Genomic DNA, 144,179 nt, shown 5'->3' on the forward strand with positions numbered 1-144,179 from the left:
CAAATTCATAGATTTTGTCAACCAGACCACGTCCAAAAGTACAAGCATGTGATTGTACATACTTCCAATATTCTTGGGCTGATACGTGTTAGAATTTAGGAAAAAAATACAAAATGTGACCAACTTTAAATGGCCTTTATGTTTGTCTAATGCTTGGGCTTATCATGCAGTCACAAAAATCTGAGACCCAGACAGAATCTTTGTAAAAGAGCAGATCAGAGTAGCAGGGCAGTACCAGGCAGTGGTGCCCAGTTTCCCGAGTTCTGACCCTGGCCCTGCAACTTAAGAGTCATAGAATATCAGGCAGGTTATTTAACCTCCAGGAAACTTAGTTTCCCTCGTCTGTCAAACAGCTATCCTCACAATAACAATCCCTGCTTTATGGTTTGTGGAGATTAAATGAGATAATGTATGCATCTTGCACAAAGAAGAGACTCAGTAATTGCTACCTAGGAGTATTTGATTCAGTAATTGTGTTTCATACCTTTTTTTGCTGTGGACCCCACATGCATGTGAATACCTACAAAGCAGGTAAATACATGTTTTTACATGTATACAGCCCATGTTTTAATAATTACAGTATTATGAAATTGGTTGGAGTATGGTAGATATGTATCCTAAAAGACCATCGATTAGTAGGAGTTAAGCATTTTTCTGTATAGTTTATAATCTAGAAGGCTCAATGAGCTTGCTTTACTTCTGAAAGCCTTCTACGTGTTTTCTTTCAGTTTGTCTCCCTCTGGTGGATTTAAAAAAAATACTTGCTTTTATTTTCAGAATAACTATGGATTCTTTGGGATAGGTTTTGCACAAGGGTTCATCTGTTGTCAGCCTGGTTTATGTTGGAGAACTCCGAAAACTGTTGTCTGGACTTGAGTCCTAGCAGAGGCTCTGACCCGGGGAGGGTGGAGGTAGGCCAAGAGCATGTGCTCCCCGATAGCTATGTGAGCACTAAGAAGCACATGCAAGACACAAAGGTGTCTTCCGAGAACTACATGTGATTAGACATGGCTGAGAATCAAGACGAGATTGGGGTGAAGGCTGTAGTAAGAGATCAGGTGGAAGGAATGGTGAGCAGGGACCAATCACAGGGCCTTTTAAGTTATGCTTGAATCTTATTTTGTAGGTAATGGAAGTTGTATTAATTAGGATTAGGCTGCAAAAACAGAAAACTCAAATAAATGGCTTTTAAAAAACAGAAGTTTATATTTGTCTATGTGAAAGAAGCCAGGAAGTAGGTAGTCCAGGGTTTGATATGGAATTCCCTGTCATCAGCGATCCAGGCTCCTTCCCATTCCTACCTCTCCATACCTCATGGTCCAGAGTGGCTGCCAGAGGTCCAACCATTGTAGGCATTTATCCAATCGAACATCTGCATTGGTTCTTCACGCTCAGTTTTCCCAGAAAAGAAGCTGATTTCTAGTCCCCAAACAGTTCTTCCCTTTTGTTCTTTAGCTGCCTAGTTCACTGAATAAAGAGCAATGAAATGAGACTGAGAAGGGGGTGTAGGAGACTCGGGGGCTGAGCAGAGAGAGTTCAGACAACACAGAAGAGTGATTTAAAATGAAGTCCTGACAATACTAAGCACTTCCGAGGGCTCAAATCCCACAAGGTCTGAAGAGCGGCATTTATTAGAGCCGGCGGTAAGGTGACTGGTGACCTTGGTGAGGGGCATCTGTAGTTTTTTGAAAAAGCAGAGCCCTGTTTAATTCTGAGGCTCAGGAGCCAGAACTGCACCTTTCTTGCCTCTTACTGTGATGATAATGGGGGATATTGGGTACAAGGTAGCTGGCAGTGAACTGAGACGTGAAGGAGGGGCGAGGAAGTAGAGAAAGTGAGCCTCTGAGAAGCTCACAGGAGCAGAAGGGCATCCTGTGCCATGCCTGCCATGGCTGCCCTGCCCGCACATCTGTGGTTAGCCTCAGCCAGGGGCAGCTGTGGGCGTCTCAGCAGGTTCGTGGACAGGCCCCAGGCTCTCTTACGCTATTCACTCCTTGGTTCTTCTCCTTCAGTTCCACTGCTGTGTTCACCGAGAACCTGATTGATTATTTGGGGGCCTTAATGGCCCCTGCTTCCCCCTTGGCTTTAATGACAGTCTTCACTTCTCAGTATTTTGTTCAGGACGCAGTCTTGCGTTCTCCTGGCCTCTACCACTTGCAGCTGCCAGGCTGACAGCCCGGCCTGACGCGGCCTCTGCCACGTGGATCCCATGAGCCTCGCACCCGTCTGCACCTGTGATGCCCTCTCCGAGGGAGCCTGAAAAGAGGGGTGGAGAACTAGAAAAGGAGCCAGAGAGCGAGGAGCGGGTGGGGGTGGGGCACCTTATATATTTTTTCACATGAGAGAGATGCTGCGGAGGGAGGGAGGGTGGGGGGCCGGGGTATGTGACGCAGGGTGGCCCCCGGGGAGATGGAGATGGCTGCAGCCTACAGCTGTGGGGCCTGGCCCTACACATCGAGAGGGACTCCTATTTCTCGGAGGCCATGTTAAACAAGGGCCTACAGGAGGGAAGGTTTGCAGCAGGTGGCAAATAAGATCTGCATCTAAGAAAAAAACATTGTCGACAGCATTCGTTTTGATGACTAAAGATGCAGCTGATTCTGATTTAGTTCACCTTTGTGGAGACCTTGTGTTCCATGCAATGTGCTTGCAATTTCATTTACTTTATCTACTTCAATTCTCACAAATATTTGACAAGTAACTGTATATACTTAAACCGTATATTCATTTAAATTCACACGCAGTAGTGTGTCACATTTTTCAGTTTCCCATGTACCGTCTAACTGGATTTCCCTAGCAATCATTGCCTCTAGCAGTCTAGACATCGCCTCGCTTCCCAGGTGGAGAAGCCAAAGCTCAGAGAGGGAATTCGAGGGACACGCAGATTTTATGACTTTAGTGTCCCAAAGTAACTTACATGAGGCAAATTGGAAAACCACTTTGAAAATACAGGGCATTTTCATTTGTGGAGTATAACAACGAAGCAAAACTGAAGGAACAAAACAGCAGCAGACTCACAGACTCCAAGGGACTAGCGGTTACCAAAGGGGAGGGGTGTGGGAGGGCAGGTGGGGAGGGAGGGAGAAGGGGACTGAGGGGTATTATGATTAGTGCGCGTGGTGTGTGTGGGGAAGAGGGTCACGGGGAAGACAGTGTGGCACAGAGAAGACAAGTAGTGACTCTGTGGCATCTTACTACACTGATGGACAGTGACTGCAATGGGGTATGTCGGGGGACTCGATGATATGGGTGAATGTAGAAACCAAATTGTTTTCCTTGTGAAACCTTAAAAAAAAAAAGCCTGATTCAGGATAAAAAAAAATACAGGATATTTTAAACAGCTGCTGTTTAGGCAGTAAAAAAGCACTCTCTCCTTCTGAACTAGAGAGAGAAGGTCAGCCGCTTCTGGGGGTTGGAGAGGGGGCCGTGTCCCCCATCAGGCGGGATGCTAGCTGCCGACTCAGAGGAATTGAGGCTCGAAATGAAATGGGGTCCCTTCCTGTTGCTCACCCTATGAACTCTGTGCTGGCTGAGTCTGTATCTTCTAGATTCCTTTTGCTGGTTTTCTCTTAAAAAGTAATCAAGTTGAAGCAAAATGGAGATTGGTAGTGCTCCCGTCTTAGAGACAGGTTTGCATTGCTCTCTTCTGTTTTGAATACAGTACATGGAGTCCATTACCGAAGGATTCTGAATTTCATCTTGTGCTTATTTCTAGGGATCAAATCATAATCCTCATCCTTCATAAACTATGTCATTAGTATGACAACAGAGAACCCCTAACACTGCATAATCCCACTTCTTCATCACTAGCTTTGAATAGGGCTTTCCAGGGTTTTGGAGAGTTTTTTTAGGTTATGCAACCTAGCAGCTTACATTTATTGAGCATTAATCCTGTGTCAGGCTCTATGCTCAGCACTTTGCATATATTATCTAATTTAATCCTCATTCTAACTCTTCAGGGAAGGTAGCGTTATCACCTGCAGTTTCCAGATGAGGTACCCAGAGGATACATGACTCTCTTCTGCGCAACCATGGACAGGATGTGAAGAGAGAAATGCCACCTCAGTGTCATACATAAAGAGTGAAATCCCTCTTGTGTAAATTGGAGTGACTCACAGGTGGCTCTTGACTCTGTGGGGTACTAACCTGTGGTTTGAATTAAATTGGAAGCTTCTAACTTCCATGAGAGAATGAACGAGAAGAGGGAGCTATGGCTAGTGGTACATAAAGGTCCTCTGATGGTTCTGTGCCGGGCACTGGGGAGGCAAGAGTGAGACAGGGAGGCTGCTGCCCCATCCGGGCTCACAGCCTCAGCGCAGATGACGGTTTGGTCTGTAGGCCACACGCTGTCTGGTCCTAGATAATTCATAATTATAATCTTAATGGACACTGAGTCATTGTGATAGAATTTATTATTTTTTCCCTCAATTGTAACCATTTAACTCACTCTCTCATGTTAGGGCATTGCAATTTTTTATATTTTGGAGCCAATATGGATAGACAATTTTCCTGCATACTTTTTGGTTTCTACTGAAATATTTTCTTAGAATAAATTTTTCTAGTGCAGTTACTAGGTTAGAGAGTATGAGTATCTTTATAGTTATTCCAATACATTATAATTTTACTTTCAAGAAGGGTTTATTTACTCAAGAAATATTTAGTAAGCATCTGCTGTATATGAGACCTATAGTAGGCACTAAGGATACACTATGAACAGATATGGTTCCTGCCCTCAAAATAGCATATCAATTTATGTCGCTAGAAATGTATACTTTAAATTTTAATGTAAACTCACCAGCACCAAGATTAAAAATTTTTTTTTAAATTTGTGCCTACATTTTTTCCTACACTTGGCATTTAATGGTGGGGTATTTACATTCTATTTTTATATGAATTATTTTTGTGTGTTTGTGAACTTTTTGTATGAAATACCATTGCCCATTTTTATATTTATTTTCTATTCTGTATATAAACCTATTTTCCTTATAAAATTGAAAGAGTTCTTTACATCTGTCATAGTCAATGTATTTTTCTAGTTATCTTACATCTTATTATTTTGAATTATACATAAGTTTAAAATTTTTATGTATTTGAGATGTCAGTCTTTTCCTTTGCTGTGTCTTCATTTGTTTCTAAACTGAATGGTCCTTTTTGCATTGATCTGGTAAATACTATATTCTTTTTTTTCTGGTGGTTTCTCTATAACTTTAAATTTTAGAATGATTTTTAGAATGATTAGAGTGAATTTTAGAGTATCATCTATTCAGTTTTCCTATATAATTGGAGCAACCTCCAGCTTCTCTGTCTCACTGAATACATTTCTATTTGTACTTCTTGCCATTTAAAAAAACATTGTTGCTTTACCTGTTTGACTAGAATCCCTCTCATTGATCTGGTTATTTGTCAGGATGTATTTTTGTTACTTTTTCATGTTTCAAAATCTTTTTGGAATATTTACTGAAACCGGGTCAAACCTTAATGCCATGGGCATTGCAATTCCAGTCGCACCACTTGCTAGTTGTCTCATCTTTCCCAAGTTTAACTCTAAGCCTCGGTTATCTGTAAACTGAGGATACTATTACCATTCACTTCATCAGATCTTCAGGACTAAAGGAAAATAAGATACTCAGTGCAATTGCCACGTCCACGTTTTGCGTAGGAAATACAAGAAAAGTGATAACAATTGTAATTAGCTTGGGCGCAAGCAACTATTTTTACAACTCGAAGTCTTCGACGTGAGGCGGACGGACTCTCCTTTTTCCCACCGAGTCACGGTCACTCTCCTGACCCGTTTTCGCGGCTACCGGCTGCGGCCAGACCCGCCCTCCTGGGGTCGGACTGTAGGGGCCGGAGCTTCTCGAGGTCCCCAGCCCGGGAGGGGCGGGGCCTGTTGCCTGGGAGACGGGGGCGGGGTGGGTTTCACGTTCCGACTCCCAGCGACCCCACGAACCGCGTTTCCGGGGGGCGGGAGGAAGCGAGTGCGCGGCGCCCGACGCGACGCCCAGCAGCCAATCAGGAGGCAGGGCGCCCATTCAAAACGCGGCGGCCGCACGAGCCGGCGGTGGGGCAGGTGAGTGGCGTGGGGACAGGCCCTAGGGGCTCCGAGGCCGGGGAGCCCCGCGGGGCGACGCGTGGGTGCTGGGCGGCGCGTGCGGGCGGCCGTCCCTGCCGTCGGGAGGTGCGGGCGGGCGGCCTGAACCCCGCGGCCCCGCTGGCCCAGGGGTCCGGGTCGGCGAACGGGTTCCCGGAAGGAGGGCGCGGGGCCGGGATGCCGGACACCACGGTCTCGGCCCCAGCCGCAGCCGCCGAGGTCCCGCCCCGTCGGTTGGCCGTGGCGGGCACAGTCGCCGACGGCCCGCGGGGCTTCGCGGAGGACGCACCCCCGCGCCTGCGGGGTCGGCGGCGACCTATTCCTTGGCCGTCCCGGGCCCCACGGCCAAACGGCCTGACCAGCAGCCGCCTCGGTGTGTCCCTCTAAGCAGGTAGCTTTGAGCTGCAGTTTCCAGAACCCTTTCTTGCCTTTAAAGTATTTCCGTAGGAAGACGCTATACTTGGAGTTAAACGGTTGGCGGGGATGTTAGATCCTGATGAATGCTTGGTAATAATTGTTATTTATTTAAACGTTAAGAGACTTAAAAATTAAGTACTGTTTGCCCCTTGATAGCTGTGATCCTTAGAAGAGTCGGCGAGTGTCATTTTACAGGGTGGAAGCAGGCATGCAAATTAAAAGACTTGTTTACATGACTACAACCGGTGTGATGCCGAGAGGACTGGAAGCCCGGCCTCGTGGCGGTCGCAGGTTCTTTTCCTTTTAAGCATCAAAGCTGATAGATGTTGTTGACGTATTTACATACACACCTGTCTACCTTGTCTGACTGCTAAAGGGTAGACTGTCTGCCTATCTAGTCTTGCATAGTTTTTCTCTACACAGGTAACTCATTTACAGTACTTACCATATTCATTGTCTCTGGTAGTTACTGGAGAATAAATTGCCTTGTGACACCTCTCAAACTAATTTCCTTGAGGCATTCCCGTATTTAACATATATTCAACATTATAATAAACACGCTTTACTCCAGTCTTCCATTTAGATGCTAGGATTTCTGTTGGTCCCTCTCCCTACTCCCCCTGCTGGGGTACTTAAAAAAGAAAACCTGTGCACTTATAAAATAAAATGTGTGTTAAAATCCACATAGCATTTACCATCTTGACCATCTTTAAGTGTACATTTTTGTAAGCATGCATCCTTAAGTACACTCGCATGACTGTGCAGCCATCACCACCGACCATCCCATAATTCTTGTCATCTTTAAATCTGAAACCCAATACCTGTTAAATAATAAGTCATTTTGCCTTCCCCTCCAGCCCCTGGTAACCACCATTATACTTTCTGTCTTTATGATTTTAACTATTCTAAGTACCTTGTGTAGGTGGAGTCATAGTATTTGGCTTTTTGTGACTGGATTATATTACTTAGCCTAATGTTCTCAATGCTCAGCCCTGTTGTCGCATATTGAAGAATTTCTTTCCTTTTTAAGGCTGAATAATATTTCATTGTAGGAATATTGGTAAGCTGTTCATCAGTAGATGGGCACTTGGGTTGCTTCCATGTTTTAGCTGTTGTGAGTAATGCTGAATGAATATGGTTGCACAAATAGTCCCTTCCTGACCCTCCTTTCAGTTCTTTTGGTTAAATACCCAAAAGTGGAGTTGCTGGGTCATACGGTAATGCTAATTTTAATTTTAAAGGAGCTTCCAGACTGTTTACCGCAGCAGCTGAGCCGTTTGGCATTCCCAGTAGTGCACAGGGCTCCACTTTCTCCACATCCTCACTGACACTTCTGGTTTTTTATTGGTAGCCATCCTAATGGCTGTGTTGTGTATCTCGTAGTTTTAATTTGCTTTTCCTTAATGATTAGTGATGTGCAGCATCTTTTTGTGCTATTGGCCATTCATACATCTTCTCCGATGTGCACTTTTTACATCTTTTAAGTCATTTGGCACATTTGGCCTGATAAGAGTTATCTGTATGTTCCTTCTAGACTTAGGAAATGGGAACAGCAAGCGGTCTTGTCTTTGAGATCAATATAATCAATCAGAGGGGTTGCACATGCTGGGGACTCAGTAAATATTTACTGCGTGAAGACTAAGCTCTCTGGGGTGGAGATTTGTTTAAAGCTGCTTGCGAACAGTATCTGAGCTGGAGCTTTGTGATTTGTTCTGACATAGTCCTCTGAGAAGGTGCTTTCAGTGAAGTAACTCACAATGAAGGTTTTCATATTTTTAAAGTCTGTAGTTTGTGCAATCTAATTTTTTTTTGTTTTTGTAATTTTAGGTAATTAGGAAATAACATACAAAATGGCTGGAAGTCAAATAAATATCCAAAGAAGAGTTTAGGTTCTTCAACAAATTCTGTTTAAAAATAACTGCTGCCACAATGTCAGTATATCCTGCACATAACAGGAATAACAACGATAGCCTTGGAGTTCCCTCTTCCCAGCAGAGTACCCACAGCAGCAGGCTTAAGCTGCATTTGAAATCAGACATGTCAGAATGTGAAAATGATGATCCATTACTGCGATCTGCAAGTAAAATCAGAGACATAAATAGTACTTATGTCATTTCTGCCTGTGAAAAAACAGGAGATATGCCCCTTACCCCAAACCCCGTAGGTAGATTGACACTTCAGAGAAGAGTTACAAGGAACAAAGAATCGTCTTTGCTTGGTAGTGAGTTGGGAGACACAACTGAAAAAACAGAAACACATCTTATGTTACAGCGTCGTGCTAACGATTCTCTGGACAAGTGGAAAACAACACAGAATGTGGGAGGTGGAATAGAAGATGATTGTGCTGCACGGGAAACTAGTACCAATGTAAAGACTGTAAATGATAAGTCTTTTGTTGCATCTTCTGTACCTTTAGCTGAAAACCCAAAGGACATTGAAATGGTGGCTAATGAAAAATATAATGAAACATTTCCTGCCCTCAGTGGGACAAATGAGACTGTCACAGTGAAGTACAGCAGAGCACCCACTGGTTCCCAGAGTCGGGGTGCAGTGGTCAGGTCAGGACCCTTGGCAACAAAACCCATTCAGAGCAAGTTGGACATCAAAGTGTCAGGAACAGGAAACTTAAACCATAGGAGTTTGGGGAAAGATGTGAAAATTTTTAAAAAGTTTGAAGGCTTAGACAAAAGAACACCTACAAAATGCCTCACAGAACCCAAACTCACACTGAAGTGCAGCCTGTCTCAGCTTAGGAGCCCAGCTGCACCAACACTGAGAGGGAGGGCGCCTCGCCCTCAGGTCACTCGGAAGCCAAGAAGCTCTGTTCTTGCAAGTGAAAGGGGAGGGTCCCTGGAAAATGCATGCCCTCCTGATGAAGGAACTGCAGTTCAGAGCCCCTGTCCAGGAGCAGACCCCCTAAAAGGAGAGAACAGTCAAGTGAGAGTGGCAGTTCGCGTAAGGCCTTTCAGCAAGAGGTAGGTCACACCTCTTTAAATTCTAATGCCAAGTTCGTGCCTGTCTAATTTCTGCCTGCTTTGGAAAGCCGGTGTATTCATGCATCTGGAAACCTGTTGGTAATGTTCTTAGGTAGTGAGAACTTCCAGGTTTAGCTGTAGTATGTTGATTATTTTTGATGACTGTCTATAAAATTTAAAAATTGAAATCATATTTTGCAGATGTAAATTTCTCTGGATAAGCTGCTTTTGAAAAGTCTAAATGACTTAAGTCTCTAATGCAGTCTTTCAAATCTGCAGTGTACGATGGGGTCTTCTACTTTTCCCCTTGAAAAGAACCCTAACAGGTCACTCGTGCCGAGGTTCTTCCAAAACCCTTTCCGGAGTGGTGGTCATCCTCACCCTCATCTCTGATACACGGTGGTTATAAATGCAGTAATTGATTAGATTGGGGGTTGATGGCAAAATAATCTCTCTCCAAAATGATTGTGGGTGAGACAGTCACAGATTATGGGTAGGGTTGAAAAAGCTGGACATGACAAAATGGGAATGTGATAGCTAATTATTTGAAAGTATTTCATAGGATGACTAAAAAACCTGAGTCAATAGTTTTTAACTTCATTGTGTATCTAGGCAAGTTAGAAGGGCATATGGTGACACCGCAGTGCGGGCAGGAACCAGTAGTTTGAATCTGAAGGCTTGGTTTAACAAGGTTTCCTTGAACTAGGCGAATTCTACAGTGCTATAAAGCCTTTTAGTGAAAATGTGGGGTTAGTGATGAAGGGAGAATTCGGGGTGAGTTGGTCGGGAGAGTGGGGAGACCTAACAGGAAAGGCTCAAGAACCGTGGTGGGAGGCGGGGTGACAGAACAGCTGCTGGGGCCGGACCCGTGGTGAGCGGCAACCCTGATGAGAATGCAGTGGGGGACCCGGTGCCCCAGACCCGCCTCCACGCCTGGTGAGCTGGACCAGGGTGCGGGCCTCTGGTCGGCCTGAGGAGGCCGGTGGTTTCCAGGATGGATTCTGGTCTGAAGGGGGCAGAGAGAGATCTGGCGCCAGACAAGGACTGAGTGTTTTTCTGCAGATCTGCAGTAAGTGAAAGATTTCTACCAGAGTCTGAGATGGGAGATGGATGGACGTGTAGCTCCGTGATTTTCAGAGAGAGCATCTAAAGCAAGGAGGGTCTTGTGGATTAACAGTAACAATAGCTAGTAACCAAGAGACTTATGGCTCAAAAGTATGTTTAACTGAGTTTGTTGAAATTGTATTTGCATTTTATGCCATTTTTATGTAGATGTGTACCTCCAAAATTTCTTTACATGAACAATAAGTTTCCAGATTTGAGCTAAAAAGTGTATATATAGGTGGATTATAATAGGTGGGATGGGAAACGGTAGAGCTCAAGAGAAAAAGGAAAATAGAAAATCCTGTAAAAATAGGGTAGGTTTTCTGGACAAGCAGCCTGGAGCTCCATTTTTCCTTTGCGTGGTGGCACTGGAGTACAGGAAATATATTTTGGAAACCCACTGTAATTATGTTTGCTGATTGACATTTTCCGCTGAAGGATTATCTTGCTCTGGACGGATGTTACATTGAACTAGTTGGGAGGTCCTTATTATATTCTATGGTAATAATGCTCAAAATAATTAAGGCAACTTGTTATTTTTCTTTGTGTTTCTTTTTAAAGAGAGAAGATTGCGAAAGCCCTCCAGGTGGTCTTCCTGGCTGGGGAAGAAGTTGCTGTGGAGCGTCCTGACATGAAACAAGTTTATGGCTTCACCTACGATGTTTCATTCTGGTCTTTCGATGAGCGTCACCCTCACTATGCTGGCCAGACAACCGTTTATGAGACTCTAGCAGCACCGCTCCTAGAACGAGCCTTTGAAGGCTACAATACCTGTCTCTTTGCCTATGGTCAGACTGGCTCTGGAAAATCGTATACGTAAGTTTTATGACAAATAATAATTACTCAGCAAGGCTTAAATCTTTTGTGAAAAGCAGCGTGGTTTGATAGAAAGAATGTAATTTTGAAGGCTCACATATCTGGTCTCAAATCTCATCCGTTTTACATGCTAGTTCTGCAAACTTGGGCAAGTTACTTAACCTCTGGGCTTCAGTTTATGCATAAGGTCCTGTTTACCTTTTAAGTATCATTAGTTCATTTTACTGTAAATTATATTTCTGTGTAAATGAAGCCCAGAGAGGTTTTGTAAGTATTACTGTGAGAATGAAAAGTGGGTCATCTAATAAATGGTATGGTAATAGTCCTTGTCCTAGAGGGAAACACCCAGAGGTTTCATAGCAGCTGACATTCACGGAGTTCTTACTAGAGCTCAGGCACTGTGCTAAGGCTCAGCTTGTACTTTTGCACAACCACCCTCTGAATTCTGTAGTTCTTATTTATTCCTGTTTTACAGAAGAGGAAATTGAGGTTTCCTGGGGTAAGTATCTTGCCCTAGGTCACAGAGGAAATAAGTAGCAAAATCAAGATTTGAACTCAGGGCAGATTGACTCCAGACCCCAGGTTCTTAGATATTCATGATGACATTTAATTAGCTTATTCCCCATTTCCTCCCTACCCCAATTCCCCAAAAAGAATTACAAAAAACTGGTTTTACTTTCCCCATTCATAATGTATTTTCCAGGATGATGGGATTTAATGAAGAACCAGGAATAATTCCCAGATTTTGTGAAGATCTTTGTGCTAAGGTAGCCAGAAAGCAAACCCAAGAGGTATGTTCTCATCGTATCTGCAAGCCTTTACATTAGACTAGAAACCAGTCCAATCAAATTAAAATCAGAGTCATGGCCACTCAAGAAGTACTCAGTGGAAGATGTGGTTCTAATTTCTAGACCACTTCCCTGCAGAACAGTGGGGTATGGAGAGAGGGTGGGGATTCTAAATTCATGCTTGTTTAGAATGGTGGGATCATCTCTTCTATCTTCCCCAGCTTTCTCTGCCTTATTTGATGTCTGAGCATGGCTCCCGCTGGTTAAGCACCATTCCACGCGTCTGCATGGTCAGGCAGGCACACAGGCTTACCTAAAGGCAGTAGGTGTAAACTTCAGGACAACATGAAGCAGAGAGAGAGTGGTGAAGCAGGAGTTTGAACCAGATTTGACTTCAGAAGCTACTCTTTTCCCACTGCCGTCCACTTGAAATGTCTCTGCTGGCTTCCCTTCTCACTTAATCAGACATTCAGCAAGTATTTGGTGAGCGTCTGCTGTCTGCCAGGCAGTCTGTTAGACCACTTCTCCCCAAATTTGCTTGATCATAAGAATCAACACTAATGTGTCAGAGGCTCTGTGTGTGTGTGTACATACATGTACTTGCTAAAAATCTCTTCTGGAGGTTGTGATTCAGTTGGTCTAGGGTAGAGCCTGGGAATATATAATTTTCTTACTTTCCCTTAGGAATTCTTATGATAAGGGAAGTTGGGAAAATATTGTGCTAGATTTGGGAGTATGGAGTCAAAAGCCTCAGTCCCTGTAGTTAAGAGATTGTAATGGAGAAATGGGGCAGTAAATAGCCAAGTGCAATCAATTACATGTTAAATAAATTAAATACAGTGATAGAATAAGAACAGCATGCTGTGAGATATGTAAGCTTGGTAGGAGACAGATTTTTCTTAGAGAAGGGAACAACTCAGTTTATTTATTTTTTTCAACTTGTCTTATTTTTGAAGGAAACAACAGTTACTAGCTTGGAGAAGGGGGGAAGGACATTCTAGGCAGGGGGAGCAGCATGTACTAAGATTCAAAAGCAAGAAAGTCGGGAGCCTTTGGGAATCTATGAATTGTTTGCTTTGCTTTATGCTTGGAATTTGAGGGTGGAGGGTGATAAGAGATGAAACTGGGAGGCAGGCAGAACTCGGCATGAAGGGCTTCATGAGCCATGCTTCCAGGAATCCAGCAGGCTTGGGAAGGATTTTAAGCAGGGACGTTAAATGATCATACTTGCTCTTAGAAAGAAAAAAGGTGCTCTGGTTGCAGTGTGGAGAGTGGATTGAGGGGAAGGAGAGCTGGATGCAGGGAGACCAGTGTGGGATTTGTAGGCCACTTGGGGAAGGCGCGGCCAGGACCGGGACTAAGGTAATGGCAGTAGGGCTGAACAAGGGGCGCACGATGGAGTGTGGATGTTGGAGAAAGACAGTTTGAATCCAAACTCCATCATTTTAGTAGAAGCGTGACCTTGAACACTTTACTTCTCTCCAGGCCTCAGCACGGAAAATAAGGAAGATGGCGATGATACCTTTCTCAGAGGCTCGTTGTGAGGATTAAATGGTTGAAGTTTATGTAAAAGGTTCTGAATAGTGCTTGGTACCTAGTGGGCCCAACTCAGTCATTGTGATTGTGTCAACTTTGGAATTATTCAGGGTGGTAGAGGGTAATAGTGTGGACGCGGGTGATAGAAGGTGGTGTAGCCAGCAGATGGCAGGAGCCTCAGAGCAGAAGAGAAAGTATGGTCCTTTACCGTGTGTACCTAAACAGCTTTCCCAGCTCATCTCCCCTTACATTTTCATCTCTAAGACTCCCTGGAGCCCCCAGAGCACAGTCCAGTCTGTTTATCTGGAAGTGCTTTGTTTTTCTCCCATGCTGCTGACCATGTTCTCTGTCTTGTGTCCCTCATGTACTGGACTGCATCTCTGATTAGACTGTGCGTTCTTTGAGGATGAAGACTATATCCGGCTCATCTCAGATTCTCCCGCAACACCTAGAGGGTGCTTTGTGCCTGGTGTGGTCCAATAAATTATTTGTGAATTGAACCTAAATCTCTTTGAGGCTCTTTTCAAGCTTCCAGTTCTGTTATTATTGGAAGAAATTAATTCCTCTAATAAGGAAACCATGCCCTCTCATGCCCTCTCGAAAAAGCTTTCTGGAAGCAAATGTTCCTCTTTCTGGCCTTTGTTCTCTGTCTTTCAGAGTCACAAGGAGGAGACGCTCAGCTCTGCTTTGTCTGATGACTGCTTTCTGCCCCAGTCAAGGATTACTAATTTAAGATCCCAATTTAAGATGAAATGTCAACACACGGGATACAGTCCACTCCGTCTCTCATGCCTCACATCCTTTTTCTCCTTGTGCTTTTGATTTGCATTTCCCTACTGACCAGTGATATGGAGCACCTTTTCCTGAGCTTGTTGGCTATTTGTATGTCTTAGTTCTCCCTTTTTGATTGTTATTTTATTTATAGTCATGATTTTTCATTTTGTTTCTTAATTTTCAATTGCTCTGTCTTATTTATTAGAGGGTACATTATATTCTCTGAAATGGAACCTCATGGTCAAGAACCTTGTCTTACACTTTGTGTCCTTCAGACCATAGCCTACAGCCATACACGTAGTAGGCAGGTACTCATTGGATTGAACTAAACCCTACCTAGAAATTAGTAAGAAATGCAAGAACTTTGGTTGTTCAAATTTAAAATATTTTTTGAGATAAAATCAACCAACTTAAAGTGTAAAATTTAGTGTAATTTAGCACATTCATAATGTGCTAACACCACTTCTATCTGGTTCCAAAACATTTTCATGCTCCTCAAAGGAGACCTTTTAGTCATTAAACATTTACAACCCATTCACCTTCCCACTACCCCTGGTAACCACGAATCTGCTTTCTGTCTGTAGAGTTTTGCCTCTTGTGGACATTTCATATAAATGAAGTATCATGTGGTATGTGACCTTTATATCAGGCTGCTTTTACTCACATAGTCTGTTGGAGGTTCATCAATGTTAATAGCATGCATCAATACTTCATTCTTTTTCATGGCCAAAAAATACTCCACTGGATGGCTACATCAGTTTTGTCTGTTCATTCATCAGTTGATGGACATTAAGTTGTTTCTGTCTTGGCAACTGTGAATAATGTAGCTGTGAACATTAGGTGGAATTTTACTATCTGAATAACTGCTTGTTGAATTTATATTCAGTTCTTTTGGGTAGATAGAAGTGAAATTGCTGGGTCATTTGGTAATTCTGTTTAAACTTTTGAGGAACTGCCAACTTTTTCCACCATGGCTGCATCATTTTACATCCCTACCAGCAATGAAGGAGGGTTCCAGTTTCTCCACATTTTCAACATTTGTTGTTTCCATTTCTTTGATTACAGTTATCCCAGTGGGTGTGAAGTGGTTTCTCATTGTGCTTTCGATGTGCATTTCCCTACTGACTAGTGATGTGGTACACCTTTACCTGTGCTTGTTGGCTATTTGTGTGTCTTCTTTGGAGAAGTGTCCACCCAGGTCCTTTGCCCATTTTTAATTGGGTTGCTTGTCTTTGGGTTGTTGAGTTGTAAGAGTTGTTTGCATATTCTGGATATTAGACCCTTATCAGATACATGGTTTGCAAAAAATGCAAGGACTTTTAAAAATAAATGACATGCTTTTATTATAATAAATAATAAATTCTGTTATAATAAATCTATGACTTCTATTCCTCCTACTAGGTCAGCTATCACCTTGAAATGAGCTTCTTCGAAGTATATAATGAAAAAATTCATGATCTTCTGGTTTGTAAAGGTGAAAATGGGCAGAGAAGACAACCAGTAAGATTAAACCTATTTATTATTTATTTTTAATTTATTTTTATAAATGCATGTAATTGTGTTCTCAAGATGATATGGCTTAAATTTTTGCTAAAATGCTATTATATGATAATTATTTGGTAGATACTTGGGATCTATAGTCTAACCACTCTGTTATCTAGTAAATAAGCTGAACATTATTGTTAGCAGAAATTAGATTAGTTATTAAATTTGGCTTCTTATTGTTTCAAGCAATATTATGTAAAAGTTAAAGATAAAATATGTGTTCCAAAATTTACTTGGACCTCTCAAGTCAAATACCACATCCCTAAAAGTCTTTAAAGACATAAAGCAATAAAAAATTTAAAAATTGTATTGTTATTATAGATATATATTTCACTGGGTTACTTAACAAATTGACATCTTAAAGATAATATTTTCCATGAAGTAGTAAGTTTCACAAATACATAAGCTTTTTAAAAACTACTATTAAAATGTAAAATTTTGGAAAGGGCCTTGGCGAGCACAAAACTAAAATCTAAAGAGGTCACTCAACTTGCCCAAGGTCGTGCAGTTTAATATTGGTAATAAGAAACTTAAACAAAACTTGACATTTTCTTCTATGACTTCAGTGTGTTTTAAAATTTCTGGTCACAAAGTTTGTGTAAAACTGAAAAGAATTTAACTGAAATTCATTGAACATATTTTAGAGAGAGATCTAAAAGCATATAAATAATAGCTACTGCAGGACTTAAGAACTAGTAAGATACTTGATGCTGTGGTAGACTGTTGGATATTGTACAAATATAGATGGTTGGTCATATAGAAACAAGCAGTTTTATGCCTTCCAAATTTGCTTTTGTGAGAATCTTTATATTTATTTCTGGGTAAAGACAAATTTCTTTAAAGTTGAAATGTAGAAAAAATCATTTAAATTACTTTATATGAAATATTTGCCATGCTCTTAATGATGTTCATGTTTGCTGCTTCTAGCTGAGAGTCAGGGAGCATCCGATCACTGGACCGTACGTGGAAGCCCTGTCCACGTAAGTGTTTGGCTCTGCGGGAAGAGCAGGGAGGAGAAAACCAGTGACTGGAATGAGTGTTGTTCTCGTTTGCCTCCCCAGCTTTGGAACCCTGGGTAACTGTTCAGGCTTCTACCCCTAGTATTATCCAATTAAATTTTCTTTGTCTTTCCAAATAGAGTATTAGCTGCTTGATTTTATATTTGTTTATATCTTTACAGCACCTGTACAGTATTAGTAATACTGAGTATGAAATACTTGATATTCCTCCCTTTCACCTCCTGCTTTCCCCATTGAGTGAAGCCTTCCCTTTTATATCTATTACTTTAAGCTGTAGAGGGGAGAACGTGCTAAGATGAATTCAGTGTTAATTTGAAACAGACTAAGAGTCATTTACTTTGTGTTTCAACACTCCAAATGCTTTTCTTAAAGGCAAGGAAAACTGATTGGCTGTGGATTCAGCTCTGTTTGATAACTCTTGGATTGTGCTGAGACCCATATACACCAACATACCCACACCCTCGTGTACACACAGGTGTACCTATGCACGTACATATGTGTTAAAGTATATCTTTTGGTCTTCTGATTTAGACTTGAATGTTATAATGTTAAGGTGCTTCATTATGTTATGAAAAATGTTACTTTTTGGTAAAATTAGAGCATTATTTCCTACCTTTAAGAATTGAGAAAATAAAACATTCTGTGAAAATTAGTATAATAGTATCTATGAATTATTCCACTATGGCATTCAGAAAGTAATTATGTAATTAAAAGGTTATTATTTTATAAGAACAAGAGTATAATCATCAGTAAAATCGATTTTGTGTTTTTACTTTTTGAAAATAGGAATGTTGTCAGTTCTTACTCTGATATCCAGGTAAGATTGATTATAGTTTGTCTTCTTTCCACTAGATAGAAAATACATAATCATAAATATAAGAATATTTCTCCTTAATTGCTGTTTGCATAAATAAAAGGTTAATCTTATTATCTTGTCACTTTATCTTGAACTCATTTTTTTGTTAAACTTTAATCAAAAGAATTACTCTTCTGAATTAAAAATAAAAATTGGCTATCATGTCAGTTTAGAGTTGTAGAAGTGGCCTTTTAAAGGTATGATTTCCTGATTCAGATTTCTGTGACAGAAAAAAATAGAAAATGGAATGTATTATTATTAAATAAACATTAATAATTTCATGTTGTAAACTAATCATGATGTGTATAATACCATATGCGCGTACCCAACTCTGTTGTTCTTTCACCTGCTCCAGTGAACTACAGTCCGCAGGCCTGACCCCCCTCTGTTCCTCCTAGAGCTGGCTGGAGCTGGGCAACAAGCAAAGAGCCACCGCCGCGACCGGCATGAACGATAAGAGCTCCCGGTCTCACTCGGTGCTCACCCTGGTGATGACCCAGACCAAGGTACGCTTTTTGCCCATTGTTTTCTTAGGTAAGATAGTAAAACTTATATTCAAGTTTAATGTTTTTCTTATTTTCTTCTTTAAATCAAAGGTGAAAGTACAGTCATATAAATACATAACATAATTGGATTTTGGGAAACATACACAATAACTCTGACTTTTGGTGTATATGGCAGAATGTTTTTTCTCACTTTTTAAAATCAATACTGATTTATCAAATATAATATGTTATTAATAATATATGGTAATTATACAGCATTTGGAAAAACATGAGAAAGTAAAAAATTTTTAAAAATTCAGCCATAGTTTCCACTACTCAAATAAAACTACTCTAAATATTTTGGTGTATAATCTTTTAGTTGTTTTACAATCATACTTCAACTCTGCAGTAATTTTATGCTATTAAAATTCTTTGCAAAATATCATTTTTCATAACTACATGATACTCTGTTGACTATTATAATTCCTCAAGTTTTTCTCTACTGTTTTAGACATTTACATTGCATTTAAATACTTTGCTACTTTACTGCTGGGATAAACATCTTTTTCTCTACTTACGATTGTTTCCTTAATATAAGTGGGTAGTTGTGGGTTTGTAAACCCTTTAAAGTCATTTCTTTTATTTTGGCAAGCACTGCTCAATGTTTTCTTGAATATTTATGCATTATAGATTATCACTGATTCAAGAGGGGTAGTTTCAAAAATAAATGAGGGGTTTGTAATCTTGTGTAACTTTCCCTTTTGAAGACATATTGATAGCAAGTCAGCAAATAACTTATGATATATTATTTCAATATCATTTTGCTACAGACAGAATTTGTGGAAGGGGAAGAACATGATCACAGAATCACAAGCCGCATAAACCTGATTGACCTGGCCGGCAGCGAACGCTGCTGCACAGCTCAAAGTAGTGGAGACCGACTGAAGGTGAATGTGGTGCTTTTCCTATTTTGATGAAACTTGTTCCTCCAGGCATTATTTTTGGAGACTACAAATTAAATATGTTTAACCAAAAAAACCCAAATTATCTTTATCTAGTTTATAGACTGCATTACTGAGGTTTAAAGAGAGAGCCGTATTTTCTGGTGATGGTGACTTTTTCAAAGGAAATTAGTAAATTTTGAGTCATAAGGAAGTTGGTAGTTTATGGGGAAAGTATTTACTTATGAGGGAAGAAATATATTTTGTGAAATACACTTATTGCTGAGCCAGTTAAATTTTTTTTCCTTTTGTATACAGGAAGGTGTGAGTATTAACAAGTCCTTGCTGACTTTGGGAAAAGTTATATCTGCACTCTCTGAGCAAGCAAACCGAAAGAGAGTTTTTATTCCTTATCGTGAATCTGTTCTCACATGGCAAGTATCTTGAAGTGTAAAGCATTGCATGAGATGTGATGGATACTGTGGGAAAAGAGCCATAGACTGACTTCCTAGAACTTTTGCACAGAGGAGAAGGGGTCTGAATTCTAGAGCTAAGATTTGAGTCTCAGCCTGGTATCCTATGAGCTATGTGACTTTGGCCAAATAAGTCGCTTAGTACTGTAGCTGTTTCTTCATCTGTAAAATGGGGATAATATCAATATCTATCTGTTAGGGTCATAGTGAGGACTAATGATTAATGTACAACTCTTAATACCCAGGGTGTGCTGTGTCAGTGTAAGTTGTCAGCTGTTAGTTACCAGTGCCTAGTGTTTGAGCATATGTGGTATCACCACACATATTCCTGCATGTGAAGTGAAATCGAATAGTTTTGTTTGCTTAGTGTGTACTGGCATACAAGTGTTCAGTAAGTGTTTTCATTAATGAATATGTATTTAATTTCAGACACACTACATTCACATCACATCTGTATAGATATAATATGCAATTCTGATAAGCATTGATACTAAGTTCTGATAAGGACTACATCTCTGCTTGACAGCAATGTCTTTGTAATTGGTTATTATAATTGCCACCTCAGCACCTATAAGGGAAGATGTGTTTTTTTTTTTAAATGCCTTTTGAAAATTAAGAGTCGTAAAATTCATTCTGCATTAATATTGACTCTTTAGTCTTATACTTTCTTTCCCCTTAAATAAGGCTTTTTTGCATATAGTAGAAAACAAAATTTTTACTTATATGTCCACCACCACTTTCAACATTTATTGAACACCTGCCTCAAAAAGTTGCAGTGACTGGAAATACAAAGATGGCCGAGACACAGAGCCCCTTTCCTGAGGTAGCTCACAGTCTAGTCCAGGGAGGGCTATCCTACTAATTAGTGAGGGTTAACCATATGTTGAAATCTCTGCACAGATTATTGCTTCATGAAACAACATAAAAAGTATAAGAGAAAATAAAGCATTCATGAGATAAAAAAATAGTTACAAATACCGAAAAAGTTCTAAATGGCATTTGAAGAGTGTAACACTATATTATATATACCCTATCGGTTTGTTTTTTGCTTTCTGGGTAATTACTAGTATTAGCTTGCTGTAGCAATGAAGTGTGATTAGCACTTATTTTCCTTGAAGGCTGTTAAAAGAAAGTCTGGGTGGAAATTCAAAAACTGCCATGATTGCCACGATCAGTCCCGCGGCCAGTGACATTGAAGAAACGTTGAGCACACTTAGATACGCCAGCCAAGCCCGCATGATAGTCAATATCGCCAAGGTCAATGAAGATATGAATGCTAAGTTAATTAGAGGTGAATATTTTTCTAAACATTTTTTAAGAATTATTTTGCAGCAGTTTTGTTCAAATATTAATTTCAGTCAAGAAAATATGCAATTTAAGAAAATGAAAGACTTTTCTTCCATGCCTATTTATAATAGATTCGGGTCATCATTCTACAGTGATGGAAGAGGGTAGAATGAAGGACAGTGGGAAAGAGACTAAGTAGTAAGGGGAAAATAATCAGAAAGACAGCATAGAAAATAGTGTGGCTAAAAGGGAAATGGCAGCACAGAAAAATAATTTTATAGACCGAGGCATAGGTGTGTGCAGCAGAAGGACAAGACGGTTATTTTCTTCCTCTGCTGACCTTTTCTCCACTGTCATCTGTTCATCGGCTCTACTCTTAGTTCATTGATCCAGAGGCTTTTGATCTTGAGTTTTTAGCTTATGCCTGACTTCATTTATGCTAACTGCTTTTTTCTATGTATCTTTTGGTAATCACCTGCTTAGGATAGACTTGAATACCTATAAGGAACCTTGATTTGTACAGTTTTCTCTTTGCTTATGTGGGACTCCCGTCTTGGTGCACTCTGTCCTCTGGCCTCTTCAGCATCAGAGGGTGAATAGACACTTCTGGGCGTGGGCCAGAGAAGAGTGAATTTGCTGTGTCTTGGTTCATGTCTCCCTTTTGGGTCCCCGCTCTTTTATAAAAGGGACTGTTTCATTAAAAATAAATACTCTGAATTCCAGCCTGAAAACTCTTTGCTCTTTATCCTACATGTCTGTAAGTAAGGCCTGCCTGGGACAACCTAGTTATGGCTGCCGTGATTGTAGGCCGGCGTAGTTAATAGTGCCCCCTTTCCTTTCTGAAAAGCGTTCTGCTTTGGGCAGTGTGTTACTTGGCCATCCTGCTGAGGAGGGGAGGGAAAATTCATTAAACGTGAGAGCTCTTTCTCAGATTAAGGCTAGGTAGAGATTTATAGGTAAAGTAAGTAGAGTAAAATTGATTTCTGCAAATGCTGTATTTATTTAGTAATATTTGAAACTTAAAATAGAAGGTTAGAGGATCATGTCTACTTTGGAAATTATTATACATCAAATCTCATGCATCTTTTTGCATATATTTAGAATTGAAAGCAGAAATTGAAAAACTAAAAGCTGCTCAAAGAAACAGTCGCAATATTGATCCTGAACGATACAGGCTCTGCCGGCAGGAGATAACATCCTTAAGAATGAAGCTTCATCAGCAGGAGAGAGACATGGCGGAAATGCAGAGGTGGAGTATAGCCGATACTTCAGATGTTCAGTGTGTGGCTGGCCTCGCTGGACTGGCAGGGGGCGCGGGGAGGGAGAGGACGGGCTTGAGCGGCACCTGGGTCTGCCTCCCACCTTCAGCGGGCGGAGCAGCCCATTCCCAGACTGTCACATTTTAAACATTCCTAAGTGGTGTCCTACTATCTGTTGACTGTCTCTTGATTCTCAGTCTTACATATTTGGATATTTTAAACACTGTTATTTTGTTTGTTTTTGAAAAGAGTGTGGAAAGAAAAATTTGAACAAGCTGAAAAAAGAAAACTTCAAGAAACAAAGGAACTACAGGTACCACTTCAACTCTCTGAACCGAGGTGGGAATTAAAGTCATATGCCTGGGGATATGCAAATACTGCATCCTGACCGAGTTGGACAAAGCGATGCCGCGAAGAGTACTAGTAAGAGAGAGCGTACATCACGGTGCTGATCACTTAGAGGCCATAGCTAGTCGGCAAGTTATAAGAAAGACAAACAGCTAGTCGGCAAGTTATAAGAAAGACAAACTGTCTAGTTCTGTTCACAAATATTAAATGTTCATGATGTGCCAGGCGACATGAACTGGGTGAATAAAATGTAGTTTTGGCTCCCAGCTTGGGATCCAGAGGGAAGTTCACAAAATGAAAATAGATGGCTGAAATGCTCAGTGGAGCCATGTGACAACTGCCATTTTTTAGGTAAAAAAGGGTTGAATCCTGGCAGTGTCATAACAGTTCAACCCTAATGAAGCAAACAGTGAATCAAAGGTAAAAGGGAGGAGACAGGAGAGGGGAATTAACTTTGATGAGGTGGTTATTAGGAAGCACTTCAGAGAGAAAGGGACGACTGAGCAATGTTATGTCAAATGAACAGGAACTTGTCAGGCCACCAAAGTCAGAACTCCTAGGCAGAGGAATGCCATGTTCAGAAGCATGGGAGGGAGAACACAGCTTGGGTGTCCAGAGAATTAAGGTGGTGGAAAGGAATGCTGGTGACAGATGAGACTGAGAGAGATGCAAGATGCAGGTCGTGACCTGGGGAGAAACTTGAACTTAGGTGACTGGAGCCTCTGAAGGGTCTTACCTGGAGGGCAGTGGCATGAGCAGGCATGTATATCAGGAAATACGTTTTCTTGTAATAGTGTGAGAGATGCATTTGAGGGAGGAAGCTGATGAAAGTCTGGGAAAGTCACTCACGTTTAGGAGGCCGTTGCTTGGTTGAGGCAAGAGGGGATGAGGGCCTGCGGGAAGACAGTGGCAGCAGGAATGGCGGGTGGAAAAGTTGGATGCGAGGTGGAAAGGGGGCGAAACCGGTAGGATCGGCAGGTGTTACCTGTTATGTGTGTTCAGAGAAACGGAAAAGTGGAGAATGATGTCTAAGTTTCTGAAATGTGCATTGCATTGTGAAATTGTGAGGGCATGTAGTGGTCAAAGAAGCTAGGTGACATCAACAAAGAAGGACAAATCAATGATCATATCAATAGATGCTGAAAAAGCATTTGACAAAATTCAGCATCCATTCATGATAAAAACTCTCAACAAAATGGGCATAGAGGGCAAGTACCTCAACATAATAAAGGCCATATATGACAAACCCACAGCCAACATCATACTTAACAGCAAAAAGCTAAAAGCTTTTCTGCTAAGATCGGGAACAAGACAAGGATGCCCACTCTCCCCACTTCTATTCAACATAGTACTGGAGGTCCTAGCCACAGCAATCACACAACACAAAGAAATAAAAGCCATCCAGATTGGTAAGAAAGCAGTTAAACTGTCACTCTTTGCAGACAATGTGATATACATAGAAAACCCTAAAGACTCCACTGAAGAACTGTTAGAACTAATAACTGAATTCAGCAAAGTTTCAGGGTACAAAGTTTGTTGCATTCCTGTATACTAACAGTGAACTAGCAGAAAGAGAAATCAGGAAAACAATTCCATTTACAATTGCATCAAAAAGAATAAAATACCTAGCAATAAACCTAACCAAGGAGGTCAAAGACCTATACTCTGAAAAGTACAAGACACCCATGAGAGAAATTAAAGAAGACACCAATAAATGGAAATATATCCTGTGCTTATAGATAGGACGAATTAATATTGTCAAAATGGCCATCCTGCCTAAAGCAATCTACAGATTCAGTGCAATCCCTATCAGAGTGCCAATAGCATTCTTCAATGAACTAGAACAAATAGATCTAAAATTCACATGGAACCACAAAAGCCCAAATATCTAAAGCAATCCTGAGAAGGAAGAACAAAGCTGGGGGATTATGCTCCCTGATTTCAAGCTCTACTGCAAAGCCACAGTAATCAAGACAATTTGGTACTGGCATAAATCAATGGAACAGCATGGAGCACCCAGATATAAACCTGCACATATATGGCCAATTAATATGTGATAAAGGAGCCTGGATATACAATAGGGAAATGACAGCCTCCTCAACAACTGGTGTTGGCAAAACTGGACAGCTACATACAAGAGAATGAAACTGGGTTATTGTCTAACCCCATTCACAAAAGTAAACTAGAAATGGATCAAAGACCTGAATGTAAGTCATGAAACCATAAAACTCTTAGAAGAAAACAGGCAAAAATATCTAGAATATAAACATGAGCAACATTTTCCTGAACACATCTTGTGCAAGGGAAACAAAATAAAAAATAAACACATGGGACTACATCAAACTAAAAAGCTTCTGTACAGCAAAGGACACCATCAGCAGAACAAAAAGGCATCCTACAATACGGGAGAATATATTTGTAAATGATTTATCTGATAAGGGATTAACATACAAAAGATATAAAGAACTCACATGCCTCAACACCCTAAAAACAAATAACCTGATTAAAAAATGGGCAGATAATCTGAACAGACACTTCTCCAAAGAAATACGGGTGGTCAGCAGGCACATGAAAAGATGCTCTTTATCGCTAATCATCAGGGAAATGCAAATTGAAACCACAATGAGACATCACCTCACACCAGTTAGGATGGCCAACATCCAAAAGACAAGAAACAGCAAATGTTGGTGAGGATGTGGAGAAAGGGGAACCCTCCTTGCACTGCTGGTGGCGTGTAAATTAGTTCAACCATTGTGGGAAGCAGTATGGAGGTTCCTCAAAAAACAAAATAGTAATACCATTTGACCCAGGAATTCCACTCCTAGGAATTTACCCAAAGAAAAAATCCCTGATTCAAAAAGCCATATGCACCCCTATGTTTATCACAGCACTATTTACAATAGCCAAGATATGGAAGCAATCTAAGTGTCTGTCAGTAGATGAATGGATAAAGAAGATATGGTACATATACACAGTGGAATATTATTCAACCATAAGAAGAAAAATTCTACAATTTGCAACAACAACATAGATGGAGCTGGAGGGTCTTATGCTCAGTGAAATAAGCCAGGGGGAGAAAGACAAGTACCAAATGATTTCCCTCATTTGTGGAGTATAACAACGAAGCAAAACTGAAGGAACAGAACAGCAGCAGAATCACAGACTCCAAGAAGGAACTAGGGTTCCCAAAGGGGAGGGGCTGAGAGGGTGAGTGGAGAGGGAGGGAGAAGGGGATTAAGGGGCACTATAATTAGCAATCACAGTATAGGTAGGTCACAGGGGAGGCGATGCAGCATGAACAAGACAAATAATGACTCTAGTATCTCACTACGCCGAGGGACAGTGACTGCAGTGGGGGGGGTGAGGACTTGATAATATGGGTGAATGCTGAAATCACAGTGTTGCTCATGTGAACCCTTCATAAGATTGTATATAAATGGTACTTAAAAAAAAGTTGGGTGACAGTGGGTTGAGGAATGAATAAGAGATAAGGAAACAGTGATACATATAAACTTTGAAAACCTTAGGTGAGGAGTGCAGGGGTCAGAGGGGCTGTGAGATTGGGGGGAAGTTTGTTTCTTTGTTTTGTTTTTCTTTAAAGGCTAGAAGAGGTGTGACATTTTTATAGGAATCAAAGCTCCTTAAAGGAGTGACAATCTAAAGGAAACGAGAAGGTGTTGGCAGTGATTACCTCTGGCAGTGTATACAAATGATTGGAGGGGGCCTGTGAGAATCCAGAGGAAGGGGGCCAATTCCTTGGGAGTGGCCAGGCCCTCCTCACAGGGGAGGTGAGATTTGGATAAGCAGAGAAAAGGCAGAGTACAATCTAGAAGGGGAAATTGTATGAGAGTACAGGTGGAAAAGATAGGGATGCTCCGAATTGGGTGTGTGGATCAGTTTTATTAGAGCAAGCAGTTTGTGTAAGGTCATACCGGGGTAAAATTGGACAGATATGTTATGGTCAGTTTATGATGGGCTTGATTTCCAAGCCAAAGAATTTTAGTTTTACACTGTGGGAAGTGGGAAGTCACTGAGAGTGTTTCACTGGGGAATTGGCATTTTGAGAATACCCTTTCAGGACAGTCCGTTTGGTATAGGAGGCAAGATGGACTGAGAATACTAGAAACTGTTGGCGGGCAATCAGGAGGCTGCTGCGGGAGTTCAGGTTCGGGTCGGTAACAGTCGGAGGTAAGGTGGCGGCAATGAAGAGTGCGGAGGAGCCGCTGACCCGCTGTAAAGGCCGGCGGACTAGGCTCGCTGGGGGGTGGTGAATCAGTGCACAGATGGGCTGAGGACCGGAGGACGCGGAGGGTCAGCGTGACCCCAAGTCTAAGAAGTAGGGTGGTGACGGTTAGGTGGAACTTATGAAGGAGAGATTCTAATAAGCCTTTATTGAATCACACATGGAGTGATTTTAGTATTTAAAACTCACTATTCATTTTAGGTGAATTTAACACTTTCATGCTTATGGTTGAGGTTAATTTTTCTTCCAACTCCTAGAAAGCAGGAATTACATTTCAAATGGACAACCGTTTGCCAAACCTTGTCAATCTCAATGAGGACCCTCAGCTGTCAGAGATGCTGCTGTACATGATAAAAGAAGGAACAACTACAGTCGGCAAGCGTAAGCCGGACTCAAGCCATGACATCCGGTTGTCGGGGGTGCTGATCGCTGACGACCACTGGTATGTTCATCTTGCAGAAACAAAAAGGCACCTGTTCGCCCCTCAGCTTCCTTACCTTGATGCCACGGGGTTTCCCTCACATGAGGCATTCCTTTACACTCGTTCTTTCCTGTAATTCTGCAGATGGACCTGTGAGCCAGAAAAAAAGACACTTTTGAGTGTTTTGTAAGGACCATAGGTAATTACTCTCCATATGAGATATAATGTAAAATATGCTATATTTTTGGTGTAAGTGATATGATATGTTGGCTGAGGGATTTCTTTTCTTGGAATTATAATCATAGCATGACACTAAATTTCTGTCCATCTTACATGGCAGGATTTTTGGTTGGACTGACAAATTTAAAAAATGTTATTTCATGTAAATTTTTTTCCTGTGAATTGAGTGATGCTGCATATATTGTGATGATCATAAATATAAACTGTTTGGCCCCACTTTGTGATGTCAGGATTCATCCATGTTGATGCTCTTTCATTTACACCTCTGTATTCTATTGTGTGAATCTTTTCTATTACACTATTTTGTTGATAGATACTTTAGTTGTTTCTAAGTTTCGCTACCCCAATATTGCTGTAGGTATTCTTATACTTGTCTCCTGGAACAAATGTAAAGTCTCCTTGCATGAATTTCCCTGATGATAAACTGAGATATGGGCCCTTAGGGCAGCTGGTAGGAACTTGGGAGGTCAGACCTTTCCATTTACCCCAAGCGCAGTAAAAATACAATTTTCTAGTTATCTTATAATAATAATTTTGGGAAGCACTCTTAGATTGTGTGTCTCTAAGAGCAGAGAAATTAGGTTGTAGAAAACATGCATATGCAACTTTACTAGATAACTTCAAGTTTTTTTCCAAAATGATTATCACTTTCTGCTCCCATTGGCATCAAGGGCACCTGTTACTCCACATGCTTGCCAGCTAGGTGGCATTTCTCTGACTGATGATTTCCTCATATGTTGATTGGCCTCTTCTGTTTGCTCTTCTCCCTGACTTGCCTGTTCATGCCTTTTATCCATTTTTCACTTGGACTGTTTTTCTTCCTCATGATTTGTAGGAATTCTTTATAAATTCTGGTTGCCAAGCCTCTGTGAGTTTTCTGTTGTGAAAATCTGTTTTCCAGTGTGTGGCTCATCTTTTCACTCTGACGGTGCCTTTTGATGGACCCTAGTTCTTAGCTGTAACGCAGCACATAAACCAGTCTTTTCTTGTATGATTGTCAGGTTTTGTGCCTTGTTTAAGAATGCTTCCCACACTGAGGTCCTAGAGATGTACTCCTAAACGGTCTGTAGGTCTTGAAGTTTTTTTCACATAAAGTCCTTATGTGAAACCCCTCGCCCTCCCCCGTTGTGTTCACCCCTGTCCACGGGAGAGATGTTAGCAGTCCATTCTATTATTAAAATTCATGTATAAAAACAAAGTCAGAGAAGTAAAAAATGAAAGCATTTAAAACTATTCCATTCATAGGTACATGATTGTCAGTATTTTAATGCTTTTTCCTTGAGTTTTTTCTGTATATTTTTTGGGGCGAGAGGTTGGTTTTATTTATTTTTTAATAAAAAGTAATTATAATCAACATACATACAATGACAATTCTTCCCGCGACGGATGGATAGACTTGCTCGAGAGGACAGGCTTTTTCACTCAAACTTCAGTCTGGTTGGAGAAAATAAGAGAGTTTTAAGTTATTGTTGTCACGAATTGCTGTGCGCCCTAACATCAAAGGAGTGGCCCAAGCAGGGTTTTCTGGAATCGCCTTTTCCTCACTTTTCAGTCTGTCCTGTGACCATAACATGTGCTTCCTATCTTAACAGCACTATCAGACATTTTGATGGGACAGTGAGTGTCATCCCAGTTGGGGAAGCAAAGACGTATGTAAATGGAAAACATATCTCGGAACCCACAGTATTACATCATGTAAGTTGGCTCGTGCTAAAATGGAAGATTGTTTGACTTTGGACAAGCTGTTTAATTTGTAAGTCCCAGTTTTCTCCTCTGTAAGGTAAGGCAGTGAACCAGATTACAGACTTTCCAGCCCTAAAATTCTCTTTGCTTTTATACCCATTGATTGCCTTCCTCTGCGCAAAGAGAGGTCGCCTGTCCATGAGCCAGAGCCCAAAGACCCGACCTCTGACCCCACCGCTCTGCGTCCCGTGGAGGGCTGGGCTTCCGAGTTGCGCAGGACAGGATTGACGCCCGGGCCCTGCCTCTGAAACGTTATTTTATTAGGGTGATTTTATATCGCCCATGTCAGGACAGTTAAGAGCATTTCTCAAAATTGCCTTAGGAAAACAGGAATAAACCAGTCTGTTGCAGGCAAACCAAGACATACACTCACTTCATATATATATCCTACCTTTCATCAGTAGGGGAGGATTCAGTGAAATAATGCGTGTGCAGTTTTTAACACATGTCTGCATAAGTAAGCTCAGTGAATGCTTATTGTGGTTATTAAGCTATGTGCTCTTTAGTTTCCTCATTCCTAAAATCAGGATGATAACAGTATCCCACTGAGTTGTTCTGAGACAGAAATGAGAAAACGTATAGGTCAAGTTTTTGCCATTCTTGGTATACAGAGAGTATTAATAAATGTTAGCCATGATTTTTGTTTCTCATTAGTAATACTAAATTATATTGAATTGTTGAGCATAATAATTTGTCCCATGTCATATTTTGGTTCAGACTTACCTCAAGTAGTACCTTTTTGTGTGCTTTAGGGTGATCGGTTGATTCTTGGTGGAGATCATTATTTTAGATTTAATCATCCAGTAGAACTCCAGAAAGGGAAAAGACCGTCCGGTAGAGATACTCTTATCGGCGAGGGTCCAAAAGACTTTGAGTTTGCCAAAAATGAGTTGCTCGTGGCACAGAGGTCACAGTAAGTATTGTGGTTGATGTGAAACAGTAAGTATGCGGCGGGGTCTGCAGAGACGGTCATCACAGTGTCAATCCTGGGTGCTGGTTTCTAGGGATGTAACGTTTTCTCTTTGTTCATTTCATTCATTCAGCAAACACTTACTGAGCAGATGTTTTGTATCTGTCACTGTACTAGGTACTGGGAATAGAAGGAAAAACGGAAACTTAGCTCCTCCGCTGGAGAATTCATCATCTCCTGGGGCTGACAGGCAGACAGACAGTTGTGACAGAGTCCCCCATCCGAGTTCGGCACTGTGTGAAGCTTATGGGCTGACCCCTGGCCCCAACCAGGGGTCAGCGGAGGTGTCCCACGGGCGTGGTGTCCCCAGAGGCTGGGAGAAGTCGCCCGGAGCAGCGCGCCTTTGCTTTGCTCTTCTGCCTCTGTCCCTCCTCTAGCTCGTGCCACACTGTAGGATTTCTGATTTAATCAGGATCCTTGTAAACTAAATGGTAAATTATGCATGAATAAAATGTTAAGGATTTGGACTTTATCTTAAAGGATATGGAATCATTAAAGAAGTTTAAGCTGACATGAGACAGTCATGATCAGAATCACACTTTTAGAGAGAGCACCATGACCCAAGGCTGGAGAATGGATTAGGGGCAGAGCAAGACTGCAGGCTGCAGATGCAGTTGAGAGCCCAGTGCAGTGAGACAAGGACGGTGTGGTTGGTAGGAGAGGCAGCGAGGCCGAATCCACAAGGCGTGGTGACCGGGGGTGAAGGAGGGAGGCGGCAGAAGGACTGGTCCGGGCTGGCCTGATCCTGCTTTGTTACCTGCGAAAAGTCTGAACTGGCTTTTGCCCTCTTGATTTTTAAAGCTCTGGTACAATATATGTAGCATAAGCCATCATTTTAGTCACTTTTGAGTGTGCCGCTCCATGGTGCTAAGTACATCCACACGCTGCGCACCCATCACGCCGTCCATCTCCAGGGCTCCTCTTCCCCCGACCTGCACCTCCCCGCCCGGTACACACGGAGACACGGGGCTCCCCCGCCCGGTAACCACTAGCCCTCTTTGCTTCGATAATTCTTATTCTGTTTTCAGTAAAATTGGGAATGGAAGTTTCTATATAGTGCACTTGCTAAAATGTTGATTTTGTCAAGAAGAAGGAAGCTTTTAGTTTTCTATCATCACGAATGCTTTACCCCCTGTATATTGAAAGGGGACAGCTCACTTAATGTTTTGACTTAGCAAAGTGTCAGATTATTATAAATTGTTGAAAATAGATGGCACAATCTCTGCTTTATTAGCTCTTGTATCATATGCTTTGAGTCATTCCAGTATTTTCCTAATCTATGACCTAACCATTAATCAAAAGATACTGATGTATGAACTGTAATTTTTGCTCTAACCATTATTAGTTTACCAGTGTTAACCTTCATTGGTTTAGCAATGGGTAAAATGCCCTTATTTAGCATTTACTAAATAAATGTTAACTATATTTGCTGTAGTGCCCTCTATAGCATCATATTTTTATGTAACTTCTTTCCCTTTAAGCTTTAGACAATATATTTACTTAAATAACAGGTATCTAAAGTAGTCACTAAGTTAGAATAAGAAAATTTTCATTCTTTTATGTTTTCCCTGTGTAAACAATTCTAAAAATGATAAAAATTTAAGAACACTGTTGACAGAATGTCAGAAATTAAGTTTGGAGATTTAAATGTGTGTTTAATGGAAAACATTTTCATATGATTTAGAACTCTCACAGGACATAAAGAGTCGTTGACAGTGTGCCCTGTGACTGCTTTGCTTCCTTGTAGACTCGAAGCAGAAATAAAAGAGGCGCGGCTGCGGGCCCGGGAGGAGGCGATGCAGGGCATCCAGGTTGCAGAGGAGCTGGCGCGGCACCAGCTCTCCTCCCAGAGGGCCGCGTTCGAAGGCAGAATACAGGCCCTGGAGGCCGAGCTGGTAGGGGCGGCCGGGCCCAGTGGGAGGCCGGGGGCCGGTCAGCGAGCGGGGAGCCGGGGCCACAGCCAGCCTTGGCCTTCAGTTTCACTTCACAGAGCGAGTTGGTGGTAGGCAAATGGGGAAGAAAACCAGAGAAGCTTCTGTCCTCCAGCCCCCGTCGTGGCTCCCCGGCAGCCCTGCCTCCCGGAACCCCCGAGGAGGGCGCCCCGAAGGCCTCGCCGGGGATGCCCAGTTTCCGTTAGATCGGTCAGCCTGATGGGCGGAGACGCTACGGGGCGGCTTTTCTGTCAGTGAATCCATTTCTTGTGCATTAAAAACCGGGACTTCTGTACTTTTTTTGTATCATTTTTGAGAAAAGGCTTTGTATTTTTGTCCTAGTTATTTTTTACTGTTCTTTAAAGGAGGAGGAGTCTCAAAGGAAGAAAATGCAGGAAATAAATAACCAAAAGGCTAATCACAAAATCGAGGAATTAGAAAAGGCAAAACAACGTCTTGAGCAGGAAATACATGTCAACAGAAAACGATTAGAAATGGAGACTTTGGCCACAAAACAGGTAACCTCATTTCCTAGCCGCTCGGCCCTGTCCTAGGGAGAAGCCGGCTTGGTTCTTTCAAAGAACGCAACGGTGCCTCGACAGGGCTGGGCGAGTCCAGGTCGCCAAACGAGAAGGGCGCCTCTTTCCTGAAGCCCTGCGGCCCGGCACCTGCGCCCACGAATACCTGAAGGGCCAGCGCCCTATTTCCAGCTAGTCCATCCCAGTTTCCCCTCCTCGTGCATCCACGATAGTCCTGCGCTCAGCGAGCCGCGTGATGTCAGCGAGTCGCGTGATGTCAGCGAGTCGCGTGATGTCAGCGAGTCGCGTGATGTCAGCGAGTCGCGTGATGTCAGTGAGCCGCGTGATGTCAGCGAGCCGCGTGATGTCAGCGAGCGGAACGGAGCAAGAGCGCAGCCCGTGGAAGAGGAGGGGCTTAGCGCCCACAGCGGGTCGCCCCCTCTGCCCCCTGCCCGTGGAGGGAGGCGCCGGCAGGCCACCTGCCCGAGGGGCCCCTGGGAGGACCCAGCGCAGGGCGCTCGTCTCCCCAGGCCTCGGGGCCCAGGCCCTGGCTTCGTCCTCCCACTGGGGGCGGAGGCAGATTTCGAGGCCGACTCACGGCACCCAAGGTCACGGGGCTGGGCTGTGAGGCCGGCCTGCTGATACCGGCAGCCTTCTATCCACCCTTCGGGCTGTTCTTCCCCTTTGCATCAGCGGTTCTCAAAGTATGACCCCTAGACCAGCACCGTCAGCACCGCCTGCTAGAAACGCCCGCTCTCGGGTGCCGGCCCAGAGCCACGTCAGAGCCTCGGGGTGGCCCTGCGTCTGTTTCAGCAGCCCTGCCGGGGGTGCTGATGAAGTTTGAGAGCCACAGTTTTAACCTCTGCTTTGATTCCTTGTGTCTTAATCTCAATATCACCCTCGAATGGGATTTTATTTCTCTTCCAAGTTCATGGTGGGGATGGGGGGGTGGAAGAAAGTAGCTCTGGACACCCCAGTGCCCCAATACTGTCACGTGGTGCACTACGTTACCAGTCAGCCCTAGGATTCCGAGTGGCCGGGGGACCCCTCCGGAGGGGTGTGGCTGTAAATCCTGACAACGGTGGTCATTTGCAGGCTGTTGTAAGGCTTCCTTGGGTCACAGGAGGTTTTTGGGCGTCTTTTTAACTTTTTATTTAGTCAACAAATGTTCTTGAATGTGTGTTTTTTGGAGTATCTTTTTCTCTTTTTCTCCTTAAAGACTTTTCTTTTATACTTCCCATCAATGGGAAAAAAAAGGTGAATCTGTCATAAAAAATTCCTAACAATTTTGTTGTAGGGGAAAAATCATTTGTAAAAGCTTTTTATGCTTAATGAAACATATGCTTAATAAAACGTGTACTGTAAAATGAGGTTTAATTAGTGTCTTGCCATTATCAATCTGTTTATAATTTCCCTCTTTGTATATTCTCATGTGTGGGTCTATGAGCACAAATATTCGTTTCAATTAGGCTTTAGAAGACCACAGCATCCGCCATGCAAGAATTCTGGAAGCTTTAGAAACTGAGAAGCAAAAAATTGCTAAAGAAGTGCAAATACTACAGCAACAGCGGAGTAATAAGGATAAAACTCTTACAAGTGAGTATATGCTGATTTTAGGCAGTGATTTCTGATGTGAATGTTAGTTCATATAATTACGAAAAGGTTAGAATTAGTTGCTTTTTATATTAAAAATGTTTTATTTGAGACATCGCTGAATTTTCTGGTCTAAATAAGTATGAATTATTGTTTTTAGCATATTTAGGTTTTAGACTATAAGCAAATATATATATAGTAAACAAAACCAAGTTTTATGTCTAACATGTTTTTAAAAATATGGTATCTTGTTTTAATCCTTAATTCTTATATGTAATTATGTTTAATCATTGGGTACTTCGTTTTTTTCTTTTTTTCTCTTGGATGTTATTTTTAAATTTCTGCATTACTATGTAAACAAGCAAGTTTTTAATGTAAACTTGTTTAATTATAGAAAAATCAAACTTAAAGTTGACAAATTTCTACAGTAAACCCTATGTACTTATCATCCAATTTCATCAATTATCAACACATGTTGAGTCTTGTTTCGATTATACTTGGTCTTCCTGCCTCCGTGGACTATGTATCTCTAGATTAGATAAGGACTCTCTTCTCTCTTCTTTCTATCTCTCTTTTAAATATAACCATGATATTGTTATCAAAAGTAAAAATAATAACTTTCTTACACTCATTCAGTATATTCAGATTTCCTGGATTATTTCATACATTTTTTTAGTATTTGGTTTGTCCGAATCAGGAGACAAACATGATCCACACATCGAGTTTGGTAGGTATGCCTTTTAAGTCTCTCTTCATCTGTAATTCGCTCTTCTTGTCCCTCTCCCTTTCCCCTTGTAATTCATTTGCTGAAGAGACCAGGATATTTATTTGCCCTGTAGAGTTTTCCAGATTCTGGACTTTGCTGAATGAATCTCCATGGAGCTGCTTAACAGGTTCCTCTTTCCCTGTGTTCCCTGTAACGTGTTAGGTATTTCTACAGGCCTGTCAGATGCAGGGTCAGTATTTTAACAAGTATGCCTGGTAGTTGTGTTACATATTTTCTATAACTTCTTTTTTAAATAACTTTGAAGCTATTGTTTTTTATATCTGTTGCAAGAGATAAATAAATACATTGTATTAATACATCTTTTTATTCCTTCTAGGGCCTAAAACAATGCCTTGCAATGAATACTTGTTTTTTTTTTTTATTCATGTGAATAATGAATTTTCCTTCCAGAAAAGTGTTTTAGTGGAATATTGGTTATAAGTTTGAACAATATAGAAAATAGTTATGATAAAATCTTAACTATAAATGAGGAAAATGGAAATGTGGACTAAATTGTTTTCCTTTTTTTGTTTATATGTCCTGAAATATGTGTGTGTTTAATTTTCAGGCAAAAAAAAAGGTGTGGTTTATATAAGCAAGGCTGTAGTATACTTTACCTAATACTTTAAATAAAGTAAAAATCAGGGAGAAAAGGAGCTCTTTAATGATAATAGAAGGAAAGGCATTGTCTTTGACATTTCCTGTTACAAAATCATTACCCTTTCTGTATCAACTTCAGTTTTCTTGAAACTGAAATGAAAGACCCCATTTTATATGAAGACTCTTTTGTTTCAGGGTTGAAGACGAGTTAATAAAATATTGCCCTTACCTTCTGCAAAACATAGTTAAAACCGTTCATTTAAAATCAACCATTGTTTTAGGAACCGCTGCCTAGCGATATGTGTTGGGCCCAGGTAGGCATTTTGAATCCTCCCTGTGCTTCCCTGTTAGTTCAGACGAACTGGAGCTCCATGAAGCTCTCCATGATGATTCAGGAAGCCAATGCCGTCAGCAACAAGTTCAAAAAATGCTATGTTTTTGGCAGGTGAGTATTGTTCTAACTATACAGTAATTCTTTGTTTACAACTGGGTGACCCCAAATGATTTCTCTAAAGATGTAGTGTTCTCTGGGGCCCATCTAGGAAAGAGCGGTGGCCGCATCCCTGGTGACCCTTCCAGAGTCACCCTGGAGTGACAGACTCTGTGACTGACCCAGTACATTTTATGAACAGAATAATGGGAGATGTTCAGGAATTTACTGATTTCCTTTTGAGTTGAAAATGTATTAGTATTCCACATAAAAGGAATATATCTTATTAGCATTTCTTTGATTTTGAGAATTTTTATGTGAGAAATTTTTAATACTGTATACTAGATGTGATTTTTTACTATGATAAAAATGCTTAACTATGGAAAGATTTAATCAACGGGCTGAATTTTGCAGGAGTTTTACTAGTTGATTAAACTTAGTATGAACAGGAATGCGTGTGTTAGGATAAGTGTCTTTCTTTGGCTTTTCTTTCAGACATGATGTCTCAGATAAAGGCAGCAGTTCTGACATCTGTGTTCGGGTTCGTAACCTGCAACTAGGCATCTCAACTTTCTGGAGTCTAGAAAAGTTTGAATCTAAGCTTGCAGCGATGAAAGAACTTTATGAGGTTTGGAATATTATTAAAATCTCTATAAACTTGAAATAAGAAATATAAAAGTGACATGTTCTCAGTTAAGAAAATTTGGCAAAGGGCAAAATCCACATTGCTTTAACCAACCAATTTTATTATTAATATTATTGTAAATTATATATACTTTACTTTTGCCTGTAGATGGGGTTTATTGGTTTATTTTAATCTTGTTATAACTGTAATAGAGAAATTTAGTGCTGGCTATTCATATATGACTGCGTTTTTAAAATTTTACATTTATGCTTATGGAAGAAGAAATTTGATAAGACACAAAGTGGTTTGCATCATTTGTGATTGTCTTCAATGCCTAATAATGTGCATTTTACATGATTACACGACATTTTCTCATTGCTGTGCTATTGGGTGTTTCCACCTGTTTCTGTTTAATAGTCAAAACTAAAAACATCTCTGCATGTATTAGTTTTTAATCTTACTTGGCTCATCTTTTGTTTTCTAAAATGGTACCAATAATATGATTTTTAAAAATTGTACTTGATGCTCACTGACAATTTGCTTGCCAGAAATTCTGCCATTCACCAATGTTACCAGTTTGTTTTAATTTATATTTAATAACTAGGGAATCTGAGGATTTGACTCTTGTTTCCTTCGAGGTAAAGGATGTGTTCATGTCCTTTGAGTGTGTTGGCAAATGAAGGGTGGGTGATAAAGGAATGTATCTATAAAAGTTCTTGCTTTGATAATAAAGCTTTATTTTATTTTTATAATATACATTTTCCCCCAAGTATATTGACTTTTTCTTGCTTTCATTTTATTATACAGGCATTTTTAATTTGGTTTATTTGAGTCTATTAATCTGGATATCTTAATGAAACATTGTCCACTTCTCTGCATTTTCTTTGAACTTCTGTGAACATTTACATCTTTGAGCCACAGGATTTACTATGATATATTGTGAGAGATATGAATGAATATAAGGTTAATTTTCTCCATCTTATTTTCTGTAAACATTTAATAAGTAGTTGCAACATGTATTAAATTATTTACTATATGTCAAATATCTCGCATTTAAATAATGTGAGTTTATATTTTATGCTTAATCACAATAATGAAGATATAATATGTAAAAACTTAGAGGATGCTGCCAAATTATAGCCTTAATGCTTGAAGTATTTAATGGAAAAATGAAAATAAATAGTTAACTAAATCTAGACAATAATAAAACAAAGGAAAGCAAAGGAAGAAATGATTAAAAATAAAAGCAATAATTGATAAATTAGAAATTATAAACTCAAGCTCTGGTTCTTTAAAAAGAACATGATTTTAGGAATAAGCAATGACATTTAAATAAAGATAACAAAGGCAGTTTTAAATTATTTTATGTCTACTAGTATTGAATTAGGTAATTTTCTAGAAAAGGCTTTCTAGAAAAAGGTAAATCATGGAAGTTGACTTAATAAATAAATTAGCATACAATAAATCGAGAAGTTTGTCAACAAACTAGCCCCAACAAAACAAAACAAAACAACTGGGGGAAAAAAGAGGTGCTGGTCCCAGTCAGATTTATGGGCAAGCTCTTTTCACCCTCCGAAGAACAGATAAATCTCACTCTGTTTAAACTGTTCTAGAACATAGCAAATGTAGCAAGTGTCACAGTTATGATATTCGAATAATTGATTAAAATCAAAACAAGTACAAACCACTAAAACTGAAAAGGTGATCGAGGTGAGAACTGGGGTCCAATCTTACTGTGAGCACAGCTAGGGAAATCCTGGACGAAATGTTAGCAAATCAGACCCAAAGATGTATTCAAAAAAGGTGTGTACGCGGCCAGGGGCAGTCAGTCCCGGGGGTGCAGGGCGCGGTGATCCTGGAAAATCCGAGGGCTGAGAGCGCTGCCAGTGTTTCTAAGCGATGGGCTTACGAGTGGTTAGCTTCGTGTGTGTTTATAGGTATTGATCATTTCCAAATTTCCTACAGTGAATGTGAATTGCTTTAGTAATTGGAACAACAAAAACCTGTATTGGGGTCATGTGATCGATCATCCTTGCTGTGACATATACATTAGAATCTGGGACGTGACCTACCCTCATTGTTACCTTACTTTCCACTTTTACCTGTTCACTGCAATATTCATTACTTATTTTTCCATATAATTATACTATTTCTGAATCACCTCTATATAGTATTTTGCTAGAACTTTAGTAGTGCTTTAAATATTTAAATTAAAATATAGATGATTATCATGATCAATACATTCAGTCAGGAAGTGATTAAATCTTAACTTTGTAAGATTATTCTTTTCTTTCTCTATTGAGGATTTTGCTTTATCTTCTATATCCCAAATTTGTTATTTCTGAATTATTTAATGATTTCTGTTGCTTTATTAATGGATCTCTTTTAATATAATTCCTAGCATATGTGATTGATTATTTTATCAGGAATATGATTTTTTTGAAGACTTTTATCAGATAATCTTGTTTTTGTTAATTTTATATTTTTAATGTAAGAAAGTATTTAGACTTTTTTCTTAATACTAAATATTTTTAACCCATAGTTAATAGAAGCCATATATTCTATTTTTCTTAGAGTAATAGTAGTAACAAGAGTGAAGATGTGTTTTGCGATCCTGAAGATGAGTGGGAACCCGACATTACAAATGTGCCAGTTTCTTCATTTTCCAGAAGGAGGTAAAGACATTTTTGTTATTGGTTTTCTTGTTTGGGTATATATAAATCATTTCCTCATTTTAAAAGAACTATCTGTTGTCATAATGGATATGACTGTGAAGGGAACCTCATAATATAAAAGAAACAGTATGTTACTGATCCCAGTACAGCACTTGGGGCATTAAATTGTTTATCAGTCAGAATAGGAACAAAATTGTTCAGTATTTCATCATATTAGTCTAGGAGCAACTTAGAATAGCATAAATTAATTTCCTATCAAAATGAACAGTGTTTATTACTTTAAATTATCCTTTCTCAAGAACTTGGCATATTCTATGATATTTTATTGTAAGTTAAAGAATTTTAAATGCAGTCAAGTTCATACGAGCACTGCAGAAGAGTAAATCATGGTGATAGAGAAGTTCTGTATGTGACAAATGATGCTTATTAACTAGAACATACAAGACTTCCACAGTGAATTGATGCTTTTCAAGGAAAAACTAGTTCTGCTTAGACCTCAGATGCTTAGCTTACAGAGAGGCAAAATGGTTCAACAGAAAAGCCTTGGTCTTGGAACTAGGTTAGCTGCTTTGTTTGGTTTTTCAATAAACATTTCTTTTTAAATAAATACTTCTTAGTTTAGCTGTTAAACTGTCTGCCATGTCCTGAGGATACAAAGATGAATAAAAAATACTCCTTGTTCTCAGGGACCAGGAACTGGGGAAACTAGGGGAACAGTTGATAGTCTTGGCCAAGGTCAGGCAGAAGGACTGGAGAGGAGACTCGGCTTTTGTATGGTCAGGGGGAAGAATCGGTAAGGGCTTCTTGGGTGTGGGGTTCAGGGGTGAAGGGCTCAGGGATGAATCCTGGTTGTCACTCGGATAATGGACTCTATGCAGACAGGGTTCCCAGAGATGGAGGGTGAGATGAGTTTGTTTGTGAACATGGTGCGCTTCAAGTTCTCAGGGTGCAACCATGTCTATATTCAGTCTGGAACTTGAAGGAGGAATTTGGAGATTTTCAGGATGTAAAGGCCAGTGGCATTCATCCCACAGAGGCGTCATCACTGAGGGACTTTGCCCTGAACGCTTGCTAAGCATTACCTCCTGTGCTTACCGCCAGCCTAGGGAGGTTGGTGCTGTCATGACCCTCCTTTTACAGATGAACAGACTGAGGGTGTGAAGAGGGTGGGTAACCTGTGCAAACTCACAGAGCCGGTAAGGGAAGAGCAGGTCCTCAAATCCAGGTCTGAGTGACTCCAGAGACCCTGGGTTTCTTTCTGTGGTGCCTTCCTGCCTTTCTGTTGCATGTGAAGGAACAGTGCCTTTTGGGTTTAATTCATTTTGTTTTTTTTTAACTTCATCACCTTCAGCTGCAGCTCAGAATCCATTTGGATTTCCTAAACTCTTTAGGTCTTTCTTGTTTTGACTATGCTTATTTTTAACTCATTTATAAAATCTCAGAGAGGGAACTACTTTATAGCAACCTTTGCCCTGTTACGTCTGCTTTGTTACATGCCAGGGCCAAGCTGTGGAGATACATAACAGTAAAGGATAACAGTCTGTACGTGTGTATTACCTTATATACACAACAGCTCTATATTTCAAGCTGAAAGAAATACACAACATGTGCTTTAGACAGATTCGGAGTTCCTTGGGCACAGGGAGTGTATCTGCATCCTCTGCAGTGTAGTGCAGTTAGAAAGTCTCAGGCTCCTGTCATTGGCCTGCGTCTCAGTCTGTGCAGGTGTAGTCACGGGAAGGTGACATTCCATCTGTAGGCTTCAGCTTTCTTACCTATAAAATGGAGGCAGTGATACGTATCTGCAGAGCTTATCACCAAGATTAAGTGAGGTCAGATAGAAAGCGGCAGCTTCTCCTGCTACTTGTGTGTGGTTCTGAGGATCAGAGGTAATGTATGTAAAACTGCTGTTACAGCAGATGGCTAGTCAATGCATGGCAGCTCTTACTGGGTGCTTAATATATAATTAAGATTAAATCTTGGAATATAGAGAGGACATGATTTCTAATCGAATGCCGATAAACAGATAAACGCATCTTCAGATAATTAATTTGTTGTGAGGACTTCAGTGCGGCAGACACTCCAGTGAGCTTGCGATGGCCCTTGGGTGAACTGGGTGGACAGGGCGTGGGGTGCTTAGGCCAGCCAAGAGTTTTAGCAACATCCCCAAAACTCAAACCATAATTACAGAGTTATCAGAGGGTGTCTTGTAAGTTAGATTTTAGAATTTCTGCTTTTTTAGTGTATTTTGATTAGAAATAAGTATATACTTTGTGTACTTAGAATTGTAGATCACAACATGAGCATTAATAATTAATGAACATTAAAATTTTAGCCTATTGAAAGTTGATGATTTATATCTTATTTCCTGCTGATTTCTAGGTTAATAATTAGGGGATCAACAGAAGTTTAAATTGTTACTGAAAAAATTTCTCAATATTTTCTAAGATTTTGAAATTAGGTGTTTTCATTTGGCAAAAAATGTTTTTGAGAACTTCAGTAATTAAAAAATATATTTAAAAAAAAAAGAATTGCTCTTGGTCAGAGACCTTGCATATGAAATCCTTTCAGCCTTGTAAGAATGTTTATGACAGAATCGCAAACTCCGAGAATACCTGCAGGTAATGAAAACACTGACAGAGATTCTTAATTATGGAACTGCTCCCAGGCAATGATATGCCACGGTTATCCTGCAATAAAATAAACGGGTTTGGCTGCCTATAAATTTTGATATGTACTGTTGATAGTTAAAAGTAAAACTTCCCCTGAGGTTAAGTAACAATTCTTTGAAAGGAATGTGACAAGCATTTTCTTTATTTCTGTTTAAACATTGTTTAGCTGTGATAGTATTGAAAGAAGATTTTCCTAGTTTAGACTTACTGTAATAAAGTACCTTTTCTTTCACTTCTAAGTACAAAAAAGTGTAATTGCTGAGAATTTTTATTTCCTCTCCCTATCATCAGTCATATTTCTGTATCTTTCTTGTAGGAATTCACTGGAAAAATTTACATTTGAAACGTTTAGACTATTACAGATAGAATGCTTTTGTTTACCGATCTTTTCAAAAGGTAGTATTTTTCTTTGCGAGGCCAGTGGTACTATAGAGTTCTGTTAGGAAAAAGACTTAAAAGGGCCCCTAGATTTAGATCTAGATCATAGCTTGAGTAGTTTCACTAACATAATGGAGGCTGAAGTTGGAGTTTAGAAAATTGATAAATGAATGGCAATATGGAAGCAGGCTGCTTTTTCCAGAAGCGGTTAGAAGGAGTCACAGCTAAGCAGCCAGTCACAGTCCTTGGAGATTGGCTGTTTTTATAGGCTGAGGAAGGGGCAGCACAAAGAGCCACTGAAGACACAGTCATCTCCGTCTGTTACGGCTGCTGGTCACCGGCATGCTTTTCACGCGGTGTAGCAAAATTACTTGAGTGTTCATCTACCTAGATCATTTCCCTGTTTCAAATCCTTCCCAGGACACTTTGCTCAGACTGACACCCTGGCATCCTTGATTGGCACCGCAGGTCAGCCTGAAGCCGGCCCCTGCGCACCCCCTGGCCTCAGCCCCTGCCTCCCTGGTGTCCTGCACCGCAGGCCCCCTGGACCCCATCCGGTTCTTTGCATGTGCAGTTCCTTCTTCGATCACAGGCCTTCTCACTGCCTGGGTCTGTGTCTGAAACGCTTTCCCTACTTCCCGAGCCTGCTCCCTGTTTAGATAACGCTCACCCTTGGGGCAGGACTCTGGGAGGCCCCCCGACTCCTTGCTCCAGGTCAGGTCCTTCTCTCCAGTCCACCCCAATGCTCTGTGCACTCATGACTCTCACTCTATTGTGATTATTTGCCTAATTTCTCTCTTTTCCTGTCGACCTTAAGTTCAGTGGGCCCCGAAACCATGTTTGCTGTGTTTCACCATAGTATCCAGAGCTTATGAATAGTGGTACTCCGTAAATATTTATTCTATTTAATTAACTAATTGTATGCTTAGAATAGTACCTGTAAATAGTAAAATTCTTGCTCAGTGAACCAAAGGAATTTGATTAACCCTTGATAAAAGTGTTTCCATGGAACACACACAAGCATGTCCATTTTCTTTAGAATAAATGTTCCTATTACTATTCCATATAGTAAATCTTACGGTTTATCTTTTTTCAGGAGTAGGAGTTTGATGAAGAATAGAAGAATTTCTGGTTGTTTACATGACATACAAGCCCACCCAAGTCAGAATTTTCATTCTTCACATACATCAGGTAATTTTTTCACCAAATTTTCTTGTATACTGAGGAAGAACATCAAGTCCTGGCTTGACCACCACCTCATTCCATGTTCTTGTGCAAATTGTTTCATCTCCTAGAAGTTTCCATTTATTTTGTAAAATAAGTGGACTTACGTCTTCCAAGTCTAAAATTCTATGCTTTGTGATTTATCTCCAAGCCTTTCAGTACAGTGGCTAATTCAAATGTAGAAGACATTTATGTTCAGAAATGTAAGAACATTATTGTTTTCTTATAAGTGAAAAAAGCCAAGTGCTGAAGATTATGTATTATATACTATCATTTGTGTGAGGAGAAAAAAAGAAGATAAATACATATATGTTTATCAATGAAGAAGATATCTCTGGAAAATTATATCATAGCTTGAAAATGCTGGTTGTCCGTGGGAGCACGGGAGGTGGGGAACAGGGCAGAAAGGAAAGTTTCCTTTTCGCTGCATCCCTTTAGTTCCTTCTGAACTTTGTACATGTATCGTCTATTCCAAAATTACTTTAAAAATTGTTTAAAAGGAAAAGTTATAGAAATTTTTCCACTGAATAATTATTTTATATGAACATTGATTATAATGTTAGTTTTCCTACAAAAGGAGGAGATACACTGCAAATTTGTATGTGTAACTACCTGTAATAATTAAAATTACTACCTGGTAACAATGGACCACTGCACAACAATTAAAAAGGACAAATAGCTGATTCACACAGCAATCTGGATGAATCCCAAAAACGTTATGTTCACTGAATAAACAGTTCAGATAATAAACAGTACATACTGTATGAGTATTTTATATAAAGTTCAAAAAGATTAGGCAAAACTAATCTGTGGTAACTGAAGCTAGACAAGTTCAGAATAGAATGGCGCAAGAGGGAATCTTCTGGAACGGGGTCATGGAAATGGTGTACATCTTGAGCTAAGTGGGGGTTACACTGATGCACACATACGTAAAAAAAACAATCTGTACACTTCAGGTATGCATACTTTGCAGAATATAAATTATACCTTAGTAAACAAAAATTTTAAATTACTACGTAATACAGTAATCTGTTTGATAAAGGTACTAATAGATTATAAGTAGCTGTAGAAGAAATACCTCATCTTGACTTTAAAATAAAAAAGTTAGGATTTCCTTTTTAAATCATAAAATCATCTTTTGTGATAATTATCCTACTACTAGTTTAATTTCAGGTAGAACAAAATAGGCTCTTTGCTTGTCGGTGAAACAGAAGGCTGTATATCTGTGGTGGTGACTTATTTAGTCAGTGTCACTGGAGAGCAGGATGTGTTACAAAAGTAATTTTTCCAGATAATTAAAGCTGTCTTTTCAAGGGTTATTTTTTAAAGAACTATTTAAAAAATTAAGATATTAAGGGAAAGTCAGAAATACAGGAGGGTTTTGCTTGTTTCAGCTTTCAAAGAGCGATGCGGAGACCCACGTGTGTGTTCAGTATGAACCTGCTGTGTAAGGAAGACCCGGCCCTGCAGGCTGAGCATGGGAAGCGGGGAGGTTGCACTTCCCAGCTTTGGGGGTTCAGGCAGGCATCTTAATTTCTTACCTTAAGGGCTGTATTTCTAATAGGATTTTTGCAAGTCATTCCAAAACGTTGATGCTGGGTTTTAGAGTGCGTTCATACAGTTACCTTCCTAAACAGAGAGCATGCAGTTAGCTATCTGCGGCGACCAGAATATAGTTACCGTCATCGTGACGGTGGCTGTTACCCTGTAGTGACTGAGCTTTGGGTGTTAGTCTTTCTTTTTGTCTTCCCAAATCAAGCCCTTATCTTTGTTCTAGACTCTTGTTGGTCCCTACTGTGTGCCTTTATGCTCTCTTCCTTCTAGTTTGCTGTTTCTACTTGCCTATGAATTGGATGGGAAAAATAATCCTGTTTATTAAATAAGAATCATTATTCTCATGTGTTAACGTTCCAGAATCAAGTTATTTCCAGAGGCTAAGCTTCCCATTTCCTGCGGGTTTGGACAGTGCTTAGCAAGTTGTGCTGAAAGTCTGCCTCCCGGAGGTGGGGTGTGTCAGCTCCAGACTCCACTGGCATTGGCCTTTGGGTGGCAGCCTTCCGGAGAAGGAACCGTCACAGAGGAGGGCTACCGAGACAGTCCTCTCAATGTCATTTGCTCTGTGATTGCCTGCTTTTCCAGCTTAGGCATTTAATTTTCTCTGATTATGGTATTCATGTTGTGTTCATATTATTCTATGTAACTGCCGTTGTTTTCGCCAGCTCAGCTTCTTAGTTGCCCAGGTAACTTGCATTCTCCCCCACATTGCTGTGGGGGAGCTACTACCCTGTGGGTCGATACCGCCGAGAGGGCACCTGATCCATTCCTGGGACTGTGTTTTCACTGTGCATTAAAGTATGTATTGAAATAAGAATAGCCTACTTTGAGTTTATTGACAAATTATTCCGTAATATGCTTGTGTTAATTCATTTATTTGGAAGTGCTGTGCCTGAGAAGTAGGCTTACTCTGGCTGTTTTCTGTCCATATAGGCTTAATGGAGAAATCAAGCACTATTTGCTCAAATTCAACAGAATCATTTCTGCCTGGAATTTGCAAAGAATTGATTGGTTCATCATTGGATTTTCTTGGACAGAGTTATGATGAAGAAACGTCTATAGCAGACAGCCTGATTAGTAATTTTCTTAAAATCCATCACGGGCTATTTGCCATTTCCAAAGCTCATGAAGAACAAGATGAAGAAAGTCAGGATAACTGTAAGCAGGCTCACTGTCTTCACTGACTCACGCGGGCGGTTGTTCCCTGTGCATTCACTCGCAGGGGTGCGACGGGTGGCACGTCTTTTCTGACTGTTAGGTGCCCTCGTGGCCGTGGTGGACTCCTGTTTGGAGGCCGGGCCTGCCACATGCTTCCCTCTGTTCCAGTGCTCTCTGCGGACCGGGCGACCCAGGCACTCGCCATCCAGGCCACGTGTGCATTCGAGCAGCTTGTGGTGCTTCTCCGACACTGGCTGAGCGACGCTTTGCCATGGGCCAGCCCAGCAAACCTGGGAGATGAATTGAGACAAGAAGTCAGAAAACTGGGAGGCTACTTACAGCTGTTTTTGCAGGTAAATTGCTGTGCTGATTATCATTTGAAGAGTTCATTCATTCAGTGAGTATTTATTGACCTACTATCTGCATCTCCCCTACAATTAGCTCTTATAGGATTTTCAGAAGTGACTTCTGTTCTGAAATCCTGAGACTGTGGATGTCTGTAATTGAGGTATTGAACAGCAGCTTTCTGTGTGCCAGGTACTAGGAGTACTAAGGGCTTTATAAATATTAACTCAGTCAATCCTCCTAACCACCCCAGAAGCAGGTACTGTTACTATCACCATTTTATAGATGGGGAAGCGGAGACACAGGCAGGGCAAGTCGCCTATCGTGCTGTATAGCCAGCAAGTGACAGAGCTTGGATTTGCGCCCGAGCCGGACTGGGCCCAGAGTCCAGGCTCTTCCCCATCATACTCTCTGGGGCCTCAATAAGGGCTTCTGGGAAAAAGCGCCAAGTCCTGCTCTGGCCATGGATTGTTTTTCGGTTTGTTTGCTGACACAGACCAAGGAAGTCATTTTTTTTTCCTGTTTACCTTGTATATGGTAAGATTAGGCTTGGCTGTGAGGAAAAAGTAAGATAAAAGCCTAGTTTCGGTCCAATAAAATCTGGGGGTGGGCATGGTGGCTGTGCCCCCAAAGTCCTCCAGGTCCGGGTCCCACTGCCATCCTGCCAGAGCTAAAGCACGGCGCCTCGTGTCATGGTCCAGCCTGCGGGGGAGCTCAGAGGTCAGCGCAACAGGATGGGAGACATGACGAAGAAGGAAGGGGCCAGGCTTTTAAGGCAACTTCCTGGGAATTTCCAAAGAACATTTCTATTGATATGTTTTTGGCCAGAACTTCATCACATGACCATATCTAGCTACAAGTATTATTGGGAAATGTATTTTTGATTCCGGACAGCTGTGTGCCAAGCGAAAAACCAGGAGGTGTATTCCTGTGGGGGAAGTGGGGAATCGGTACCGGAGAATACCTCGTCGTCAGCCATGGCAGGGGGCAACTTCCTAAGGAGTCCTTACACACACGAGGGGAGGAGAAAAGAAAATACCAAAAGGAATAGGTTTCACTTTTAAAATGGGTTAATTTGGCTTTACAACAAAATGTTCTAGCCTATTTGGACAAATCTTATGTTCTGGAGCCCCAAGAAACTTTCCACATCCTATTATTATCATACAAATTCAGTTGAATCTAATACTTTCTGGGGGGCTATTTACTTGCGAGGATTTGGAAATCTTTATTTGATTGACTAATCTGACTAGTCAAATTAAAATCAAAGGTTCACTTTTAATTGCTCATTATTCTCACCCAGGTGGTCTTTCTGGGTCTCCCCAAGAATTGGTCAGGGTGTTTTCTTAGTTTTTCTGATAACCCTGTCCTTCACCCATAGGGCCTTTTAATATGCCGTATTATTTACATCTCAATGGACAGTAAGTTCTGGGCAGGTAGAGGGACCGTGGGTGTCTTTTTTTTTTCACAAGGACTTATGTGATAGGTGTTCAGTTGGATACGTGTTACTGAATTATTAAATCATAAGGTCACACTGAATAAAGGGTCACTTGGGATACAGTTAGTGAGGGGAAATGGCTAAGAAGGGCAGACTGCAAACAGGTGTGGGTGAAGTAACAGATGCAGGGGACGCACTGACAGCAGAGAGCCGTGGACATAGCGGGGGGTTGGCAGAGAGCAAAGCAGGACAGTGAGAACCTGAGGCTCTGACTGCGGTCTGAGCCTGGGGGAGGTTGGAGGGTGGCCTGTGGTGGAAACGAGAGTGTGAGACACACGTGGTTGGCTGTCAGATTTAGAGGCAGTACAGGAACAGTGAAAAAACAAAACCAAAGACCTGCTTCTGGCATCGGCAAGCCCGGGGCGTGAGCCGAGCTCCATTAGTTGTACGTCCTTGGGCAAACTGCTCAGCTTTTTGGGTCTCCCGTTTTCTCACCTAGAAGCGAACAGAGTGGTGCTTGTCGGGCAGGGGTGCCGGGGGAATCGGATGGACAGAGTGACGGCACAGGACCCGTTAGAGCGGCTCTGGGCCTTTTCTTCTTGGCCACCTCTAGGAAGAACACTTTGAATCTGACGTAGAGGCTGTGGCCTTAGTCCTTTGAGCCCCTCTCACGTACGGGATCAAGGGCCAGAGCACAGTGATTTGGGGTGGGGCAGGCCGAGCTCAGCAGGGACTTGGGTCAAGCTGGCGAAACCGGCTTTAGTGGCATTTGCCAGGTGTGGTCTGAGAACCCCGACCGCGTAGCGATATGATGAGCAGGTCCCCGGCCAGAGCGGGCCGCGGAAGTATTCTGCAGTCGCTGCAGTCGGCGCGTAACAGAAAGAACGCCTCCCACTCCTCGTGTATGTTCCTCTGGTGCGGAAGGAGCCGTTCGTTTGAAGGGTCGTTTTTTCCCCACTTCCCTTCCCTCTCCTGTCTCTCCTTTTCCTTCTCTCTTGATAAAATATTTATTAACCATCTGTTAGATGGCTATCAGGGCAGAAAAGTTCGAAGTCACCATTTTGTCCCTTTCTTTTGGCATTCGCTTATCAATTCCGTGTTCTCCCCGGCGAATAGTGCGCTTGCCCACGTCTCTGTCCGAGTGTAAGGTCTTGGGAGGCAGAGACTGCACCCTAGTCGCTCTGTCTCCGTTAGCCGCAGGGTCTGACCGAGACTTTCAGGGAGCAGAGTCACTGTATCGGTGCAGAATTCATTTTCTCCAGAATGTTTTTCTTGTCTGTCCTTTACCTCCCCTTGTAGCCCCATGTATCTGACATACTGGTCCGTTTTTATCTAACAGGGTTGCTGCTCGGATATTTCATCAATGGTAAAAGAGGCTCAAAAGAAAGAAATCCAGATTGTACAGCAAGCTGTAAAGTATGTGGGACAGTTAGCAGTTCTCAAAGGGAGCAAGCTTCATTTTCTGGAAATCGCTAACAATAAGGCTGCCAGTGTCCAGGTAATTTAGCAACAGTAGTTTTCGAAAGACTTGAGGTGAGGGAACAGTAGCAATTTCTGATAATAATATCACTAAAAATGATAAATTGTTTTTATTTTAAAATAGCTCGTGCTTCGAATAACTTAGCAATAAGATTTAAAACTTTTAATCTAAGTTGGTTAAATGTACTGGATAATTTTGGAATCCTCACAGACCTTTTGGACCATTGGTTTCGTGATAGCCATCTGCTGTGGAAGGTTTGCTCAGTCGGTCACTCGTGAGGAGCCTGCAATTCCAGGGAGTTTGTATTTATTTGTCTGCTTTAGTTATTCATGCTGTTGAAAACATAGTATGACTAGAATGTTACTGTGTTCTGGCCTCCCTTCCTCTTAGACTGTTCTTATTCCAGTTTTAGTTGAATTTAATAATCTTGGAATGCATTACAATCCTAACATAAGCAGAAGATATAACTCAAGTATTTGATAATTTTATCAAATATTTAAATCTGAATTTGCCAGCTAATGCTTAAAACCTTTTCTAGGAGGATTTCCTGGGTGCTGTCCGTGACGGCGTGGGCTTGGGAATGAACATGCTATTAGATTCTGGACTAGAAAAAGCCGAGGAACTCCGGCGTGAACTCTTCCAGCAGCGCGCTCCGAGCCAGGTACGGGGAGAAAGGGTGTTCTGTGTAGCGCCGGGTAGCATGTATGGTCGGTTTTTAAAAGTAGTTCAGCTCAGTGAATTAGATTTTTATGAATTTATGTATTTTCATGTATCGAATTACTTTTTATTCAAAAGGCTGATGCTGTCGTCCTGTCACGGTAGCATTTTCCCCAGCTCCTCCGGGGTCTCCGCAGCCTCTGTTATGACTACTGTTTTGCTAGAGCTGCCATGGCTGCTGCCGGCGAGAATGCAGGCGCCGTGGAGCTCTGGGCCGAGTGTGCGTGGCGGGGACATGGCCGTTCACTTCCGCTTGCGTCCTCCCGTCTCTCTAGGCTCTACTTCTCCACTTAATGGAAACTACCATTTGTTGATCCAATATCTTGAACTAGGTATTTTGCCAGGACATTCACGTCAATTACTTCCTATCAAGATATAGAACCAGTGAACATTGAGTGACTTCCTAGAATATGCCTCCTCCCCGCTCCTCCGGCTACCTGACGTTAAAGCATAAAACCTGGGCTGTTTTCGGGGAGGCACGTGGGGAAAGGCCGGGTTTTGACGTTGGAAGACCTGTGTTTACAGCCTGGCCCTGTCACTTCCAGCCGTCGTTGATCAAGTCACCCAGTGCTCTGGACCCTCTTTCTTCACCGGCAGTCTTTTGACTTTCTAGACTTGAACTCTTTTCCCGATCTGATCCCATAGAGTTCTAGGACTTTTATGCCTCTAATTATTTGTATAATAAAATACTTGTACATTCTGCACAGGCTTCCACACAGATGAGGACCCTCGCCGTGGGACTGATCGGGGCTCTCGAAAACATCTTTGCTGAATGTAAGACAGGAAAAGAAACTGTAAGTTGTTTTTATGTTTAAGTTGGTTTGGTGTATTTTTATCATTTCACTTTGTTTAAGTACAGATACAATATGTTTATTTCAGGTTTTAATCCTTAGCTAGATAATTCCTTTGTGCATCTTTATTTGAAGCATGTGTATTAATAGCTCTTGAGCTACTTGCTCTTGGATATCATAACTTAGCAGTTTCAGTAATGGACGAGATACTGCGTAGGAATTGATTAATATTAATGTATTTTATCTGTTTTTACTGCTACTGGTTTAGTAACTCAGCTTTTGCTGGGATAGTCATTATAGGCTAAAAAATTGTGTCTAATAATCAATATACTCAATATTTTAAAATACAGGTGAATTAGACAAATTATTTTATTCTCATATCACAGGTAAATGGAAAAAAGAAACTAAGTATATAGTCAGTGTTTTTCCTTTAAAAAGGAAAGAACATTTATAGTTTAAAATTATTTAAATAAGATTAATAGAAGATATAAAGTTGAACTCTTAAATATTAAATAAATTTATGATATTGGGTAACAAATGGTACTGATGTTTTATTTTATTCCCATGTAATAGGATAATTGGACTTTGATTTTAAATTATTTCTTTTGTAAACAGTAATTGGTAATAATATTTGGTCTTTCTTATAGAAATAAAGTTAAGCACAGATGAAGAAATTAAGCTCATTTTCTTTCTTGAAGATAATATTCTGACAATTAGAATTGTATTGATTAAGTCTTACTTCCATGTAGCCTATTATGTATTTTTTAAAATATTTATTTATACAGGGAAGTTTCAGAATTCAAGTACAAGAAGAAGATTCTGGATACCAAGATTTGAAGAAGATGGTTAACCTTGCACCAGAATTCTTGAAGTTAAAACATTGCCTGGAGCAAACCATTCATATTATCATTTCTGCACTGAAAGGTATATATGCCAAATGAAATTTCTAGTTAATGAGGATTTTATAGATTGACTCTCAGACATCTTTTCATTTCTAGTCTAAGTCATCAACTAAAGCCTAATTAATGCTCCTTCACTGACATTAATTACCAGTATAGAAATTGTTGTGATTGAATTCCCACTTAATATCTATAAGTATTTCTACCAAAATAATCAGATTTTAAATTATTAGAAAACCAGGTGCTTATTTAGCAGATAAGCTGAATAATCTTAAGTAGTTTGGAACTATCTTGATAGGGTCACTTTGACTGAAAAGACATCTAGAGTCAGTAATAAATACCTGATGAAAAAATGGGAAGGTTAACCTTTTCTTCTCCTTGCCAGGATGCCACAGTGACTTAAATCTTCTCAAGAATTGTGCTGACAGTCTTTGCAGCATGGCCAGGGACTTGCACAGCGACCTGAGTGCGCACTGTGTCGGCGGCTGTGAACAGAGAACGCCTCAGGGCGGCCACAGGGACCTCGACTCTCTGGTCCAGGCGCTCCTCCTGTGTTTTGACTCTGAAGAGAGACCTGATTTGTTGGAACCCTGGGAAGCTTGTAATCAGAGCACAAGAGAAGGGGGACAGCAATCTAAGTCAAGCAGGACCGACGCCAGTAGGAGTGACAAGGGAGCAAAGCACATCCACGGACCCCATGGCTCAGCCCCAGCCGTGAGCCCTGAGGGGTGTGTGCCCAGTAGGATCCAGTGGGTGTGAACTGTGACGTGCAGGCACTGTATGACCACGCACAGCAGCGACAACATGGGGTAGGCGACATCCTTATGCAGGAGACCATGAAGAGCAAGAAATCAGTGTGAAGATTTCAAGGGTGCCCTGGCCCTGGCCCTGGCCCTGGCCGTGGCCTTGCCCTGGGTGTGGACGATACGAGCACCATGGGATCCTACTTCAGGACGCCTGCGTGTGCACTCGGCAGTTTCTCAGCGGACGATCTTAGACAGGTATTTGCTGTATTGGCGCATTGTGGCAGCAGAATGAAATTAGGAGTTAAATACAAGTAAATGGTCATTTCTCTAGTTTCTCATTGCCTTGAATTTTAAATGTGTGTGTTTACACTGATATGCTATATCTACTTGGCTCTTAGCCTGTTTGAAAATGGTTATTATGATTTTGATAAGTTGTTTTCTCATGAGTGGAAACCGGAACGATCAGTTACCTTTGTGTGTGAACCTCCTTTCCTCTGTAAGTAGCCTTGACGAGGTTTATGGTGAAGTCACCAATGAAGGTTTAACTAAGGTAGCTGAACTTGCACTGTTAAATCCCAAACTTTCGTTGGGTTAACTGGTTGCCATTTTGAATAGTGTGCTCAAGGGCACAGTTTCCTGTTTCTTTCCAAATTCTAAGTGGCTACTGAAATATAGTATGATTACATATTAATATGGTTTTCTTTTACAAATGATTTGCTTTATTATCTCTGCTCCATCGTGGGGCTGTATAATTTAAAAACCAAGTAAATATTGCCAGAATCACACAGATTGGGTGGGGTTGGGAAATCGGGCTGGACATTTTCTTGATAATGCTTGTTTTGTTAAAGCTGTAATGCAGGAGTTTGTACAAGATTTGATAAAGATTAAAGAGCCTTATATCTCACAATTTAAAAGCCTTTATCCACAATCAAATAATAAAGTAATATTCTACTCATGAGATCTTCCGTGAAGGAACTAGTTTGACCTTTGACCTCACACACGTGTAATTTGAAACGGTACCTGGCGGTTCCACATGGATGCCGTGCAGTGTAGCAGATTTGTTTTCTTTTTTTTTTCTTTTCTCTTCTTTTTGGCACTTGAGCTTGTATTCTTCCTGAAGTTCTACATGTAGTTTTCATAGTCAATGCTCTGCCAAGTGGCACTTTTGCTACCAAGGTTTATGAAGCGTAGATGGACATCTGAGAACTTCTCCTGAAGGTTGTACTTCTTTGAAGAACTTATAAAGTACCATGTGGTAGTGTTTTCACCTTAATGTTTGGTATTTAATCTTTACTTTCTGCTTCCTAAGCTCATACGTCATTAGTCAGAAATCTTTTAGTGTCTTTGTAAAATTCTGTATATATATATATATTTATTTATAGTACTTTGTTATACAGTATTTGAATGAATGGTGAAAAATATATTTGCTATTAGAATCATGTGTACTAATAAAAAATATAAAAAGAAATGCCTTTAATAAATCCTGTCCGCAGCTTCAGAATTGTCTCTTGGTCTAAGGTTTTTTTATTTTATTGATTTTGTTCATATACTTATTCCTCCCTCAAAATTACTGTAATAGCTTTGCCTTGGTGATAGCTATACAAGTGTTACAAATCAAACATGATTAGGAAACATTAAACAAATATTAATATTATTATGATGACTTCTTAGGTATTTTGTAAACATGGCCTCTTTTCAGTCATGTCTGGAGTAGCTTTATCCCCATGTGCTGGAGTAGAAAGAGCGAGAGCTTTGGAGTTTGACCCACTTTCACACATCTGGAGAGAATCCCCACCAGGCTCCTCTGCCTCTGTGGACGTGGACTGGATGCTTATTTCCTCATCTGCAGACGGAGAAGCAGTACCCACCTCGTGGGCTGTCTGAACATGAGCAGGAAAAGCACGGGAATAACTCCTGGCAAGTAGATGGTTGGTAAATGTTAGCGTCTCTTCCTCCCCATTATGAGCTGCAAAACCCTTGTCCTTGCACGCACATGATCGTGCTTGGTGCAAAGCTCTGTCATTCAGAACATTCCCAAGGTGCCAAATCTACTGCAGTCCTCTCAATGTGGCATCTGTGAGAATAACATGGCATTGGTTTCCATGGAAACCAAGAGAACCGCACCTCCTGCCCTTGAGGAAGGCATAGTGTGGTGACGGTGTGTCCTTCACGAGGCCCGCCTGGAATTTTTAGCAAAATATGGTTCAGTTTAGTTAACTAATTAGCATACCTAATTTGCAGTGCCTAACTCTATGCCAATAACTATTTTGAGGTTCTACCTAAATACGGAAGGTAAGAATTCATTTATCACAGATGAGGGGGAAAGGTCACTAATTCGTTCTTGAAAAGAAGGTCGATACGCTCAGTTTCCTTTGCATGACTCAGGTAAGCTTGTGCTCTGGAATTTGCAACTTAGCCATGGCACGATACAGTCAAGACTGAACTTTCTTCATCTTCCTTTATTACTAGTTCTATGGACTTTTAAGAAGTGGGGTATGGGCATCTAGTTTTAATACGGACAGCTGGTTCATCTCATTCCAACAATTAATGCTAGGCATGCTTTTAAAAAAAATTTTTTTTTATTGATGTACACCTGATAAACAATATTATGTTGGTTTCACGTATGCAACATAATGATTCACCAGGCGTGCTTTTAGTCCAAAGTTGTAGATACGTGAAAAACAGGTTGCCTCAGATCACAGACTTGTGAAAGACCCAATTTGCTGGATCCCCTCTCACGACGTCACACTTTCTCAGTGTAAAGTGTAAAGACCTTTAAACACGCTACCCTTGAGCCAAGAACTACCAGAGTGTTACTGATTTATTCAGGAAAGCAGAAGTAAATGGATTAAGTCGATGGCCCCTAAAGACTGTTCACATTTCTTGCTGCCAAATGGCCCAGAGCTCAGATGATCATAGATTTTTAAGAATTAAAGAGCTATTGTCAGGAAATTCACGGGCTTTTTAAAGAATGACTCATGCTTCCATCTCTCTAATTTTCAGTGTAAACCCCGAATTTGTGCTCTCCATCACACATGTGCCCTGGGGCCTCACTTTCAAGATGAACAGACGGGGCTGTCCACTAAGATGCAGAATCTCCGAAATTTTGAACGTGGGTTTCATTTCCTATGATCCTCCTTCTTTTCTGTCCTTAGGCTCCTGCTGGGGATGCTGGAAGGTGCATTCTCCTTACTCCTCTCCCGGCAACTCCATGGCCCGCTGCCCCCACCCCACTCTGCCGAAACCACTCTTGCTAAGGTCGTCGGCAATCTCGTTGCCGAACCCAAAGCAGTTTCTCAGTCTTTCTCTTGATTGCTCCCTTTCTTTAGAAATTCTTTCCTCCCGTGTCTCCCACAACATCAAATGTCTGGTTCTTCTGCTTCTCTGCTCTCCCTTCATCTCCATGCATGTCCCATCTCCCACCTATTCTTTTAAATGTTGGTTACCAAAGATCCTGTGCCCAGTGACCTTTTCCAAGTCTGCTTCTCCCTGAGGACAACGGCTGAATGGCACAGCTGTTGAGGGCATGGCTTCCAGGGGCCCTGCCAGTCAGTCCCCACCTTCCTGCCGCCTTCCTTAACGCAAGCAGGAGGTACACGATGAGCTTAAGATTTTTGCCCTAGAGGACTTGGTGGGTGGTGGCACTTTCAACAAACAAAGGACCCCGGGAAGAATAACAGGCATGCTTTGTTTTATTACACTTGACATTATTGCCCTTCACAGATACAGCATTTTTTACAAATTGAAGGTTTGTGCAACCCTGCATCGAGCATCCTAGCACCATTTTTCCAACAGCATCTGCTCACTTCGTGTCCCTATCAACTTTTGGTAGTTCTTGCCATATTTCAAACTTTTTCATTACTGTTTTGTAATGGTGATCTGTGATCAGTGATTATGAATCCCTGAAAGCTCAGAAGACAGAATTTTTTTTAGCTATATAGTATTTTTTAATTAAGGTATGTACATTGCCTTTAGACATAATGCTATTGCACACTTGATAGGTTACAGTAGGTGTGAACACTTACAGGCATGGGGGAGCCCAGACATTCATTGAGTCACTTTACTGCCATATTTGCTTTATTGCGGTACCTGGAACCCAAACCTGCAGTGTCTCCAGAGCTTGCCTGTGGACATACATGCAGGGTGAGGGTTACATTTTTTTGGTACGTTTAAATTTAATGCGAATGTAGTACCACTAGGTAAAGTTGGATAAGATGGCTCAAGAGAAAGAAATGTAAATTTAAGAGCATCAGTCCATAAGTGGTGGTTAAAATTGCTCCCTCGGTGAAATTAGCCAAACTAATTCCAGTGGCACCTCTTGAGTTCTCGTGCTTCAGGGGTCCCGCGCTGCGTGCTGGGGCGCTGTTCTCTTCCAGCCCTCGCAGCCGTGGCCCTGCCAGGTGGGTCCCATTTCAGAAATGAGGGGATGGTTTCTACCCCAACAGACGCGTTTGTCTCGGCCTTGGGCCCCCTGTGCGTGGGACCATACAGTCCGCGCGCGGCTCAGCCCCGGGGCTCACCTACATCCCCACCGAGGGCACGCGGGTTCTTTGCGGGTCTGTGCTCTGCTCGGGGGCGGGGGCGTCTCATGGTCTCTGTATTTTGGTTTGGGACTTCGCTCAAGCTCAACTTTCAGGATGTGGAAGGGGCTCTTCTTGCACCGTTTTTCCTCCAGATTTTACAAGTCATGTCTGTTCCTGATCTCCTCTAGCCCCCCAGGCTGGCGTATCCACACCCCCGCAGCGGGACCATGCTTTCGCCTTCCCCGCAAGCCCTCTGCCCACGGGCGGCGCCCACCGGCCCCAGCGGAGCCTCCCATCCCGCCCTCCGCGGTCCCTCTGGGTTGCTGCGCAGAACCTCTGCTTCCGAGAGCGTTCCGCATGGCACCTTCCGTACCTCCAGGTGGGCCCGGCGGGAGACCCTTCAGGGGTCTGAGATGAGCCTGCTCACCTGTTACTCCTCGGGAATAGAAGGAAGACAGGCCTCTCGGAGCTCCTAGACTTGAACTCCTAGTCTTTTCCTACTTTCTTCTCTGAAACCAGGCCCTTGCCCCTTGCGACATAGTCGAGAAGTCACAAGCTAGTTCAAATGGACAATGAAGGAACTTAAGTATGATGAAAGAAGACTGTCCCAAACCTAGTCTAGGGCCAACTTTCTTCCATGAAGCAATTCACGACCTCCACCTGGGAGGGAATTCACTTTCCTGATAAAATGCTTGTGCAACGTTCCGCTGGAACAAAATGGGATTTTGAACTTCTGGGACGCTAGTGACCAAACACTCTAACTAGACTTTTATTTTGCAAAACCTAGTGACCCTCTGACCACCCTCATTCCTACAAAATCTCTTCACCTAAAAGGACTCTGAGCTGACCTGCTCAAAAGCCTCTTTGCTGGCAGCAACTTTGAAATCAAACTGATGCATGCTTATTCAACTTGAGATGTTGCTTTGACATTGCAAGGGGTTCTGGGTGACGATTGAAAACAGGAGGTGGGGAGAAGCTAAAATGGACACGAGAAGTCTGGAGCAGAGCCCCTGCTGCTCAAACAGCTGGAGGAGCGGCAGGAAGAGGCGGAGAGCCGGAAGGGACACTCACCTGTAGCAACACCACCAGGGAGGGGCACAGGGCGGTGGTAGCCAGCGGCTCGCTCATGGACCCTCAGGCCAGCCAGATGGGCTTGAGTTCCTGGCAGGACCAAACCACCGTCTCTCAATTCTGAATCCACTGTTTTTCACACCTTTTTAACCCAGAAAAAGCCTGAGTTCTTAAAACCTCTGGTGACTTACCAGCCTGGCTCAGCCTGGAAGGTCCAGGGGTCATCGTGCCCTCTCTTAGCATCGACACATCAGTGGCATTTGCCTTCTGGCCGTAGGCCTTCCCTAACAATCATTTTTTATGGTTACTGACACTAACTTTACTGAACACTTACACTGAGCTCGGTGTTTCACAAGCATGATCTCATTTAACGTTCCCAGTAAAAGATACGTGCCATTAATGCTACCGCTTTACAGATAACAAAATTAAGGCTCCGAGATGTTAAGTAATTAGCATAAGATCACACAGCTCAGGAGGCACAAGGACTGGAATTCTGGTCTGCTGATAAGTTACTTAAGTCTGTGTTCTTTGCCTCTTTCCACCTGATATTGCCACTGTTTACCATTTACATTATGTTCAAGCCTGGCTCCTGTCCCCTCCCCTATCCCAATTACATTTTAGAGGGAAGAGTACAGTTTTGCAGAACCTTTAAAATAACATGACAGTTTAGTGCTAGTCTGAAATTTTTGCCTATGTAGCGATCTCTCCTTTTTCATTTCTCAGTGTCCACATCCTCCTAACCCCGTGGGACCTCGTGTCCCCAGTTCCTCATCAGGCCAAGGGACTGCGGAACGTGGACAGCATTCCCACTGCCAGGTCCACACAAGCCCAGAATCTGTGACCGGAAACTTGCCAAGAGCTTACGAGGTCGGGCGATGCCCGCACGGCTCCAAGTGTGGGAAATTCCACTGGAAGTAAAATAAAAAGTAGACAGCAAGGGAGGGCGGAGGGCAGCTGGGCAGAGCTCGCTAGGAGGCCGGAGCCGGGGCGGTGCTGGTGCGGAGGGAGACAAGTGCCTGCGTGCTGGAAATAGGCAGGAGGGAAACTGGGCGCGACCTGGTGAGAGGGGGGCCAAGAAAGATGGCAGGGAGAGGCCGCTGCCCGGGAGAGAGGCTGCTGCCCGGGGGAGAGAGGCCGCTGCCCGGGGGAGAGAGGCCGCTGCCCGGCTGCCTGGCTTCAGCGACCAGGCGGGCGGACGCTGGTTCGACAGCACAGCAGGAGGGGAGGCGTGTCCGTTCGCCGCTGCCCCGGGGCCCGACGGGCGGGCACTCGGCGGACTCTGCGGCTGAGCCCCAGGCTGCGGCCCAGAGCGGGGTGCGGCGGGCGTGGCGCCTGCTGGGGGCGAGGGAGGGGCTGCCCGCCCCGTCCCTGCGTGAGGACCGCCGTCTTCTCCCGTCTCATCGGGCTGTCTTGACGCCCCTTTACAAGGGCAGCGCCCGCAGCGGATCAGGGCCACCCCATGGTCGCCCTTCACTTCACTCCCCGTGTAGAGGCTTTATGTCCAGGCGAGGTCACGGCTGACCTCCGCAGGCTGCGCCCATCTGAAGGTTGCGTGTGTGTGTGTGGGGGGCACAGTTTTAGGGGGGGCAGCCCGTAACAGGAGACGGAATCAGCGGGCTTCAGGAGGGTGATTTGGGGGCCTGGCACACCCACCGGCGGGAGGGCGGGAAGAGGGGGCGCGGGGCGGGGGGCGCCGCCCTGTGGGGTGTCCCGTCCTTGTTCATAGAGCCCTTGTCCCTCCAGTGAGTAGACATGATCCTGGGAGGAGGCCAAGGCGCCGTGTAGTTCCCGGGAAGCCCACTGACATAAGGAGGAGTCCTCTCCCCCATTTAGGGAACAAACGAAACCTGTAGCGGGTTTGGTCCCGCAGGGAGAACGCACTAGAACTGGGCCGCGAGGGCAGGTTCATGAACTCCCAACAGCACACTTCCGCACGGATGTTGGTGGGGGGGCAGAGGGGGCGGGGAGAGCTGGCTGATGGAGGGAAGGACGGGCGGCGGCGGATGTGGGGACCTGCGCACGTGTGGCCGGCCGCCGGGGACCCGGGGGCCGGTGCGCGGACGGTCGGCGACAGGAGCTCCCGGTGGCGGTCCCCAGACCAAGCGGGGTACACGCGCCTGCTCGTTTCCTCACCTGACGACCTTCTGCGGGAGATGCTGCTGCCCATCCCCACAGGCCTGGTCAGAGACACCCAGGCTGGGGCGGGGGTGTGGATGACTCTGTGCGGGTTCACACGGGCAGTGAGTGGAAGCCGGCTGAAAACCCTCGCCTGTCCGAGGATGCTGGGCCTCCATGCTGACTGACACAGTGCCGGCCACTCCCAGACTCAGCTCCTTAGGTTCCGCTGAGTCTATAATTAGCAAGGAAGCTTTTTTTTTCTTTTTCTTTTCTCTTCTTTCTTTCTTTCTTTTCTTTTATTTTTTTTAATTGATTTTATTATCATTAATCTACAGTTATATGAAGAACATTATGGTTACTAGGCTCCCCCCTTCACCAAGTCCCCCCCACAAACCCCATTACAGTCACTGTCCATCAGCGTAGTGAGATGCTGTAGAATCACTGCTTGTCTTCTCTGTCTTGCACAGCCCTCCCAGTGCCCCCCAACATTATACATGCTAATCGTAAGGCCCCCTTTCTTTTCCCCCCCTTATCCCTCCCTTCCCACCCATCCTCCCCGGTCCCTTTCCCTTTGGTACCTGTTAGTCCATTCTTGGGTTCTGTGATTCTGCTGCTGTTTTGTTCCTTCAGTTTTCCTTTGTTCTTATACTCCACATATCAGTGAAATCATTTGGTACCTGTCTTTCTCCGCCTGGCTTATTTCACTGAGCATAATACCCTCTAGCTCCATCCATGTTGTTGCGAATGGTAGGATCTGTTTTTTTCTTATGGCTGAGTAATATTCCATTGTGTATATGTATCACCTCTTCTTTATCCATTCATCTACTGATGGACACTTAGGTTGCTTCCATTTCTTGGCTATTGTAAATAGTGCTGCAATAAACATAGGGGTGCACCTGTCTTTTTCAAACTGGAGTGCTGCGCTCTTAGGGTAAATTCCTAGAAGTGGAATTCCTGGGTCAAATGGTATTTCTATTTTGAGCATTTTGAGGAACCTCCATACTACTTTCCACAATGGTTGAACTAATTTACATTCCCACCAGCAGTGTAGGAGGGTTCCCCTTTCTCCACAACCTCACCAACATGTGTTGCTGTTTGTCTTTTGGATGGTGGCCATCCTTACTGGTGTGAGGGGATACCTCATTGTGGTTTTAATTTGCATTTCTCTGATGATTAGTGATGTGGAGCATCTTTTCATGTGTCTGTTGGCCATCTGAATTTCTTCTTTGGAGAACTGTCTGTTCAGCTCCTCTGCCCATTTTTTAATTGGATTATTTGCTTTTTGTTTGTTGAGGTGCGTGAGCTCTTTATATATTTTGGATGTCAACCCTTTATCGGATCTGTCATTTATGAATATATTCTCCCATACTGTAGGGTACCTTTTTGTTCTATTGATAGTGTCCTTTGCTGTACAGAAGCTTTTCAGCTTGATATAGTCCCACTTGTTCATTTTTGCTTTTGTTTCCCTTGCCCGGGGAGATATGTTCATAAAGAAGTCACTCATGTTTATGTCCAAGAGATTTTTGCCTATGTTTTTTTCTAAGAGTTTTATGGTTTCGTGACTTACATTCAGGTCTTTGATCCATTTGGATTTTACTTCTGTGTATGGGGTTAGACAGTGATCCAGTTTCATTCTCTTACATGTAGCTGTCCAGTTTTGCCAGCACCATCTGTTGAAGAGACTGCAATTTCCCCATTGTATGTCCATGGCTCCTTTATCATATATTAATTGACCATATATGTTTTGGTTAACGTCTGGAGTCTCTATTCTGTTCCACTGGTCTGTTCTTGTGCCAGTACCAAACTGTCTTGATTACTGTGGCTTTGTAGTAGAGCTTGAAGTTGGGGAGTGAGATCCCCCCAACTTTATTCTTCCTTCTCAGGATTGCTTTGGCTATTAGGGGTCTTTGGTATTTCCATATGAATTTTTGAACTATTTGTTCTAGTTCATTGAAGAATGTTGCTGGTAATTTGATGGGGATTGCATCAAATCTGTATATTGCTTTGGGCAGGATGGCCATTTTGATGATATTAGTTCTTCCTAGCCAAGAGCATGGGATGAGTTTCCATTTGTTAGTGTCCCCTTTAATTTCTCTTAAGAGTGTCTTATAGTTTTCAGGGTATAGGTCTTTCACTTCCTTGGTAAGGTTTATTCCTAAGTATTGCAAGGAAGCTTTTCTTTTTTAAAGACTGTAGGTGGCAGGACTGCTTTATCTCCATGCGGGAAGCTGTCTTTCTGGGCCCCGCTAAGTAGCTGCTCGTGGTCCTTCTGCATAACATCATGAAAACACGAACTTTAAGACATTCATGTCTTAAATTTCTTCTTATTCTTGAATGTCATACTTTTATTACCTGCCCTAGGCATGACACCTTGGCAGGTGGTAACCTGCTGTGCTCAATTTCCTTTAAACCAGCTTTTTAATCAAAGCATAACAAATGCCTAAGATGCACAAATCATGTGGCCTGCAAGAATTGCCACTATGTGAACCTATCAAGGTAGTCACTACCTGGATAAAGAAACAGGTAAGTACAAACCTGCAGAATCTCCCTCATGCCTGGCATCTAACCCCTTCATTAGTTGTGCCTGTTTTTGAGCTTATATAAGTGGAATTGTACCTATGCATTCTTTTGGTCTAACTTCTTTTGCTCGGTTATATCTGTGAGATTTATGATGTAGTGTATAGCAGTAGTTCGTTCATTTTCATTGCTGTATAGTACTCCATCATATGACTGCCGATAATCACAATTTATTTACCCACCTGTGGAAAAATTGCATACTGACCACCCTCCCTGGATCCATACTAGTCATGTTATCCTAGTTGTGTTAATACTAGTTATGTTATCCTAGTTGTGTTATTTTTCAATGCCTTTCCTCTGCAGGCTGTAGTGTGATTGCTTATCAGGTCTTTGGCCAAGAGGACATGGGGAGAAGGGGTGCAAACAGTCTTGAAAAAGCTTTGAAAACTGGGCCTGTTAGGGCTTGGGTCTCTGCCCCTACCATGGGACAAGCATGTGCTGGCTGGTCCTAGACAGAGAATGACCAACATATGAAGCTATTCTTCCCCTCCAACATGTCAGAGCCCAGCCTGGACCAGCAGGCCACAGAATCATGAGCTAAAATAAATGCTGTTGCTGTATGCCATGGGGACTATGTGTCCATAGCTAATGACACTCCATTCTATCACGCCATGCCATGCCATGCCATGTCTAGTTGATGGACATTTGTTTTACTCCTGGTTTGGGGTATTACAGTAAAGTTGATATGAACATTCTTAAAACCCCTTTTTGGTGCATACATCTACAGTTACCCAAATTGCTCAATATTTTAGAAATTAATAGAAGGAAGGTCCTCATGCAATTTCCTTGAACAATTTTATGATATGCATTCTATAACCCAAGAGTAAAAGCAATATCTTTATGTCTTTGTTTTCGTCCAAGCCTCTGGAGGGATTCATATTACTTGCAAACAAACAGTCCTCAGGCAAAAGTAGTTAAGCACAGCTTTCAACTGCATGTGCAGCTGCTTACTTGTCCTGCAAAATGAGGCCTTGTGAGGACAGTGGGAACGTGGTTTCTTGGTGGAATCCAAGCTGGGCTTCTCTTTTCCTCTGCAGCTAAACCAAACCCGCTCTGAACTTGCTCTGTCCCAGTCGGTGCCCTTGACGGGGTCATACATCACCAGCCTGCTTCCCCCGGGCGCCCACTTCAGCTGCACATCGTCCAGGTGAGCAGGGGCCTTCCTAACATATTGCTCTTATACATCAACAAAGTGAACTGCAGCTCCGGGAATCTATTAGTGTAATACACCATCAGAGTGAGGCATATTGATAGAGCAGAGCTGGTCGATCTGTGAATTGCGGATATCTCGGAGTTCAGGTCAAGAGAGTAATGCAGATTTCAGGGTGGATTGATGTGGCTATGAATGGTGTTTTATGATATAAAGTTTACCTCTGATTTAGAAAGTAATTTAATGTAGGTGACAGCTTGGGTTCAGGATAAGAGAGGTCGACGTGGTGGATATCTGTAGCTCTTGGAAGATGTATTTCAGGAATAAATTACTGTTCTTGATACTTTTATTTCATTTTGTGATATGTCATCGGGGGCACCAGAAAATGGGCCTGGAAGGAAAGTTTTAGACATAAAGCAAAACGGGTGCATTCTGCTGCCTGCCAGGTAAATAAATATGAGGGGAGTGCAGCCCCTGGAAGGCTCAGCTGCCATTCGTTCCGGTTGGTGGGAGCTGCGTTCTCAGAGGGTCTTGCTCTTGGCCTAATGTTTAAATAATGGAGCATCAGCTGCTATGCGTAAACTGTTAGCATTTTCTATAAGACTTGGGAGATCAGAAGAACTGTAGCCTTTAGGCTGAGGAATAGGGGTGCAGAAAGTACAACGGCCAGATGCCAATACATGGTTCAAATACATTAGGACCCAAGTCAGGGGACACACAACCTTTGTTGCTCAGGAGAGAGGAGGCTCTGTTCCGTCCCACAGACGCACCTGACAGCATTGGACTAGACATGGAAAGAATTTTCTGGTGACTCTCATAAGTTGTCCACTACTTTCTTAGATCTAAACACAATGATAGGCAATTCTTATTACTTACACATGATTTCATCTACTCCTTACAATAGCTTCATGAGTTAGGCATTATTATTATTTCTAAAAGTTGAGAAAAGTGAAGCACAGAAAGGTCGAGTGACATGCCCCAAGTCACACAGCTGGTAAATGAAGAAGATGATAGGAACACAAGTGATCTGGTTCCAGACATTCTGCTCTTGACCACCGGGAGAACAGAGTCTCAAACCTGGTTGTACATGAGTACCACCTGGGGAGGTTTTTAAAAATATCAACACTAAGCCCTGGCTCCAGAGGTTTGTATTTAATTGGTGTGGGGTGGGGATGGTCCATAGTATGTTTTTAAAGCTTCCTAGATGTTTCTACTGTGCAGGCTAAAGTAAGAACCACTAACCCAATACCTTTCAATAAAAGGGACTTAGGATATTTCAGTGCAATTGCACCAAAAAAGAGCAGAAGTCACTGTCCAGTTAGCAGCAGAGGCGCGAAGCATTCAGGGGCTGGGGGGGCTGAAGAGGTGCCGCCTGGGAGGGGGGCCGAATCGCTCCACAGCTGTGCCTGCAGAGGTGCAGCCGCTGTCCTGGACGCACTCAGCATCCCCCCGTGCTGCCCATATTAAGACGTCAGCGTGCAGCTGTCACACGGGACCTCATACAACTCATGGCCCCTTTTTAAAGTAGGAAGGGCTTGCTTTCAAACCTAACACCAATTTTCAGATGTAAAAAATAACTCCTTATCTCAAAGGCAATGGGTATCATGTTCCAGCTGAGACGCCTTTCACGGTTCATTCCAGCCGAGACAAGCAGGGCTCGTGTTCTCTCATTCCAGGCAGCTGGGGCAGAGCCTGGGCTGCGGTGAGCGCGTCCTTCCGTCTGTGTGTCCACAGGTCCCTGTGCCCCAGGACTCTTAATGCCGCCTGTGTTCTAGTGTTTACTGCCTGGCTGAGGGCTCAGGTCTGCGCTACAGGCCAAATGGGAAACAGCTCAAGACCAGCTCCTCCACACATCCATTTGGCATTTGCAATGAAAATCAGGAAACCGCCATTCTTCCCAGGGCTTTGTACTTAATGAGGTATAAATTAATATCCTCACAGTGCAATGTTTTTGACTAACACATTAATGTCCTCTCATATAGGATAAGCACGTGAAATCACCTGAGGCTGACCTTTAAACTTTTAAGCTAATAGAGATTGTGCAATGTTCTGGATAACACTTGATTTTAGCCCAAAGCTCTTGACCTCATTAACATTTAAATGCTGAATGGGACTACAACATTTTGGAAACTGAAACGGATAAGCTTTGAAAAAGAATTGAGTAAATCGAAAATGTCCATGCAATCTTAATTTCATAACAGCTGTGAGTCCTCTATTGCATCAGATCATAAAGGCTGGGAGGATGAGGGCCAGGCCTGTAAGCGGCGAGGCTACCGGGCTCCTTAGGGTGAAGGACAACCTCACTGGTAAGGTGGCAGGTGAGCAGAGACCTGCAAGAATCGGGGAAGGGGGGCTCTGCAGATTCTGGCTGAGAGTAGAGGGAACGGGCCGGGCCGGCCCCAGGGCAGCAAGGCGCCCCGTGGCGCCCGAGGTGGGTGAGCTTAAAGATGAGTATGTTTTTCTCCTTACCACCTTAAAAAATGCCTTTTGAGTATGACAAATCCCCACAGGAAGCACGGATTGATTATACCTTACATTTTTTTAAGGCAATGAGACGTGTGAAGAGGGCTACCCAACGGGAGTCCCTTGGGTCAGCTCCCAGCCTCCCGGAGGCTCCCCCCAACCCAGCTGGGCAGGTAGCTGCCCCCTCTGTCCTGTCCTCCCGGGAAGCCCGAGGGCAGGGGAGCCCATAGTGTGGTCGTGTGGGTTACCTGCCCAGCAGCCGGCGGGGCAGAAGGGGGTGAGCTGAGCCACTGAGGGCCTGTAACCTGGTGGGGGGTGTGTGCAGGGAAAGCCCCCTCCCCGCTCCTCCTGACGCCGGGTTCTTGTTCGTGGCGCCGAAGAATGAACTTCACAAACACCCAAGGTAGGAGAGCGGGACAGAGGCTTTTACTTAGAGAGACAGCGAGGGGACAGCGCTCCCGGCTCAGGCCAGGCGGGGACCAGAGAGCCCCGGGGTGGTGCGCTGCCTAGGGTTTCATAGGCGGTGGGGAGAAGAGGGGCTGGGGATGCAGACGGGCTAAGTGGTCCCAAAATATTTATCTTTGAAGAGCCATTACATTTATTATTAGTCTTGCTGGTTATTTACAAGAATTTTACTGCTCTGATTTCCTCCCAGGATAGCAGCTTCCTGGGCTGGGAGCACATCACTCAAGGCCGCCAGCTTTGCTCCCAGGGTGGGCGGGCTGGGTTCTTGTCTGTTTGTTTACGAGTATGTTACGGAAGTTACTTTTTAACAAATTGGGTTTTAAAATGCAGTCTAATTTTCAAGAGGGCGTCCCTCCTGTTTTCACCACGTCGTGTGGGCTTGCCTGCTGCATCGCCCAGGTTGCAAATCATTTGTTCAGGGCCGGAGGGGGAAAAGCAGCACCTGGGCGAGGTCAGAAAACCAAGCGGGGCGCCCGCAAGCCAGAGCGAGGCCCGCGGTGGGGCACCGCGCTGTTGTCCGGAGCCCCCACCCTGCTCTGAGCCTGGGGTCCCCGTCCCGCTCCCGGGCCGGGTCCGCCTTCCCGCGTCAGAAGGACCCCCGAGTTGGGAAGGGCACTGGCCGCGGGGCCCGCTGGGCGCAGAGAAGCGCAGGCTCTGTAAGGAACCGGGGAAGGGGACACGCGCTCCGCCCCGAGGAGGAGCGGGGGTGGGCGCTGCGGGTCGTTCCAGAGACCCCGGGGCGGCGTCCTGGGGGGAGTCGGCGAGGGGCCGGGAGGCGGGCCCCGGGGGCGCTCGGCTGCGGGGTCCGGAGGGGGCGCGGGGCTGGCCGGGGGCCGGGGGCTCCGGCGGGGCGCGCGGGGGTCGGCCGGCCCTTCGGGTCCTCGCTGCCCCCTTCCCTCCCACTTTTGTCTCGGGTTGAAATACTAGCTGCCCTCGACCCGCGAGTCCCGGGCTCAGCAGCTTCAGAAACTGCAGGTCGCGATTCCAGGCGGATTGAATATAAAAGAATGAAGTTACACTGTTTCATATAAAACCATGCAGGCAACTTCAAGCAAGTTTTCGTACCTTTACGTTTCCTTCCATAATTGCCTAAGAAATCGGGCCGCCTCACCATTCGGATCAGAACAAACACACACAAGCGCCGTCTTTACCGAGCCGCCCCAAGCACACGTCGGTGGGTCCGGCCCTCGCGCGGCCTCCTCGAGGCCTGGTGTGCGTGGGAGAGCCCCACACCCAGCCCCTCAGTCTTCAGGTCAGAAAGTCAGACTTTTAAGATCGGGTTATCTGCTCACTTGCTGTTTCTCAAACGGACTCGGCACTTCCCTCCTTTTGGACTTTGGGGAGGCCTATTCCCTGCCCTGTCCTGGCATCTGTTTGAAGGGCTTCCCAGTACCCAGGGCAAGGGCTGCGCAGGGGGTGCGCAGGGCTGGGACGACGGTGCTCAGTATGACCTGGGCACAGAGCCGGCAGTGATTGGGGTGAACCCGTTTGGGTGTGGGTGCCTGGAGGGCCCTTTTAACCCCTGCTAAGTGCAAATGCAGTCTGAACACTCAGCCAGTTCAAGACCGCATCATCCCAGTTCTTGGGGCAAAAACGGGGGTGACTCACACCACGCGACATGCAGGAATGATGGTCATAGAGCTTGAAGGGAGTGTGCTCCACGCACGCATCTTAGAGTCCCCAGCGCCCCACAGCAGGGTGGGGGCTGGGCCTGGCGTGGTAGCACGCTCTCGGGGCTGGCTTGAGCGCTGTGTTCTGCGGGAAGCGGCGTGGGAAATCAGAGGGCCTTCAGGGGGGGCTGCAGAGAGACGTGTCCCCACCAGCTGATCCCCGGGAGAGTAGCTGCATAAAATACAGCGGGCGGCCAGCCAGATAGCGTCAGTGTGCCCGCCATCCTGGCGTCCCGTGGGCACTTTCCCTCATACTGCTAGCGGCTGGTCAGGGTAGCCGACAGAGGAGTGTCTTGGTCTGAGAAGCTCCCCCGGGTCTTGTAGTGAGGCTGTTTGTTTTTCTGCCTGTCCAGCAACCCTGATGTGTTGGGAAACTGCTTCTTCCCTCTTCTAAGTCACGTGATTGTGGTGGGGTGGCCCATTGTAGCGCCCCGTCTTTGGCCCTAAGGATGGTCACATGACCTAGGCCTGACCCAGGGGAGAGGAGAAGCAGCAGAGGCCTGATGATTTCAATTGAGCTCCTGGATCCAGCTGTGCCTGAAGACAGTGTTTGTTCTTCTGGACTTTTCAGTTACTTGAAGCAATTAGGGGTCCATTACTAATAATCAAGGGAGTTCTAACAGATGTCGGGGGATGGCCTTGGGCAGCTTGCTGAGGGGCTCGCCAGGACCCGTGTGTGGCCATCAGAGTGGGCAGAGACCAGCAGCTCCGTAACGGAGCAGGGCCCTGTGTGGTGTGGCGCGCCGCCCACCGCCAGGCTCCAGAAGCCCTGGCGTGGGGGCATGGATGGCTGGGCATCCCTTCTCTGAGCTCTGTCCCCTGTTTACGCGAGCCAGTCATCCCAGGAGGAGAGGGCTGTGGGCTGGGGCAGGTCTTCAGCTGGCCCACGAAACAAACGCGGCAGCCGGTGTGGGGACTGAACGGGGCACAACTCTGCGGGCGTCTTGTCTACGGCAGGATATTCATTTAGGGAGTTTTCTGTGCAGGAGACGTGAGGTCCCTTCTGACCGCTAGGGCTTCCTCAGTCCCTGTGGACCCAAGGACATGTGGAGGCCTTGCTTCTGGGCTGGAGTAGAGGTACAGGTGGTCAGAGCTGAGGGGGCCCAGTGCCTCCCCAGACCCCTGGCTCATTCACACGTGCACTTCTGCCAGCTGCCAGCAGGTGCCCGGATGATGGGTAGTTGGCACAAGCGCAGCCCAGCCCTTTGGCTCTTGGGTGGGCAGAGGGATGCTCCATTGCCCTTCTGTTGCAAATGCACCTCCACCCCTTCCTCTCTGGCACCCGCCACAGGCGTGAATGTGTGCCTGGGCCCTGTAATGCTGTCCTACAGGGGGCTGGGCCTTCTGCAAGCCACAGAGATGAGGAATGCTTTTTCACATATTTTCTGTAGACCGTTCTAAGGATATTCTGGTATTTGTAAGAATTTCTCCCCTGCAGGCCTAAAACCTTGAGCAGATGACCCTGGCAAACTCATTGCCACTTTGGTCCTGAAGAGCTGTGGAAGCTTCATGTTTTGTATCCACGGCCCACCACTCAGAAAACACTGCTGGGAAATACATACAAAGTGCCAAATTTAATTACAGTTCATGCTGATATTTCCAAGGAGTGCGGTCAGGAAGCAAAGCTACCAGGTTTCTGGTCTCACCTACATAAATGTGGACCCTGTGGTCATGGGGTCAGTCAGCTGGCATAGTCAGAAACACAGGAGCACGTCCCAAAGGTTCGTGCCCTATTTTGCATATGCTTAGAATTTTCTAGTGTATCCTCTTTGCCTCTGAAGTATACATGCAATTATCAGAAAGTTCACTGGTTTCTAGAACAGTAACAGTTCATGTTTCTGTGGTTTTATTCCTTTGTTTTGCTTTGCATTGTATCACAGAAGGATTTAAAATAAGCACAGTGATGTTAATGCAGTTCACTCAGCAGAGAGGACGCTGACTTTTCAGTGACTGGTTTTCTTGCCTTATTCTTTAGAAGTTGAAGTATTAAGGGTGACACATTTTAATCTACCAGCCCCAAAACCTAATCCCGGTAATAATTGTTGGGAAATGCATGCACTGTGACGTAATAGGTTTTTCCCTTGCTAGGAATTTTCTAAATCCTCAGAGTAGGAATGGTCTCCTTTAAAGTTCCTTGTGATTTATGCAAAGAGACTTGGTCCCTGGACATCCCTCGAGCGGTAAGCACACAGTATTATAAAAGCATTTGGGGAAGAAGTCGGGGAAGGGATCTCTGCGGTGATTTTTGGCACAATAGGGAAGCCCCTTACTTAAAAGAGCAAAGGATGGGAACCAGAGAGCTCCAAATGAGTTCGTTCCTTTTTTTTCCCTTTTTTCTTTCTTTGTTGTCTCTAAAGCTAACTTCAGAACAGATTTGCATAGAGAAAAGGCAGGCCCTCGTTCATGAGGCCCCAGTCAGAGGTAGCCAGTGCTGTCCTGGGCAGGTCCGGCATGTTCGTCTCTCCCCTGTCAAAGATCCTGTCCCTGCAGGGTCACCCTGCCCTTCCTGCAGTTGTTGGAGAATTCTCACCTCTAGCTTCCCAAGTTCAAAAATGATAGCCTCTTGGCCGGTGTGTCCCGCCGCAGCTAGGGGCTGGCTTCCAAAGAGAGGCTGCATTCCTGCGCCATGTGACTGTGGGGGGCTTGGGAAGGCCTCCTTCCCCCCCCGGATCTCTAAGTGGTCTCCTTTGGTGCTGGGATTTCCACCATTAGCCAGGCCCTTGAGTCAAAATTCAGGTCCGCAGTCGAGGCAGCTGTCAGATGGGGCACTGAAGTGGGAAGACTCATGTATCCAGGACGGGGTGTTATTCTATCTTGTTTCATAGAATCCTAGAACTTTCCAAATTGTCAAGTTTTGTACAGAATTAAAGGGTACATAAGCAGATGCTGAAGTACAGAAAAGTCTAAGCTTTTCTTCAGTTTTGTACTATTTTGTCTCTATCCTCCCCATCCTAAACTTTTTCCTTCTTAAAGGCAGCCCCTCCACCTGGCTCCCCACAACCCCTAGGATAGGGCCCCAGGGGGAGGCTTCCGGGTCTCCCCTCGCTTAGCCTTGTCTGTTGCCCCCCCCGAATGGTCTGGGGCCCGCGTGCTGCTAAGGGGATATGGAGGGGCAGCAAGAAGTTAGAGGAAGCCCTGGAAGGTTCTGCTGAGTTTGTTGATGAATCAGCAGCTGTTTACCTGGCTACAGTGCTCCCGTCTGGAGAGGCAGAGGGACGCGGGGCCTTCTGCGCCGTGTCCCCCTGTGCCTGGGGCAAACGGAAGCCCAGATCTGGACATGAACTGAAACCCCCTGAGAGAGAGGGAGTCGGCGAGCTTTGCTCCAGCTCTGTGCCAGTCGGGGCAAATCATTTGCCCTCTTGGTCACACGGAATTCCACCTCCACTGTCGGTCGCCTGAGATGAGGCCGTGGAGCGCCATGGAGGCCCCTCGGTGAGGTCGCCAGGCGGGTGCTTCTGCGGCTGTAGGTGCACACGAGTCACCTGCAGGTCTTGTTAAAATCAGACTCTGAATCGACCAGCCTGGGCCTGGGCAGGAGCCTGTGTCTCTCCGAGCCCCGGGTGATGGCGATGCGGTTGGCCTGGGGACCCCACTGGGAAGCCAGGTCTACACTGCAGGTCATCAGGGACCGGCGCCCAGGAGGTGGTGACTGTTAGGAATAGTAATATTCAAAATAGCCTTACTCTCATTTAGGTCTAAGGAATGGTTTCCAGATAAATCTCTCACCCCCACCATGAATGATGACATATTTTGCAACTCCAAGGAAAGTGATAGCATGAATCTTTTTTGAGGAACTCCCTCCAGGCGCCCCTTAAGAGTGAGGGCTCTCGTGACTGTATTTCTGGAAGGATTTTTCTTTGTGCCTTTCCATGACCTCTGCTCTTGGGAGGGGGTAAGGTGTATCATATCTAATGTTCTGTAAGGCCTGAGAGCTTGGGATAATTGTATACCACGGGCACACGAGGCCACCATTTCCACTAGGTACTAAGCAGGACACCTGCTGAGATGGGAGGAAATGTGGATTTTCCTTAAGATTTGCCCTAAATTTCCACAGTCTGTTGGACATTGCTCTGGAAGACTCGGCTTCCTTCTGCTCTGACAGAATGATAAATACTCGCTGAAGCTGGCAGCCCCCACGGGGCTCAAAATACTCTCCTGGTGATTTCCCCATTCACATCTCGTGGTGGTTAAAAAGGAAAGTTTTTCTTTTCTAGAAAGTTTCTCCGTATTTACACCAACTGTAGAGCCATGTGAGACTTAGGAAAAGGGGAAGGGGGAGGAACCATGGCCCCGGCTGCCTCCCTGGACCGCCCCATGTGGTTTTGTTTGATCCTTGCAGCACACCTGCAGCAGGTGGTATTGCTATTGTTGCTGTGCTCGTTTTACAGATCGGGAAACCGAGGCTCGGGCGGTGGGGGAAGTCCCAGCAAAGGCCGGTGGTCCTGGCTGGCTGAGAAGCTACATTCCTTGACCGCAGGCTCTGGGGGGATGCCCGGTGGGGTGTCTGGGCTCCGGCTCTTCCGGAAGGCCACGGGGGTTCTTCCCACCCTCCCCATTCGCTAAGGGTTGGATGCCTTTTTCCTCAGCTGCCCAGGGATTGGCTGTTTTCCATCCACAGGCTGCTGGTGAAATCAACATAATGGGCAGCTCCTGGCTTCCTGTCCATTTGGATGGGTCACCGTTTAACAATGTCCCTTTCTCCCCAGGAGGGGCCGCAAGCATGTCAGGGTGGAGCTTGCGTTCCCAGCATGTGATTTATCTGTTCGTTTATAAGGCACTTTACGGTCTTTTGGGATGGCAGGGGCTGTGTAAATGCGCAATTTATTATTCATCAGCTTCATCCCCCTAATGGTCCCCTGGCAGGTCTGAGCCCAGCAGAGGGGTCAGGCCCCAGAAGTGCCGCATGACCTTTCCTGGGGAGAAGTGTGGCCCCTGGTCATGCACGTCCTCGCGGGAGGTTGTGGTTGGGGAGCTGCGATCCCAGGTGCTCGCGAAATCTGTGCAGCAAATTGTGTTCCTCACGGAAATGTTCAAACCGGAGAGTCCCAGGGACTCGATTCACGGGTGGGTGGGGAGAGCGGTCTGGCAGACTGAATGTTTTTGTTTCAACCCTTTGGAGTCGCTGAATATCTTGCTAAGCTTAGTCATTCCCACTCTGCGCCTTAGTAGAGCGTACGGAATGCAAATGACATTTTCTAAAACTCAGATTGTTTTGGTCTGATTATGAAACCATTAAAAAACTCATTTTTAAAACTAAGGAAAGTAGAGAAATTAAAGAAGAAAATAAATATCACTGATAGTCCTTACTGCACAGAAAAACCTGCTCTAAAATACTAATTTTACCTTTGTCTTTTACACACACACACACACACACACACACACACACACAGAGGTTTGGCATCATGCTGCGTCTTGGATTTTCTCATTTAATATTTTATATTTCCTGAACACTTTCCAGTTCACTAAGTATTTTTAAAAATATGACTAAAATGTCTTCTCATGCATGTACCCAAGCAGGTCTCTCTTTGGTAGTTTGGACCTTGTGGGGTCTGGGAGTCATCGTCCGGAATGTTAATTTTCATCAGTGATGTAAAAAGGTAGGTGACCTGGCTGGAAAGGAAGTGTCAGCAAAATGCAAGTGAAAGGTTGAGTGTATTTTAATATCCTATTTAATAAACCATTTCTCATACTAATGAGATCCCCCCCGCCCCTTACTAGAATGGAATGAAAATCCTAGTTAATCTCGGTTTTCCTCGAGGCTTGAGGACGGTGGGATCGTTTGAGAACACCTTGGGCGAGAAGCAAGCGCATGTTCGCTGAGGCCGCGGGGGTGCCCCTCGGCGGCCATCACCACGTCCCCGTGGGCCCGGCCTGGGCGCCTCTGCTGTTCTAGGTGAAATACGGAATCTCAGGTGGGAGGTCTGCTCTGAGGTGCTGCCTTCACTTCCCTTCGCGTTCCTGTTGGGCCCGATCCGGGCCGTGCTTACAAACCCATATACTGCATTCCTTTTGGAAGTTTAAATTAGAACAGGTCAAGTTTTAATTGAACAAAAATAAACCTGAAGTAATTCAGGACACATGGACACCCTGGAGCCCAAAGGGAGAAGCGAGGCGGGCGGCGTTCAGCATCCCGGGCAGCCCGGGCTGGAGGCCTGGAGGCCTGGAGGCCTGGAGGGCACGACCCGCACCCGGCTGCGCGGCCGCCCGTCACCGGCTGCTCTTGGCCGGCTCTTGCTGGGCCTCTCCTGTGCCCGGATTTGGTTCTGTCCCCGGGTCCTAGCAGGCAGGGGCCGCATCTGTGTAAATACTCTGCATAGTTCCTCACAATGTCACCTAATAAGAGGCTTAAATTCATTTGTTTCTTGAAAACGTAATGCATTCACCTCACCCCAGATCCCAAAGGCACAAAAGAATGTCCAATAAAAAGCCTGCCTTCCATCCCTGCCCCCCGCCACCCAGCTGCTCAGTTTCTTAGGTGTTCTTCCATAGACAGGTTACACATTTGTAAGCAAATAAATACTCATTTTAATTTGTTCTCCTTTTTAATTGAACAGGGCATTCTACATACGTTGTTCTCTACCTTGCTTTCTTCACATAACACTGTCTGGGAAGTCATTTCAAGGTCAGTTCACCAAGAGCTTCTCACTGTTTCATAGCTGCACGGTATTCCACTTTTTGAACCATAATTTAATCAATCCCTTCTTAATTGACATTTAGTTGTTTTTCGATCTTATACTATTACAAACAACACTTCAGTGAATAATGGTAAGTATGTCATTCTGTATGTATGAGGGACTAATATATACTTTTGAATCTCACTAAATGGGTTTGAAAAATTGAAAGGGATGGAGATAAGTCAAGTTCAATAGAGTTTCATGTTGATATGAGTAGGAAGCCATACTTCCAAAAGGAATGCAGTATATGGGTTTGTAAGCACGGCCCGGATCGGGCCCAACAGGAACGCGAAGGGAAGTGAAGGCAGCACCTCAGAGCAGACCTCCCACCTGAGATTCCGTATTTCACCTAGAACAGCAGAGGCGCCCAGGCCGGGCCCACGGGGACGTGGTGATGGCCGCCGAGGGGCACCCCCGCGGCCTTAGTGAACATGCGCTTGCTTCTCGCCCAAGGTGTTCTCAAACGATCCCACCGTCCTCAAGCCAGTGAAAACAAAATTAACCTCCCCCAGTGGGTAGCCAGTAAGGTGAAATGTGGGTTGTAGAGGGTATTGAAGTCAAGGGCTTAGCCCTGTCTGCTCTCTGATCACCTTAAGTGGGTACAACGCCGTGGCCTTAGGTAGTTTCATTATCCAAGAGCTTCTCTTCTATCCTTTCCCCTCACTAAACCCATTTTCTTGTATTTCAGCAAACATCCTAAACATGGAGTTTAGGTGCTCTGAGTCTTGTGTTTAGCCCCAGAAGGACTTGGAGCCCCCAGCTGAGTTAGTTGTATTTCCTCCCCTCTCACCTGTTTCCTGCCCTCCCTTCCTTCTTTTCGTCCACCAAACAGCCTTGACTAAAAGCCTGCCTGACCAAGGCCTGTGCCCACCTCTGCCCTCCAGGTTCCTACTGCCTAATGAGGGGAAGAGCTGCGGTTGAGCAGCTCTGAGTGGACTTCCCAGAGGGAAGCAGGCCTGGAGGAGGGTGGACCTCCCAGGTATGATCCACGTTAGGGAATCCCAGGCCCTGTTCCCTCCAGGTCGAAGGAACAGAACAAGCGAAGCCCAGAGTGAGTGGGGAGGGTGCTACCTAGCCAGAAAGAGCTTGAAAGTGCTATAAGGGCCTGTGGCAGGCAAGGCTGGGAAGGTAAGTTGTCAGTCTTCCAGCTGCTGGGAGTCAGACGTGAGCAGGGCAGGGATGAGGCCAGAGCCAGGATTAAGTCACTGATGCACTGAGTCGGCTGACCTCGAGTGTGGACGGACAGGAGGGGAGGCTGGCCTCTTGGGACCAGTTGGGAGGCCAGCTGAGAAGCACTAAGAGCCTGGCTGGTGGCCCCAGGGATCTACAGCAGAGGGGTAACCACATGAGGTGATGAATGTGCTAAGTAACCGGATTGTGGTAGTCATTTCAAGTGTGTGTGTGTGTGTGTGTAAAATCATTGCGCGGTACACTTTAAATTTATACATCTATTTGTCGATTATATGTCAGTAAAAGCTGGAAAAAATTTTCTTGTGTCCTGCAGATTTCACCTAAACAATGGACAGGATTTTTCTGAAAATGTTTGGATGTTTTTAAATAAGAATCATCTGCAAAAGAATTTCTAGAAGTTTGAACTCCACTACTCAAATGATCTGAAGATCATTTCGAATAAATGTTGAAAGAGTGATAACCACATAGATACCAATAGTCTTTAAATGTTTTTTTCTATTTTTAATAATTAAATTATTAATTCAATCAACAATGGAAATGTAGAAAAGTAAAAAGAACAGGACAATAATCCACACTTCTACCTCCTGAGGGAAATGACATTAATATTTAGAAATTTTTTTCTATTTTGGAGAGTGTTAAATGTAATATATATGTGCATATACATAGATAACATGTACCCTGCTTTTCTTAATATATTAGCATTTTCTCATAGTATCCAATATTCTTTTACACCATTATTTTAATGATGGCATAAATCCATTTCTATGAATGCACCATAATTTATGTAACCATTCTCCTAGCAAGAGAGATTTGTGTTTTTTCCAATTCTACACTGTTATAGATAGTGCTTCAGCAAGCATTTTGGAACATAAATACTTGCATCTCTGATTATTTCTCTAGGAAATATTCACAGAAGTGGGATTACAATGTCCATGGGTAAGGAATTTATAAAGAAGTTAAGTATTGACAAATGTACACCCTCACCACCAGCATAGGAAAGTGTCAGTCTTAACATAACCTTACTAACAATGGGTATTATTATTTTTAAGAAGTTTAAGCCATGTGATAGGCAAAAATGACACCTTGCTTTTGATTCAATTTGTTTCAGTTATTAGTGAACTTGAACATTTTCCCCATGCATGAATTAACCATTTGTATATTTTCTTTTGTGAATAAATTATTTATACTTTTTTCTCATTTTTCTATTAAGTTATTGTAGGTTTTAAAAAAATTTTTTGTTTGGTTTTTATTTCAGTCTTTCATGAATTTATAAGTATATTAAACTTTTATATGTATTGCAAATATTTTTCAGCTTCTATTTGTCTCTTAATTTTGATCATAATGTTTTTGAAATTCAGTAACAAAATTTTATGGGGTCAAAATGAATCAATATTTTATTCCATTGTTTCTTTCCATAAACTTTTTGCCCAGAAAATCTTTTCCCAACCTCAGAGTGTGTAAAATAGTCATTGTCATATTCTTTTAGATCTTGCAAAGCTTTCACTTTAGATTCTTTAATGCATTTGGGATTTATTTTGCTGCATGATAAGAGGGAAGGAGGATTTCCCCCCAAATATCCATTTTTTAAAACACATGTTTGTCACATATGCCATCCCATCCTCCTTGATTTGTGATTTTAAAAAACAAATATAATATCCTAAAATCTTAAGTATTCTAGGGCCCATTTTATAACCATTTTTTAATTCCATAGATCTATTTATTTATTCTCATGTCATTTACCACATTGTTCTAATTAATGTGGCCTTAAGTCAGTTGTAATATCTGGTGAGGCAAATACTCCTTCATTATTCTTCTCTGTCAAAATGTCCTGACTCTTCTTAACTGCATATTATTTCTGACAGTTGAATGTTGAAATAATTTTGTCACATTTTAAGGGTGGTATTGTGTTTGAATTTTCTAAGCCTGTACATTAATTGAAGTAAAGCAGTCCTCTCTGCCTCTCCTCTCAGGTGTGTTCCTAATTCTAACCCACCCTGAGGAGGCCCCTAGGCGTCCCTGGCAGATGGCAAAGAGGAAAATCAGAAGCAGATAAAAGCTCTCTTGGGTGACCCATATTGAACATTACGTATTTCCGTGTCAGAACAATTAAACAAGGGAAAAGCAATCAGTGGATGCCTAGGGAGTTAAGTGGGTGATAATCAGAAGTGGAAGTTACATGCCCATGGATGTTAAAAGAGTCAAAGTGGCTTTAATTGCAAATATATTATACTCGAGAACCGCCACACACTATGTACGCCTGTGCTTCTTTAATAACCTGGAGGGCTCCCTGTGTCGGGTAGGGGTGACCTCAGGTCCGTCTAAGCACGGCCAACAGCCGTCATTGCGTTCCCCCAACCCCCTGCCCCACCCCAGCCCATTCTGTGGGTTTCTGTGCCAGCAAAAGAGTCAGGCAGGATTCATCCCACAGAGTCAGGCTCAGACACCACGGGAATCTTAAAAACAGATGTGCTGGAGAGCAGATTTAGCTTGATTTTATGAAACATGCCATCTTACAGGCAATACTAAACACTGATGGAAACTTTAGCATATTAAGCCACCCTGGAGAAAATTCTTTCTCCTTTGGGCTAATTCAGCCTCAGGGGAAACCTAAGAAAAAAAAGAGTGGGACTAAATTCCCTTGAAGGTCTCTAATTTAAGACTCTCCAGTGAGGATAGGAGCTAATTACAAAAGTGAAGCTAAAAGTCTCTATTTGGTTGTGCAGAGCTTTAAGTTAAGATGGCAGCAACGTAGGATGTCTTTCTCGTACAGAAAAGCAGTGTTCATAATTTCAAGAGGACTGTTTTGGAATTTTAACAGTCTGGGTGGACAGAGTGCTTTATAAACAGCCTTCATATTGAGTGACTTAATACACTGTATTGTTTGTTCACTTGTGTTACAATCTAACGAGGGTCGTGGGGGCAGGTAGACTCTGCTCCATGTAGCGATTCAAGGATCCCAACTCCTACCTTGTGGCTACTACGTCCTCCTTTAGGTTATTGGAGTCTTTTCCTCTCAGCTGGCAGGTGGGGAAAATAAAGGAGGATCCTATAGAGGAAGTTTTAATAAGCCAGGCCAGGACATTGTGGTTCCAGTGACCAGACTTAAGTCCCATGGCCACACCTAACTGCAAAGGAAAGTGGGAAATGCAACCCAGTCATGTGCCCGGAAAGAAGAGAGGAGCCCAGACACTAGTGGCCACTGGCAGCTCCTGCCGCGGGCCCATCCCTTTACTCTTGCACGCATTCATTCACGGGTGTTTGCTGAAGAGCTGCTATATGCCAGGCCCTGTCTGTGGAAGGCAGCCGCCGCAGGATCGCAGGGGTGTCTGCCCTTGGGCGAAGGTAGTGCTGGCTCTGAATCCTCCCGGGAAGCTGTGCGGATCGCAGCGGCCGTGCTTTCCTCACAACTGTAGATCCCCTATCGTGCTTCCCATACATGCAGCGCCACCTGTGAGGGGTCACCACCTACTGTGTCTTCAGTACTGATTGGGAGGTGTTACTGAAGGCACAGAATTCACACAGCTTGTGCTTTCCTCTCGAATCTCAGAATAGTGGGTTTGTACTAATACTGTCAAAGTTTACAATTAAAGGCTTGATTTTCTTTCTACCTATTTATCCACATATAAAAAAAAATCCTTCAGCCTAAATAGTTCATGGGTTTTATTATGGCTCATTTGTATTCTTCATAGTGAGAAAAGAAAAGTATTTATTTGAGGATATCGTCAGTATAATTACAGGGAATATTGGAGAAAAATAACTCTTTTGAGTTTAACAAATAGAACGCAGAATTGAGACAAAGGGGTCTAGTCGCGCCCTGTAGTGCTCACAGTGACCACAAGATGGCAGTGTCTCCCAGGAATATGGGGAAGGAGCTGTGGCTAGTGGGGCCACTTGCTGGGAATGAACGAGAGTTGAAAGATTTGGTAAAAAAGGTCAAAAATTTTTTGTTCATACTGTGAAAAGAAATATCTAAAAACTCTCAGAAAGTTCTCTTGTGACATTTTATATGCATTTTTTGCATCTAGAGCCCCAAGAGAAATAATGCAGTTATTGTCTGAACACTGAGTGTGTGCATGCGTGACTTGTGGGGCTGAGTGAGTGCGCGCCCTTTGAGTTTCATTTCTATTCTTGACTCTCTGTGCACCCTGGGGAGCTGGTCTTGATCGAGGCGGATGACATAAATTCGTATTTTTCCCTGGTGAAAAAAAAAGTAAAGAAAGATATTCACTTGAAGATATCCAGAGACATTAAAAGCTAATGGGGAGTTGTGGCTGTTTTTATCCTTGAGGTGATCATGAGACTGGCCAGCCTGGAGTGGAAGCCAGGTAATGATTTATTTATGGTTTAGTTTGAATTTAGTTTGGTTGTATCTATATGGTTTTCCCAGAGAAGTAAATATTGAGGGGCAATTCGACAGACACGGACGGGGAGGATGCCTTATAAGAAAACCTCACTAATAGTAGTAAGGACAGAAGCTGACGTTCATTGAGATAACGCTGTGTCAGACACCATTCTCATGGCTTCATATGTCATTGTCTCCTTTAATTCTCACTCAAGCTGGCTACAAACAGAAGACACTTAATTTGCAGGTGAGGAAACTGAGGCAAAGAAAGGTCACATAACTTGTCTACGGTCACAAAGCTATTAAATGGTAGACTCAGGTCTTGAATGTAGGTTTATCTGACTCCAGAGTCAATCACAAAAAAATCGAGCCCTTGTTTTTCTTACACGTCACATTTTACTCCTCTTTTAAACTCTAGGCTTTGTCTGTATATTTGCATGTCCTTCGTCGGGGGTTCACTTCCAGAGGACAGTTTTTCTTTTTTACTGATAATTAGTCTGATTTTAGTTTCAAGTACACAACACAGTGCTTCAACAGTTCCCCATATTATTAAATCCTCACCCCCTCTAGTGCGGTTACCATCTGTCAACAAAGGGAGATGTTACAGAACCATCAGCTGTATACTCCATGCTGCACTACCGTCCCTGTGACCAACCTGCATTATGATTGAGAACTTTTGTGCCCCTTTTTACCCCCATCCCACCCCCCACTGTGGTAACCACCAGTCCTTTCTCAGTGTCTGTGAGTCTACTGCTGTTCATTCTGTTTTGTTTTGTATTTATATTCCACAAATAAGTGAAATCATATGACATTTATCTTTCTCCGCCTGGCTTATTTCACTGAGCATAATACCCTCTAGATCCATGCATGTTGTTGCAAATGGTAGGATTTGTTTTCTTTTTATGGCTGAATAATATTCCATTGTGTATGTTTACCACATCTTCCTCATTCATCTACTGATGGACACTTAGGTTGCATGCATATCTTGGCTATTGTAAATAGGAGTGCTGTGATAAACATAGGGGTGCATATGTCTTTTTGAATCAGGGATTTTGTTTCCATTTCCTAGAAATGGAATTTTGGGGTCGAATGGTATTTCTATTTTTAGTGTTTTGAGGAACCTCCATACTGTTTCCCACAATGGCTGTACCAGTTGACATTCCCACCAGCAGATTAAGATAGTTCCCTTTTCTCTGCATCCTCGCCAACACTTGTTATTTCTTATCTTTTGTATGGTGACCATCCTAACTGGTGTGAGGTGATACCTCATTGTGGGTTTAACTTGCATTTCCCTGATGATGAGCGATGTGGAGCATCTTTTTATGTGTCTATTGGCCATTTGCATTTCTTCTTTGGAGAAGTGTGTGTTAAGGTCCTCTGCCCATTTTTTAATCAGATTATTTGTTTTTTTGGTGTTGAGGCATGTGAGTTCTTTACATATTTTGGATGTTAACCCCTTTTTAAATAAGTCATTTACAAATATATTCTCCCATACTGTAGGTTGCCTTTTTGTTCTGCTGACGGTGTCCTTTGCTGTACAGAAGCTTTCTAGTTTGATGTAGTCCCATGTGTTCTTTCTTTTTTTTTTGAGAGGGCATCTCTCATATTTATTGATCAAATGGTTGTTAACAACAATAAAATTCTGTATAGGGGACTCAATGCACAATCATTAATCAACCCCAAGCCTAATTCTCAACAGTCTCCAATCTTCTGAAGCATAATGAACAAGTTCTTACACGGTGAAACATGTGTTCATTTTTGCTTTTGTTTCCCTTGCCCAAGGAGATGTGTCCAGGAAAAAATTGCTTATATTTATGTTCAAGATCTTTGCCCATGTTTTCTTCCAAGACTTTTATGGTTTCATATCTTACATTCAGATCTTTGATCCATTTCAAGTTTACTTTTGTGTATGGAATTAGACAATAATCCAGGTCGATTCTTTTGCATGTAGCTGTCCAGTTTTCTCAACGCCAGTTATTGAAGAGGCTGTCTTTTACCCCATTGTATGTCCATGGCTCCTTTATCGTATATTAATTGACCATATACGTGTGGGTGTATATCTGGGCTCTCTATTCTGTCCCATTGATCTATGGGTCTGGTCTTGTGCCAGCACCAAACTGTTTTGATTACTGTAGCTTTATAGAAGAGCTTGAAGTCAGAAAGCATAATCCTGCCAGCTTTGTTCTTCTTTCTCAGGATTGCTTTGGCTATTCAGGATCTTTTGTGGTTCCATATGAATTTTAGAACTATTTGTTCTAGTTCATTGAAGAATGCTGTTGGAATTTTGATACAGAGTGCACTGAATCAAAAATTGCTTTAGGCGAGATGGCCAATTTGACAATATTAATTCTTCCTATCCATGAGCACAGGATAGATTTTTACTTACTTCTGTCTTTATTTTCTCTCATGAGTATTTCACAGTTTTCAAAATATAGGTCTTTCACTTTCTTGGTTAGGTTTATTCCTAGGTACTTTATTCTTTTTCCTGATTTCTCCTTCTGCTAGTTTGTTTTTAGTATATAGGAATGCAACAGATTTCTGTGCATTAATTTTGTATCCTGCAACTTTGTTGAATCCTGTTATTAGTTCTAATAGTTTTTTGGTGGAGTCTTTAGGGTTTTCTATGTTTGATATCATGTCATCTGCAAACAGTTCAACTTCCTCCTTACCAGTTGGAGTGCCTTTTATCTCTTTGTCTTGTCTGATTGCTGTGGCTAGAACCTCCCATACTGTGTTGAATAAAAGTGGTGGGAGTGGGCATCCTTGTCTTGTTCCTGATCTTAGAGGAAAGGCTTTTTGCTTTTCACCATTAACTATGATGTTAGCTGTGGGCTTGTCATATATGGCCTTTATTATGTTGAGGTATGTACCCTCTATGCCCATTTTATTGAGAGTTTTAACCATGAATGGATGTTGAATTTTTTCAAATGCTTTTTCAGCATCCATTGAGATGATCATGTGGTTTTTATCCTTCTTTTTGTTAATGTGATGTATGATATTGATTAATTTATGAATATTATACCATCCTTCTATCCCTGGAATAAATCCCAGTTGGTCATAATATATGATTCTTCTGATGTATTTCTGAATTTGGTTTGCTGACATTTTGTTAAGGACTTTTGCATCTCTGTTTATCAGGGACATTGGTCTGTAATTTTCTTTTTTTGTAGTGTCTTTGGTTTTGGTATTAGAGTGATGCTGGTCTCATAGAATGAGTTTGGAACTATTCCCTCCTCTTTTGGAATACTTTTTGGAATAGTTTAAGAAGGATGGGTATTAGTTCTTTAAATGTTTGGTAGAATTCAGCTATGAAGCCACTTGGATCTGAAATTTTCATTTTTTGGGAGTTTTTTGATAACCAGTTCTATTTCATTGCTGGTAATTGGAGTGCTGAGATTTTCTGTTTCTTCCTGGGTCAGTCTTGGCAGGTTGTATTTTTCTAGGAAGTTGTCCATTTCTCCAAGGTTGTCCAATTTTTTGGCATAAAATTTTTTATAATATTCTCTAATAATTCTTTGTATTTATGTGGTGTCCGTTTCAACTATTCCTTCTTCATTTCTGGTTTTGTTTATGTGTGTACACTCCTTTTTTTTCTTTATAAGTCTGACTAAGTGTTAATCTATTTTCTTGAAGAGCTAGCTCTTAGTTTCATTTTTTGCTATTGTTTTATTCTTCTCTATGTTATTTAGTTCTGCTTTGATCTTTATTATGTCACTCCTCTACTAACTTTGGGTTTCATTTGTTTTTCTTTTTCTAGTTTCTTTAATTGTGAGTTTAGGCTGTTTATATGGGATAGTTCTTGTTTCTTGAGGTAGGTGTGTATCGCTATGTATTTCCCTCTTAGAACGGCCTTTGTGGCATTCCCACAAATATTGGACTGTTGTATTTCTGTTTTCATGTATCTCCATTTATTGCTTTATTTCTGTTTTATTTTGGTCATTGATCCATTGATTATTTAGAAGCATGATGTTTAGCCTTCAAGTGCTTGTAAGCTTTTTTGTTTTCTTTGTGTAATGTATTTCTATTTTCATGCTGTTGTGGTCTGAGAAGTTGCTTGATACAGTTTCAGTCTTCTTGAATTTATTGAGACTCTTTCTGTGGCCCAGTGTGTGATCTGTTCTGGAGAACGTTCCAGGTACACTTGAGAAAAATGTGTATCCTGCTGCTTTTGGGTGGAATGTTCTGTAGATGTCTATTAAGTCCATCTGATCTAATGTGTTGTTCAGTGCCTCTGTTTCCTTATTATTTTCTCTCTGGTTGATCTATTGATGTGAGTGGTATGTTAAAGTCTCCTAATATAAATTTGTTGCATTCTATTTTCCCCTTTAATTCTGTTAGTATTTGCTTTACATATTTAGGTGCTCCTATGTTGGGTACATAATAGATACTTCTAAGGTTATATCCTCTTGTTGGTCTGACCCCTTTATCATTATGTAATGTCCTTCTTTGTCTCTTGTTACTTTCTTTGTTTTAAAGTCTGTTTTGTCTGATAAAAGTACTGCTACTCCTGCTTTTCTCTCTCTATTGTTTGCATGGAATATCTTTTTCATCCCTTCACTTTCAGTCTGTGTATGTCTTTGGGTCTGAAATGAGTCTCTTGTAGGCAGCATATAGATGGGTCTTGTTTCTTTGTGCATTGTGCCACTCTGTGTCTTTTGATTGGTGCATTCAGTCCATTTACATTTAAGGTGATTATTGATAGGTATGTACTTACTGCTATTTTGTTAATTGTTTTCTGGTTGTTTTTATAGTTCTTCTGTGTTCCTTTCTTACTCTCTTACACTCTTCTTTTGTTATTTGATGATTTTCTTTAGTGTTGTGGTTAGGCTTCTCTTTCATAATTTTTTGTATATCGATTACATGCTGTAGGTTTGTGGTTACCAAAGGTTCAAGGATAGCTTCCTGACTATAGAACAGTCTATGTCAAGTTGCTGATTGCTCTATTTCAAACACAGTCTAAAAATACTTTTTTTTCTTCTTCTTCCTCCTCTGGCACTTTACATATTAGATGCCATAATCAAAACTATTTAGCCTTAGGAACACTTTCATCTACAGAAGTCCCTTAAGATATCCTGTAATGTTGATTTTTTTGTTACAAATTCTTTGAGCCTTCATTTATCTGAAAATTGTTTAATCCCTGCTTCAAACTTAAATGATAATCTTGCCAGATAGAGCATTCTTCGCTGAAGGTCCTTCTGTTTCAGTACGTTAAATTTTTCATGTCACTCCCTTCTGGCCTGTAAAGTTTCTGCTGAGAAGTCTGCTGATAACCTGACGGGGTTTCTCTTACAAGTGATCTTTTTTCTCTCTCTGGCTGCTTCCAATATTCCCTACTTATCCTTAATCTTTGCCTTTTTAGTTATCTTATGTCTTGGTGTCTTCCTGAGGTTCCTTTTGTTAGGGGTTCTCTCTGCTTCCATGACCTGCACGTCTATTTCCTGACTGGGGAAGTTTTCAGCAATTATTTCCTCAAAGGGACTTTCTACCCCTTTGTCTCTCTCCTCCTTTTGGTACTCCTATTTTGCAAATGTTGTTTCATTGTGTTCTGTTCTCTCATTTCCATCTCATTGACTGTCTCCTCTACTTGCAGCAGTCTGTTATTCATTCTCTCCATTGTATGTTTCATTTCAGTTACTATATTCATCAGCTCTTGTATCTCTTTGTTGACGTCCTCCCTGAGATCTTTAATATGTTAGAGGACAGTTTCTATTAATGCCATGTTAACACTCTACCACTCCTCCCTCAAATCAAAGTTCACTTCTATAGTCACCAAAGATTCTAGCTAGTGTGTTAAAAATCTTGATCCATAGCCAAAGGAAGTAAAACAATGAAATTGTAAAAATCCTCTCACTGTGGGATGGAAGAGCATTTGCGTTTTCCAGGGACTGCCTGCCTGAGACTAGACACTCCTGTGATTGTCATCAGCCACGGGTGCTTAGCACCTTCCCAAGGCTTCCGGTTGCTCCTAAGACACCCCAGACCTAGTGAGGGCAGTGAATGGGCTGCAGGGAGACCTGACACCTCCCCCACAACCGCCTCATTCTGCCAGCTACATTCTGCAGGTCCCGTGCTTCAGTGGCATTGAATGCACTGTGTCCCCTCAGAGCTCCGTCAGGGCCATGCTGAGGGTTCCTATTGTGTTTGTTACACCCAGAAAGGTGCCTGATACACAGCAGGTGCTCCCGCATGATTAAATGAGAAACTTGCTGTGATCACATCTTCAGAATACAAAGAAGGTCACACGATCTAGAGGGGGCTACTCTTCCTGATTTGTTAACTCATTTATATGAAGTCATAGAAAGGTAAAAACTGCTCATCACATTTTTTATTGCTCTTAATAAATCGACATGATCAAGAATCTTTGTGGTTTATACTGATACCAGGACCACAGGGAAGGTGTTGAGAGGCTGCCATCCAGCTGGGAAGTTGGTGCCAAGCTGCCCCAGGAGGGCCAGCCCAGGGCCCACGTGTGCTCTAGGAGTCCAGAGAAGAGTGTGGGCCTCGAGGGGCAGAGTGGTCAGGGGGAGGCCCCAGGGTTGGGGAGAGGACAGAGGGACGTGATGGTGAAGGGTGCGGGCTTCACCAAGTCAAATCAAGGAGCAATTTGGGCTCTCATGACAGCTCTGCCTTGTCTCAGGGAGGTAAGCACTGGAGAGGTCTCGGCGTCCACCTGCTTCTATCAGCTCTCCGTTCAATGAGAAGCAGCCCGTGGCATTTCACAGTCGTTCTGGGGCCTCCCCCCACTGCTGTCAGGTGTGGGGTTTTATTTGTGTGTGTGTGTAATTGGACAATTCCCCTGCGAGCCTGGGGAAAAGCATCAATGTCGCTCGCTACCAAATGGGCTCTTGGTCCAGCCTACAGGATTGGGCGAGCTTTGGAAAGTGAAGCCCGTCAGAGAGGTGAGGGTCAGGCTGGTCGTTCTGCTCACTGCTCTGGTCAGATGTGGGTCTTTGCCCTGTACTATCAGGAGGCGGAAACAGCGGGGGGAGGGGGAGGGGAGGCTGCGCGGCAGCACAAACATAAAACACCTTCACGAAGGCTGCAGTGGCGGAGCTGGCGGCCGCCCGGGACAGCCCAGAACAGGGGCACCCCCGCAAGTCCCCAGGCTGCGAGGCCCCTCATGTGCCCACTTGCCAGGCCCACCTCCTTCCACACTCACCCCTCCTCCTCTGTCCTGCTTGTCTTCTTTTCTTTTCACCAAAGACAAGGAGAGGCCATCTCCAAATGTAGTTTCCCTCTTCTCGTCCACTATAAACAAATCTCTTCTCTCTATGATCTCTAATGTTTGGGGAAAATTCACCAGAGGACATTTATTTCCCATATATAATGTTTCCATTATTGAATGTGGCATGTGATGGATAAGCATGATCATGTGCACTGATAAATTAAGCAACTGAGAAAGATTTGCTCAGGAAGCAAGGACACAGCCCAGCCTCCCCACGCTCCCGCCCCGTGGCCTCTGTGAGGCGCCCTCTGTCCCTGGGCCCCATCACCAACCCCTGCAGGGAAATTTCCCTCTTACCCTCTGGATGCGGAACTCACTTCATCTCCAAACTCGTTTCCACATCTCTGAATTCCCCAAATCTTTTGGGCTCATATTGAATATACCTGTGTTTGCGTAAATCAATGCCCATAAACCGTTCACTTGGGAACCTGGAGCTGGTTTTTTTTATGACTTGCAGGACAGTACAAGCATCTTCCACATAGGGCAGCCACAGGCTCTGTGACTGGGTTGGTAAGTTCTTGCTAGGTCCACCCCTGATGTACCGCCCATCTCCTGCAGCTGGTAATTTCCCTGTGAGAAAGGCTCAAAAGACAGGCAAGCTCCTCCCTGAAATACCCTGGAATTTCAAGTACACTTGCAGTTTGAGAAAATAGTTCCCGTTTGGGTCTCCGTGAGGGCAAGAATTAAGTATGGGTTGAATTCCAGGGGTTCTGCCTGAAGAATGTCTTTTACCGTATAAATGTATTTATTAATAGTGTTTATTTGCTCCTATATTTGTTTTTAATACATGTTTGAGAGCAGGTGTTAGCAAATAATGGCTCATCGTCCAAATCCGGACCCATTGTTTTTTTTATGTGGTCCCTAAGCTAAGAATTGTCTTCACATTTTTAAATGGTTGAAAAAATGATCAAGAGAATAATATTTCATCATAGGAAAATTATGTGAAGTGCCAATTTTAATGTCCACGAAGTAGAGTTTTATTGGAATATAGTCACACTCACCTATGCACCATCTATGGCTGCTTTTCCATGAGGGGGCAGAGTGCGTGGACAAAGAGCATGTGGCTTGCAAAGCCTGAAATATTTACTGTCTGGCCCTTTGCAGAGAAAGTTCGCCTACTCTTGTTCTAGAAAAACAATATGATGGCTCTTTGTTTGCACGTAGTTTCTCAGAGTGCAGGTCCCCAAAAAGCTTTGCAATTCTTTCATGTCCAGGCATATCTTTGCACAACGGTTCCCTCTGAGCCTGGTCCCGTCTGATTTTACTCCAGGGGTTCTTCCAGTTGGGTGGCGGTCTCCTTGAAGAATTCTGTTCAGTGGCTTTTGTTTTCCTACATGTTACCTTTCAACAAGGACACAAAGTCTTCATTTGAGAAACCTATCAACTGGTGCTTCTCATCCCTGGCTGTACTTTAGAATCACCAGGGGAGCTTTTAAAAATCCCAAAGCCCAAGTGGCACCACAGACCTGTTCAAGTCACCTCTGCATGTGGGGCCCGGGCGTCAGTGCTTTGTGAAGCCTCCCAGGTGATTCCACTGGGGGTCAAGGTTGACTACAATGTGAAATTCAGGTTATGAAGGGAGAACCCTCTGCTGTTTTGAAATTGAAGTTTTAATTGCTCTCACCCATTCCTTCGGAAACTCAATTCCTTTCCACACACATTTGACTGCCCACAAAATGCTATTTGCTGTGGATGCTGTATCTCAAAAAGGAATGAAACAGACCCCTAGAGTTTAGCAAGACTTATTATCGTCAGCACTGGATCAAGGTGCCCCACCCCCTTTCTCCAAATAGACTAGTATCTTAAGTCATCATTTCTAGGAACTAGTTAAATAGGCAGACTTGGGTATGTAGATATATGGAAACTAAAATGTATTAATAAAGTACTAATTAAACGCTGTTTTCATGACTGTTTTGGAAATGGCTACATTCATATTAACTAAAATCTGCATGGGGGCCTTCAGTTTTGCTCATCATTAGCGTCAGCACCGTGGACGCATGGAGCCTGCAGCCCTCCCTTGGGCATGTCTCTTGATTTGCTGCCCACTTGTTTCCATCTGTGCGAACGGTCACACCTACGTCACAGGCTGTGGGACAGATGAGATGACATATACGTAGAAGCTCTTCCATGACTCAGAGATCTGTTCACTGACTCAACACCGGTTCGCTGGGGCTGACGCTGCAGTGGGAGAGGCGGAGTAAACCCAGGCTGTGAATGGTGGCCCGTGGCAGGGGTGCCACGGAGAAAAACCAAGTAGCAGAGGGCTCACCGTGCTGGAGAGCGTCGGGGTGAGGGCACTGTCTCCAACGGGGTGGCGAAGAGGCCCGCCGAGGAGACCCAGCGACTGTTCGTCATCTTTACGGTATGGATGAGAAGCAGTGAGGTGCCCGAGAGGACCCCGGGGAGGGTCCGAGAGAAGCACCAACCGCCTACCCACGCGCCTGCCTGCTTCCCGCTCTGACTCCAGGCTTGTTGAGGCATTCGGACAGAGCGGAACTTTGACATAACTGCAGGTGACTTGTGTCCTAAAAAGAAAATCAGGGATGGATAAAAGAACTCCCCACTTCTCAGAAGGTCGATGGTGTGTCTCAGGTCGGCCCTAAGCAGGTAGGCGGCTTTGTGGGCTTTGTGGAGGTGCCAAATGCCTCCGAACTGACTTGCAACTGACAAGATTAGGAGCCCCTGAACTCCTTCTAGAAAATGGGTCAAGGCCATGAGAAGATTTTCACAGACTAATTCATGGAATTGGCTGACAAACATATGGACAAACTTCATCTCCACGCTTGACCAGGGGAAGATGAACTGCACCACGGCAGCTTTTTTTACCTGTCGAACTGGGAGACCGGTGCTGGCATAAGCCACTGGCTGGAGTGTGAGCTGACGTGTCCTTTTCTGGAGGGCAGTTCATCAGTACCTATCACACTGGAATGCATGCACATTTACCCAGTACACGAAAATGTGTGCATAAAGATATTTATTATAGTAAAAAATTAGAGGTAACCTAAATAGAGATCACAGGCACTTGATACATATTTGTTAAATGAAGGAATGAATGCATGGATAAAGGGAATATTCTAAGACAACCATAAATAAGGCAGATCTGTACATAAAAATAGGAAATGGTGACCATTTCAGCAAGTGAAAAAGTGCATTGAACAATATTAATATATGCAGCACATAAATACAAACACACATACCATGTTATGAAAAGGTCTGGAAGGCTGCTAGCCAGCTTGCACAAATCTATTGTTTTAATAACAGCAAAGAGTATTTAATTATAAACTTTCTTCACATGCTACAGAGTGGGAGGCCAAGGAGGCAGTGAGGGAAAATTTTCACTTTTCACTTCATACATTTCAGTATTGGTAAAAATGTTTTCAGTTATCACATACTACTTAGCTTTTAAAATTGCCATGATTTAGTACTTTTTGAAAAGCCTTTTAGAAATATATGCATTTGTAACTGACCAAAAGCACCCAATGCCTCATTAGCTAACTGGCACTCATTTCTCAACTACTGTCACTGAAGGTGGGAGGCAGCTAATGAGGTGCCCAGGCACTTTTCAGATGTTTCCCTTCATCTTGCTGGATGGGGAAATGGAAGCTTCTAGAAGTTAAGTAACTTCCTAAAAACCACACACCTGCGTGATGTAAGACTTGTCTGGGTCTGGTTTCAAAGACCATGAGCCATCTTGTTGCTGACCAGTGGCCACGGAGGAGGTCCGGGTCCCACACACAGCCCACCGGGTAAAAATAAGGACTCTGGGCTCATACCAGGGCACCCTCAGCCACCCACGGGCAACACCGGTGGCAGGGACATAGGGGTAAACGTTACCTTTCTCACACATTGTCTAGGGACTGTCTAGGTACAATGAGAAGTTAAGACATTGCTCTAGAACATTTTGAATCCTATTTGAGCACCACGAGGCCAGACACAGGCACCAAAGAATGAGTTCAGACCTCACCATGTTGCCTTTCAGCCCCCGAGCTGCAGTCACCAGAGAAAATCCATTCTTGTTTGCTGTGTGATCGTTTTCTAGAGAACTGACTGTTATGTTCCTCAAGGTCCTGAGTGTAAGACTCCAGGGAAACCTTTGCAGGATCAATGCAGGAACTGCTACACTTTCTGGTAACTGGAAGCTTGTGACCCGGAAAACCCTCTCTGGCTCTGGTCGTCGTAAGCAGATCCGAAGCCCAGGCGTGACACCCGTTTCCCTTAGAGGCAGTGCGTCTGTTGACCCTGGATATTCTCTACCCAGATTTCCTGATTTTTTTCCCATTATATTGCCATGTCTTTTCCCATGGCCTCAAAGCCAGAGTCCTGATGGGGGCCTGCAGGCTCCCCATCAGCCTGGCCCCTGACCAGCTTCCCAGTGTCCCGTCTTACTGTTCCCCCAACTGCGATGTGCTTTCCACGACACATACCACGCTCAGAACTGCCTGGGGCTTTGTGCTCGCTGTTGCTCCGGCACTGCGCCCTCAGCTCCCCGCCGCGGCCGGCCCCCCGCACCTGTCAGGCCTCCAGGAGGCCTCCCTGACCTTCCCCTGGCCGCCCTGGCCCAGCCACCACGTGCATCGCCTTCAGAGCATTTATCACGGTCTGTATTGATCTGTTTATCTGCTGACCGTGCTCACCGCTGAAAGAATAAGCATTCCAGGGCCCGGGCTGTCTTAGTCGCCTCTGTTCCTAGAGCCTAGACGAGTGGCATGTTGCAGGCACACTGTAAGTATTTGTTGGATGTTTGATGAATAAATGTGTTTCAGGCTGCTTTAAATTCTTTTTAGTTCTGCAAGAAAGGTAAGTTATACTCAAATCGACATGAATATCAAACGTGATTGTGAACTAGGGAGCGTTTCCGTCCTCTTCTCCTGTAGAGCTCACACCCAGGATGTCAGCTCATTGTACTAAGTGTGCAGCTGCTGTTTCCTGCAGACAGGTCTCTGGCAAGGTGGGAACTGCTTTGTATAATCCACATACCAACGACCAAACTTCATTCCCTAGTTTCCCTTTTGCGGGTGCACAGAGCCTGGGTGCTGAGGTGCTCCCTCCTCGCCTTCAGGCTGGGGGTTTTGCCTTTCTCTGTGAAGTCAGGCGTCACGCTGCGCCCTCGCCCCTGCGTGTGCGCTGCGTCCTGTCGGCCCCTCTGTCGCACGTTCTGATTTTGTCCCAAGGAGATGGTCAAGTCTGGAAGGATAGGGAGAGATGCCATTTTTCTTATGTGGCTGTTCCCTCCCTGCCTGGGATCCAGGGCAGCGTAGATGTTAAACAAGCATTTGATAATTGACTGACTGATGGACCTACTGTGCACCAAGCAGTCACATTATCAACAAGAAAGCATGTGTGTTTCATATTTCACTTAAGTGGCGCTTTGACAGTCTGTCACTCAGTGATGTTCCAGATGAAGCACAGGGACTAAGGACGGGTCTGTCCGGGCCTATAAGGGGCTTGTGGTCACATTTAGGGAATGGGACATAAAGAAATTTAACTTTTATGTATTGAAGTATATGTAGTTATGGTAGTTCATATGTATGAAAGTATATATAGTTAATTAACTTTTTATATACATATATTAAGATAATATATAATGAGAAAATGGAATTTTAGTGTTAGAAAGTGTAGTAAGGACCCAGATTGGATGCTGGCAAACGTCTTCCGTAAAAGGCCAGGCAGCAGATGGCCTCCTCGCCTCTGCCACACCCTGCGGGCCGCCGGACGGCAGCAGGCAGTACTGGGCCCTGGGCCGTGGTCTGCCAACGCCTGCCCGCAGAATCTCTGGAAGGGCCTTTGGGTGAGGAGAGGAAAGCTGGCTTCTGGGGCAGGAAGGCGGGAGGCGACCTGGTCTTGAGTGTGTGATCACGTCCAGCGAGCATCACGATCTCCTAAGCAAAGCTGGACATTTGGGGAAAACGGTGAGAAGGTGTCTCGGCAGGAGAAGAGTTTGCTTTCAGGAGTAGAGGGAGGGGATGAGACTGAAAAGGTGGGGACTTGGGCTCATCCTGCAGGTAGAGCTTCTGGAACTGTTCCATGCAGACGGCAGGAGAGGGCAATGCCCCTGAAAGGATGCTACTCCTATGAGCAGCTGTGTCACAAACCACAGCAAGCTCATGCTACTCTATGATGTATTTCAGTGAAAATAACAAATATCTTAAATTACTTACCATTGCGTGAAATTAAGGCTTCAGGAAAATGTGCTGTATTCATCCAGGTTTTGAGGACCTTGTCACACTCTCCCGGAGGCCCTTTATCTTGGTTTGAGAAGGATGGTTGGAGCGCAGGGGGATTCGGAGGAGGCTGGGCCTGGACAAGGACGCTCCATATGGAGGTGAGTAATACACTCAGATGGGTGCGTTATATGCACAGGGACTGAAATCGGGGGCCTGGAGACCAGTCAGAAGGCTTTCGTAGATGTCTGTGACACGGCCGTGACCGACGGGAGAGACGAGGCTGCAGGACCGACAGGGCAGAAGGCAATCTGAGAGGCGAGGATGCCAGGGCTCGGTGAACACACCTGGACGAGCAGGCATGCACGTGTGATCGTTTCAGACTGCAAATTATGGCAAAAGACTCCTCGTTCCTGTGCCATAAGTTAGAGGGGTTCATTTCCTTGGTTCTAAGGTGCGCACATCTGAACATCGTAGCATATCGGGCTTGGAATGCATCAAACGATTGTCAGGCTTTGTTCTTAGGGGTATGTGAACTTAAGAGGCGCTTTGCCATGGCATCTTAGATTTGTTGAGATGCAGTATTTTTAAGGCTTTAATGACAAATCACCAATAATCTCTCTGTTCAGGGTCATCAATCTGATACCAGAAGCTGCCCCAGAGCAAAATGAGACCAGAGGCTTTCTGAGGCCCTTCTAGGGACTGTCGATCTTATTCTCAAGAAAGGGCAGTTCTCATTGGCCCATGAATATGTGAAGGATATGGGATTTTATTTTTCCTTCTGTAATTGCTCAAAACAGTGCATGTTTTGTGCGATCACTAACTCTTTCACCTGCTACTCAGAGAGACTACATTCTAGGCAAAATGTAAATAAACCAAATAACATCCTTCTATGACCTTTGACAGGATGTAGATTTTGTCGAAATACGTGAAGGTTTTTTTCTTTTAGACAATGTCCTGCTTATTTATGGCAATTTAGGTAAATACTTCAGTGTTTTCTGAGCAAAATACTAAATGGTTTGCAATATTCTAAAATCTCGCAAGCTGTCTGTCCGCTGGGAGATGAGTGAGTCACTCAGCATCCTTCCCTTGGTAGTTCACACGTAAATAAGTCAGATAAAACAATTGTTCCTACACCCAGGGGCTTTTGCATTTTTAATTATGAGCTTATCCCTTCAGTCAAATGGCGAAATTTCAGGAACTTGAACTTACATTTAAAAATGCACTACAAAATGTCATCTCTACATAGAAGTAATAGTAATAGTAATACTTCATAGGGGATCGTACCAGTTAAATGAGCTGGTTGTCTTTAAATGTCTGGCACACACTACACCCCCATTAAGCTGTGACTATAACTACACCCCAGTAAATTGTGACCATTCCCACTGTTACTTACTACTTGGTGAATCTCTGAAATATCAGAAGCTGTTACCTCTGCGATCTCCTTCCCAAGCGGCATAAGCCAAGTGCAGTTTGATGTGGTCAATGGGTTTCAATGCCTACAATTTTATAATATATTTCTGGTGAGGAGTTTTTTAACCTGAAAAATGTATGCATTCTTTACTGTGGTTAAGGTAAACTTACCTTAAAAAGTACAGAGCAGTTGGTATCCAATGGCACATTTCTAGCCCCAAGACCTAATTCAAACACCCTGTAAAGGGTAGAGGCCCTACGTGTGGGGGAAATTTAAGAGAAGGCTTGCTAACAGCGAATTCTCTTTCCTTGCATTTCTCCATATGCAATTTAAATACTTTGATTAAGTGAGTTCTGCAGCGTGCCTAGGAGGGGTCCTTCAGAGGACAAGGTTTCAGCGAGGTCCCAGGCCAACAGGTCGGGCTCTGGAAGGTGAGGCGAGAGGGTAGCCCCTGCTGGGAGCCTGGGAGCGGGAGTGCTGAGTGAGCAGCAGCGAAGCAGCTCGGTGGCGGCCCCTGACCCCAGCTGTCACAGCTGTGCCCCTCACCCTTCCAGCCCCACCGCGCTCCCACGCGGCACGTACAGCACCTCCTATCTGTGGAGTTTCTGTAAATTATTTTCTCAGATGCCAAGATGCCATAGAGGCAGCTGGCTCTGCGAACTTGGTCAGAAGCGCATGTTTGTGTGGTCCCCAGAGGATTGTGTTGGCGATTCCCGGTGCCTGAGCTCCGCAGGTGTGCCGGGGAGCACGTGTACCCTGACTGGGGAGAGGCAGCAAGTGAGTCTGGTTGCAAAAGTCAAGTTCGTGGTTAGTAGGGGGATGTTGTACATCATTTCTTTTTCTGAAATGCGTTCTCAGGTGGCTGACAGCTGAGACGTGTCCGTGCTTTCTGAGCTTCCCGCTACAGAGTGAATTGCCAGGTGTGATGTGGTGTCTGAGTTAACTTATCCATTGCAGGAATGCGTGACCACTTCCACGTATACTTGGGTGGCCTGTTACTCCATGTCAGGTCAGGTACCCGGATCCCCCGCGACACAGGGATGTGGAACACGCCTTCTTTCCCAGCAGTCCGAGAAGGGTCATCCTTACCTCCTCAAGAATGAGTCAGGCTGCCTGAAGGAGAAGCCAGAGGCTGGCACATGATCAGAGCTCCCCAGTGGTCCCGAGGGGCAGAGTGTGGGTGGGGTTCAGGGACAATGACACCTGCAGTACATGGCATGTCCGCCATGTTGGCCCAACAGGAATTGCTATTCCCATTTGATGGACAGGAAAGCAAGGCTCACAGAGATGATGAATAACGGAACTAAAATAAGGCCTGGACCCAGATCTTCTGAGTCTTCCTGCTGGTTTCTTTTCACCACATCACATCGATACGTTTTTTTTATTTCAAAAACCAGGGAATAACACCTGACAATTATGAGTTCTCCTCCAGCTCCTGTGTTCTGTAAGTCTGATTCTGAAGTAGGGGAGCTGGCTTCTCCGATTGGGGTGACGGTCTGGGGCAGCCTGGTCTGCAAGGCCGTGCCCGGCTGGGTGGACCTGTTCATTCATAGGGGGAGTTGTACACCCTTGAGTCAGAACAGAAGGAGATGTTTGGCATTATTTGCTCTTATTGCATCGAAATGTGGCTTAATAAGAAATTCCATGTAAATAAGGGGAACAATACAGTGGCATTTCAGGACGTTCAGAGTTCATGATTCTTTTTACAGCAGATTCAGAGGTTGGAGCGAAACTAAGCAATCAAACATTTTCAAGGAAACGCTCGTCAGTGGAGTTCGTGCTGTGCAAACAGGACCCCACTCCAGGCCCCTGAGCCCCCTGCACCCTCTCTGGAGGCTCCTCTCCGCCAGACCAGCAGGTCATTTTTCTGAGTAATGTTGGGATTGCAGAAAGGTATTTTCCATGGGAGAAAGTTCATTTTTAAATAGACATTTTCCCCGCTTCTCAGTAGGGAACAAAAGTTTCCCTTTATTTTTAAATGTAAAATGTATATTCCTGAAAGCAGTGTGACTGGAGAGCTTTTGTCTTAAACTTCTAGTGTTTATTTATTTTGCCATTATCTGGCATGTCGGCAGTGTCTCGTGATGCCTTGTGTCACACAAAAGCAAACACAGTCACGTTGCATTAATGACTGGGCTGAGATCATATAACTGACTGGCTATAATTCTATGCCCCCTTGCTATAAAAAACATGACCCTAAATCCTAACCAGCTTTGGAATAAAAGGCACCACAATTATGCTATAGTAACATAGCTCATGTTATATACAGTTTGATTGTTTCAATGCTGTTTGCCCATCCATTTTCATGTTACCAGCTATTTGTATGTGGTAGGAAAAAGTCAAGTGGAAAATCCACCCTTTGGTATTTTAGACCCAATACTTATTTACCCAACATGTTCGGCAGGATAAAAGTAAATACAATGGAACCCTCTTTTGTAATCCTGGTGTTTGAAGTTGGAATTAAACCTGCCTTGCCGTGTGATTGTAATCACAGACCTTTTCCATATGTCCTCATGTTTCCCAGACAAGGCCTGGGAAATAGTCTACATCTAAATATATAATCAATCAGACCCAGTACCACTTGATGTTTAACGAGACTAGTCTTTACCAGATAATAAATACCCAATAAGTGTTAACTCTCTGGAGCAGGAATAAACCTTCTGTTGGGCTGTTACTCCTCCAAAGCGTTCAGTAGAGATTTTTTAGTAAAAGCGGTGATACATGCCCAGTCTGGTAGGTAAAACAGCACACTAGGGAAAGGGGAGCTGTGTGATCTTCTCCTCGCACAGAGCAGCCAGCCTTGAGGTCTGCGCGCCCCGGTTCTCCCTGTGAGCCAAGCAGGGTTAGTTTTGGGAGGCTAGGTAGAGCGCTTCCACCGCTGTATCATTTCCATCAGTGCCAGGGGCTTTTATTCCTTTCAGCAAGTGTTTAGGGGAAAGTGTTGATGCTTATTAATCTGTTTCTTGTCTTACAAATGTGCTTACGCATTATTGGCAGTAACATGGCATATGTGATGGCTCTCAGTGTAATCTGCATGGCAGGACGGGATGGTTACACTGAACAGATCTGTTTGGAGTTGTTATTCTTTGTAATTACCTTCATTAAGTGAAAGCATGTGTCAATCAACTTTGAACTTTAAACATACCAGTAATTTGCAAGAAAAGTGCACTTCTCTTCCCTACAGGCACATGTGTGCTTGAAGATGAGTATGTATGTAGTAGGTATATATGCTGGATTAGAAATATGTTTCTGTAATTTTCTGAATATATAATTTCTCCCTGATTTGCATTTGATAACTTTAAATATAAGTCAAATGCACAACTCCAGAGAGTTAGGCCGACAGAGTAAGTTTAATAAAGAGCTGATTTATGTACTCATGTGAACAGATAGCTTTAAAATAAAGAGTATTCCTCCCTGAATCTCTGCAAGAAAAGTATACATTCACATTAATGTTAACAACTGCTGTTCACTATGGATATAAATTTGAAAGCACATTTACTCTGTCATTCTTACACATCACAAATTGACTACAGTGTTATTACTCTCTTGATTTGATCAGACCTCGCCTGGGCCAGGAATCTGCAGCCAAAGTAGAGAAACATTCCATAAAGTATTCTGTACTTTATTTTCCTGAGCAAATTGTTTTTTTCTTTATCAAATTCTCATTTTTGTTGCTAAAATATAAAGGCAAATGAAACATCAGATGCAATCAGCACGTTTGTCCTTGTGTCCATATATAATGGAGTCAGTGAAAATTATATTTCAGCAGCGCAATGTCAGGAAAGCCACTTTTGCAGAATCATTGCATTTATACAAAAAAATACCTATGTGAGTAGCGAGTTTACCAGGCCAGGCATTCAAAATGTTTAACTAGGCAAATGGCTGAACTATTTACATATACAACTACTCTTTCATAATTCGTAAAACTTTTTTATTGAAGTAGTCTTGATATATAACATTATATTATTCCAGGTGTGCAACGTAGGGATTTGACAGTCACACACGTTATGAAATGCTCCCCACGATAGGGGCAGTTCCATACACGGTAACAGCGATACTACTCTTTCCCGTGCTATGCTTTCTATCTCCATGACTGATTTATTTTATAACCGGAAGTTTGTACCTCTTGATCCCGCTCACCTGCCCACCCAGCTCAGGACCCGCCCTGGCCTTGTTAGCGCGCGCCTTTCTCTCCTCCTGTAACAGATGCTTGCACGCATTCACTCATTCCTTCAACCAGCCAGTTGATGGCATCGCTGTGGTGCGGACAGCACCGTGGGGGTTGAGATAAGCTGCTCGGAAGAGGACCCAGGGCAGGGGGGGTGGGGGAGAAGCTGCAGAGCCGGCCTCCTCCTAGGTCCTCACGGCTCGTCCAGTAAATCCCTGTTCTGCCTCCTTCGAGTGGCCACGGCCTCCGCCAGGGGGTGTTCAGGGACCGATGTAAAGGTCGCGGGCGGAGGCAGCCGGCAAGCCCTCGGCGGTGCCCGCCCCGTCCGCCCAGGGGCCGAGGTGACTGGCGAGGGCAGGTGTTCCGAGGATCGGCCGACCGCAGTTGGTCGGGGCGCGGGAGCAGAGGGAGCCCCTAGACTGTCGGCCCCGAGCCTCAGGCCCTCCCGCGGCTTCCCAGCCCCGGAGGAGGAGCGGCCGGTGGGTGCCTGCCTCGGACCCCCGCCCCGGGGGGCTGCCTGTCTCCCCCTTCAGGTCAATGCCGCCTGCCCCGTGACACCCACCTGCCCCGTGACACCCACCTGGCGGCCTTCAGACCGGCGCCCCGTCCGCAGCGCGCCAGCGAGCATCCCCGGCCAGGAGCGAAGGCTGCCCTGTGGGGGGCGGTGGGCGTACCCCGGTTCTGGGGCAGCGCCCTGGGCTCGGCCAGGATCCGCTAAGTGTTTCTGATAACCGAGTCCTGTTTCCCGACCCCGTGACAAGCGCAGGGGACCCGCTTTGCCGGCCCGTCCCGCGCCCCGGCGGGTCCTCCCTGATGGGGGCACGTGAGGCGCGCGTCGGTTCGGGGACGTTCGCAGAGGGCTCGGCCCAGGGCCCGGCGCGGGGAGCGCGGCGCGCGGTGGGGCCCTTACGCCACGTTTCCTACCTGCGCGACCCTGGGCGACGACCCCCGGAGCTGCCCCACCGGACCCCCGAGGGCCGCGAGTGTGAGGTGCTGGGACGTGGAGCTGGTGGAGGCCAGCAGGGGGCCCGGCAAAGAAGAAATCTGGGGAGAAACTGAGGCTCCTGGAAAACCTCTTAGTCCCAGGGGTGCCTGGAGGTGGAGTGGCTGATGTAGGCCACGGAGCTCGTGGAATGACTTGGGAAAACTTGACACTGGGGAGCTGACTTGGAATAGGGGCGCCCAGGGGGCCGGTGAGGGCGAGGACGTGCCGAGGGAGAAGCCTAACGAAGCTGTGGGGTTCAGTCTCGAGCCCTCGGGTAGGGCTGGGTGCACGGAGAAGGGCTGGGTGCATGGGCTGGATGCGTACTCGTGGGGACCGGGGTCGCCCCTGTCCTGGGAGCAGGGTCTTTAAAACATAAAACCCTGCTGTCCTCCAGAGGAAAGGCTAAAACCTCCACCAGCGCCAGTACATGACAGCCGTGAGAGCAGTAGGACAGGTGGGGGAAACGACTCACTGAGAAGAGGGGCCACTGTAGCAATGGGGAGCCCGCGAGACTCGGAGGAGTTTGCAGGATGCACCAACAGTGCAGGCAAAGGTCACAGAACGTTCCAGAATTAAGGAAAGCATTTTGAGAGGGGATAGGTCATTCCCCTGGGTGTTATATGCTGACTGCTCCGACTATAATCTTCCAGGTGACACTCTCAGGATTTACACAGTCTTTTACAAAAGTGATCATTTCAGCCTTCATAGTTTTCTGTCGAAGTGCATATTTTTAGCAGCTCTTTATAATTCACACGATTCACCCTTTGAAACTGTAATCCAGTGGTTTCGGGTGTCTGTGCACTTGTGCGCCCATCGCCACAGCTGATCTTGGAGCCTTCCCATCACCCGGGAGTGGCTGTGCCCCCCGCCATCGCCCCCGGCCCCTGGCAGGCCCTGAGCACCTGTCTGTGCAGGTTTACCTCTCTGGACACTCCGTGTAAATGGAGGCCCACCGTCTGTGGACCTTCTCTCACTCAGCAGATGTCCCCCAGACTCATCCAAGTTCTGGTATCAGAACTTCATTCTTTCTCAGGGATGAACAATGCGTGCGGCTGCAAATCTGTGATGTGTGGTTACATTGTGCTGCACGGTTGCCCCGCGTTGCGTCCATCCATTCAGGAGCTGAAGGGCATTCGCATTGTCTCCACTTGTTGGCTGTTACACATATTGCTGCTGTGTGTGCATGTGTCTGCGCAGGTATGTATTTCCATTTCTCTCAGGTATATGCCTAGGAGTGGCATTGGTAGGACACATGATAACTCCACGTTTAACCTATTGAAGAGCTGCCAGACTGTTTTCCAAAGCAGTGAAGCACTTGGGTGCCTGGTGCAGGTGTCCAGGAGGCCCGGGAGAGAGTGGAGGGGCCACCTGGGGCAAGGAGAAGGAGCAGGATCAGAGAGAGAGAGAGAGAAGAAAGGGCAAGTGAGGTGTGGGGGTGGAGGCCTGGGCTGCCTCTTCCAGGCTGTCCACTCCTAAGCCTTAAATTTATTCGTATATTTGTATTATATGTTTTCTAAGTAATTCTTGCAAGTAAGTAATAAGGGAATGTGTGCGTCTATACTCCACGTAATAGGCAGGACCCTGAGTCACCAGCTCTGACCTGTTTCTGGGATTACCTGTGTCTGGCAGTGAAGGCCAGATAGCAAAGTGACTCATCATGAACTGCCTCTGACCGTTGGGAGTTACTTCGGAGCTTTTAAAAGTGACAGATGCGGGGGCCTCAGGCCAGAACTTCTGATGGAATTGGTCTGGGGTGGGGCCTGAGTGTGGGTGTATTTTAATGACTCCCCAGGTGCTTTCTGTGTGCAGCTAGGGTGGAGAACCACTGATGCAGACACACAGCTTTATCACTCAACATTCTTAAGACAGACAAACTGCGGTCAGGAGCTTTGAATGCACTGGAGAACTTTTTCAGAAGCCACGGCAGAGCCCCAATTATTGCTGCTTCCAAAGAATGCTGGTGAATAAGGGATCTTGATTATGGTATCAAGTGGCCTCTTCCCGTGCTCTCCCTTGCCCAGGAGCCGTTCTGTTTTGGAATCATAGACCCATGAAAATCTCTGGGTGGAAGGGAAGAGTATCAGGTGGAGCTGAACCAGGTCAGTCTAAAACCAGCATGGCCTTTCAGAGACCCGAAGCCTGGCATGAGCTCCTAGATCCCTAATTTGGGAGTGATTCTTTTCATTTAACCACACCTTAATTCAATGCTTATTTACTGATATTTGCCAGGCACCTTCAAGTGCCTCGTGATAATCTGGGGGAAAATTGGGAATCTTTGGGCCCTGTGACTTCTGCCTCCATGACCCTCAGTGACCTTCATGCTGTCGCCCAGTCCAGGTGACCATCTTCTCCAGCCTAGATGTCCAGCCTAGCCTAGTTCTCTCCTCGCTTCTGCTTTAAGCTCTGTGCAGCCTGTTCTCCTTACAGCCAGGAGGAGCATTGCAAAAAGTCAGATGCCATCAGTGCCTTGCTCAAAGCTCTCCGCCAGTTCCTCATTACACTCAGAACAAAGCACAGCCCCTCCAGCCTTACAAGGCCTTGTGTACCCGCCTGCATCCCATCTCCGCTTGCGACTTCGCAGCCCCAGGATTCTTGCTCATTCCTTCCTCAGGGCTTTTGCACTTGCCATTTGCCATTCCCTCTGCCTGGGACGTCCTTCCCCGGCAGTCAGCTCTTCTCTGCCGTACCCGCTGTGAGGGGAGGAACCTCTCTAAAGCAAGGCCCCTGTGCCAGCCATCTGTGTGTCCCTCACAGCGGCTAGGAAGGTCAGTGCACGGGAGAGGGACTCGGTAAGACAGGGGGACGTGAATGGACAGAAACACGGAGACGTCCCGCAGAGCGCCTGCCCTGAGTCCTCGGGAACAGGCGACTCCATGGAGCCAAATCAGCAGTCAGCCCAGTGTGGTTGCCTGCTGCTCGGCGAGCCGCAGAGATGTTACGCTTGTGCAAGCAGATCCTCTGAAGGAGCAGCACACAGGCCCCGCAGTGAATTCACAGCTTACAAGATGGAAAGTGAACATCAGATGGAAAGCAGTGACCACCCTCCGGGAGCACCGTCTCTGCATGTTAATGGCATGGTGCCCTCATTTAACCATAATTTTTCTCTCTCTTTCTCTGTGTCTGGCTCTCTCAGCTATGGAGAATACTTAGTGGCAGGTCTACACGGCATGAAATAACCCAGTGGGAGTGTAGACAGACACGTTTTGACATAACACAGCCTTTGTTTCCTGTAGTTGTACCATTTGAGTAATTGTAGGCTTTGCATCTGGATAAATAATCCAGACGATAGTGTGGAACCACAGAGCCGTGGTCCATGACGGCTGGAGTCCGTGGCTCGTAAACCTCAGGTGGAGGTGGAGACTTGGAGGAGAGCGGGGCCCTGGGCCTGCACTGCTGGCTTCACACGTTCTTGCGCTTCAGGTCAGTGTAAACGGACAGGTGGAGACCGCCCCACCAACTCATCCTGCGGGCAGGCGAGCAGAGCTCCAGGCGGGGCACCGCGCCCTGGGCCGCACAGCTGGGCAGCCGCAGGGCCCGACTGGAATCCGGAGCTCTGCATGCCTCACGCCTCGCCCGACCTCCTTTGCTACCTCTGGCCTCGAGGAGGTGGCCTGGGGGGAGAGCATGGGAAAAGCCATTTATGTGATCATAGGTAAATTTTCACTTGCTATTTTTGGTAATTTTCTTAGGGTGCAATGTGGGCTAATAAGCAGTTGACATTTCAGTCTGTTTCCTCCTGTCTTGGCTTTTACGGGTTTTCTGTATCGCTTTCACCCTGCGAGCGTTCACCCTGCTTACCATCTGGGAGCTGCTCTTCAAGAGCTGTTTACAGCTCACCTCAGTGTACGGGTCTAAAACAGTATACGTTGATTCTAGATAACCTGGAAATAGATGGAATGAAGAAAAACCAGCCACCCAGAGTTCCAGCACTCAGAGAAAAGTCGTGAAGAATTTTATATTGCTGTGTGGGACTTCTTTAACAGTTTTAAACTTTTTTTTTGTGATTGTGAAAGCAATGCATCTTCATCACAGAATATTTGGGTAATGCAGGAAACTGTAAAAGAAGTGGAGGGATAAATAGTCCGTAATGTAGAAGGACTTTTTGATGATGAGTATTTCTGCATGACACACCTCGAAAACAAATGCAAAACACCCCAAATAAAACAAAGCAAAACAAAACAAAAACATTCCCCTCGGCCTGAGATGAGCAATATTTGTAGCCTCTCAGCATTGGCTGTGTCTTCTTGTTTCTGAAAACGCAGGGGACTCCCGACCAGGTGGATGACTGTGGAATGGCTCAGCATCATGAGGGGTCCCTCAGAATCACAGTCACTCCTGCTGGGGGTGCCTTGCAGGTGTTGAGGTCCTAGATTTGGCCTGGGGCCCGGCAGGACTCTCTTGGCTATAAAGCACAGCCCTCTGCACCAACAGGGACTCCATCTGCCCAGGTAGACCAAGACGGGGGGAGAGTCGTCAAGTCTGCAGACTGGACTTGACAGTTTCCTCTGTAAAACTGCTACTAGGTGCTCACTGAGCGTGGACTGTGTGCCGACAGACGACAACCTAGTAAAACGCCGTAACTGCTGCTCCCCCCCAGGCCACCTCCTCCAGGCCAGAGGTAACGGGTGAGGCGTGAGGCATGCAGAGCTCCAGATTCCAGTCCGGCCCTGCCGCTGCCCAGCTGTGCGGCCTGGGGCGCGGTCCCAGTGGAGCTCTGCTTGCAGGATGAGTTGGTAGGCGGTCTCTGACACCCTTCCGTTTGCACTGACCTGAAGCATAAAAACGTGTGAAGCCGGTAATACAGGCTTAGGCAGCCACCCAAAGAGATGGCTAAGATTACGCAGCAAATACCCTTTTAGTTGCAATGCCTGCCAAGGATGAAAACATTTAAAATAAAGATGTGACGTGGCAGAATCTGTGGTGTGCACGTGGCTAAGTGTGCACGTGTGTGTGCACGGAGGGCTGCACGGAGGGGAAGCGCCTCACCGCTGGATCATGGAGCTGGCTAAGCACATGTGTCATACTAAAAATAAACAGAATCACAGAAAGTGTGAGTGTGTGTGAGTGGTGGGGGGATGTAAGGGAAATCATAGGTAAGCTTTCATTTGCTACCTTTGGCAATTTTCTTAGGGTGCAATATATACTTTCATTGAGATGTGTTTGTAGCAGGAGTGGCTGACTTGCCGCCAACATCTCCTACTGTCTCCCGATTGTTCCTTTAGCTCAAGGACGTTCTCCATTAAAATTGTCGAATTATCTCCAAGCGCATTATTTTGTTGCTAAGCTCTTGGCCTTATTTCATTTTAAATGAAGCTAATGAAGTACCTAATATGTTTAACTATGTACTGATACAGATTGTATTTAACATGTACCTACTGTGTATTAAAAGCGTTTAATATAAAATATTTCCAACTTTACAATATAGCATCAATGACTGCATTCTAAAACGAGTAGTATGCCTGTTGAATCATATCAGGACTGTTTTCAGGAAAGGAACACATTATTGAAGATTTGGCTGGGTGAAAACATAGTTTGTATTTTCTTTAATAAAATTCCTTTGATGAGAAGAATGTTTGCTCACATGAAATTGCTGCAAGACAAACTTGCTGCTCACTCTTGGTAGCCTTGTGGCACGCCCCTTCTCTCTGCTTCATCACAGGGTGTTTATTTAGTAGCTAAAAGTGTCCTCAGTTGAGTGGAGCATGTTGCAGAGCAAGGTGCTGCTTATCTAATAATCATAAGGATGGTTGGCTTTTCCTACTATGCAGTCCTAAAAATGTGTGCATTTTGAGATTAGAGTGATCCATCATGCATAGAAACTCTTCATTATTACCCTGCACACTTTAAAGAAAAGATGTTCCTAATCAAGAAAGAAATGTGTTGCAGACTAAGGATTTCATGTGAGCATAAAGAAAAAAATAAGTCTGTTCCCTTATAATAATGTTTACAATTTATATAGAAATAAGCCTTGTCCTTTGTTTGAGGAGAACAATAGCATGTCCCTCTGGGAGGCTGATTTATCTCTTGCAAAACCACCCTCACTGTTTATGACAGCAGGAAGACAGGTATCATTAACCTTAGGTGTTGACAATTTAGAATTCAGGGGAATGAGTTAGAAAAACGATCGCCAGGCCCCACCCCTGCGTTTGTAGAGAGCAGAGGAATCCTCCGAACCTCTGTACTGATTCCTCGCGTTCCCAGCGGAGTTCCCCTTGAATTTTCATGGTGGGGGTGATGGGGGATTGGTTTTATGTGCCTTCTCTCTGAAGTTGAACTGAAAATTGTTTTTAGGAAAAATGGATCTATATTCCAATCAAAGTATTTTCCAAGGTCCTCGAATCCAGTTTATTTGTAAATCCATAATTTACTGAACCGTTTTACCTTCCTTGTAAATGATTCATGTATAAATTAGTGATGGATTCCTGATTAATTTCTTTTTGCTGCTGGGTTCTTGGATTTTAAAAGCTTGCATTCCTCAAAATCACCGTCTTCATAAATACCTTCAATAAATTTCAGCACAGAACGATGGCTCACTTCTTTGCTCCTTTACAGGATGATATAATCAGGGATTCTAAAGCAAATAAGAATTCGGTGACCCCAAAAATGTATCATATAAAACCTACCAATAAAAAAATGAAGTGTTATCAGAGAAAACACTCTGCCACTATTGTTTGCTTTAGATAAACACAGCAGCATGAACTTGGAGATAAGATCCGGCCTAAGTGTGGCATGCATTTATTCACATTTTAAAATCTTTTACATATATTAATCTTCTTATGAGCCTATTGCGGGGCTACATTAGATCCACTTAAGATCTATTGAGAGTATTGATTTTTTTTTTCTTTAGAAAAATCCACACAGTGATGGTCTCTCTCCTCTTATAGACCCATTAGAGAAAGCCAAGCTTGCGTCGATGTGGAAGAGAATGCGTCCTAATGCACGTGACGTTGTGCGGTGACTCGGCGGCCCCAACTGCCTTTCAGGTCTAGTCAGCCGACTTGGGCAGCTGTGCGCCCGCACCCTGCCGGCCTTGCCACCACGCCTCCCACAGTGTAACCCCCCTACCGCGTGAGCAGAAGTGCCTAAAAGAGGGACAAATGGAAATACATCTCCTTTAAAGATATTTTACCCAAGTGGCAGCATTACATCTGATAATTCCATGAACTGCCCGGGCAGTTTTGTAAAACATAATTTTCAATTACTGTGAGACAAGAATTTAACAGTATGATTTGGCTGAAATGTTTTAGTAAAACTTGGGCGATGAATCAAGTATCCTGAGTTCCTGTAATAGCTGTTGTGATGTTGACATCTTCTTATTTTACAGAAATTGCTGAAAATTTGACAAAACTAATGTGGGCAGCTCTCATTGAACTTGACAACATCTGTGTGGTAGAAGAGGTGAAATCACTATATTTAGAAACGAATGCTCCCAGTCCCCCCCAGCTACATATTCCGGTTAAATGCGTGCACATCCTGGTGGCCGGAACATCTGTTTCTAGCTCGTTGTTCCTCTTGGATGCTTTTCAATTGGATTTCCTCGTGCAGGTCTCAGGCTTGTCACCGCAGCCAGGGTCTGTCAACCGTCACCCCCGGTCCTACATTAAGTAGGAGGTTCAGGGCTAAGCTAATAACTCGCCTGCCTCTCTGACTGATCACAGCCACGTTCTCAGTGCCCACTTATCATCAAGCTCCCCTGGGCGGGCGCTCTTCTTTGTACCTTTGGGGGGGATTGGTTTTGTTTCTCCTTGTTCCTGGAGTCACATGTGAAAGGACAGAACTCACTGGGGCTTCTAGGGGAGCAGCTGTGTGACTCGCCGGTGTGCCCACTGTCCTGGAGTCCAAGGAACCGAGTCTGGTCCGCAGAGCTCGCTGTGTCTTCCCCACAGGAACTCTGTTACGTGTCTGTGATGATTCCCTCCTCTGCTCCTGCCTCCGTGCTGAAAAGCAGAAAAGGAACTGTCACTGAATATGGTTTAAAGGGCGTGAGGCGACTCTTAGAATGAAACTGAGGATTTTAATGTTCGAATCTTGGTTATGATTGCAAGTGGAAAATGTTTGATGTTTATAGAGCAGCAAGTGTGTGGACCACGTTCCAGGCGGTGAGCTGAGGGGGGCTGGAAGGAGACAGGCAATTGTAAAGATGCTCATAAAGGCCTCTGTACAGCTTGGTGGCTTCCGCTTTCTAGGTGTTCCAGGCCGACCGTGTAGAAGAGGATTCCAAATGCAGGCGCAGTTGAATAGCACTCAGAAAGTCTGCTGACTAGCAAGGGGGACATGTTGGGTTTGTCTACTTCCTAGGTGGCTTCTGAGACAGCAGAGAAACTTGGCTTCAATGCAGCCCCCACACCCTGGGACTGACACCACCCTCGTGTGACTTCCACCCCTACCCCTCGCGGAAACGGGCTTCCTCTGCCAGACCCCGCTGACTTTAAACTTGGCAGGCGTCCCTTTCCTGAGGGCAGGCGTTTCGTTGGGGATCCTCTCTCCTGCCAGACCTGCCCGGGTCCCTTGTGTGGACCTATTGCAAGGTGCAAAATAGATACTGGGTGAGCAGCCTTAGGAAGTAACGGCCCCAGCACGAGCAGGTATGGTTATTGAAGCGGAGGAAGTGAGGCCCGGATTCAGCGCTGTTCTCACCCACGGGGCGTTCCTCTCCTCGGGCTGGGGGTGCCGTGGACGTTACCCGGGCTTCTGTCTGCCGAAGTCCTGAGCAAACCTATCACTGGATCTTCCTAAGTGGGATAATAACATCTTCTATTGAGACTTCACCCATTCCCTTCGATCACCCATGTCATAAGCACTTCTGGAAAAGGACCCAACGTTAGGAACTCTGGTTCTTAAAAGCTGCCTCCTTAGCTTGGTTTTTAAAGCGTGGGATTCCGTGGTGAGAGTGGTTTGAGCTTTAAAGAGGAAATAGATTGATGACATAAAGCATCAGTGAGAATCCTTGCATTTTGGGGTCAGCCCGACATTTCCCTCTGACGAGCAGCCGCCGCGCCTGCTGGTGTCTGTGTAGGGGGTGCTGACGATGCCCGCTGAGCACGTACTGGGCGGCCAGCCTCGTGCTGGGGACTCTCTTCATATCATCGCCCTGAATTCTTACAGGAGTCCGCGAGGTTTCGGTTCCTCTGTATGCGCCGAGCCTAACCGTGCGGCTGTCCCAAGGCTTCTACTTTCCCTGCTTAAGAAAAACCTGAGCGACCCCTGCGGCCTGCCTGCCCTTCAGCCCGCACTGCCCGTTGCTTTAGAGGCTGAGGGAGGGTGTTGAGGGGAACCCGACGAAAACCTTGACGACAGATGATGTGAACTGAAAAATCACCTGAAACCACAGTTCCCATCGTGAGCTTGCGGAAGGAATGAGCAAATCTGAAGCGAGGAGAAGGCAGCAGCCTGGCTACAGGGAGGGCCAAAGGGCAGCGAGCGTGGCCTCAAAACGAGCCATTTCAGGGCAATGAAGATTATCTTTAGGATGATGTCTGTCTAGCTGACTTGTCATTCTCTGTATTAGAGTGATTTCCCGACTTTCATTTTGGGACAGATGCAACAATAATGATGTAATATTAAGTGACATAATAATAAAAGATGTAACAACAATGACAGAATTCCCTGAAGAACAGTACTGTGGAAGCGCCATGAGTAAATTCAGACTATTTCCAAATGCTGTGGGCAGGGCACAGGGCGATGCATGTTATGAACCAGCAGTATTAATTCAGACTCTTTGTTTCATTTCAAAAAAATGTTTTGTTTTCAAATGACTTCATATACTACATGTTATCTCACTGACAATGAATAATAGGTAACTGCTCATACTTTCTATTTTTACTGTCATTTTCTTCCTTTAGGACTGTTTTACTTTGATATAGTTCTACTCGGGCACCAGATTATTCAATTTTGTGTCCTACTCTTTTCCCCACTTAGCATTCCATCTTAAGCCTAGCATGTGCTATGGTCTTAAATATAATTCAAAGACAAGATTTTTAATGGCTATATAGTATTTCATCCAGTAAGTGGTCCTGAGTTATCCCATAGCTCATCTTTTGAGGATGTTTCCAATATTTTGCTGGCAAATATATTTGTACATACAAATATTTTAATAACTAGGATTTCTCTGTGTTATTTTTATAGTCCCAGAATCACTGAGTTAGATAGTGAGCATAGTTAGAGAAATCTTAAGTTCTTTGATTTTTAAATAACAGAAAGAAAGCTGTCTTCTGGGCTTTAGTTTAGCAGAAGAGCTAAGACTTCCACGTGGTGAATGTCCATATCTGAAGCAGGCCTGATGGGGTGGTTCCTGGATTATTCAGAAACACTGAGGTGATAACCATAAAGAAAATTTAAAGTGAAGAAAGCATCACTTCATACTTTGTGCTCAATACAAATTTTCCAGAATAGAAAAAAATTCTGACTTATTCACATATTTATAAATTTGGCTTGCAAATATATCTTAGGGAAGGTAGATGGAATTAGGAGGGTGCAATAACAGAGAGGGTGTATTAATAGGTCTGTAATGATATAAAATTTATTCTGGGGGTGAGGTAAAACTTAATGGTTCATAAATAGCAAATTCATTATATTTCTAATACTCAGGTGATATTAGCACCATATAACATCTTTATGGCACCATTAGTAGCATTTAAATCCTTGACTCAACTTGAAATACAAACATTTCCAAATCTTGACCATGAAATGATTAGCCAAATAAAATGTTTTAATAAATATGATTGGATCAGAACATGGTTGGGTCATAAACTGTCTTATAAATGTTTTATGTCATCAGTTACACTGCATTTTTAAATGTTAACAAATTAATTTATTTTAAAGGCCACGTCAAGGTGAAAACACCTTGACTTCACTGGGGCACCGGGCAGCGGGACAATACATCATGTAGCCGTTTCTCATTCAGTCACATCGGTGGCAGAAGAGATGTTAAGACATAAAATGTGGTATGGTTTGTTAAGTATTCATTTATAATTTGCATTCATGGTTAGATTATGTGTTGGGCTAATCTTTAATCCTAAAAATACATACAGTGTCATAAAGCTCTCAGAAGACGTAATAAATATTTAATAATTTAGCGTTACTTTAAGTGTTGACTAGCATGCAAACAAGTATTTGTCAGTAATGATAATTACTCCATGGGGATTTGATCTGCATTGGTACTGAGCTCAATAATTCATTCTAGCCTTCCGGTCACTAAGAGAAAGATCAGTTTGGGGATCCCATGGCTTCACGATTAGTGATGCTTCAACTCCTTGCTCCTTACGGGAACACTGTCATTCATTGTTTAAAACTGTTTCAACACAGAATGGTGACTTTGAGGGATTTATTTTTCAGTGATCTCAATAGCTATCATGATAAACTTCACTTCTGGTTTTGAAGCTTGCGAGTTGAAATTCTCTGAGATTCGGTCCTTTGAATGAGTATCCCAGAACACAGTAGATTCCAGGCTAAGAATTTCCCATGCTCGAGTAGTCAAGTATTTGATTAAGTTTCATCGCTGTGATACTCAATTTGCATTTGGTAAACTGAAAAAGTACAGCCATCTTGAGAAAGCTGGATGTGGTGGAGTGGTGATTTGTATTATAGTAGCCTGGTAGCTGCCCAATGAACCATGTAAAAACAGTTCATTAAAATGTTTATGTGCTTGGCTGGTTAACGCAAAGAAAGCTTTATTGCGGCCTTATAAAACCTTGGTAACTTCAGGTTGGAGTCAGATCAATGCATCGTAATAACTCAGGCATATGCTTCGTCTCTCCTGAGGTAGAAAAAAGAACCTTTCCTTTTCTTCCTTGTTTCTAGGGCCTCGTATTTTTCAGGTTCTTAAAGCTAATCGAGACTTTACTCCTTTTAGCTCTTTTGAAACCAGATAAAATATTCCAAGTACATTTGTAGGCAATTTTTAACAGTTTCTTGTGCAAAACCATGGTGTGTTGTGTGTAATAAAATCTAATCAATGAATTTGTGACTACTGCATTTTGTTTGCAAGTTAAATATTTATGGATCTCAACTAAATTGAACATAAAAAATAATTGATATTAAAATGGAATGCAGACATGCTAATTAATTTGTCAGTTTTCCCCATTTACTTCAACACTTTGGGGGATGCACAGACATATTTTTAGCTCGTGAGGCTACGGCTGGGAGGCTACAACTATGTGAGACTATTATATTCCTCTATGTTGACAGTAAAAACAAAAACTTAAAAAAATTTGGGTCCATAACAAGAAATGATAAAACTTCCTTAAAACAAATGAAATGCCCATTTTTAATGGGAAATTGATCCATGTGGGCATTTACCTTCCTGAGATACACACAATTAGATTTAGAGGTACCAGGGAGTATTTCCAATTCATCTGTACAAAATCTTCCAGTAAGGAGCTTATTCATTAGATTAGTATATTGAAAATTGCCTCAAAAGCATGAGAAAAAAATATGCTTTCAGGAGAAAAGCCAAAGGTGCTGACGTCATAAACTAGCACGATATTATGGACGATCTCTCTGTATGGTTTTCTGTCCTTCCCTTGCTATGCACACCACTATTCAGTGCAACACGCTAACATGTAGAGGAGGAGACCACACAGTAGGTGGTTTCCCTCAAAATGCATCAGTTAAAATAGATGCTCCTTGCCTGCAACACACAGGTTCAAAACATTCCTCCTGCCCGTGCGTCAGCCACGCCATGGCATTTGAAAATTATGCATTAATGTGCTTGGGAACATCAAAATCTCCTACTGTTCCCACCCCCTATAAAGTTGGAGATTGGGAACCTGTGCCTAACTGGTATTTGGATTTTTTTCCCCCTAATTCCTGTGACCGCTCAATCTAAAGTGGAGTTCTTTGGGGATTAGGTACCAAATCACATAAAGATGAATTTGACTCCAACACACCATATATATTCAAAAAGCATTAGTAATAAATTGAAGCCAGCACTTAGCATAGTGCACTACCTGTGGTAGACACTCATTAAATGTTTGTTGAATGAATGTTGGAGCGGCCTTTTAAAATCTGCTTTGAAATCCAGATTCTTCAGGATTTCAAAGGTCCTTGTACCTGAGAGTGTGAGGCTGGAGAGAAAGAAGACAGGGAAGGGAGGCCTCCATGAAGTTAAATAAGAGAAGTTAAGTATTTACCTGCTCTGGGGCCCTCGCCTAGCTTCAGATGTACACAAAGTCCTGTGTAAAACGCCTGTTAGCTTACTGCTGTTCATGAGACAGTTTTCCTTCACTGTGTGGACTTTCAAAGTTGACTTTGGGTTGTTGAGCTGGGTCTGAAGCCACACCAGTTCAAGCCCACTTGATTGAGAATCTGATCGTTTTCAGTGGTGCATCCCATCAGCATGCACATCAGATGCAGAGGACGCAAGCCGAGCTGTGTTATCGCCTGGTCTGTGACTGTGCGGGGGCACTTAGGTGTGCTGACCCGAACCCCATGCCAGCGCCCGAGACATCCACGCCACACTGAGGCTCAGATGAGACTCAAAGCAAGTCAAGGATCAATTTTTAAATTTATTTGACTAAAATCTATGGGTGTGTGTGCTTGTGTGTGGTGTGTACGCACGTTCGAGTGTTGTGTGTGACTAGGCTGTGTGAGTACAGTGGGAGAGGGGGCAGGGTGAGGAGGGGAAAGAAGGACCTCGGTTTGAAGCTCACTAGACCCATGATAAGGCTTTTCAATTCCTGGGCTGATAAAAGAGATCTTGGATACGTTTAAGCTTCCGCATCTCCGAAAGGGCTGAGTGGGGTGGAGACAGGAAGGCGTTCTGAGCATGCAGGTCCCCTGAAGCCCTCTCAGATTTAATTGTGGGTGTAAATGACCCCCAGTCCTGCAGCTTATCAACTTGATGTGTATAATTGATAGCCAAACATGTTTCACAGGCTGTTAAATGGTAAGGCCAGAACAAAATGTATATAATGTTGATTAAAGTGATTTTCGTACAAAAGGGTCAGAGACATTAACAAGTTAAAAGAAAGTGTGAGCTCTGTTCTTAGTCCTCTAACCTTTGTTCATTTTTTGCCATAATTGACACCACATGTTTACTATGCCTATTTTTTGTCAAATTTAAGGCTGTAAGTATTGGAGGTATTTAGAAGTGATCTTGAGATTAAGGCTCTCACAGAGAGCTCCGAGGGGAGATTTCAGATATTACTGTAGCACATGGTAGAGGAGAGAGATTTAAATAAAACCCTCTAGCATGCCTTGTGTTAAATTGTCTGGCTCATAATGGCAGAGGAAAGTAACAGTAACGCTGAAAAGGATTCAAATGGACATCGAAATGATAATTACTGGGTAATTTTGTTTTGGTTATAATTTGTGGTGTTATTTTTATAACTGACATGAGACATAATATATTTTTCAGGGTTCTGCAATAGCTGAGCAGCAAATGGAAGCTGTCAGAAAGTATTTGTAGGAACGGTTATTGAAGAAAGCTGTGAGGTTGTTGAAATGCTGCACAGGCAGAATTTTTTAGTCCCAACATCAGTAGAATACTTTCCTAAAAATGTAATGACTGCGGACATGTGTCTTACAGCCAGCCCTCTGCCTAGGCTTTTAAAAGCCTCTTATTTTCATCAGTGCAAAAGGCGAGGTATCTTTTGAGGATCTTTTCAAGCACATCTTTCCCCGTCACCTCCCTGTTCTCTGGACCCAGCGTCCCTCTCCCACTGCCTCCCCGCTTCGCCTCTCTCCTGTTCGGTCTGTGCTCTGGAACTCTCTGTGGCACCGATACTGGAGGGTCGTTAGCTCTTGGTCCTTTACAGGCACTACTCAACCTACTGAATTCCCTAACCTCTGCCCGAGCCCTGAACTGAGATGGATGCACAGACCACCCAAACTCCCTGCCGCTACCAGGTGGCAGTGACGCCCGGCCCTTCCAGCGCGATGTGATTTCATGAAACTTACCCCCTGCTCATATGGCTCTGATTATCTGCTGACTTGTAATTTTAGTTATTTGCCTGCAAGTCTTATCTTCCTTGCCAGACTGTAAGCTCCTGGACGACAGGAACCGTGCCTGATGCTTTTTGTGCGTCTCCCTGCCTTCTGCAGGCGCGGCACAGAGCTCTGCCCAGGGCGGAAATTCAGTCAGTGCACTCTGGGTGAATTAGTGACATGTAAGCCAGAGATGTGGACCATCCTAAAGAGAATCCAATTATGAATGGCCAGAGATTGGCCACAGCTCTGACTAAATCTGCAGCTATTCAAAGTAAGTTTCCAGTTTCTTATTTCCACAGATAAGAAATCAAGAGGATACATATTTTTAGATTTCCACAATATCTTATTTCAAGAGATTTGAAATCAAGATGTTGTATCTTCCTTCTTTGGGGGGGTGTACATAGCTCTCACACCCTGCCCTGGTAGTACAAGGCCGAGGGAGTTATAATGATCCTTGAACTCAGATCTACTGATAACACATTTTATTAACTGGCTGGAGACCAGAATAAGCCTTGTGGGTGAAATCAGTGTATCTCAAGCAACTTAATTTCCAGGCACAGAAACTACTTTCAAGCAATAGAATTTTATTTGAGGAGTGACTTTACTAGGTGAGGTTTTACCAAGCATTTAGTTTTTTCTCCCTTCAATTTTAAGAACAGATAACTCAGCCACAATTGCTCAAACACATTTACCCTTACAATAGTAGACACACGTTCCTTGCATTTCATTTCCTTGATGGTAGTTTTGGGGAAACACATAACAAGCTAACTAATTGTATGGCTTTATGAATGTTTCTAAGTTTTCCAACTTTTTTTGATTACCTCTTTCCCCCACATAGAGATCTAAAAATAACAAAATCAATTATTGAAATAATTAAAGCAGTTAGGAAAAATCAGTACATTTCCATTTATATATTGTCTTCCAGGAAAAGGAATTCCTTCATTCCAAATTATATTTCTCCTCAATTTTTGTTCAGTCCTTGATTTTAAGTTTTAGTTGAGATAAAATAATCTTCAAATCGTAAGCTCATCAACATAGAGAATGTATTTCTAATTTAAGTTATACAAGTAAAAATTCAAGAATACTGAAGTTAGAAGCATCTTTGTGTCTTTTTTCCCATGACTAACCCATGTCTATTCTCTATGAAATTGATGTCAAAAAAGTATTATATATTTTCAGTAGGAAATGGAAGGCTGCCCTCTACTATCCTTGTCAGGATGTCGTATCCCTTTAATCATACTTTTCATTTCAGTACATTGAAATTTCCGTTACCAAGGACAACATCATAAATAAAAGTGTTTGTGAAATTTTACCTGCAGCTTCCTAACTTTGTGCATTAAGCATGAGACTAGCAGAGAGGTGGTCAAATGTGAAAATTTATAATCATTTATTACGTACGGCTGAGGCAAGGGAATAAAAGCGTGAAGGCATACATCTGTAAACGGAAGCCGAAAAGCTTAAATGAAAAGTAAAGTGAATTTCTGTGTCTTGTCATAAAGTAATGAGAAGCTAGAGCTTTTATTCATAGCAACCCAAGATTCATTTACTCTCAATCTAGCTTCAGCAGTAAACGCTTCCCTGATGTATTGCTTTGGGCTTACAAAGAAATATTTGTGCTCTACATAATAGTATAGTTAGGAGAATTACTGCATGGTTGAGAAGATTCTATAAAGGTTTACAGCTGGCGGTGTTACTGTAATTTAATCACAATGTAGCTAATGTAGTACTTTAATATCACAGGTTACTTTTTTATTTACCATTTATTAGTAACTGACAGAGTCAATCATCTCTACATCATAAACAAATCATGGAAGGATTCTATAGAAACCCTAAAATTCCAGAATAGATGTACTATAGTTATTTTACACCACCACATTCCCTGTAATGAGCTAACTACCCAATTATTATTTAGGCTTGTAAAATGTAAGGCAGGCTCCTCATTCTTAGTCCACTGGCCAAAGAAAACTCGAGAACATTTTAGTGGATGCAATTAGCACTGTGTGTCTTCTATGCACAGAAATAAGTCACTGAGCCAGTTCGAGCAATGATTAGAAGTGATTTCTGAAGAATCCCTAAGGTACTTAGCTAGAGATTTTTTTCAAACTGTTCAGACATATATTCATAAGCATTACCATAATATGAAGCTTAAATTACTGCTTTCTCATTAGAATTTTCTATTAAAAATTTTGTTTTTATATTTGAAAATTAAGTACAACTGCTTTTATACTTTATACATAGTCCTCTTTTGATAGATGAATAGGTAGGTAGCTATAGACAGTAATAATTAGTTGTTACATAAATCAAGCCACACTAATATGATGTATGCAAGAAGTATTAATTAGGACTAGTAGAAGGGCTAATGTACAGAAGCCGTGCGACATTGCGGCCAGGAGACTGAGGGCAAATCTAAGTTCAAGCCAAGGTTTATTCTCCGACCTTGGACAAGTCTCCTGACCCCGGTGAATCTCAGTAGTTCCTGTAAAATAGGAGTAATGGTTTTTGCCCTACTAATCCCTCGGGATTGTTATAAAGATCAAATAAGATATTGTATTAACAAAGCATTCTGCAGTCTGAAGAGGTTTGAACATAAATGTGCTTGGGACATAAAAGACACTATAAATAAACATAGAATTGAGTGTTCAGAGAGGTATTTTTTATATAATATTTGAACAGCTTTTATTACATGGAAAGTGGGCACAAAAGTCATGTAAAAGAAGTCTGTTGTTAGCTTTTATTGCACACCTACTATGTGTTGGGCACTGACAGCCTACGGCATTAAGAAGAGTTGATGAAAGTTTCCGAAAGGATAATGAATTTGAACGAGGTTAAATGTGAGTACATAGCCAGGTCCCAGTCCTCTCTTCTCGGACCTCTGCACAGGAGACCTTATGCCAAATCTGCCTTTCAGCGTGATTGATTAGATTTCTGAACTCTTTTAATTTCTGAGAATTTACAGACTTTAGGTTCTCCATAGATCTCCGGCTCACCCAGGGCTAGTCCCATGTGAAGTCGTTAGGCTATAATTCAATGACAGGGACCAATTTCTAGTTTGGGAGGTGATACTTCTGGAATAAAAATAGCCCTGCTCAGAAGGACAACCTTAGGTGAAGGGTCTTCAGGTAACTGAAGTGGCCACTCAGTTGAGAACAGAAATGTCAGCACAGGCGTGGACTGTATTGATTTTTCCATGGATGTTATTTAGTTCCTGGTGTCTGGAATATCCTGCCTGTCAAAGTCTTGCTAATTCCCCAAGGTCCAACTGAAGGGGTACCTCTTCCACAGAATCATCCTGCCTACCCCTTGTATTCCATCACACTGGTTCTTACTTATAATTCAAAAATTTTGCTTGAATTTCAGCTATTTCCATGTCATTATTTATTATACTTTACATTTTTAAGAGCAAGGGCAAGCTGCCCTCATCTCTGCCGTCCCTTTGGCTTCTGGTTCCGTGTCCTGCCCAGGACGTCAATCAAATGGCCTTTGAATTTAGTGACCACCACTTTAAAAAAATTGTCTGATACAGCTATGTGTATAACATTAGGATTTTTAAACAGTGGTCACTTCAAAAATAAGAGCTAAAGCTATTTGAGGTACTGTAGAGCAAAATCGATTGGTTGTATTTTTCTTTTATGGAATTAATCAGGTTAAACAATTAAAAATTTCTTTATATCACCAAGTATTAATTTCCTATTTTAAAAAATCACCAAATTTTTAAACCATATCCTGTCCTTCTCCTTGGTAGTTAATTTTAACTCTTTAGTCTCCATATCTTAGGACACACTCTTTAGTAAAAAGCAGCAATAGGTCTGGCCTGAATGGTCCTCTGTTTTCAGCACTGCGATGAGCACAGAGGGGACCCAAGGGGTGCAGAAGATGAAACTTGGGGCAGGAGCCTCGGTTGTCCTCGAATTAAAACAGATCTGGGGGGTCTGCCCTCTAAGAACAAAACAGCGTGGTGGTCCCTTCTTGGAGTGGGAATTACATGACTTGATGGAATCTCCGCGAAGGGAAACAGGGGAGATGTCACCCCACCCCCACTCCTCCAGCCTTACGGTGACCGAGGCACCTTACTTCCATTCTAGAATATTGAGTATTTTATCTCAGGGACAAGAGAGTACAGAATTATCACACAAGAAAATTGATCAAATGTGCCCAAAGCTTTCCCATTTGAGCTTATTTGTAACCATATTCTAATGGTTCTGATGGTTCTAGATAAACTGAAATATTTGTGTTAGTGATAACAGAGAGACATGATTTGGTGGGAAAAACAACCCCTTAAGAAGTTCTGTGTCTTATGTCAGCTCTAACACCAAGACATACCCCTTCCCCATCTCAGCATCTATTTTCACATCTATATAAAATAAAAAGTAATTTTTCATAGTTTATTTCATGTGCAATATCTAATTATATCTTTTCAAATTAGAGACTAAAATAATTTAGGTCAGCTTAATACAGTTTTTGAAAGCAGATGCCTTCTCTGCTAGGTGAATGTGAGTGTGTGTGCAGATGCCTTCTCTGCTAGGTGAATGGGGTATGTATGCACACGTGTGCACACACATACGTGTGCCGATGTATTTGAGGACACTCAAAGAGAAAGTAATGCATAAAGTCTGCCTTGCTGGAGGGTGCAGACCACCCCAATGTTAAATGTGTTACCACCGATGGTGGTGTGTGCACATTAATAGTAGGGTCTTTCTTACCGTATTTGAGACATTTTCCCCAGTTTCATTTTAGTTTTTTAAGTGTTTTAAATGTCTATTCTCTTTGGACTCTACTATCTTCTGTGATTTTTTTTCCCCTATGCTTCTCTAAATCTTAGGAAACTATCATTCTTCCAAAGAAATGATAGATACATGAGGGTTTTTCATGATTTGATGAATATTTAACTTTTTAATTCAAATTTTGTTAAAGATACTTTTAAACCTCAATTTCCTGGATGCACGCAACATAGGAGAAACCTGCAGGTTCAAAGAGCTGCTTGGAAACTTTAGGAAGGCAATTCAACACCTTACAGAAATCAAGCCAAAGAGAAGGAGCTGCATTTAGAAAGCGTCCCGCACGCTGTACCTGGTACATAGAAAAGACTCAAATCCTTTAAATCTCAGCAGAGATGCTTCTGATAACTCTTGAAACCAGTTGAGGTTGCAGGCTTGAGATCCTAAGTATGATGCTTTCTACTCAAGCTTGAGGAGAAATGTGGGAAAGACAAGTAGCCGTTAAGATCAGTAAGGATGCACGTACCTACGTTTTCATGATTCTCTAAATGTTGCTCTAGTACATAGTTTCTAAGTAAGTGTAATTATTTACCATAATTACTCAAGTACAGTGTTAGTATTACTGATATTCAATGTATTTAATGTACAGCAACAATAGCATTTAATGAGACCACGGAACCGCCCAGAGAAGGGCATGACCGAGTGGGAAAGTCTGCCGAGTCTTCGCCTCATTCAGTTATAGTCATTCATTCAGTATTATTTATTGAGCTTCTGCTTTGTGCCGGACACTGGGTGCAGCCAATAACCAGCTGTGGGGCTTAATTCTGGGGAGATAGATATTAAACAGCTAATTACGGCGTAAGTTTTAAATACAAGTGTGTGGGAAGTGCTTCCGAGAAGTGCAGGAGGCTGAGAGAGTGCGTGTCAGGTGCCCCAGAGGGGAAGCTGGGTGACGGGGTGGCCTGGAGCCAGGGTTACAGCTGAGACACTGTGAACCCATCATCTGCCAGAGCCGACTCCCGCTCAGGTGGATGGATGTCTTCTTCCTAAAGGAAGCAGTCCGCAGGGAGGATGGGTCGCGTAGCCCATTGTCATCCCCCAGGGACGGGTGATCCTTTGCCAGGGGGTGTGGGGGAAGGGGCGAGAGGAAAATCCCCTGTGTATGAAAGACGCAAGGGGGAAGGTGACAGCCTGGATCCCTTCACAGACTCAGGGGCCCTCCAAGGATGGCTTAAAGGGGGTAATGGGCTTACTTGAAATGTCACCGAATAAGGTCTCTGCTCACAGAGGACAGGAAGCAAAGGGGAGAAGACTTGATGGAGGTGGAGGGAGTGAGAGAATGTGGGGGAGGCTTAGAGAAGATTTGGGAAAGAGCTGAGAGGAGAGAGACGGAGTGCCCGATGACACTTCCAGTTATTGCGGGGCAGTTTATGGTCATTCCAATTAAGGGGTTGCATCCTTGAATTGCAGTAGTCAAGGTAGACCCACAAATTAGGAAGGGTTATACATTAGAACACTTGTAATATAAAACAAACAAGCCTAGCCTGTTGGCAACCACAGGTAACTCCCGAGAAGGTTATTAGGACAGAGCGCTGAGTTGTGACTTCTGGTTTCAAATAAAAATTTATCATAAACAGTGGAAACAGCATTAAAAATTCAAGTATCAGTATGGCAAAGTTCTAATTTCTTTATTAAAGTAGATGTTTGGAGATAGGGAATATGCTTCCCTTCCTATTTTTGAATAAATTTTATGTCTCTGGCTTAAGGTAGCCTGGCATCTATTAAGTATCTCACGTAAGTCAAGATGCTTGCATTAGAAATATTGTATTTGCCTGAGTTCCTATTGAAAGACATCATTAGAATACTCATTCATATCTATTTATGTTGATATTAATTTGTCATCTGATATCATCCCTTAAGTGCCCTATCTCTTCTGAATTCATGTAATTTTTGTATTCCCATGTTGTTATGCATATGTATCAATGCTTAGCACAGAGCTTGGCTTATCAGGAGTGTTCAAGTGATTGCTGATTGAATAAACTAATGCCTCCGATAATACATTGAGGTGTCACCTCTCTCTCCCACTCAACAGTAAATGTGGGGCAGGGCCTGTACCCACTGCATCCTTCCATCCCTTACATTGCCAGGCATGCAGTTGATACTTCACAGACATTTTTGAATGAATGCATCATATTATAGTCTTAATCAGTACTGTTTGTTTTTAATTAGTAGTACCTCCTTTCATTTTCTTTCCTTAATTGTGGTTCTTTCTTTCACCTGCTTTTTATTTTTTTTATTTTATTTTTTTTTCATTTCAATTACTTTTTTTTTTTGGTATCATTAATCTACAATTACAGAAAGAACATTATGTTTACTAGTCTCCCCCCTTCACCAAGTCCCCCCCACATACCCCTTCACAGTCACTGTCCATCTGCGTAGTAAGATGCTGTAAAATCACTACTTGTCTTCTCTGTGTTGCACAGCCTCCCCGTGCCCCCCACGCACTATACATGCTAATCGTAAGGCCCCCTTTCTTTCCCCCTCCGCCCTTATCCCTCCCTACCCACCCATCGTCCCCAGTCCCTTTCCCTTTGGTAACTATTAGTCCATTCTTGGGTTCTGTGATTCTGCTGCTGTTTTGTTCCTTCAGTTTTCCTTTGTTCTTATACTCCACATATGAGTGAAATCATTTGGTACTTGTCCTTCTCCACTTGGCTTATTTCACTGAGCATAATACCCTCTAGCTCCATCCATGTTGTTGTGAATGGTAGGATCTGTTTTCTTCTTATGGCTGCGTAATATTCCATTGTGTATTTGTACCACATCTTCTTTATCCATTCATCTACTGATGGACACTTAGGTTGCTTCCATATCTTGGCTATTGTAAACAGTCTTTCGCCTGCTTTTTTTTTCTCCCCTTGTAGTGGTCAATTTCTGCTCACTTGCCTTTTCATTTGTATTTTTGGTATTAGTCCTTTCAAGTGTTGCTGTCTGACTGTGCTGGACAGATCAGGCAGGACAGCCTGTTGTGAAGGCCCAGAGTATCCACAGTCGGATGAATCAAGTGTACTCAGCACAGTGATGGTGCAGCATGGTGCCAGCACACTTGAACATGCTTCAGAAGGTCACTGAGGTCACTTCACGGTGTGTGTGTGTGAGACTGTGTGTGTATTCCATTCACAACCCCATCTCTACTGTCACACAGAAAAAAACACCATTTCCCCCTCTCCTTTCATGGTGTGTTGACTTTCCCTTGTCACGTGTCAGCGACAAGGCCTTTGGCGTCGGCAGGCCCTCACCATCGTTACGTCTCTGCTGACCCAAAGTATCTCAGCATCATCTGGATATTTAACCACTCGCAAAAGGAGTTAATTATGTTTTATACCCCACTGCCATGGACATTCTTTCTTAGCATTTTTTGATTTAGCTCAATAGGATTCATTTCTTTTTGAAAAATAACATGACAGCTACATATTCTTTGATATGAGGAGTCCAATACTCAGAGTAACTCTTGTTTGCATATTCAGACACTGTTTTTTCTTTAGGTGGTCTCAAGGCAATAACATTAAACTATAATTTGAGTTTGTTTCCCACATCAAGAAACCGCATCCCTGTGAATTAATAATTATTGTCTTTGAGGGCTCGTTTTGTGGTAGTATTTTGCTTATATTATTCCTAATCTTCCCTACATCCAAATAAGATCCTTTTCAGATGAGGCAGTTGACTAGCAGATTAGATTACTTCTTTACAGCCATTCAGCTAGTGGCTCAGTCACAGGAAAGGAACTCCTATATGCAGTTTCCAAAGAGGAACCTATTTCATAAATGGGGTGCAGAGTGAGGAATGGGTAGCGATTGACAAAGAGGGTAGGCAAGGAAAGTGACTCCCTGACATACGACTTCCTCATGGGGCTGCAGTGAGCCAGATTCCCATCAGGAATTTCTAACACCATTGCTCAATGGAGATACGAGCTGGCATAAAATCATGCCCCACTCTAGGATAAAAAAGTTTATGATTGGCACAATAAGGAGAGAGAAAACAGAGATGTGGGGAGGGGATTAGGACATTTTAGGGTAGCAAATATCAAGGCTGCTCACCCCCTACATCAAATCACTGGGCATGCAAGTTGAAAGTGCAGGTTTCTGGTCCTGCTCCAGATGATTTGATTAATTCCTGGCCCGGGGTTGGGTGGGGTGTGCCACGTGATGCTTATGTGCACTATGATGGGGAAATCCTAATCAGGGTAAGAGCCAGAGACTGGCGGGGACTGGTGTTAAGTCAGGAAATCATAATGTAAAGATATTATAATGTAATGTTGCTTTGCTAGCACATTTACTAAAAATGACTAGCAAACAAAACACCAAGAGATAAAATAACCAATAGTTTGATGGGATTATTTTTGGAAAAAAATTAGGAAATTTAAGAAAGTACAAAGAAGACAATGAAATTAAAAGAAAATTCTGCCACTAGAGAAAATCCCCATTGCTATTTTGGCTACTTCCTTTCAGTCTTTTTCAGTATTCAAATCCCAATACATTTATATAATCGGGGTCATACTCTCTATATTCTTTCTCCTAACATTGTATCTATCATAGGCAAATATTCAGGTTGTTAAAAATTCTTTGAAAAATTAATGAGTGCATAATATTTATCATTTGGATGAAACAATTTACTTAATCACGTTCCCATCATTGGACATTTAAGTTGCTTCCATTTTCTTCTTATTATAGTTGGCATATTGTATTCAGCTTTTATTATTTAAAATTCAGCTTTACTAAATTAACTAATCTTTTTCTTACATCTCAGAAAGTTCAAGCAAGTTTCACCACAGAGGCTCTGAAAGATAGGTATTTCATATGTTTTTTAGTACTTTGCATTCTGAGATGCATGTCTATCCAGCTGGGGCCCAAGGGAACCACTATCTCTGGATACACAGCAGGGATTGGGTAAATGAGCCTAGCTTAGAACAGTGTTATCAGACAGAATGAATGAAACAGTGATCTTAATAAAATCGAAACCAGGGGGTTTTGCTGAAGTCGCTTTCAAAACATGAATAACCTATGCTGACATAAGGAAAGAATAAAGATTACAGGGTTTGGTTTCTATGTGATTGTTTTGGGGGTTTTCCAGTTAAGAAAGTGTTGTTTACTAGTACTGTAAAAGTATGCCAAAAATATGTCTTCAAATGCAGAAGAGATCATTCGGTTTCAGTGTCTCAAGTTCGAAGGAAAAGAATTACTTTCTGTCCAATCACTATAGCTTTGGCCACCTGCCTGGTATTTCTCTGCAATTCCGCACCTTAGTACGGGCCTCCGGGCAGACGCTGTTTAGGACTGGTACCAGAGAAGGCTGCCAAAGTAACCCTTTCACCCACGTTTCAAAGCAAAGCATTCATCTTGAATCTATATACAGAGGGATTGCTAAAATTAACCTGTGCTTATGAAAATTGTTTTTGTGTCATATTTCTTACAGCATAGCTGTCCCTGATTATAAGCCAACAAAATTCATGGAATTTATAATAAATATAAGCTATCTCACCTGGATCTTCAAGCCTATAGAAACTTAACTATATCGTGTTTATTTCCCTACAAAACTAACCCTTGCCAAATTTTTGAAAAAGAGAAAACATGTCTCGGGATATTCTTGCATTGGTGTTTCTGGGGTCCTCCGTGCTGTCCCATGCAGACCACCCACACCGGGTTGCAGAGCGCCAATAGCCATTTAAAATGTTTCCCTTCTTGGCTATTATCACCTCAAGGCAATATTTCTTAAATTTTAGAGAGCGAAAGCATCTTTGTTAAAATGCAGCTCTTGTCTCCACCTTCCTGCGGGAGGTGCAGGAATCTAATTATTAATAAACACCTCAAGTGGTCCTGATGCAGGGGCAGAGAACCACACACGGAATGGGAAGAAGGTCAGGTGGACAGGGTTGTAAACTACCCGGTGGGCAGCTGGATATTATCACATTGACTATTGGGCTTTTTCCTGTGGGTCCTAAAATGGAACCAGTGAGAAGGCTCTTTTTTTTTTTTTTAAGTATAATTGACTTATAACATTATATGAGTTTCTGGTGCACAACATAATGATTCTGCATTTGTACATATTGTGAAATGATCACCAAGTAAGTCTAGTTACCTTACAAAGTCAAAAAATGTTTTTTGGGGGGTGGGAACCCTTAGGATTTACTTTCTTAGCATCTTTCAAATTTGCACTATGATATTATTGACTATAGCCAGCATGCTGTACGTTACATCACATGCCTTATTTATTTTATGACTGGAAGTTTCTATCTCTTGATCCCCCTCACCCATTTTGCCCACCTTCCAATCACCCTCCCCTCTGGCAACCACTGTTCTGTTCTCTGAATTTCTCCTTTTGATTTGTTTATTCATCATTTGTTCTGTTTTTTAGATCCAGATATAAGTGAAATCATATGGTATTTGTCTTTCTCTGACTTACTTCACTTAGCATAATATCCTCAAGGTCCACCCAGGTTGTCACAAATGGCAAGATTTCATTCTTTTTTATGGCTGAGTAGTATTCACGCACACACACACACCTATGCATAAATACATGTATATACATACATATATATCTCTCACATCTATCTATCTCACGTCTTCTTTATCCATTTATCCATCAACAAACATTTAGCTTGTTTCTATAATTTGTGTACTATAAATAATGCTGCAATAAACATGGGTGCATATATCTTTTTAAATTAGTTTTTGTTTTTTTTGGTTAAATAATCACAAGCAGAATTACCATGTCCTATGGCAGTTCTATTTTTAATTTTTGAGGAACCTCTGAACAGTTCTGCATAGTGGCTGCACCAATTTACATTCCCACCAACAGTGCACAAGGGTTCCCTTTTCTCCACATCCTCAAGAAACACTTGCTATTTCTTGTCTTTTGGATAGTAGCCATCCTAACGTGTGGCTACCTCATTGTGGTTTTGATTTGCATTTCCCTGGTGGTTAATGAAGTTGAACATCTTTCCATATGCCTGTTGGCCATTTATATGTCTTCTTTGGAAAAACGCCTGTTCAGATCCTCTGCCCATTTTTTAATTGGACTTATTTTTGTTGTTACTGAGTTCTACGAGTTCTTTATATATTTTGGATATTACACCCTTTATCAGATCTATGATTTGCAAATATCTTCTCCAACCCAGTGGGCTTCCTTTCCATCTGTGGACGGCCTCCTTCACTGAGCAGAAGCTTTTCAGTTGGACGTTGTCCCACTTGTTTATTTTCCCTTTAGTTGCCATTGCTTTTGGACTCAGAGCCAAAAAAATGTTGCCAAGACTGATGTCAGGTGGCTCACTGCCTATGTTTTCTTCTAAGAGTTTTATGGTTTCTGGTCTTACATTCAAGTCTGTTATCTATTTTGAGTTAATTTTGTGTATGGTGTAACATAGTCGTCTGGTTTCATTCTTTTGTATGTGGCTGTCCAGTTTCCCCAACACTATGTATTGAAGAGACTGTCCTTTCCTCACTGTGTAGTCTTGCCTCCTTTGTTATAAATTAATTCTCCAGATATGTGTGGGTTTATTTCTGGGCTCTTTACTCTGTTTCATTGATCAATGTGTCTGTTTTTAATGCCATTGCTATACTGGTCTGATTACTATAGCTTTGTAATACAGGTTGAAACCAGGGAGTGTGATACCTGTGTGATGTCAGAACAGAGGATTTTGTTCTGCTTTCTCAATATTGCTCTGGCTAATTGGGATTTTTTTGGTGTGTGGTTCCATACAATTTTAGGATTAAAAAAAATTTCTGTGAATAATTTCATTGAATTTTGATAGAGACTGCATTGAATCTTATATTGCTTTGCTTGATTTTGACTTTTTAACAGTATTAACTTTTCCAATCCATGAGCATGGAATATCTTTTCTTTTTTGTGTCTTCTTCAATTTCTTTCATCAATGTCTTATACTTTTCAGAGCACAGGTCTTTCCCTTCCTTTGCTAAACTTGTTCCTCAGTATTTAATTCTTTTTGATGTAGTTCTAAGTGGGATTGATTTCTTACTTTCTCTTCCTGATGGTTCATTATTAATGTATAAAACTGGGACAGATTTTTGTATGCTGATTTTGAATCCTGCAACTTTACTGAATTCAGTTATTAGTCCTAACAGTTTTTTGGTAGAGTCCTTAGGGTTTTTTATATATAAAATCATGTTATCTGCAAATAGTGACATTTTAATTTCTTTCCCAGTATGGATGTCTTTTATTTATTTTTCCTGCCTAATTGCTCTGTCTAGAACTTCCAATACTACATTGAATAAAAGTGGTGAGACTGGGCATCCTTGTCTTGTTCCTGATCTTAAAGGAAAAGCTTTCAACTTTGCATCTTTGAGTATGATGTTAGCTGTGGGCTTGTCATACATGGCCTTTATTATATTAAGGTACATTCTGTCTATACTCACTTTGAAGAAAGAGGAGAGGAAATCTTAATCTGCCTCCAGCTAGGCCAAATTTATTCTTCAGCTGTTCATTCTACTTTTCATTCATTCACTCACCTATTCACTCATTCATTCAGTAAATCATTTAATAGATATAATTTAAATACATACTCTTTTAGGGAATTGAACTGGGGGAAGGCATCTAAGGTGAAAAAGACTTTATATTTACTGATGAATTCTAGTATGGAACTTGGGTACATTAACAAGGAGCCACAGTATAAGACAAAATTCAAGAAATACCAAAGGATGCCAGAGTTTCTTTTGGACATTTTTTTTTACTTGTTTCTATCTCATTTGGTTTCAAAAATGAGCTGGGGGTGACTCCAGGGATACATGTAATACAACAGCGTAAAAATAAAACAGATGAGGAAATCAGAGGAATATGAAGGTAGGAAAAGAAGATGAAATCAGAGTTAATGCCATACCTAAAATGTCTACCCTAAACATCAGTATTACTAGAGATGGGCAGCACCTTTAGATCTGAGTTTTCTCAGCTGCCAAAGAAAAAAGTGTTCCAGTCCATGGGAATAAAGTTTCCTAGAACCAAAGCCTGAGTAAAATCTCCTTTGTAGTCTCCGAAAAGGATACTTTTGTGATGTAGTGGACACTGTTACCAAGCACATCTCCTTAAAAAACACAAAGTTTTGCTTCATAGAGCTGTTTATTATAATGCTAAAGTGCTCTTTGTGAAAACAATCCTAGGATAGCCACATGCAAAAGAATAAAGTTGGACCCTTACTTCATACCATATACAAATGGATCAAAGATCTAAAAATGAGGGCGAGTGTTAGAAAACTCCTAGAAAATGTAAGGGTAAATATTCATGACTTTGAATTTGACAATTGGTCGGTATGATACCAAAAGGCATGAACAACAGCAAACACATTGGCTTCATCCGAAATCTTTTGTGCCTCAAAGGATACAACAAAGAATGGAAAGACAGCCCAGAAGGGGAGAAAAATATTTGCAAATATAAGGAACTTCTTTCTCAAATATGTAAAGAACATTAACAACTCAACAATGAAAAGACAAATAACCCAGTTTAAATAATGGGCAAAGGATCTGAACAGACATCTCTCCAAAGAAAATATACAAATGGCCAATAAACTCATGAAGAGATGCTCTACATCATTAGTCTTCAGGGAAATACAAATCAAAACCATGAGGTACTTTTTTTTTGATATCATTAATGTACAATTGCTTGAACAACATTATGGTTGCTAGACTCCCCCTATTATCAAGTCCCCCCCACATACCCATTACAGTCACTGTCCATCAGCATAGTAAGATACTATAGAATCACTACTTGTCTTCTCTGTATATACTGCCTTTCCCGTGTCCTCCCTGCTACATTATATGTGGTAATTGTAATGCCCCATTTTCCCCCTTCTCCCTCCCTTCCCACCCACTGTCCCCAGTCCCTTTCCCTTTGGTAACTGTTAGTCCATTCTTGGGGTCTGTGAGTCTGCTGCTGTTTTGTTCCTTTTTCTTTGTTCTTATACTCCACAGATGAGTGAAATCATTTGATGCTTGTCTTTCTCCGCCTGGCTTATTTTACTGAGCATAATACCCTCTAAGCTCCATCCATGTTGTTGCAAATGGTAGGATTTGTTTTCTTCTTGTGGCTGAATAGCATTCCATTGTGTATATGTACCACATCTTCTTTATCCATTCATCTACTGATGGACACTTAGGTTGCTTCCATTTCTTGGCTATTGTAAATAGTGCTGCGATAAACATAGAGGTTAATATGTCTTTTTCAAACTGGGTTCCTGCATTCTTAGGGTAAATTCCTAGGAGTGGAATTCCTGGGTCAAATGGTATTTCTATTTTTAGTTGTTTGAGGAACCTCCATACTGCTTTTCACAATGGTTGAGCTATTTTACATCCCCACCAGCAGTGTAGGAGGGTTCCCCTTTCTCCGCATCCTCACCAACATTTGTTGTTGTTTGTCTTTTCGATGATGGCGATCCTAACTGGTGTGAGGTGACATCTCATTGTGGTTTTAATTTGCATTTCTCTGATGACTAGTGATGTGGAGCATATTTTCATGTGCCTGTTGGCCACCTGAATTTCTTCTTTGGAGAAGTGTCTGTTCAGCTCCTCTGCCCATTTTTTAATTGGCTTATTTGCTTTTTGTTTGTTGAGGTTCATGAGCTCTTTACTTAATTTGTATGTCAATCCCTTATCGGATATGTCATTTATGATTATATTCTCCTATACTGTAGGATGTCTTTTTGTTCTACTGATGGTGTCTTTTGCTGTACAGAAGCTTTTTAGTTTGATATAGTCCCACTTGTTCATTTTTGCTTTTGTTTCCCAACCATGAGGTACTTTTATGTCATTCTGAGAAGGATGACTGTTACTAAAAAGCCAGATAATAACGAGTGTTAGAGAGGATGTGGAGAAGTCAGAAACTCAGGTTGCTGGTGAGAATACACAGTTACTGTTGAAAAAGTCTGGCAGTTTGTCAACAATTTAAACATAATGATAATATTTGGCCCAGCAGTTCTACTCTTAGACATATACCCAAGAGAAATGAAAACACATGTTCACATGAAAACCTGTACATGAGTGTTCATAGCTGCATTATTCACAATATCCAAAAGGTAGAGGTCACGCTAATGTCTATCAGCTGATGAATTAATAAATAAAATATGGAATAGCCTTACAATGGAATACTATTTGTCCACAAATAAGAATAAGTACTGATACATGCTACAATGTGGGTGAATTTTGAAAATACTATGTTAAGTGATGAAAGAAGCTAGTCATATGATTCCATTTATATGCAATGTCCAGAATAGGCGAATCTAGGGAGACAGAAAGCAGATTAATGGTAGCTCAGGACTGAGAGAGAGAAAGAGACTAGGAAGAGGTGATAACCAAAGGGTATGTTTTTAATTGTTTGCTTAGGCGATAGAAGTGTGCTAAAGTTGTGTTGATGATTGTATAGCTCTGTATTCTAAAAATCATTGAATTTTATATTTTAAAGGAATGAAGCATTTAATCACAATAAAGATGTTACAAAAAAAATCCCAGGAATGTTAAAAAATGTATCAATCAACTATACGGCCCCCTAAATGGTCTGGCTTGATCCCAGACAAAATTGGGAATATCTAGGGATATACAGGCTGTCTATCTTTCTGGAAATCATCCATTAATATCATTTCTCATAAGTGGGTTTTTGATAAGAACTTTCGGCTTTGATAAGCAGAAAGTTCAAGTTATGTTTTCTGGCAGGACCCTAAAAGGAAATTTTTTTTTGATGTTGAAAGATGAATTCACATACTTTGGCAGCCCAAAACAGACTTCTTTCACAGGGCCTGAATGTTTAGATATATTGTATTGAGAGTGCTTTGAGAACTTTTGATGAGAGCATTGCTCTCAGTATTGAAGCCAGAGATGAAAGGGTCATAGTGATTTCAGTCGGTAGTCAGAACAGCTGTGTGTAATGCAGAGTGGACTTGATTAAATTCAAATAGCAGTGGTCCTAAGACCACAATGAACTGAAACAATATAATTTTTTTTTAAATGCCATCTGTTCTGGTTTTTTTTCCTTAAAGTTCTTAAGTAGAAGGCCATAGTAACTAAAACAAATTATTGTTAAGGACAATAATGTCCACCCAGCATGTCTTACAGAAGCTCTCGGCGAGCAGGTGCAAATCGGCATCTCCAGGGCTTCATGTCATTTTGTGCGGTGCCTGTTGAGTCGCCAGCGCTGAAATTGCCTCCAGCAGGAGTGACTACAACATAAAGGGGGGGAGTGCGAAGATGGTCCCGCAGGAGGCACCACGTCCTCTCGGGTGACTCTCCTCCCTCGTGGGCAGAAGGCGCAGGGCAGGCCCCCCACCCGCCCGGAGCCCAGGGCGGCTGCCATCCCCACGGTCTGCGGACCAGGCCTTCGCCCAGCCCGGGGCCCGGGAGAGCCTCACAGGCAAGGCTCGATTCTGTCGCAGCGGCACAGAGGCAGACAGCTCAGGCCCAGCTGTGTCGCCTGAAGCCCCCTCTCTCTGCCTCTGTTCACTGCAGACGGTTTTCACCCTGGCTTTGGGCCCTTTCCCCAAATTTATTATTTTTAAGGCTTCTAAAGGGAAGCACATAACACTATACTGCATACTGCTTGCAGAAGAAGAAGAAAATCATTTAACGGACGTAATAATAAAGTTTTCAAAATTAGTTGTTTTGGACATGATTTTTCTAAAATGTGATGCAGAGTTGCACTATCGCGGCGCCATAGCGACGGCTCCGAGCCGCACGCGGAGACGGGGTGCAGAGCCCGCCGCCGCTCTTCCTGGGCCCGAGCCTCTTCATCTGTGAAATGAAAAGGCAGCACTATTTTATAGTCATTAGGAGATGGTACTGAAGGCATTTTCTAGCTTTATATTTCTAGCTACATATTTATGTGTAACTATCTTAACATCCTGTTCATCAGACGTAGAGAGAAATCAGAATCGTGCTGCTAAGCTGTTACTTGTTGCCATCAAGGGGACGGGCTGTTACACCGGAAGGAGTGGCGAAGAAGGCTTTGATGCTCAGTTTGGACATCAGGGCCTCAGCAAAAAGTTCGGCTTAGGACCGTGACCCTAACCCCAGAGATTCAGCTCCTAACAGGGGAAGGAGCCCACCCCGACTGGCTGAGGCCCTTTAAGATCTATACAAGTCTGCCCCAGAATCATACTGGGACTGTCCACAGCTCTGCAGGGTTTGCTGGTGGAGCAAAAACAACTGGTTACTCTCCGAGATCTCTAGCTTACATGAACCTTTTCGTCATGCAATGAACATTTATTGAGCACCTACTATGTACTAAATCCTGGGACCATAGCAGTGCCCAGAGTGACAAGGTCTTCCCACATGGAGCTTAGGAGAGCTGGGCAAAAAAACCAAAAAAACTCCCCCCACCACTAAACCCAAATAAATACTTTTAACAATAATTGATATGGTAAGAGCTAATAAGGGAGTAGTGGGATGTCTAGATGAGTACGGGAGAATTATGGGAATGGAAGGGGGAATGTCCTAAAGGGCTAGGTCAAGAAAAGAATCTGCAGAGGTGACACTGAACCTAAGACTGGAAGCCTTGTGAGGACTTGGCAGGGGGAAGCCTAAACAAAGTCCCTGATACGGAGAGGGTTTGGGGTGGACCCAGAGCATGGTGGTGCAGAGAGAGCAGAAGGGAGGGGCCGTCAGCAGCACAGAGGGACCTGGACCAGCCTGTCCGGGCTGGGAAGGTGTGGTCAGGAGTCTGGATTTCATTGTAATGCAATTGAAGCCATTGAAATGTCCTAGGAGGAGAGAGGCAGGATCTCTGATCATGGGCTCTAAGATTACTCTGGCTGCGTGTGGAAAATAGACTGGAGGGAGAGGAGAGTCATCCAGAATGGATTGTAAGGAGTGGGATAGAGGTTCATCCAATGTTTCCTCAGATAGCTACCCAATTGCGCCATATTGTTAATTAACTTCTCTTTCTGCAAATGATTTTAATTAATATTCTACATCCCCCATGTATATTGATGGATTTGGGGGCTCCATTTCACCCACCTGTTGCATATCCATGTCAGCACCAAACTGTTTCCATTGCTACTATAACTTTATAATATATTTTGGTGTGAAGTAGAACTAATCCCATGACCTTTTTGAGAAATGTCTTGAGTACCCTCACATCTTTGCTTTTCAAACTTTGTGTGATGTCAGAGTGACCTGAGAGCGTTATAATGTGACTAGGGCTTTGGGATTTTAAAAGCTCCCTAGTGATTCTAACATGCAGCAAAGTTTGGGAATTGCTGTCTCACACGTTATTTTTCCAGATGAATTTTAACATGATTCGTCAAGTCTCACCCCTCTCCAAATTCCTGTTGTTATTTTGATTGGAACTGTACCACATTTTGAAAATGTAGAATTAATTTAGGGAGAATCAACATCTCTACAATGTTTAGTCTTCCTGCGCAAGCACACCTGCGCAAGCACAAGACGCAGGTCTTTATAGGACATATATTTTTACACATACTCAAATCTTGTTATGTTAAATTCTTCAGGACTTGGTCTTATTTGTTGCTATTGCATAGGAGAGCTTTTCTTCTACTATATTGTTTAACTTGGTGTTGAATACATATTGGAATGCTCGTGGTTTTATTTTTTTAACCTGATTTTACCTACTGCTCTGCTTTCTTTAGCGGCTATCACTTTACACACACGTAAATGGAATTTCCTTCCCCCATCTTTGCATTTCCATCTGTTTCTGTTTCTACCTCAAAGCCCAAATCGAGTTTGTTAACTTAATTAGTCTGATTAAAATTAGAAAAGGAAAACTTTTGCCCCCCACTTCATTTCTTCCTCATGAGCTCCCACCACCGTCATCCCTGCCCAGCACGGAAACTACCTTCTGCGAGTCTAACAGCACTTCATCTAGACTTCTCTTGTGGCGCTTGGCCGACAGGACAGCACCGTAGCTGAGTTTCCCTAGAAACAGTATGCTTATTGAGGTTAGTGTCTTTTTTGTATTTTCCTAAAGCCTTTTCCTCAGTAACTTTGCAGTATATTAAGTACTCAATGAATTTGGTGGACAGGTGAATAGAGGAATGACACCTGTATGCAGGTGAAGTGGCACATGGACAAAAGGAATGAGGCTTTGATTTATGCACAACCCAACTCTTTCATGAACGTTGCCCAAAAGTTCAAACAAACCTAAAATTTCAGATCTGGTAGCATGTTGTGGGGATGTGTCCTTGAATCCTTCAAGAATTCATTCATTTCCTTCTCTCATTCATAATGTCCTGCTAGGTGCCAGGAACTAGGCTGGGAAAGAAGCAGGCAAGGAAACTAACTCAGAAGCATTGGTCTTGTCTGTCTAACAGACTCTACAGGAAAGCAAAGAAGTAAATTTAAAAAAAGAATGATTGAGCATTATATTTTGCTGTAGACATCTGAATGGGGTTAACTGGGGACCCAATGAAAAGTGCAGTTAATCTGAGGTGGGAGAGGGAAGGCATCGGGTAAGACTTCATGGGGGAGATAAAGTGTTTGCTTGACATTTTTATCAACCACTCCCATTAGGAAAGAAAGTGTGCTTATCACATTTACAGATAACATAAAATTTGGAAAGACACAGCAGATAACAAACTCTGGAATTAAAAAAAACTGTGATAGCAATACTTCTTGGAATTTATACAAAGGATATAATTGCACAAGTACAAAAAGACTTGTTTATCATAGTTCTGCTTATACAGTGTCATTTAGAAATAAATTACCTGTTCGTTTAATTGTGCCACTCAAATGCAACAGCACACTACACAATAACCAAAAATAATGTTGTAGTTCTGTATTTATTAGCTGAAAAGATGTATATGCTGGGAGGAAATAGCATGTTACAGGACAGAATATAGTGTGGTCCCATTTAAAAAAATTGTACATTCATACCAATGTGCATGGAGTTCCTTTTTAATTAACAAAAGTGAGATTATTGAGTTTGGCAACTTGCATTTTTTTATTTATCAGGCCATAGACTTCTCTATATACTTAAAAATGACAAAACATAATTATCAGTGCAACTGATAACTTACTATTATAAGAAATGTTTGCTTTTTTGATACCATTATAAACAAACGTGTATGTTGACTTTTTTAAAAAAATGTAATCACTCTTATGTAGAAGTTGGGGTGATTTTACCATGTGTATATTTTACAATGAACCACTATGTTTTAAAAGGCAATAGACCACTCTTTTAATCATAAAAGGTTGGTCTACATACCAATACAACCAAGATGGGATAAATATGAACCTTTTATTTCCAGTCTTCCAAATAAAGCACACATGATAGGTGAGGGACAACTTGATAGTGTATGTGAACAAAATCTAGGGGTTTAATTCCTCTACTGCCTGCTCACTGGGCATAGTCCCATGGTTTGATGTGGTTGTGCAGATCTGAATGCAGTTTTAGGCTGCATTCACAGAATCATAACATGCCAGCCATTGAAAGGTCCAGCCACATGTGGGTTCAGCTCCAGTTATGCATGATAGTAAGACACTTTTCTTTATAATCTAGGGTGAGTTCAGCCAGAAGAGAGAGAGATCAGAAATACTGCCGCAGATCAATATTGAGAAAACTCACAACAACTAGCCCAGAAAAGAGGAGATGCAAGAGGCACATGTCTGATGTCTTCAAACGTTTTGTGAGCTGTCCACGGAAAACAGCATAGAGTTCTGTGTTGCCACAAAGAGCAACCCTGGGGCAAAGGAGAGGAATTTATGCAGGGCAGCATTCAGCCCAGTGTCACAATGTAAATCAGAGCTGCCCCAGACAGATCTGGGTGCCCAAGAAGCTGTAAGTGTAGGGAGTTTTCTGTTCTGCATGTGCAAAAGGGGTAGGTGACCACCAGATAAGGAAGCTATGGTGCTGGGAAAGTGTCCCAAATGACGTATCAGATCCCTTCTAATTTTAAGATTTGGTGGTTTATTTTTTCCTCCATTAATATGCATCCTCATTGGTCCCATATTTTGTTCATTTCTTACTACATCTTTATTTTATCATTCATTTAAAATTACAATCTCATAATCCTTAACTAGAGGAGCCTGTGGCCCAAAGATCAGATGATTTTCTGGGGTCTTTCTTGTTGTTAGCTCACCCAGAAGGAAGTGGGGAATGCATCTCGCTGGACCACCTCACGTCTTTTCACTTACAGGGCTTATCTCAATAAAGGAGATTTTTGTTAATAAATGATAATCATTGCTATCTGAAACTGATGAGGATCATTCAGTTCCCCTCCCCTGAGGGCCTGTTAGAAACACCCAGCAGCTCTCCTGTGGACTGTACCGCCTTCTCTTGGCAAGGGGACTTTGATGGGAGCCGTTGATGTCTGCAGCAGTTACAATCAGCTATTAAGGGTGTTATCTTAACACGGCTACTTGAAGATGACCATTTTGATCAGGTACTCTGAGCAAGAGACGTTCTAACTCCGTAATGCCGTCCTGAACCTTATTTCACGTATTCACCCACTCTTTTGCCCTGTCACAAAGCCTTCCCAGCTCTTTTATTCCTGCTCCACAGCAGAACCTAAGCTCACCCTCAACCTTTCCCGTCCAGGGGAGGGGCATGGTCCCTTGGGTAGGTGGCAAAATAATTTCTCTCTCTCTAGGTCTCCTTTCTTAAATGCTTCCATGTTTGGAAGTCAAGATGTCAAAAGAAGGAGGGAGGAAGGAGATGCTAAACTGGTCCTCATCATATGGAGGCAGGCCATTGGCGAGGATGGGAAAAAATCCACAGATTTCTGAAGGGAAGATTAATTTTTAAGCAGGGTTATTTATTATGTATCATTAATCTGTGTTTGCATCCTTTATATTATACTCTATAATGATAAAGCCTTATTTAGTCTTGCTTAGAAGTTTTATTTCCACTTGATGATCAGACCTTACTTATTTATTAATTTGTTGACTTGCTTAATCATTCATTCACTAATCCATCCAACCTTTACTGAACGTGGCCTTCAATAGCAGGAACACATGAGGAAATGAGATAAAGACCTCCTCTCAAGACGCCCACTCGGCACTGGGTGGGGCCACCACCCTGGAGGCCCCCCAGGTGGAGGGCTCAAATGTGGGGGAGCAGAACTGGCCCAGCTGTGGTCTCTACTGGCAAATTCTCTTCCCAAAGGCCAATCTTTAAAAAGTGGGTTTTTTTTTTTTAAGAATGTAGCTCTCAGGAAACTCCTATTCATCCTTTGACTCTTAGGTGAAACCCTTAGGACAGTGCCTGGCGTCCTACCTAGTCAGCCTTCCTGGACGTGCCCTGATACTGTGGAATCATGAATGATCCCGGGACAACTTTTGCACTCCCTTGTTAACCTTTCCACGTCCTCTTCCAGAGAGTTGACTCCTCAAAAGGAGGAACTGAATTTGAGCACTCCTGTGTCCGGGCACCTGGCAGAGCGCCTGGCACTTCACCAGTGCACAGTGAGCGTCCCCAGAAGTGAGCTGCACGCGTGGTCTGCTGCCCCCACGGCTGCCTACTTCCCGATGTTGGGGCCGCCACTCTTTTCAGATGATCTTTCACCCCAAACTGTGTGAATATCAAGGTTCTTCAGCTTGCTGAATTGCAGTAGGAGCCAGCCTTAGAGGAAACCTTCCTACTTTAAGGAAGAGTTATTTTCATTCTCTGAAACCGCAGTCCCATCTCTGCTTTACTTCTAAGCTCTCAGAAGCTTTGTGTGTGTGTGTGTGTGAGAACAGCTGATGGCAGGGCAGGCATTTCTGGACACATCTGTCCTTCATCCAGCGCACCGCAGAATGGAATCCTTGTGTTTTCACTCAGTGATCCTTTCCTGTGAACCTGAGTTAATGTCCTGAGCTATAAAAAGGAGTCATTAAGTCTGTTACTGATGCTAACACGATTTTATAACCCAAAAATCAGAGTTCATGTTCAGTTGCATAGGGAAATACTCACAGGATGAAGCAGAAATTGGGACTGTCACAAATAACTGGGACATAGTGTCACCGGGTCTTACTCTCTCCTTCCCAAGCAGAATTCTCTGAATGTCAAGCATATGCTTTACTCTTCAGGAAGGACAGCACGGGTGTTCATGCTTGCACAGCACCCCCACTGGTCTTCCATCTAAGTCCCTGAGAAGTCTGTGTGGTTTCAGAGACAGAAAACACACTAGGATCTGGGTTTGAATTCCGAGCTCTGTTACCTACTGACCTGTGAACTTGGACAAGTCAGCTGACTTCTGACTTCTCTGAGCTTCTTTTCTTATATACAAAAGGGTTATTTTGGGAATAAATGTGACGAAGTACATATTTTGGGACATGACAAACACGTGGTATGTTCTAAATCCTCTTCTATAGCTCCTGTGAGATACTGAAATGCTCACTTTATGAGACCAATGAATAAATCCAAAAAAAGGAAAATGCAAGCAGTTTAAAATTCTGGCTTCCATATACATGAATACTTTCCCCCAGGTTATTCTGTGACTGTCCACAGAATAACCTGGGTTACATCTGGATTGAGGTCACAGTGCCCCACTGTGGGCTGTGGGATTGGACATCGTTTTTCTCCTTGTGGGGGACAGTGGTCAGTTTCCCTAATATCAACTTTCAACACTGATTCAACTGTGCCTGATGCATGCCGTTTGGAGCCCAACTCAAAATCTTGTCGAATTCATATTCTGCATTCCTTCAAACTCAAACAGTGAAATTTATGGGTTATCATTTTTGGTAGAAACCCAAGTTCTCTGAAGATAAGTTTAATAAGTTTCCTTGTTTCAAAAATCAGTTTATTAGTTTGTTTCCTTAGAAATGTTTTCAAGTTCATACTTCATAGCTTTTCCCTAGATTGTTTCAGGCTATTAATATCAGTATCAATAGACGTATTTACAAAGGGCCTGAACAAATAGCTCACAAATGAAGAAAGTCCGATGTTCAATGCAGGTATAAAAAGCTAGACCTCATTCTTAATTTTACAAATTCAAATTAAGGACAAAGCATATCAAATTTTCATTAATTAGTGCTGGTCAGAAGAGTCAGACAGTAACAGAAACTACCATTTACTGAATATTTACTCATAGCCAGACACTGAGCTAAACCCTAATGCTGAAATACCTTGTAAGTGGTAAATATTAAGCGCAATCTGACTCTGACTAGAAACCACAGACCCGCTGTTAGCTGGGTCAGAAAATACGAATGTGAAGGCTCCTGGGAAATGTTGTCAAATTGCTTTACAGGAGTTTGCATCAAAATAAACCCTCTCACCACCTGCTTAGAGCCTGCCTTCCAGGGGTTTACCTCTCATGAAGAAAATAATCAGAATGTGAATAAAAATAAATACAGAAGTGCACAAAAGTTAAAAGTGTAAATTAGAAAGTGAAATAAACTATATTATATCCTATTTTGTTGCTCATAACAATGACTATTTTGAGGCATTTTTAATGACCTAGAAAAATGCTCATAATGTGCTATTTTAAGCCAATTAAATATCCCAGACAAGTAGCCCACTTGGTGAACAGTCAGTTGAGAAGCTCCCAATCTCAGGCATAGAGCTTCCAAGTGACATCTTTGTGTCCCACTCTTAAATACACATAAGAGAAAACTTAAGACACCCCAAAATTCTAGGGTTAATATTGACAGTATTCGTGAAACGAGAGTAAGAAACTGTTAAAAAGAGAAAAATTCAGAGAACAAGACCATTTTTGAAAATTAAAATCATATGACAGATAAAAAACTCAATGAAAGGTAAGAAGATAAAATCGAGGAAGTATCCCAGAAAGCTGAATAAAAAAGATAAAGAGATGGAATATAAGGGGGAAAAAAAAAAGGAAAATTGAAGATTCTACTCAGGAACTCCTTCCTGCATTCAAATAGTGAGTGTTTCACAAGTGGGGAAGGGACAGAGAAATTAGGGGAAGGAAAAGAAACTGTCAAAGAAAATATTTAAGAACATTTCCCAGACATGAAAGATTAAAGTTCTCTGACTAGAAGGGCTGCCAAATGCCCAGTTCAGCACATGTGACCTCACCCATACCAACACCATCAAACACTGGGCATAATGAGAAGCAAGCCTCCAGGTAGAAGAAACTAGGTTTGGCCAAAAGGATGAAGCATAGCAACAGCATCCAGCTCCTCAATGGCAGCCCCAGGGGCTAGAGGATAATGGAAAAGGCCTGCAAAATTCTGAGGGAACGTCATCTCCAAACTAGACGTCAGTACTATCAGTTGTATAGGAGGGAAAAATAAAGACATTTCAGTTATGTGGGGGTCTCAACTTTGCCTCCCACCCACCCTCTCTCAGGGAGCTACTGAAGGACGTGCTCCACAAAAAGAAGGAATATAAACCCAAAGAGAGAAATCCAAGGGTCAGTGAGATAGAGTGGGTGAAAGAGCCAAATTCCCACTTTCCACTGTGGGAAGTCCGTAGACAGAATGAAAGCTGAAAACCATAAGCATATCAATTAGACATATTGAGTTAAGAATAAAAACAATAAGTTTAAAAGAGTAAAAATCAGTTGCCTCCAGGGAATGGGAAATCGGAGGTGGAGGTCAGTGTTTTTATTACACGTCTTGGAGAACTACTTGATTCTAGAGGCCATGTGCATAAGGAAGCTTGATAAGAATAAAACATTACATTTAAAAATTAATGTAGATGTTAGTACTCACTGAAAACATTTCCGAAAGGGAGCTGTGCTAGTGTGATCTGAATATATTGCTTTCTGATAATATACCTTTTGGAGAAATAATGCTCAGAGAATCTAGGAGTAGTTGACATATATCCTAAATACCTTCTCCTACAAATAGCAAGTGCTGGGTTTAGTCAGTGGATGTTTGAGACCCTATCAAGTGCCTGAAGAGCTGGAATTCTGGGTTGCTGATGGAAGGGCTTTCCTCAAGCTTAGAGTCAGAAACCAGATGCGGAGGGCAGAACTGTCCTTCCCCGTGCCCTACCGAGGACCTCTGTGTGCTCCTGCAGAGGAGGGTTAGCACCCTTGGACGCAGATGTGGGAGCAGCGGGCCAGGTGCGTGTGCTTTGGAAACCCTGAGAGCTACCTGGAAACCCTCAGTGTGGTGGCGGCAGCACACAGACACGAATTAATCTGGCCTGAAGGACTCTTAACCTGAAAATGCAAATTCATAGGGCTCTCAAGATGTCAGCGCAGAATCCGAGTGTCCTCCAGTGGAACAGTCATTTCACAGCTATTTCAATGTTTAAAGAAGCTGTGTTGAGTACGACGCTCTTACTGTCAGTGTATCTGGTGCTAAGTCGCCGCTTCCTGCCTCACTAAGCCAACAGGATTAGAGGGTCCTGAAGTTGGAGAAAACTCCCCAGACCATCAGCTAGGAGGTCAGGGCTCATGCGGTCCATGGAATAGCTGCTGTTTAGCCGTACATTAAGGTAGTGAGGAGCCTGCAATGAAGCCTCATTTTATACTTTTTAGGACCGAAGTCTCTTTCCCCTGATTTAATCAGTCATGTTATACCACCAGTTTTGAAAAAGAACGCCTGATGGTCCACGGTGAGGGTCCAGTTGAATACTTTTTAGTGAGTCAAGAACTGAAGATCTGGTTATGTTGCACAGATCCACATTATTCTCAATGACTTTATTTCTCAAGGTCAAATAAAGCAGGATGCAAACTATAAGGGATCCATTGCTCTTGAAAGCTGTGTAATCTTCTCAAAAGACTTAAGGTTGAGTCCAAAATTTGTTGAGTAAAAATCTCAAGATATTTGTCAGAAATTGTAGATTTTTGTCAGTTTCACCTTTTTAAAGATGCATTAGCTAAGATTTTAAATCCGCTTTAGGAATTAGTATTTACATACTCTCTTCTGTAAGAAATTCATCAGTTAATTTTTGGTCTACCATATGAAGTGGAAAGTATAAAAAGACAGAGAAGCAGACACGAGTAAGCTATTTTACCTGTTAAGAGAAAGCGCGCTATTGTAGAAAAATACCAAACCAGGAGCCACAAAATCTAGGTTCTATGTCTGCTTTGCTATTTTTTTTGGTAACACCAAGCAAGTCACTTATTTTCCCCATTTAAAAAATGGGATGTAGTGAGGCCAAAATGAGATCATGCTCCATAAAAGTAACTTACAAAGTGTAAAGTACCGTGCAAATGTTTACAAATGGACACATTAAATGTAAGAAACTGGAAAAGTGAACTAGGAGGGAGCTAGCCTTAGGAGTTCTGGCCCTTATAAGAACTACGACTAGGATTCGATTTAGGGGCAGTTTCCAAACATTTTGACCTTGTGCTGTCTCACTGTTGATTCTTACAATTTCACCCTTGTGCTTTATTTCAAAAAGCTCTAGGTTTTTTGGTATGTGTATAATATACCGAATTTTACACCAATTGGCGTATGTATAACAGAGGAGCCCCTGATTCTGATGAAAACACCTGGAGACTAGAATTCTAAAGGTAGACTGTGTAGGCAGTTTAAGCCCTCAGCAGTATGTGTTCAATGAATACAGGTCCTGATGAAGTTCAGCCTGGAGGCTACGTCAGGCCAATTTAGCGCCTTGACATGAGA

At 43.2% G+C, this 144,179-nt stretch overlaps 1 protein-coding gene and 1 long non-coding RNA gene across 2 annotated transcripts; both read left to right on the top strand.

Annotated features, from left to right (window-relative positions):
- Window positions 1-8,352: 8,352 nt before the first annotated feature.
- Window positions 8,353-54,354, top strand: KIF14 (kinesin family member 14). The gene is made up of 29 exons (XM_036909461.2): window positions 8,353-9,483; window positions 11,149-11,403; window positions 12,107-12,194; window positions 15,903-16,001; window positions 16,974-17,026; window positions 17,852-17,882; window positions 18,320-18,427; window positions 19,237-19,353; window positions 19,666-19,781; window positions 20,939-21,111; window positions 22,209-22,356; window positions 22,616-22,679; window positions 27,215-27,399; window positions 29,211-29,313; window positions 30,114-30,274; window positions 32,079-32,226; window positions 32,628-32,780; window positions 34,250-34,376; window positions 36,091-36,184; window positions 36,665-36,797; window positions 39,369-39,469; window positions 43,616-43,710; window positions 46,231-46,455; window positions 46,624-46,808; window positions 49,575-49,733; window positions 50,254-50,376; window positions 51,140-51,226; window positions 52,009-52,147; window positions 52,508-54,354. The coding sequence occupies exons 1-29, from the start codon at window positions 8,438-8,440 to the stop codon at window positions 52,879-52,881; spliced, it is 4,890 nt and encodes a 1,629-aa protein (XP_036765356.2). The 5' UTR covers window positions 8,353-8,437; the 3' UTR covers window positions 52,882-54,354.
- Window positions 54,355-59,420: 5,066 nt separating this feature from the next.
- Window positions 59,421-78,066, top strand: LOC118924583 (uncharacterized). Its single transcript, XR_005029669.2, has 5 exons — window positions 59,421-59,521; window positions 64,195-64,304; window positions 66,532-66,618; window positions 76,464-76,558; window positions 77,084-78,066. It is a non-coding gene; the product is annotated as an uncharacterized LOC118924583 (long non-coding RNA).
- Window positions 78,067-144,179: the final 66,113 nt, after the last annotated feature.

Source organism: Manis pentadactyla, chromosome 9, assembly GCF_030020395.1.
Source record: "Manis pentadactyla isolate mManPen7 chromosome 9, mManPen7.hap1, whole genome shotgun sequence".
NCBI classification, from domain to species: domain Eukaryota; kingdom Metazoa; phylum Chordata; class Mammalia; order Pholidota; family Manidae; genus Manis; species Manis pentadactyla.

Coding starts and splice junctions, on each gene's coding strand:
- KIF14 (XM_036909461.2), top strand. CDS start 8,438: ATGTCAGTATATCCTGCACATAACAGGAATAACAACGATAGCCTTGGA. Junction 11,404..12,106: donor GGCTCTGGAAAATCGTATAC/GTAAGTTTTATG, acceptor TGTATTTTCCAG/GATGATGGGATTTAATGAAG. Junction 30,275..32,078: donor CTCGTGGCACAGAGGTCACA/GTAAGTATTGTG, acceptor GCTTCCTTGTAG/ACTCGAAGCAGAAATAAAAG.